Raw genomic sequence first — 124,668 nt, 5'->3', positions numbered from 1 at the left:
AAGGTGGCGAAAGTTTCAGCCAGGTCTTTAACATGGTCCTCAGATTTTTTGCTTTTGACGATCGAATCGTCGACATAGACTTCCATGTTTCGGCCCTTTTGATCAGCGAAAACTTGATCCACCAGCCTTTGATAGGTTTCCCCCGCATTTTTCAATCCGAAGGGCATCATTTTGTAATTGTACACCCCAGTGTTCGTGACGAATGCCGTCTTTGCTCGATCGTCGGGGTGCATGAAGATCTGATGATACCCCGAGAATGCGTCCATGAAACTAAGCAAGGCATGGCAACTTGTCGAATCGACTAGCTAATCGATCCTCGGCAAGGGATAGAAATCCTTCGGACAAGCCTTATTTAGGTCCGTGAAGTCAACGCACATCCTCCAGGTACCATTGGCCTTCTAAACCATCACCACATTTGCCAGCCATTCTGGATATTGGCAAGGCTCGATGAAGCCTGCCTCCAGCAATTTTTTGACCTCGGTTGCGATGTCTCGGTTCTTATTAGCGGAGTAATTCCGCTTCTTTTGCTTAATTGGTCGACACGTTGGGTCAACATTAAGCTTATGGGAGATGAGGTCTGGACTTATCCCGGGCATATCAGCTGCCGAGAAAGCAAACACATCTCTGTTGTCCCGAAGGAGCTGAATAAGTTCACAACGGGTGTTCGGATCAAGGTCCATCCCGATTGTTACACATTTCTCAACGTCTCCTTCGGCCAACTCAACTGTTTCAGTCTGTTGGTCCATGTCCATTGCTGATGGACTGGACTCTTCAGAATCTGGCATGCTGTCTATGTCAGCAGGTGTCCCAGTCTTTTTGTTCTTAAGCTGGCTCTCTGAGTCTTTCTGTTCAGCTGAAGAGCTAGCCTTTTCCCTTTCGGGCCCTTTATCTCTGGGTACAGATCCTTGGGCCGAAGCACTTAGGCCTTTCGGCTTTTTTGTGTTTGGCTCTCTTTCTTTTTCTTTCTCCTCTTCATCCTTATCGTCATCTGGGCGACTACTGGATGGCTTGAGGTAGTTGCACCTTCGGGCGTCCTTTTGGTTGCCCTGTATCCTTTCGGGGAAGCCAGCGTCTGAGACGTAAATCATCAGCTGATGATAAGTTGAGACGACCCCTTGGATCTCATGAATTATGGGTCTCCCCAAAATCACGTTGTACACTGAAGGAGCGTCAATGACCAAAAATTCAATCATGACGTTCCTGGCTGCCTCATCGCAGCCGATGGTGATAGGAAGTGTCACCTTCCCATCTGGATAAGTTGAAGCCCCATTGAACCCGGATACCGGGTAGGGTACCAGCGTAAGGTGCTTGGGCTTCAGCTTGATTTGATTGTAGGCCTTTCGGAACAGAATGTTTGCTCCGCTGCCACCGTCAACAAGGACCTTACTGACGTCGTGGTTGGCCACCGTGGCGATGATCACCAACGGATCCTCGTGAGGGAACGTTACCCCCCGGCAGTCGGCGGCTGTGAACGTCATGTTCGGCACCGGCGATTGGGGAGACTGAATGTCAGCGTTGTTCACCCGGTGAGTCAAAGCCCTAAGGTGTCGCTTGTGCTCCCTCCGAGAGCATATTCCTCCCGAGATAACATTGATCGGAGAGAATTTCCCCTCTGGCTTTTTACTGTTCTTCCGGGGGAAGTCGAGGTCTTGCCGAGAGTCCTTTGCTGACTTCTCGGACTCTTTTTTCTCGCGGTGATCCGCGATGTATTTTTTCAAGTATCCCTTCCGGACCATGTCCTCTATCTGGTCCTTCAGTTGGATACACTCCTCAGTGTTGTGTCCCGGAGATTTGTGGAACTCGCACCACTGATTTTTATTTTTTCGCTGATACCACTCTGGGAGTGGTCTCAGCTTTCGGTAACTCTGCTCCTCCTTCGTCACGCTGTAAATTTTGGCGTGTGGAAGAGAGAGCGGAGTGTAGGACTCGTATCTGCCTGTGTATGAGGCAGATTTTTCCTTCTTTGGGTCGCTGGCCGAGGATAGCTCCGAGGCCTTTGACTTTCCCTTTGACTTATGGCCTTGGCCTTCAGACAAGGGTATTTGTTTTTGTTTTCCTCCCCCGAATTGAGGTTGGGTTTTCTCTTTGTTCCATTCTTCGGCTCGGATAAATTTATCCGAGGCATTCAGAGCCTCCTCTAAGGTCTGCGGGGTATGCATGACCATGAAGTCTAGGAACTTCCCGGGCTGAAGGCCATTCTGCATTGCAAAAACGGCTAGCCCCTGGTCCAGCTGAGAGACGCTGGATGACTCGTTGCTGAAACGGGTCAGATAGTCTCAGAGGCTTTCGGTTTCCCCCTGTTGCAGACTCATGAGTTCTGCAGTAGTCTTCTCTCGGCGGTTTGCCGTGGAAAACTTGCTCCTAAATTTGGAGGACAGATCATCCCACCCTGTTATGGAGCCTTGCTTTACTCCCTTGGAGATCCACGCTTGCGCGACCCCCTTGAGAGTGGTTGGGAAATATTTGCACCAAGTCGCTTCGGATCTGGGGCAAAGATGCATATGATTCTCATACGAGGCCACGTGGTCCTTCGAATCCGAGGTCCCGTCATATGTGATGTGCGACGGTATTTTAACCGTGGGCACGTGCTCTTCCAGTATCCATTGCTCGAATGGCGAACTGGCGGGTAGCATAACGGCCTTGCCCTTGTTCCTGGCCGGAGGGACCGCGCTCCGCCCTCTTAGAGAGGTAGGAGTGGTTTTCGTCCCTGGCTGGGAAGTCTGGGCCTCGGCCGCAGGGAACGAGAGGCGACTGTGCACGCTCGGTTCCTCGCCGCCGAGTCGGTCGAGGACGCTTCGGCGAACAGTCTCAGGTTGTTCTCGGTGAGTAGATTCTGGCCGAGAAGCTGAGCTGCTGCTCTTATGCGTTTCTGGTCGGGAGGTTGAGGATCCTTTGAAAAATTGAGGGTTCTTTTTCCTCTCTTTTTCAGTTTTCCAGGTATCCTCTTCCCACTCTTCCAGTTCCCGGAAGGAAGGAAGCTTCCCACCATCATGGTCTAGCTTCCTCCGTTGATGCCGGGTATGCGGAGGAGTTCGATCACGAGGTGGTGGCATATTTTGTGCCCTCATTGCCTCCATGAGCACTGCCAGCGCTCTTGCCACCTCCTCCGAGCTGGGCCCCGTCAAAGGGGTCCTCGGCCGAGTATGGGAATGAGAGCGCACAGTCGATGGTTGGCTTTGGGGCACTGAATGTGTCCTATGATCGGACTGACCCCTGCTAGACCGAGAGTGACTCGGCCTATGATGAGAGTTACGAATTACGGGAGAAAGGGAATCCTCCCCGTATGATCCTCCCCCCGAGCTGGCACCCTTGGGAGAGTTCTGGTCCGGTGAGGGTGATGGTGTAGGGGTTTTAGGCTTTTCGCCTGCTCCTTGACGGATGTCTTTGCTCTTGCGGTTCTTAGCCATTGCTACTAAGATAATTGCAAGATGATTTTGGTTAGAAACTTGGCTTAAAGATTTTTGAAAGTCGTCCCCACAGACGGCGCCAAATTGTTTCGGGTGAAAACAATGGGACCTTGTCGAAGGTCCGATGGAGTGGAGAAGACTGGATTCGGTCCAAGTGATGTTGGGCCGAAGGTTTCCTGCACAATAAACACACGTAAACTAGCCTCGGGGGTGTTGCCGAGGAAGGCCCCTCCGATGCTAAAGTCAGTACAGTGTGTGGAAAGAGAACACTATGCAAGAGAATTAATTGCTTGAGGCTTTGCTTGAATGAATGTACAAATGTTATATTGATGGCTTTTATACCTTTGCATATATGGAGAAATTGGGCCTTAGCCCAATTGGCTTGCCTTGAGGACTGATCTTTGACTTTAGCACAATTGGAGAATTGAACCTCGACCTTGGGCTTTTAATTGGATCATTCAGTGACTAGGCCCAATTGGACTAAATTGGACCCAAACACTTATATTCCTAATAATATTTTTTATTTTCTTCAGTTATACACTCATAACCCTAACATTTAAAAAAAGGACATTTATGTATAAAAGATATGTTGTTCAAATAAAAAAAAAATCCATCTTCAATTATCTTCTTGTTAAATTGTAACTTTATAATTCAAAAAAAGAAAAAAAAAAAATTGGAACTTTATCAATTATATACGAGAATTCAAAATTTTTTCCCCATAAATTTATCAACATTAACAACAAAATAAACAATTACATTCGAGCTTTCAACATTAATTTGTAGTAATGGATAGTTTTTTACCTTTTTATTCATAAAAAACAAATATATTAAAAATTTGAAATTCAATTACATATATTGAGTTAAATTACGAAATTACCAAAATTTCTAAATATTATCGTGATAAAGTTTTTATGAGAAAATAGATTTTATTAACCACTAATCTCTTGATAAAAATGTCATTATTCTTATATTATAAATCCATGTTTATGAATTAAAACCTCCTCAACAAATTTCCTAGTTCTTCTCACAAGGACTCGCTCAACACAAATGGTAGGTAATAGCTCTTACACACTTCAACTTCAATTACATGTCAAACCTTTATTTAAGGAACCCACGCTCTAATCTCATGCATATTTGCTCTACAAGTTCTCTTTTTTCTCAAAACAACCCTCACAAAAGAAAAAATAAAATTTCAATCAAGGTAGAATATGGTTTTTTAGTTATCCTAAATCAAAAAATTTCAAATGCAAAAAGTTGAGGCCGGAGTAATAAATTTCCGGCCAATAATCAAACCCTTTGATCATCAATACGCCGATGTCGACGTCGGATGCGCCTATTCCCGAACCACCATTTCCTCAAGACCCTACTCCACCCGTTACACTCGTGTTAACCATACTTCTATTAGTCATGTTCTTTGTAGGTTTCTTTTCCATATATTTTTGTAGATGTTTTCTAGAAAATATAGTTAATTCTTTGAATAATAGGCAAACTCCTAGTGGAACCCCTATTAATCCAACTAGCCTTACTCCTCCTGGCCTAGACTTAAGCATTGTAAACTCATTTCCAACATTTACATATTCAAGTGTAAAAGATTATCGACGTGACAAGTACGGCCTTGAATGTGCTATATGCTTGTGCGAGTTTGATGATGATGATGTCCTTAGACTCTTGACGACTTGTTGCCATGTCTTCCATCAAGAGTGTATCGATTTGTGGTTTGAGTCTCATAAATCATGTCCGGTTTGTCGGAGAAACCTTGATGCCTTAGACACGAGGCAATCACCCGAGAGGCTTCCCAACATAGAGAGTACAAGAACTAGTACCGGAAACAATAATGTAGATGAAATTGTCGATGGAAATGATCCCAGGAATAATGATGACGCGATTAGCATTGTGATTAAGGAGGATGATGAGCCTATTGATGAAGGGATATTGTTCGATGGTAAGGGAAATGGAGAAGTTCCGATCATAAGTGAAAAGTTTCCAAGATCACATTCTACCGGACATTCAATATACAGGAATAGGACTAAAGAGGATGACTATAAATATACGTTAAGATTACCGAAGCATATCAAAGAAACCATCACAAACAGGCATTTTGTTACATTAAGTTGTACTGCAATTGGAGATTATACAAGCATACCGCCAAGAAAGCATCAAGTTTTTGGAGAAATTTCTGATTTTGCACAAGTAGCTAACAACGTATAACAATCTATATTTTCTACACCATTCCATTTATCTCCATTATAACCATTCCTTTTATATGTTTCTCTGGTCTACTTTCAAGTTTTGGCCACTTAATTAGTTTAAGATTATATTGTAGGCTTAGATTATATTTGTATAATCAATTTTATCAATTGTGTAGAAGATTTGCATGTTTTGCTACATAAAATAGCAATATATATCACACAGAAATACAAAGTACTACATTTTATTTTTTTTGAAATTTGGATATCTTTTTTAGAGTTACATATTGCATTTTGTACTTGTATATGTAAAGTGCATTTCTCATTGTCATACTTTTACGTGTATATTGCATTAAGGATATATTTTTGTAAAAAAAACTGTATTAGTATACTTAATACTCCGTAAAAGTATACTAATATAGTTGAATCCTATCCTTTTTAAACAACACATCTAAGTATTCCACGTTAAAAAGAAATGATAGAGTTAAGCGCATATAAGGTGTTATAAGGAAAATTCTTCCTTTTGCCATATACTAAGTAATTTTGAGATAGAACAATAAATATTCTAATACTCGTAAAGTGGACTCCCTCTCGATACCGAGGACAAGTGTACAAGTACAACCACATTCTCCTCGTTACTCGAACATGAGTAATACTTGTATACATTTTCATATGGGAATTTCTCGTCATACAACTACCAAAAGAAAGTGCAGAAACTTGAAGAACAGTAGCATTTCCTTTCAACATCAACAATGGAGGATTTCTCTTCAACAATGTCATTTAACCATAACAAGCATCTCAAAGAACAGTTAACCTCTTCTTCAACTTACTCTCTCCTCCTTTGTTTTCAACCTTGAATAATCTGAATTGATTGATTTGTAAATTATTGTCTGTATCAATTTAGTTTTGTTAGCAATTTAACTGGATCATCTTTGCTCGACATTTTCTCAATTTCATTCGTGATTCCCGTAAGTTTTCTATAATATTTCTGCTTCGTTGATTTCTTATTGTTCGATTTCACTTTGGAATGGAGTAATTAATTGAATTTGTTGCATTTTTTTTGACTAATTCTCAGATTATTGTGCTTCTTCGGCGTGCAATTGGATTTAATTACGTTTCTGGTATGTTATTTAAGTGTTACAGCAGCTGTTAAAATTAGCTACTGATTGATTTCTATGTAAAATATTTGAATTCTATTGTGCAATAATAAGGATTATTGTTGTGTCAATGAATAGAACAATTTAGGGTTTCTGTTATACTGTTGAAATGAATTTAGTTACTACGACTCGGTATCGGAACATATGATGCAGGAGAATTTTCTGGATTTTTTTTGATATGATATTTAGGGAGTGAAAAATGATAGTTGAGATTGTGAGAAGATGGTTGAAGTTAATTCCATGCTTGTGGTTCGCTCATTGGGTAAAGGTATGTGGGACATTGCAATTAAAGAACTTCATGTAACCGAATCTTTTTACTTGCCAAGGGTGGGAGTCTGTTTATAGGTATTGGGCTATTGCTGTCTCTGTTGATTATGCTCCATAAGTATACAACACAGTCTATAGAACTTTTCTTGGCACTACATTATGCTAAATTTGTCTTTCCGATTTTAGTTGTTGAACATGGTCAGATAGGAATTAAAATACTCTCTGCTAGGTTGGAAGGAAACTTTGGATTTTCAAGCACTTAGATCCAGTTATATTGACAGAACCCTTCTTTGAACTAAAACTTCCAAAATTATCCTAGGTACCGAGCTTAACAAATTTCTCCTGCTTTCTTCTGAGTTATCATCGCATTTATTCTAAACCCTTGACGGTTTAGTAGATAATTCCAACTTCAAGTAGATAATTCCAACTTCAAAAGCATAGCTATTATAAAGTCCTTTTTCCCCATCTTGTTCGTTTTCTCATCTTCAGAAGTCGGAGGTTTAGCTTAAACAAGGATGTGGGTTCAACCTGGTCACTTGATAAATAACATGAGGATATTTTATGTATTATTTTGTCCTCCAGCATATGCTGATAGTTCATAGTAAATTTTCCTGTATTAGGATGGATGGGATCATTGGGATGGGGTCATTGGGATGTCACTATATGTACTGGTCTTAGTTCTGCACAATACAAGCTCTTATTGTTTCTCTCATATGTGATATATGAAGTTTTAAAAGATCATATGGCTTATCTTATCCATATTTGTGACTTCCTGTTTCTGTTCTGTATACATTTCATGATAGTTAAGTTCAACCTTGCAGCATTGATTTGTGTTTTTTTTCCTGAAGTTTTGTTATCTTCATTTTTCCCATCTTTGACCAAGGTTCACTACTACAGCTATATATTCCTTTTAAATTAGGGAGTATGTTTATCTCAATATAAAAATTGTGTGACGCATTCTTTTTGTTGTATTGCACTATTGCCTGTCAAAGGGTGAGGAGGTTACTTAGTAAACAACATGAAAAGTATATCCAAATTTGTCCATTCTTATGCTTTAGAAATTCCATTATGTGTGGAATTTACTTACTCTTTGTTGCAAATGCTTAGAAGACTGATCTTTTCTCAGGTTCCATTAAATCGCAGAGGTCATCAAAGAAAGATGATGGTGATTCGGCTACTGCAAAGTATTCCAGTGCCTACATGGTGTCAATGGCTGTGGATTTTCTCTTCATTGTTGTTCCCATACTTTTAATTCACATTGTAAGTTAGATTCATATAAAGTGCTGGAGCATTAAATAAAATGTCTGAGGAAAGAAGTATGAGGACTTCACCTATACATTTTCTTATCTATTTCAATATTATCGATCTAAAATTACTATCAGTGCTAATGTCATATTCTCCCTTTCCAAATTTGTTTCAAGTCTTGCACTCTTGCATAAGTTTCCATTCTTATTTATTAGCTGATTGGTCTGCTCTCATTGTTAGAGATTTAGAGCATTCTTCTACTTCCAATCCTCTCATGGTAAACATCACTGTTATGTTGTAATCAATAAATCTATAATTTGTTTTGCACACCATCAATTTTAAGTATGTGTTTTCATCACCTGAATTTCACTTATCTTATTAATCCCACACTTATCTTATTTGAATTTATCTAAACTTATTTAAATTTATCAACCTTTATCTTATCTTATCTTATCTTATTGGACCATATATAAGGTGTTATTACACCTTATTGGAACTTATTGACTCTTATCTGATCTCATCGGAATTAATCAACCCTTAGCTCAACTTATTTGAACTTTTTAGAAAAGAGAGAAAAACAGGAGAGGTTTATATCAAAGATGAATACAGAAGTTGTTATGACAACTATTTATATACTCGAGCTATTACATCATAAAATTTATAACAAATTGACTATAAATTATGTTGGTCTGAACTACTATCTTCAATATCCAACTTGAGGATGGTTAATCATGTCATCATCAAGTATCCTGGCCAACTACTCTGCAATTTTGTTAAACAATATATTGTATTAATCTTGTATTTTTTTCTATTTTGTTTAAATTTTATTTGGGCAAAGTTTCATCAATTAGAGTGAATTACTATTTATGTTTTAAAATCAAAAAGAAAAAACTTATATTATAACATTGAAAAACTATCAGAAATTCGCCCCTTACTTAAGTAGGGGCAACATAACAGCCGGAAAAACAAAGAAACAAAACAACATTAGTAGAAAGAGTTTAGTCAACCGGTGACTTGATAGCACCTTTTAGATGGGACTTCATTCACCACTGATGATCATATTCAGGGAATACCTTAATTCTTTCATTTAGATGTCAGTAAGGGGAGGAGGTAAATAGAAATGAAAGACTATCTATTGTTACAATTTGATGCATTGTATTGGCTTAGCAAGTGGACACTCAATTGACCCTAATATTATTTATGTATCAATTTTATAGTTGTTATTGCCAGCACCTATCATAATCCATTATGAATGCGGGCATGATTATGCATTTTATTTTTTAAAATTTTATTTCAAATAGCCTTATATAAATAAGAGCAACACATACTTCCTCTGTTTTTTGTTTCTTGACCTGTTTCTTTTATCATGTTTGTCAATGCAAAACTTTAACGATTAATAACTTAAATTTTTCATAAGTTAAAATTATAAAAGTTATATATTATGATAGTATATATTGAGACGAATTTAAAAATATCCCACATGAATATGTTTTTCCTTATATATTATTCACAAAAGACAGTCAAAGGAGGGGTGGTGAATAGTGTAAAAGTCAAAGCGGGTCACGTAAAAAAGAACGGAGGAAGTAATACGTACTAAAAATAAAAAATAAAAACCTTACATGTGTTTCAAATTGTACTATATTGAATTACTATTATCCATATGATTAAAATATTAGGTTTTTTTGTATATTGTTATAAAAAAATAAAAAAATTAAGGGTAAAATTTAAAATAAATAGGGTCTAAATCAATAACATAATATTAAAATAGACACCAGGAATGACACATGTCACTTTTTGGTACTGTTTTTTCCCTCCAAATTAAAACTCTCCCTTTCTTTTTAGGAAAAATCTTTTATTTTTGGAATATTTATATAATACAACTATAATAGTATATTATTCCTAATCTTATATATTATCTTTATAATAATTGTATTCCTTTTTATTTCGTGTTTAATTAACTTAAAATAGTTACACAAGATTTTGAGATCTTTAATTAAGTGAGAATAAGCTATAATTTAGAAGGTTGAAATATATTGGAGAGTATAAATTCTGGAGCCAAAAATACAATATTAACATTTAAATTACCATTATATAGTTGTACAATAGTGGGGTTCAATGAAAAAAAAAAAAAAAAAGACAATTCTATTTTACCAACTTATACTTTTTTTCCCCCAAAAAATCTATTAACTATTATTAAAAGTGGTCATGCTTACGTCGATCATTGGACCTATGTCAAACTATCATTAAAAAATTTCCCGCCAATATAATATATGATGTCAACTTTAAGTTTTTTTTTTTAAATAATTATTCTACTTAGCTTATTTTTTGGAAGTACATTGTATAGGTTTTTTTTTTTTTTTTTTTGAACTAAACTAATTCATTAATAAAAAGTCATACGACATCAATATTGATAGTTTTATTGGGAATAACATGCATCATTAATGCAATATGATGTATACTATTTTTAAATATTTTCAACACAACTAATCAAAAATAATTTATTTTTTTAGTCAATTGTAGTTTTAAAAAAAATTTGCCTTATTATTTCATCTTTCTTATATGCATTGCATTTATTTATTCAACATGAGTTGCCTTATTTTTATATAATTTCACAAATTAATTATGCAAAAAAGATATATTACTATCGTGCATCATACGGGCACTAATCTAGTTATCATAAACAGAGTTAAGATGCGACTTTTCCTCATAAGCGAAACCTAAGATAATAAAGTGTAAAATTAGCAAGCCAGTTAAATTCACTAATGCAGTAATGCTCATCTTCCCAAATATCTCATCATTAGTTTTGTAACCTTACATGCAAGACAATAACTTATTTTTTATTGCGGCATTTTGTTCGACCTTGTTGGTACATAGTTTATAGATATTATAAGTTAGTATTTTTAAGATTTTTTATTTTTATTTTTTTTTTATTTTTAGAGCTGTTTTTAAAGATAAGCAAGAATGTCGATCTAGATACTTAAGTAATCGGCTTTCTCCAAAAAAAAAAAAAAAAAAAAAAAAAAACTTAAGTAATAATATCATTTTACCTCAATAATTATACGGTGGTATAGTTTGGTTAGGTAAAGTCCCAAATAATGATTTGGAAATTTAATTTGGTTCCCAATAATAGAGTATTGCACAATTATAAAAGAGACCATAAAACTAAATTGATAATATTAATAATATACTAAAATAAAATGAGCAATCTTGATTAAAATAGTAGTAGCTTATTGTTAAAACTAGATTAAAAACACTAGCTTGAAATCTTAAATCTAAATTAAATTTACAGCACACTTAAATGCAATACAAGAGAAATAGAACATAGCATCAGGAGCAATCAACCTTGTTTTCTTCATATAGGAAGATATTGTTGGGGGCAGATTGACTGCTAATGATGTTATATCGTTTCAATTGAAGCTTCGGTGTGCCGTTCGTTGATGCACATACTAGATCCCTATTCCGTCTACCTGAAACCGCCGCCGAGTGCCGGAGCCCAATAGTCAGCTCCATTGTCACTTCCCACATGTAATGTGCATGACACCGGAACTAAACATAGCCCTCTACTCCTTAAGTCCTTTGCCTCTTCATATGAATCCTATTTATATCAAAAGAAATTTAGATTAGTATACACATACTCATTTTCTTATAAGGTATTATAGTATGATAATATTTGTCACGGATTTAGGATATATTTTGTATACACCTTTACAAAAATCTGGCAAAACAAAAATTAATTATAGGAAGTACTTAGCTTGTGTAAGTTAATTGGAATCAATCACATGTATAGATTGGTAAGTACTCAAACTTGGTACAAGTTATTTGTCCAATCACCTAACTTTTCTTATTTCATATTCTCTGTTCTTAATATTATTTTTTTTTCATACAAGTACCAATCGATGTTTTATTATGGTACATTTAAATTACCAATAGAACGAGTGTTTATATTGAGTACACCTAACTCTAAGTGTACCCCGATAGACTTGATAAAATGTAAAAGCGAGTTTGATTCCTCATGGGTGCTTGTTAAAATGTAAAGGTAATAGTTACCTGATCAGGACCTCCTTTTCTCTTCAAGCAATTGTCATTCAAGAGCTGTAGCAAAAGATTGAAACATACATGAATAAAGGCATCAGCATCTTCTACACTAATCAGCTTTTTAAGAGGAGTCAAATACAATTATAATAATAAAGGAACTTTGATCATTATTCTTCAATAATCACTGCTTTAATTTATTGCTAAACTTTTTTTATAATCTCAGGAAAGCTGCTAAATTTTTTATTTTTTGGAAACCCAATTCCTTTCTTTTTATTTTTTCATTGGTAATTTTTAAAATTTTGTTTCTTAAAAGAATAACAAAACAAAATAAAGTTAATGAAAAAAGTGACAGCTTTATTTTGAAAATCAATTATTTTTCAAAACCCAAAGTTTGGTACATGCCCTTAAAAAGAGGGGTCATGGATCCAATAAAGCTTTACCTGACCAGGGTCTTCAGGAAATATACACTTCCTCTCCCCTTGAATCTACAAATTCAAGCATTATCACACCATTATTTTTTAATCTTCTAAGAAAATTATCAAATTTTATAAAAAAATTATTGTATGGATGTATTCTTATTTTTATTATTTATTATATAATTTGAAATTCAGTAGTTTTTTCTAATTACATAAATACTTAATCAAACTCAACTTTAAACAGAAATCGAATTTCATCATAAATTCTAGTGACATGAGACTTAATTATACCGTTATACGTGTAGGTGTCACTTGGGACTATTACTAGGTCGAATTTGATATGTTATGAGTCAATTGAAGGTGATTAAAATAAAAAGATACAAAACCGTTCAAATAAATGGCGAATGTAGAATATTTAGTGTGGAGGGGCAATAAATAAAACTGAAAAATAAAATGCCTATATGAGGACTTGAACCTAAGACTTTTAGCACAAACTCAATGCATTACCACTATGCATGACATAGCTAATTTAATGATTTATTGCATTAAAATTGTATTTAACCTATAAATTTAAACATTTACCTAAATAAAAAAAAATTAAAAAAAAATTAATTTTTGACAGGGCCAGTGCCACCCATGCCCCTTAATAGATCTGCCATTGGTTCAAATTCATACAAAAGAGAGTTTCGACTCTCAGTTTGGTGTGAATTATGCAATTAAACTAGTTAACATTCGCGAATCTATAAAGTCTCTTAAAATAATGAATAGCAATTAAATGAATTGATTCTTACAGGGTGAGGCTGCATCTTGTTTCCTGCTCCAGTGTTTAGGTATGGAAGACTGAGGGCCTGCAGAATTCGAGGGGGGAATTTTATATGACCATATGTCCAAAAGAATGTTTTGAGAAATGCAACTTTTTTGTATGTTTACATAATTAATAAATAAAATAAACAATAGTATAATCTATTAATTAATTTAGTTAAAAAAGTATAAAGTATAATGTACATAGTTTATGTATAAATTTCTCCATTCTTACCTCAATTTGACTCTGAAGGAATCTAATGTAGCCAATGGCTTCTAACAAGACAGATGCTGTGTCAGTCTGTAGAAAAAAATAAAGGAAGAAAAAAAAAAAGAGTTATACTTTTATCACAAGATTCATATTTTCATTCATGCAATTTTAATTTACAAAAAGAGAATTATACTTCTATACAATACTTGTTCCGTTTTATTTTAATTGCAAATTAATGCTACATTAATCAAATGAGTTTTAGGTGTAACATATTAATAAGCCGAAAATTGGAAAGAATATAATTGAGTAAGGTTTCATGTATAGAAAAAAGTTACACTTTATTATTATGATGCCTGGACAAAAAGAAGTTTGCATGTTATAATTGTTAGTTTGCTTATTTAGCTAGCTAACTCAAAGCTATATATAATAATGGTGCTTATTAATTACTAATTATACTTGACTAATAATAGTAGATGATGTGTAATCATGGATTACCTTTCCAAAAGGTGAGACAAGCTGATGAAGGGCAGTTATTCTATCTCCTAATTTCTCCTTCCTCACCTGATTTTCCAATATTGAAAAAAAAAAACATATAATAAAGTTAGAATAAACATTGAATTGATACATGAATTATTAATTAATTAATTCAAGATACATAACTCAATAAAAGGGTTATTAAAAAAAGGGCAAATTTCTTAATTTTGTATGAATGAGACAATCTCATTCTATTTACAAGTTAATTATGAAAGTAACCCCTGTATTATGCAGGGTACGTTATTATTCAACCGTCTCAAACAAGAATTATTAAATAAAAAATACGGTAAAATTGGATATTATCTACCCCCGAATGCTATATCTTCATCTATGGACGAGAATAGAGACGAGAGGTACATAGATAGGGTTAAGAAAGAAAGAATAATCATCCTTGGAAAAAAAAGACATATGAGAAAGACAAGAGATGTTACACAAAGTAGGTATGTATTTACATGTGTTTTTGTGCCTTTATACTTGTGTTTTTGCGAGGAAGAAAAGATTTGGAGGGAGAAAAATTCAGTGAAAGTGAGATAACCAAAATTATATTCTTGCTTGTTTTTTGTCATACAACTAGATTTTATTTACCTTGAAAGCAGTCGATGGAGTTGTAGAAGGTTGAACCTTGGCTTTCTTCGCTACCGCCCCACCACTAGCATTGCTGTTACACTATACACGCCCAAATAAATTAAAGAAATTATAATTCATGTACGAGTATACATAATAATAAGTTAATGAAAAATGATTTACGTAACCATAAGGGCTATGTATAAGAAGGTAAAAGAGGAAAAGTATTAATGAAATATATTCATTAATTACACTGATTTGCGCATGATTTTGTATTGCATTCCTAAACTTATAACAAAAAAGGAAAGATATTAAATGCTTATTTGTAGCCCTAAGGGCTATATATAGCATTACCCTAAATTAATTAACAACGCATGTTAAAATTTAATCAATTGTCAAGTGACTCTAATTCGCACCCAAAAAAAATAAAAAATAAATATAACTAGGTAAACCAATAATTTCTAGAAAAAAATTCAAGAAATTAGATGATAATGGAATTATTTTATTTATTTATTTATTTTTTCTTACCTCGGTGGAGCGATCGGGGGCAGGAGGAGGAGGAGGACGATGTCTAGAATGAAGATTGTCACTAGAAATCGACGAGGCGAAATCCAACAAGTTGTTGTTGGTGGTGGTGTTATTGTTGCTACTAGTACTAAAAGAGGTAACACAAGATTGAGGAGAAGAAACAGGAATTTTATTGAGTTGAGCATGATGATGAGACCAATTTGCTGCTTTAGCTGCTGCTACTAGCTGAAATTCTTGATCATTATAAACATTATTATTATTATTATTGTTATTACTATTATAACTATTTACTGAGCTTTCTTGCTTCACATCTACAAGATGAGGATGATGATTAGCTTGTTGTTGTTGAAGCACAACTTGTTCTTCCCAATTATTTGTCTCCATTTTTTTTGCTTCTTCTTCTAAGAAAATTCCACCCCTGCACAAATACATATGTATATATTAATAAGTAATTAAATTAAATTGAAACATCTAATAATTAGGTTACTTGTATTATGAATTAATTATATATACTGAAATTTCATCAAGGCTAGATCGGATCTATAGAGCTAGAGACAATAATATTAAAAATGAATAGGAAAAAAAAAATGTAAATCACCTTACCCTAATAAATTAGGAATGAATGAAAACCTAGTTAGGGAACTATACAATAATCTTGAGACATGCATAGATAATAAATCACTCATTCAAAGATATAAGGGATTATAGTTTGGATTTGTATGTGTGTATGTGTGTGCGCGCGTATATTTACATATCATAGTAGGAGGAACAAATTAAAAGGTAGACACGAAAACAGACATATACATAGATAGATAGATCGATTAAAAAAAATAAAAAAAGAAAATGAAAAAAGAAAAAAAGAGGTGAGTATAATTACAAGAGGAGTTGGCTCCAAGACTCAGGAAGTTGATGATGATGATGCTGCTCATGATGGTTGTTGTTGCTAGGATGATCACCAAGCCAAGAAGAAGAGGAATTCATATTATATTGAGCTTGGAAAACATTATTGTTATTATTGTTGTTCTCATCGTTGTTGTTACTATTATTATTCAGAGGCGGAGCTAAGAACGAAGAAGGCGACGAAAGCAGTGGTTGATGATGATGAGAAGATAAAATGGGAGGTCTCATCAAATTGTTTATGTTAGGCCACCAGCTTGGATTTCCGGCTGCCATCATTTGTTGCACCGGAGAGTTTTGCAAAACGCCCCTATTCATTATTATCTATCCTCTCTTTTTTTTAGAGTTTTTGGGTGGTTGAAGGTCCAAGAGAGGGCTTTTGTAGAAACTTTTCAAGAGGATTTGATTTGGGTTGCTTTTAATTTAGCTTATTAATAAGTGAGTAGAAATAGTAGTAATATAAGCTAAATAGGGAGCAAAACCCAAGGCATGTGTGTTTTTTGAATCATGGAGTTTCAATTATCTCTCTTTCTTTATTTCTTAATGAATTTGTGTTTCTTTTTATATATCTTTGTTATTATATAAGGGTTTTTCTTTTTTAATTTCTTATTTTATAAATACAAACTAAAGAATTTCTTTGGAGGGGGGGGGGGTGTGAGAGAGGAGAAGGGGACTAGTCCCTAATTGTCCCTTTTTTTATTTTTTTTTAGGCTTTTGCTTTATCTAAAAAAAGTGGGGTTGAAACATCTAAAAATTAAAAATTGAAAAAGTTTGGTGGAAAAAGGAGTATAGTAAGGAGGTAGGAATTTCTCGTCAAATACTATCAAAAAGGACATAAATTAAAAGAAGGGGGTGAAAGAAAATTTAAAAGGTGACTTTGATGTAGTCAATGAGAGTAAACTCTAGCTATGTATGATGTATTATCCTTGGTGGAATTGTTGTCTAAAATTAAAGATTATAATTTAGATACGTTAAACAAAAGTAATTTTTGTAATACAAGTAAATGTTAGTTTTTTGTATTTGTTATACGAAATACTAATTATTACTCTGTATTTATTTGTTATACTTTGTACTATATATAATAATAATAATAATAATAATAATAATAATAATAATAATAATAATTCATATATATAACTAAATTATATCATACACAAATTTGTATCATCTAAGGATTTTTTTTTTTAAAAAAAAAAAACAAATTAGGTGCAAAGGGAAATATAGGGACTCTTATCTCATTGTAAACATTACTTTCGAATTTTTTTTTTACAATCATTATGAACATTACTTTCTTATATTCAGTGATTAGCCATGAATTGATATGCTTAAATTTATACGGAGTAGTTTTTTTAGTGTAATTAGTCACAAGATCAGAATAAATTGATATAAATAAAATTTAATTCTAAATCTTAGGTACAATCTCCTCACGCACGTCAACTAACTATTATATCTGACGTTTACAGTAATTCTGTAAGGATGTTGATGTGAATATGTGATAAACTCCAATTTGTCCCCCTAAACAAGATTATACTAGGAAAGAACAAAGCTTGAACATGTGAAGAGTACTAGGGGTGAGCAAACCGGGTACCCGGTCAAAATTTTAGAACCTGAATTTGGAATTGATTGGGACCGGGTCTTAAAATTCGGAACCGGAATTGGTTTAACCGGGTCCTAAAATTTAGGACTTGGAATTGGAACCATCGGGTACTGGTTCCGGTTTCGGGTACCCACTTATGTATATAATCCTTGGTTGTTGCGCTCCCCGCGGGTAAAAAAAAGCAAGAGAGTGAAGAACGAATGATCTTCCAAACAAAAAGAGTGTTAAAATATATTATAAATTATAATACTTATATATTTTATTCTATTTTCATTTTTAGCGTTGAACACTTGTATTTATATATGCATTAAGCTATTTTATTTATGTTAGGTATTAATATTTATTTTTTTACTAACTAGATACATTTAACATAATTTTATTTTTAAAAACTTATTTAGTGTAACATATGTTGGGTAACTGGGTACCCAACCGATTCCAGGTCCAAAAAATCGAGAATTGGAATTGAAACCGGTTACAACTGGATCCTTAATTTATTACCCGAATTAGAACCACTGGGTCCAATTTCGTTTCCGAACTCGCCAGTTTCTAACCGGTTTCGATTCCAATTCTGAATACCCGGAATATTTGCTCACCCCTAGAGAAAACGAACCAAGACCCCGTGAATCAGTGAAAACAATGAAGTAATTTGCTTATTATTTCAAGGGAGTCAAAATTGTTTGGTCATGTATAATCTATCTTAGGTCTTGAGATGATGACAAAAGGGAATGATACAATTTCCAAGAGACATTACATACATACTCATTGTTTTACTCCTTAACTGATAACCTCCGCTCATGCTTTGGCTACAATACAAACTTTCCATTCTAAACTAATTAATCTACATGGTTTATAGTTATACTATGCTCAAGATTATGACTAAAATCTCCTTCAAAATTATGTCTTTTATCAATGGTTTCCAAGGTCAATGCCGTCTTTTCAAGCTTCAAGTGAAAAGACGGCATTGACCTTGGAAACCATTGATAACTTGCAATCTAACTTGCATCGACCTCAAGTCCTCAACCGCTAACTAACAATTACACTAGAAGATTATAACTACTAGCTAGTGTGATTGAATTGAACATGCATGCATGGCCTTAAACTAGTAGATTGTAAATATTGTCATGTTAGTAAACTTTAACGTAATTTTATTAGAGGAGGAAACCGTCCCTCCATCTCCCCCAAAAATTAATTATTTAATATAGTATATATTTTTTGTATCGGATTATTTGATATTTACATTGATTACTCTTAGTTACAGTAAAAATATGTAAAATGTTAATCATTCTTGTAAAGCCAGAAATTTTTTAACTTGTTTGTGACATAATCACCGTTCAAATAAGAAGAACATTTGACAATAAAGAGAGCAAATACCCCATCTGGTAGAGTATTTTGCAATCTATAAAAATACAAGTGAGAAATGCATAAATTAAAATAGAATCATTCTCCTCGTATTATAGTTATCGGTTGGTTATACCAACACGACATATATTCCTTTAGAAGGAATTTTGAGTCATATTAATTAATGTGAAAACAACAAGCAAACAAATTTTTTAAATCTTGAGCCTCCCTTACATACCACCTTTTATTAGTACAATATTATGGAATAATAATTAGTATAATACTGCATTTGATGACTAAATCAAAAGAGTATTTAATTTATTTATAAAATTATTTTAAGAGTAATATTTTAGGGGAAGAATACATGGATGGTTATGGTCCGTACTGCCAAAATCTTTGTCGGGGGCGCTGTGTCGTTTTATATAGTAAAGTTTTTATATATTTTTATTTTATTTTTTACTATGCTACACTCTACTCGTAGTATATTTTCTCTCTCTCACTTTTGTAATTTATGAGCCCCTTTTTTGGCAATTTCTCAATAGTACCCTACCTTAGGACAACCATTACTCTCTTGTCCTTATTCACTTCTTTATATTCCTTCCTTTGCATTGCTCTCTTAATTCATTGAATATCTTGGAAGGATTGATTTTATATGCTGCATCGGCCAGGTTATAGGAACTCCTTTCGTCTCAATTTACTTGCCTGATGATATAAAATGTACATAAGGTGTGGTACTAAGCATATGGGGTACACCATGATTATGACCTTCTAAACATGTGAGTCGGTATGGGCCTGAGTCAGGGCGTAGCAAGGATCGACATGATAATATGACATTATATTTACATCGACGGAGGATTGGCCTAACATATAACCTACAACAAGTCTTGTAGTATAGGTAGTCAGTCACATGGTGTGATCACATTTGTTTATAAGAATAACCTATATCTCTTCATACGAGTAACCTCATATATTCTATTAGTAAAACATATTTTATTCATAAGAGTAACTCTAACTTTCCTTTTATCATATCATAAATATCAGTTACTTAAACAAAAAGTTATCTCATTTATTCATTCGTTAATCTCTCTTCTTTTGTTTTGAATTAAAAGATCGAATAGTTCCATTTCTTTTTAAGAGTTTCCACATTTTCTATATGAGTAACCTCCATCCATCAAAATAATTTCATTTGATCAACGTCATAAATTTCATAACTCAACTAATTGACTTATTATATAGTTATATGTGAAGTGGTCAAACCAATAATTATTGGTGACCCACATATAAAAATTTGTAGATAGCCCATTATTATAATTTTATAAACTTGTATATTATTTTAATTGTAAATATAATTTCAATTTATTACTATTACATGAAAATTATGGAGTAACATAGAAGTGATAGAACAAAAAATCACAAACAAAAACACTCCTCATTTACTTGTCTCCTAATTTCGTTTATTCATGTCCAATCAATAAAAAATCATTCCAAATATGATGTGACAGTTTTGACACATTATTTGTAGTATAATTGTATCGGAGTGAGTAATAAGCACGACCATCGTTGTCATGCAATTGCCGTCCTACGCAATTTAATTAAGAATTACAGTATTAATTACTACTATTGAGTGTATTTATGTAATTTTGTAATTAATTAAGGGAGTGCAAATTGACATATTTTGATGCATCTTCTGTCGTTTCCCTAAATCAGAATATTTATCCATTTAACGAGGTGTTAATTTGTTCGAATTTGGGTTCATGCTTAGCATTGGATTCCTAGATTCTAACAATAATATATGCCTTCAAGCATTCCCTAATTCTTATCTATTATTCTCTATCATCAAGATCCCAAAGATTGGTAATTGGAGTTATTAACTAAGATTTTTCCATTTAAGTTATAGTGTAGCAAAAAAATTGCAACTGTGGTAACATTCTATGCATAAAACTTGTAAAATTTGAGCACGAAAGAAGTACAAAATTTTGCTTTTTTAAAAAGTTGTAGTGTATACAACATGTTTAACCACTTTAAATCCACTACAAAAATACAAGCATAATCTTATCTTCAAAGTGTATTTCACAAATTTTTTGACTTCTATGTAACGTGGAATGATTAATTAAGCTCGTTGTTACAATACATTATTATTTCAAATAACCCCCTATATAATCTCTCAAGTGAAAAACTAGATAGCAAAATGAACAAGTAAACAAATGTGTTGTTATGTTGTTATATTGATTGACTAATAGACATTTAAGATTAATATATATTTTAGAATTTTGAATTCTTTAAAGAGAAGCATCATATATATTGAACGGACACCTAGATTAATGATAATTGACTTTACAAGTGAACGGACAATAATAAATGTTAATTCAATTTTATAAGTCAGACTTATTATTTAAAGAGCCCCTAATGAAATCGAATCCCATGACTTTCAAGTCACGAGATCAAACATTACCAATAGCTAGGCCAAACCTTATTGCTTGGTACTATGTAGTTCAGTAGTTGTCCACTCTTTATATCTTCATAAAGTATCATGAAGATATAAAGAGTGGACAACTGCAAATAAACAATGAAGTATGCTATGCTATTTGTTTGACACACATCTACTTCTACTACAAAATTATGATGTAAGAAAAAGTTGTACATTTAAGTTTAATCTATTGGGCAGGATGTCGTTTTTGTAGTTGACAAGCAAGCTACTTCATGTAGGTTGTACAATTTTGCACGGTTTTGGAGATGTTACAAGTGACTAGGGGTGTCAACGGGGCGGGGCGGGGCGGATTTTGGCATTCCCATCCCCATCCCCGCCTCACATTTTCATCCCCATCCCCATCCCCATCCCCATGTCGGGTCTGAAAATAATCCCCGTCCCCGCCCCGGCGGGTCCAACTCTAAAACCACCCCCGCCCCATCCCCGTCCCCGCCCCATACCCGCCAAACCCCCACCCCATACCCGCCAAACCCCCGCCCCATCCCCGCCAATTCCCCGCCCCATACCCGCCAACTTAGTATTGAGAAAAGCAACTGTCTTTCAAGTTTCAAGTGTCAACTGAAACCCTGCAGACTTCATAGTAGACTAATGAAAAAGTAGCAGTGCATACAAATCCCATTAACTCAAATCCAACAAAAACCACTGCAAGATCAACCATTTTAAAAATAACCATTTTAAAAAAAAAACACTAACTCCAAATTGTCCAAAGTCCAAATATTAAAAATAACTACAAGTCTACAAATATTCAAATACATAACAAGAAATTCATTAGGCCTTGAATTATTCGGTGCAAAGTCCACTTGTTCCAGAATCGATATCACATGTTTCAAATCCTTCCTCTAATTCTCCCACTAATTTAGCATATTCATCATCCTTAAATTCTCCACAATCTGCAAATACAATGTGAATTAATTAAAATAAATAAATAAATAATATTATTAATTAAATAAAATTTTATTTTAGCTATTTACTTTTAGAAGCAGCCCATATCCAATTTTGAGTACACATCAAAGCTTCTACAGCTTCCGGTAAAAGCCGACTACGATAAGGATTAAGAACCCGACCACTTGTGCTAAATGCGGACTCTGATGCAACAGTAGAAACAGGAATGCTCAATATATCTCGTGCTATTTGCTGAAGAATGGGATATGTGCCTCCATTTGTCTTCCACCAGTTAAGAATATCAAAATCTTGGACTAGAGGCACATTAGCAGCATCTAAATACTTATCCAAATCTGATATATCATGACTTGAGTCCTTATCTTGTTGTAAAAATTCAGCAAATTCTTGCATAAAGGTCTCTTCATTGGATTTGCTACTACTACCCAAATCAAAATCTTGTTGGTTGCTACTACCTTGAGTTTTACCCATCTTAGACCCATATTCATCAACCAATCTTCGTAGAAGATCACTAATTCTACGAACCTCAATTTCAAAGTCATGCTCATCAAAAATTTTTGCAAAATAAAAGCGAATAAGAGCCATTTTGTATCTAGGATCTAGTATTGTTGCCACTCCCATTAAGCCATTCACACTAGCCCAATACTTGTTATATTTTTGTAACATAATGTCGGCCATTTTCCTTACATAATCATGAGGAGATAAAAGCCAACCAGAAATAGCAATTCTCAAAGCACAAATTTTAGGAAAATAAAGATTGGCCGTAGGGTAATTTGTTCCTGAAAAACTAAGGGTAGTTTTACTAAACACTTCCAAATGTTCACATATTTTCTCAACTTTTTCCCAATCTTCAGGGGTCGGTGGATTCTTATATAAATTATTACGAGCACTTAAAACAACAAACACTTCTTTATAACTAGTAGCAATAGAAAGCATTTCATAAGTAGAATTCCACCGGGTTTTGCAATCAAGTGCTAACTTTCTACTACACTCAGGAGTTATTTGCTTAGCCACTTGTTCAAACCTTTGTACTCTCTTATCAGAAGCAGTCCAAAACACAACACTATCCCTAATTCTTTGAACACCATTTGATACCACAGCACTTAAACCATCTTGAACAATCAAATTTAATATGTGAGCACAACAACGCATATGAAAAAAATCACCTCGCAATAAAAGTGAGCCATATGGAAACACTCCTTTCAAAATTTCCATCATTGCATCATTAGTTGAACAATTATCCACGGTTATAGAAGACAACCTAAGATCAAGATTCCATGATTGAATGCTTTCTTTCAAAGCATCAGCAAGAACCTCAGCAGTATGAGGGGCGGGGACATATAAAAACCTACCAAAACCAATGAAAATAACATATATTATTTGTCTATTCAATACTATTGTGGATATATGGGCTCATTATTATCATCCATCATCACAACTTATAATTCTTATGATTTTAAAATTCACACAAAAAACTATAGCAATACAAAGACAACCAAAAAAAAATAAACAAGTTATAAGTAACCAGAAAACAATACCTTATGATCCGACTTTGCAACTTCCATGTATTATCAATAAAATGTGAGGTGACCGCCATATAACCTTTTCTCTGGTTGTCAGCTGTCCACATGTCAGTAGTTAAGGCAATCTTACCCTTTGCTTTCCTCAACAAGGTTGCAACATTCTCCTTCTCAAGCTCATATCTTTTCATAATATCTTTTCTAGTTGTGTTGCGAGACGGCACTTTAAATCCAGGTTGGAGTGTCTTGCTATATTTTCTAAAACCAATATGCTCAACCATGCTAATTGGATACTCATGCAAAATAATCATCTCTGCCAAGTCTCTTCTTCCATCTTCTTGGTGGAATTCGTAAGGAGCCAATGTCATCGTGTCATTCTTATCATTCAAGTTTTTTTTTGTACCAAACATTCTTGTTTGTCGAAGATCTTGACATACTCTCTTTGGACATATTTTTATATGATCTTTCAAATGAGTAGTTCCTGCTTTTGACCCACCAGCAAGTAGCTTGGAGCAATGGTTGCACTCAGCTTTTATCACATCCCCAACTCTCTTTCTCTTAAAATCAGACCACACTGCCGAAGTATGCCTACTAGTAATTGGTAGGAGAGAAGGATCGGAATTAGTCTCTAGAGGACTTTCATCATCATCTATTGCAATTGGAGTATTACTAGCGGAAGTGGGAACACTAGCGTTATTTGACATCTCAGACAAATTCTCCCCTGTAAAAATTAAATAAAGACAATTAATGCACTAGACATATTGACTACAGTATTGAACACATTTGACATCTCAGAAACAGCAATAATAAATTAATAATAGCAAATTAGCAATGCACAGCAGCAAAGGCAGATCATGCTTCTAGCACAGCTATCGGAAGATATCATGTTGAAAGGCCTATCAATGCATAATGTCATACTGTAACTGCTATGTTAATATATTGTTGCTGCTGCATAACCAGTTAACCACCTATCACACTAAGTCACTAACCACTACATACAGGATACAACACAAATTTATAGCCACTGAGCCACATAGATACAAACACAAACGCTCACACACACCATGCATCATTCATAGGCTAATAGCCAGTCATTTTCAATTCAAATTTAGTAAAAAATCAGTATATATATTTTGAACTACAATACAATCAAAATTCATCCCCACTTAATTATATACAAAGTGTGTTAAGTTAGTGTGTACTACAGAGATTGATCTTAGTAAATGAATTAAATAAAAAAAAAAAGTAACTAAATCTATAATGATCGAATAAGTGGTCAAATGACATAATCCGAATTTAGTTATCACACATAAGCTAAAATAATAAACATAAACTTATAAGTCTGAAATTAATGAGAAAAACTAATTACAATCTATACATATTTCGACTTTATTATATCTATTTTGTGAAATTAAATATAAAAAAACAAGTAATGAAAATTCTAGATTAAAACCCTAATAAACTAAAAAATTTGGAGGTCATCATATTCATACATTATCATACAAAAAATAACAGTAATCAACACGAAAAAATTTGATTTTTTCTTTCCTAATAGTTTCACTAGAACAATTTCTGGGAAACGGGGCAAAGGGTAACCACTCACTCACCGTCTCTTAAACGAATAATTCACCACCAACAATCAGTGTTCTAGCAAATTAATCACCTCCATATAGATCAAAGCAAACCACTAATTAAAACCCAAAAAGGGCTACAAATCCTAATTCATGCAGTCTTTAAACAGCATTAAACCATTAATCATTCTTATCTTTGTACATTATTCAGTCAAAATCATATTTTCCAGGACCAATTAATGACTCTTTTAGCTAAATTGAAAACTAATGAAAAGTACTCATTCTGAATACTTTTTCTGATCAAAATTTGACCAGCACATACGAATTGAAACAAGAAACTCAGCTTACAATCACAACAACACCACACAAATGCAACAATTAGGAGTGTTTCAAGAATGAACCAAACCAAATTACAAATTAAAGTCACACCGAACAGAAATCAACGGCAACAAATGTTCTAATTTATAGCAAAGTACTAATGTAAAATTGTTAGAATGGTAATTTAAGGAGGTGTATATGAGCAATATGGCAATTGAAAAAAAAAAGTTCAATAATTGCATTAGATTGAAAGTATCATACAAATATAACACGAAACCCTAGCTCAATCAAATGAAATATTGAAAACCGCAATCGAACAAATCATAAATAAAAGACGAATCACATACTTTCAATCGAAAACCCAATTAAGAAATTCTTAATTGAACATATTGAATTAAGAAAACTCAAAGATAATAATGCGAAAACGTTTACCTAAATTGAATGAGTTGCAGCCTTGCAAGATCGAGGTTGAAGAAGAAGGATCGAAGAGATTTGATTGCAGACGAGGACCACGAGGTTGAAGAAGAAGGATCGAAGAGATTTGATTGCAGACGAGGACCACGAGGTTGAAGAAGAAGGATCGAAGAGAGGGGTTTGAGGCTTGAGGAAGAGATTCAGCGCTTGAGACTGTGAGAGGAGAGAGTGAGGCAGTGAGGCTAGGGTTTTTGTTTTGAGAATGAGTGAATGACTGAATGAGGGTGGGTATTGGGTAAGTGGGTTTCGTGTCTTATGCGGGTATGGGGTGGGTATAAAGCGGGTATGGGTCGGGTATGGAGTGGGTCAGGCGGGGCGGGGCGGGTACGGGGTGGGTCAGGCGGGGCAGGGCGGGGCGGGTATGGGGCGGGTCTGGGCGGGGCGGGTATTACATAACAACCATCCCCGCCCCATCACCCATGGCGGGTATGGATTTTAGACCCATCCCCGCCCCGCGACCCGCCAAAGCTAGACCCATCCCCGCCCCATCGGGGCGGGGATGGGGCGGGTCTCCTACTAGACCCGCCCCAGTGACATCCCTACAAGTGACTAGATCATGCCCACAAAGTAAAACAATTACAAATTTACGGGAAAATAATTGCCCTTTATGATGCATGGCATTGAACAACCACCACCGGCCAGTCCACCACCTCCGACACAACCCACTTTTTTCAGTCGCTTTTAAAGGACATTAACTGCTAATTTATTTTTTTTAAAAATAATATGGTAAGGGAATGTACTTCGACAGAAAATATAGAACTTTTTGGCTTTTTATGAGATCAAACGATCGTAAAATATATCTATTATATATGTAACTTGTACGTACGATTGTTTTAGACGAGTTATCATAAGTTTAAAAAAAAAAAAAAAAACTCCAAAGTGCATTAGAAAATCAACTAAAATGAAGAAAGAAAAAGGGATGCATAATCATCCTTATCCAATTATCAGCATGATTTAGTATTAGTAATTTACAAATGACAAGGCTAATCATTTCTACATATTGTCTTTATTAAGGACTCTATTCTAACTAACGCAATTAAAATTCTAATATATACGATGGGCGGGGCCTTAATTGCGAGTTTATGTTAATTTTGATGAACTAAAAACTACTTTAATTAGAGTTGTTCCCTTTTTCTCTCTTTTTATTGAAACTTTACGGTTGTTCTTTTTCTTAGTCAACGAAACTTTACAGTTGTTTTTCTTAGCAAGGCTTAATTCATACTCGTATTTGGTATTGTAAATTAATCTCCATATTGTACAATTTCTTATTAAAGGAAAAAAAAGGAAGTGATTATATTGTTGGTTACTTATTTACTTACAAGTGCTAATTAAGAGTTTGAGTTTTCATCCAAATTCAATTGAAAAGGAAAAGAATAACTTTTTAGTCTATATACTTGATTAATAATATCTCCACTTATTTAATGTGAGACAATTCACATGTGCAAAAATGTTATAAAATAGAAAAGAGAATAATAAGTTGATGATCTGGTTCGATTTTCAAACCTGAATCGACGGATTCTGTTAATTTGACGAATGATTTATCAATAATCAACGTTGAGTCATGGAGAATAGTGAGATCACATTAATCCTTTTTCAAAGGTTAATTTGCAATATCTATAAGAAACTCCTCATTTTTAATTTTGAAATATCCCCTACAAAACATGGAGTCTCACCAATACGTTGCCCTATTCATATGTTGATTGAAAGCAATTAGATGCTTCAAAATTCTCAAACCGGTGAAGACACGCTATACATTAAAGTGTGAAGATGATACGACCTCCCATGAATTGATGATATATTCCAATCCATATTGATATATGATTTATCAAATTAAACCTAGAACAACATGATCAATTAATTTAACCTTCCAACCTCAAATTCTGATCCAAGCCTAATGCACAAAGTACAATAAGATATAGTAGTAGTAAGTGTTTCTTATTTATCCCAATAAATTTTTGATTTTTATTGAAAATCAATGAATAAAAGAACAAGCTATTGTAAAAATCTATATCTATCTATCTATTAACCTATACTAAAAGCAAATTCTTCCATGACACTTGTTTTTACCTTGTGAAAAATTTTCCCGCCTTTTTCGCTTCTCTCTCTTTTTTTTTTTTTTTTTTTTTTTTTTTTTTTTTTTTTTGCAAAATCTTTAAGTAAACTATTTATAACTTATGTATTTTTTTCCAGTTTGACAATCATATTCCATATATACTCAAATGAAATATTTTTGAATATCTTTTATATACTTTATATTTTGTAATAATATTATTGTAAAAAATATTTAACAACCGTGCATTGCACGGGATTTTAACCTAGTGTAATACTATATAAAAGAAAGAATATGTTCCAAGCATTTTTGATAAACAAATCTGAATTTCAATTTTACATGAAATTAAACCAATTATTGCTCTTCAAATTACCATAATTTTTTTTTATAAAAATCAAACAAAAATTTCAAGAGTAGTTGTACTATGTAATTTGTCAACCAAAATTCTCTTCTCCATACAATTTTTTCTAAGAAGAATATTCTAGTCAATAAACAATGAAGAGCATATCTCACTAAATCATTATACTTTAATTCATCTATCATTTTCTATAATACGCAAAAGAATAATCAAGCTTCTTTTCCCATCACATACAAGTCTAAGCTAACTAATTAAAATACTAATCCCTATGACCCACATCAACATCATGCCTCCTCCTCCTCCTAATCTACTACTCTATTTGTTTTGTCCTGTTACTTACATTATTAAAGTTTTTAGTATATTAAAAGTTTGATTAAAATCCCACTTTATATTTAATGCTTTTCTCCCACTCAAGCAATTGTTATTTTTGCTATACCAAAATCTTTAATTTTGATTGCCTTCTTTTCCAATTTCAAAATTTTGGAAATTTGGCACCATGTGAAAAAAGAGGATAGGGTTAAAATACAAGAATTAAAAGTCAACGGATAGAGATTACAATATAAACTCCACTTCCTTATCATAGCATAGGTGGCATGTCATTAACCATGTAATCACTCCGTTTTTTTTTTTTTTTTTCTACTCACTTATATTTTGTACGATTTGATTAATTTTAACTAATATTACATGTTATAATAAATTATAAAAGTATGATGATATTGAGATATTGAACATTGAAACGATTTTAACAAGACCACAAACGATGACACGATAATTTTTATTTGTACGTTAGTTGCAATATAAAAATTAGTTCGAGTGGCAAATATATAATACATCTTTAGATTTGTGTGTTTAAATACCATGTTAGCTTGTGCATTTTGCAATAAAACACAATTAATTATGTCTTGATTGGAATCAAATTTAAGGTGGCTAACTAGAATTGATTGATTTGATTAGAAAGAAATATAACTAATAACTTAATAAGACATACATATGAATATACTTGAAAGAAAAAAAAATAGAAGTTGAAAGAAATGAATAATTTGTGAAATTATTATTATAAAATAGAATAAGCTCAAATGAAATCTAATCTTAAAAAACCTACTTCGTATATGTGATTTGGCCAATAATTTGTATTATGAAGAATAAACAGGGAAAGTTAGTTGGTAGGACCATGAAACAATATAACTGTCAAATGAAACAGTTGGCGGGAAATAAAAGTCACATGCTTTGATCCATTCGCGTGACTGACATTCAGCAGAAGTGAGAATGAGAGGTGTTTTAATTTTATGCTCATTCTCTTGCATTCATTCGTCTAAGCTGCAATTTGCCTATGCCCAACCGTTACGATGGAGTCTCTAATGCGGGACACTCCGCAACAAGGTATTTCTAATTTTGTTCTTTTCGTTTGGAATCTTATTACGAGATTAAAAAAAAAAATTAAAAAGTCAAAATGAAAAGAATTAGAGGGATCAATGTTTTAACCCCTGAAAATTGTATCCAAAGATAGATATATATACGAAGAATATAGTTATACAAGCTAAGTGAAAAGATAAGGATAATGTCCTAGCTAGCTTAGGTAAGCTAAAGTATGTGAGAGAGACAAGACAACACGCATGCCACCTAACCTCTACTCAGTTTAGATTCAGCTCAAATTATTTATGAGTTAAGTTGAGCAACTTGCAAAACTCCTGAGAAACAAATTATCATTTAATGGTCCATTTTCAAGCTCAAATCAAGTTGCATTGAGTTTGAGATAAGAGGTCAAGTTTGAGTTTTCGAGTTTAAGTTGAGATTTATGTTTTATGACCCTTAAAATTGAGATTGATGGGTGACGAAGGATAGGTCAATTTAGTAAGAGATCAACTCATTCTTAGTCTTCGCTAATTATGAAATTATACTATTAATTATATAAATACAACATAGTGAAGTTAATTAGGATCAAATTATTAGACATGCAAAGTATACATTTTTATTATCTATAAATTTGAATCTTTACAAAGAGAATATATTACGTGATTTAAGGATCAACATATAATAATTGTAAAAAGAAAAAAAGCTAGTTATTTTTTTTTTTTTTTCGGAACAAAGAAAAAAACTAGTTATGAATAGCATTTTGATGATACATAGCATTAATGATGCGCTATGCTTTGAGTTCAATGTTGTGAGATGAGTAATGATAATGGTTATTATTGCTATGATTACGCTTTGGGTGCATGTGTATTCCATTCATGCACATGATATTTACGTCTTTTCTTTACTTTGCAACCTCGTAATCATCTCAGCTAACACCTATACCTTTAACTATATTGATTATGAGGAGCTTAGCTTTTGATGTTTCGGTTTTATGCTAATTGAATCGCCCGCAACTCCTTTAAAAGATACTGATAGATATTATATTATGATTATATTATGTTACAAGTAATAAACAAAATCTAACAGATATGAATTAATGAAATATTTTTTTCAGGGTTTATGATATGAAAACAATCGATAAACAAAGATTATATAATGCGGAGTACTTCGTACAATCTCACAAATTTTTATATAAGCACAATTGTGAGACAATGAGAGTAGTAATTATCAATTACAAACTACACTAATTATTACATGTAATGAATAAAAGAATATAAGGTGAATGATCGAGACTGATGGTTCGATAGATGAAAAGGAACAACATAGATCAAGAATAATGTTTGTTAAACCTTCAATGAAATTATATTTATATTCATGCACCCTCTATTTTCAATTCCTTTAATCATAATGTGGGATAATACACAATTAAAACTTCAAAGGGGAACGAAAAGATAAACATATATAGATTGAAAAAAAAAAAAAAAAAAAAAAAAAAACTCTTAAGACAATGATGAGGGAAATAGATTAAATTATTGACTATTAAAAAAACAAATTAAAGTCAGATTAAAAGAAAATAAAGAAAGTAGAAAATAACAATACGACCACATATAAGTTCAAATATACTTCTATGACTTCAATTTTCCCCTAATCGTAATCAAATAAAATACTCCATAACCCTTTTTTCTTCCCTCTTTTTCTAAACGGAACAAATTACATATTCACGTACTAATCAAATCACTTTAATTTTTTATTTTTTTTTTTTTGAATAAAAAATCACTTTAATTATCATACTTCTTTTACAAAAACTTTTTTTATTTTTTAATAAAAAAGAAGCCTTCCTAAAATAGTTTCCCCTTAGGGTTGGAGAAAAGTGTAGGGTACCTTTATCCTTGGAGGTATTAAAATGGGCGGTTTGTGGGGCCCTTAAAAATGAGAGAATTTGGGAAAATTGTATTATTATACAAAATAATACAATTACTATTACTAGTATTTCTCACCTTTCTACTTTTATTAAGAGGTGTGTGTGGAAAGGACATCGAGCTTTGGACCTTATTGGAACAGTGGGCCCAACTTTGGGCCTACTTCTGTCTCCCCTTCCCTTCTCTTAGGCCATTTTTGGGCCCTTTTTCTTTTTTTAATCATTTTTCTTTTTTCCTAAGATCAAAGCCTGGCCCACCATGCAATCATTCCTTCTCAATCATTTTCTTTCTTTTTTTATTTTTTTTATTTTGTAATTTCTTTTGTTTTGTCTTATTAGATCCTATCTTATCGAATTAATCTTGGTAAATTAATATGTGCGTCATCCTTACGTCTTCTATGACATCATAGTATATGCGGATCCGGGTCATGTTGGCATGTTGTTGGCTCTAGACCTAGCAATTGGGTATTCCGAATCAGGTCATTCAGGTCGGGTCGCTTTCGGACCAGCAAATATTCAGGTCGGGTCTGGTCAATTCGAGTTTCGGTTCAAATTCGGGCAACACTTCGTGTTGAGATCGGGTTGGGTTAAATTCGAGTCGGATCAATTCGGGTCGTGTCAGTTCGGGTCAAGTCAATTTTCAAGACTAGTTTTCGGGTCAAGTTCGGGTCGAGTTAGTTCAGTTCGAGTCGGGTTGCCAAAAATATATTCACTTAAAAAATTGTGGGAAAGTTCCGTCTTATTTCAATAACTAGTATAAGTCCCGTGCAATACAGGGTTTTTTACAAAATTTTATTACGAATTACAATGTTTAGTTATTACTACAATAATTAATTTATAAAAAATGAATTACATTATTGAACATAATAAAACTAACTTCATTATACCATATATTATCTTTCAAAAAAAAAAAAATTGATTTATTATATAGGATTGCATATATGTATCATATTTAAAGAATGAGGTGCAATGTTAATAAAAGTATAGATTCTTACAACTTCATTTATTTTACTTTTTATCATTGTTGATGGGTTTATTCTTGAAATAAAATACAAAGTACAACATATGCATATATTTAGACTAAAAAGAATAATTTAAAGTCTTATAGAAAATTACTAGTTTAATACCTAATAAAAATGGTAAGAAGATATGAAAATATATATGGTAGAACATATACGGAAGAAATTTGATGTCAAATCTATATAGAAGTTAATATTTGGCAAAAAAAAAAAAAATTAAATAAATAAATAAACATTTAGGAGGGAAAATTTTTAATTAGAAGATGACATGTGTCATCCCAAAGTTCGCCTTTAGTATAAAGTTATAGATAGTTGTAACTTTTATATAATAATTTGAAACTAAAGTAAATTTCTTTAAAAAAAACACCAAAAAAAACGTGAGTACCTATCGAGTCACTTCGGGTCGAGTAATTTCGAGTCGGGTTACTTTGGGTCAGGTTGGTTCGGGTCACTTCGGGTCGGGTCAACTTCAGGTTTTGGGTCGATTTTGGGTCGGGTCATTTCGGGCATCTATCGGGTCACGTTTGGGTCGTCGGGTCATTTGAGTCAGGTTATTCCAGTCGGGTCGGGTCAGGATTGCCAGGTCTGATTGGCTCACATTATAAAACTCAAGTTCAATTGGTCAATTACTAGGGTTGTGTACTTGTGTTGCAAATTAAATATTAATTAGTTATATTACTATAAAAAATTATGCTAAGATGATTTTTCTTTAATTTTTTAAGGAAAAATCACATAAAATTGTTGATATAAATGAATTGAATATTTGTTTTTTTTAGAAAAAATATTATCCATGAGCTGTTTTCAATTTATTTAGGATAGTAATATGTGTTTCTTATTGATTTATTTTAAGCCTAACAAGATATTTTACTTTGCCACTTGCTTATGTTAATGGATAATTAAGAAAATAAATATTACTCCTCTCGTCAATATCGAGATAATTATAGTGCACACTCCATAATATGAGGAAAGCTAGGTATATATGATGATGTTGCATCTCTCATTGGCCTCATTCATTAGCAAATTTCCAATGACATGATCTATATGTGGAATTTTACTACTCGTAATTCAAAGCATTTTAAAGTTACATGGTATATTCTTAATCTTATAATTACCGTCATTATTTTCTTGAAAGAATTGCTTCATTATGACTTAATGAAAGTACAGTTGTGCTAGTAATTATAAGGTTGTGAAGTGTCAATTCAAAATCAAGTAGTAACATAATTCAATACTCGCTCTGTTGATGATATAAGTATGTAATCACAAAATTATAGATGATGTACTGCGTATATGAGATCAAATATCAGTCTTAAGTATCACCTCAACGTTTTAAAAACTTAATTAGCCGACAATGACAATGACAATGACATCGACATCGATCGATAGGATTTTATGGTATGATTTATACCAAAATGAAGAGCATATATATGATACAACTATATACACAAATACAAGTGATGTGCAGAATTATACCTGCCTACCACCTGTCCCCAAATAATCAAGATAATTATCATTGCTCCATGATCTTAACACAATCTTAGGTTTATTAGTTGCTTTTGTTTTGACTTGGTAGGTTGCTAAATGATATTTCAACTTTAGTACTCGGAATTGATCATGAATTAATTTGATAAAATTAGGGTCAACTTGAATATCCTCCACATTTTGAAGAAAAAAATCTCCATAATTCCATCTTGACTTGTTGACTACACACTTGTGCAATGGCTTTTTACTTTTGTTTAATTGGAAGTTAGTTAGGTGAATTATTTCTTAATCAAATAATTATTTTTGGCGGTTCATAATCTAATTATTATCCTTGTTATTGCCTAAGCTAGTTGCTCAAAACACGCTTACATCATCTGTTCTTTTAATATATATTACGACATCATGAATATTGAATAATGAGTATATCCTTAATCACATATATGGTGAAAATTTATTTGTTCCTTTGGGTAGATCAAATGAAATTAAATTGATATATACAGTATGTAACATGAAGTTGAATCTACCCAACCACAAAAGGTAAGTAGCTATTTTAAATTAAATCTAAACCGAGTATATCACACACTTTGTAAACAATTTGTTTGATTAAGAATTATAATATCATATTTCAAACAATATAATACTCCCTCCGTTCTATAATGTTTTTTCCATTTTCCAAATTTCACGGGAATAAAGAAATGGAAGGAGAAAGTACATGAAAAAATTACAAAAGAGAGAAAAGGAAAAATAGATGTGAGTAGAGCACAAATAATAACATGAAAAAGAAAAAAAAGTACATGTACATGAGTGGGACACAAATACGTAGAGAAAATATGAGGGTATTTTAGGTAGTTGAGTGATACCAAAAAAAAACAAAACATGAAGGCAATTTGTTTTTTTATAGTGTCCGAAAATAGGAAATAAATGATTATTTTGAAACATCCTATGTGAAAATGGGAAAAAATAATACGAGTATGAAATAGAGGGAGTAGTATTATTAACAAAATTGAATTCCTCTCACATATGTCACAATACACATAGATGTGTTTTTTTATTTCTTTCACATTTTTTTGTTTGTTTGGAATCCATATTTTATAGAAAGCTCTTTCCATAAGTTTCCAAGAATCCAAGTCTCCCAAAAAAAAAAAGAAAAAAAAAAAATAAATCCAAGTCTCACAAGTCACAATCCTGAAAAACCCTTGATATGTAAAATGAACATTTCACCAACTTAAAATTATAAATTGGACGACCATTATTTCAATATCTTAATTGTTTCACTAGATGGGCATTGGAAAATACTGTATGATAGTTTTGTTTAGTTATCAAGTCATTTTTTCTATGGGGCATTTACACGGTACAATTAAGACTATTTGCTTGTATTTTGTGAGCATAACGATAAATAAATGATCCAAAAAATACCTTGTAATGTATAATGAGTGTACGTTGAATATTCTCTACGTTGTTGACAATATTATTTAAATAGTAATGAACCTTATGATCAATAATATGTTTTTGAAGACCATTTCGTTTTCGAATTCTCCTTCTCAATGATTCTTAAAAGTATTATCAAACAAATATACTTCTCCGTTCTATTAATATTGCAACAATAGACTTTTGCACTATTCATCATTCTTGTTTGACCATATAATATGATTTATACGTTAAGCAAAATATAGTCATGTGAGATCTTGTTGGATTCGTCTCATAAAATACTTTCACAATATCAACTTTTTATAATTTTTACTCTTACACAATTATAGATATTTAGCATATAAAATTTACTGTGCTTTGGGATGCGTAATTTCATCCTTTTTGCAATATTAATAGAATGGAGGAAGTATGTGACAACATATGTAAAATTCTAAGCAAAGACCACTCTCAATGGCGAGCAAAAAAAATGCCCACCCACTATCTCTCTACCCACTTTCTCTCTCAACAAATCTGTTTTGCCCATGGACAAATTTTTTTCACAATTTCTCTCCCAATGGTGAGCAAAAAAAATGCTTGCCCACTACTCTCTCTCTCTTACTTTTTCAATACCCCACAATTACTTTCTCTCTCCTACACAACACTTCTTTATTTATTAATTTCATTTATATTTTAACAATATTACTCCAAATAAATAAAAACTAGTATAAATTTGTGTAACTTATTTTTTTTTTATTTGTGTCGTTTTTATCGTTAAAATAAAGAATATGGAGGATTTATGGTATTTCTGAAATTATACCAAAATATACCAAAATGCATGATTATTTAGAGAATTAAATTTTATGACCGTTGGTAATTTTAATTTTTTTTTTTTAATAAATATTTATTTCAGAATTTGCATTACAAAAAATATAACCATTGCAAATTGTGGGGCCCACCTGAGCACTATTCATCTTCAAAAATGCTCAAGTCTTGGGCATTTTCAGAAATGCTCATGAGCATATTTTGGCTTTTTCTCATTTGCTCACCATTGTAATGCATGAGCAAATTTTATGCCCACCCAAAATGCCCATGAGCAAATTTTTAGCACACCATTGGTAGTGCTCTTACAAAACACTATATTTGAAGGTTGACTAATGTGTAATATTTGTATGTATGTTATAGATTTTTTTTTCTTAATGTTTATTGTTCTTACCTTTAAACCTTCCCCCCTCTCCCCCCCCCCAAAAAAAAATAAAATATTTATCTACTTGTATCTCATGATAAAATCAGCCATATAATAATCAACTTCGTTAAAAGACTGTTAGGTTTCGGGAATACTCCTCGAATTGGAGTGTGTACCATTGATCAATATATATAAGGTTACAAGCCTAGTTAGCCCTAATCACGTTAGGAGATCTAGTTTGATAAGAATACAAAATATATACAAGTATATCCGATAACTACGAAAAATATTATCTAAATATAATATCCATCACACCCCCCCCCACCCCCCGGCAGTCGTAGAGGGAGGAGGTCGTATGCTAAGACTGGATCTGAAGTCTAAAAACAGCTCTCGAGATAGGCCCTTTGTTGAAGATGTCTGCAAATTGATATGTTGAAGGAACATTAAGAACCCGAACCTCACCCAAGGCGACCTTTTCTCGAACAAAATGGATGTTCATCTCCACATGTTTGGTGCGTTGGTGTTGAACTGGGTTGCTAGAAAGGTAGATAGCGCTGACATTATCATAATAGACAATAGTAGCCAGCCGGAGAGGATAATGTAGCTCCAATAAAAGATTACGAAGCCAACAAGCCTCATAAACTACGTTTGTGACGCCTCGATATTCTGCTTCTGCACTCGATTTAGATAAAGTGGGTTGACCCTTAGCTGACCAGGAAAGGTTGTCCCCGAGAAAGCAACAATAACCCGACGTTCCACGTCGGGTGTCGGTACAACCTCCCCAGTCAACGTCAGTATAAGTAATCAATCGAGTAGGAGCAGACGGATATAAATGTAAGTCATGATCAATGGTACCCTGAATATAACGCATTATGCGTTTCAAACTAAAGCATCAAAATGCGATTCCCTGAGATCGTGCATAAATAAACCCACCTGTTGCACCGCATAAACAATATTAGGACGAGTAAAGGTGAGATATTGTTGTGCACCTACAAGGCTGCGATACAAAGTAGGATCCCGAAATGGAGGTCCCGAATTTGCACTAAGTTTGGACTAAGTGTCAACTGGAGTGGCGACAGGTTTACAAGAGCTCATACCTACACGCTCTAAGATGTCCTGAGAATATTTCTGCTGAGATTATAGCATGTAAGAGGGTGTATTTATGCCACTTTTTAGCGATAGCTAAACTGAGTACTATGCGAATAGTTGCTGGTTTGACCACCGGACTAAGTCTCATCACAATCAACTCCAACCTCCTGCGACCTGCCATCACATACAAGACAAGATTTGTGCCTTTCAAGGTCACCATTAGACTTGTATTTATGCTTAAAGAGCCACATACAATTAATATTATTCACCCCCGTAGGTCCGGGTACCAAATCCTAAGTCCCCATTTTAATTAAAGCATTGTATTCATTAAACATCGCGGCATTCCAATTATGGTCTTGTAGAGCTTGTTTGTAATTTTTGGGTAATGGTGATTTATGCTCAATGGTCAAGTGGGCATATTTAGGATTTGGTTTAATAATGCCATGACGAGATCTCGTTTGCATTTGGGGTGAGGAAAGAAAGTAAGGTCGGGAAAGGATGGCAGATTGGCGAGCTGGAGGTGTGAAGTGTGCTGGGCTAGAAGCAGCCTGTGAAGGCTGGGCAGAAATGGGTGAGCTAGGCCGAGCAGTAGGCGAGCCCAACTGAGTGGCCGGATGTTGGGCTGTGGGAGACTCGACGCTCGCTGGCTCTCGGTCACTGGTTGGGCTGCTTGGTTTCTAGCGCCTAATGGTGAGGAATTTTAAGGGTGTGTTTAGGCTTGAGGTTGTTGGGTCCGGCCTTGAGGATTGTGAGGGTGAGTTTGGGCTTAAGGGGATGACTTGAGCTGCTGCATGAACATGTGAGTGAAGCGGTGATCTGCCATCTAAACACAAAAAATCATAATCCTTCAAAGTGTAACTCTCCAAGTTTTTATAGGGAAAACTAAACTCATTGAAGGTTACGTCTCTTGAAATAACAACTTTGCGAGTTGCGAGATCTAGACATTTTTAACCTCAATGATTGGAAGGGTACCCTAAAAAGACACAAGGAGTGTACCTAGGTGCAAGTTTATTAGGAGCAGTAGCTGATGAGAGATTTGGGAAACATAGCAACAAAAAACCCGTAAGTGATCATAAGATGGGTTTTTACGAAACAAAGCTTGAGCCGAGGTCATTTGCTTAAGAGATTTGGTTGGCAAAATATTGAGAAGATACGTGGTCGTCTCAAGAGCATGTGACCAATAGGACGGGGGTAAAGAAGCATGGAATAATAAGGTGCGTTTGACATTATTAATGGTTCGAATCATACGCTCGGCTTTTCCATTTTGAGAAGAAGTAGTGTGAGGACAAGAAAATCTGAACACCAATCCATTTTCAATGCAAAACTTTTTGAAGGGGTCATTGTCAAATTCGCGACCATGATCACTTTGAAAGGATTTAACAGGACGTTCAAACTGGGTCTGCACACATTGGCGGATGCAAGCTTGGTCCCGGTGGGTCACAGGACCCACCATTTAAAAAAAAATTTTGATTTTTTTTTTTTTGGGAATAAGTAATCTAATACAAGTAGTATACGATCATCAATAATCACTATAAAATTTGATTATTTGATCTAATTCAAATTGTTATTGAGTATCTATTAATTTGATAAATCGGCCGGATTGTTTAACCTACTTAATGGTTGTAATATGTACATTTTCAGTTCCTTTTACGTATTTTACGTTTTCTTTTATAAAAAACTATACATAATACTCCAACTATATGTATTCCTACTTTTCCATAAAAAAAAAATACTATTATTAATTTTATGTTTATCTATGTATCTAGGGATGGCAACGGGCCGGATCTGGACCGTATCTGTCTAGATCCATATCCATATCCGTTTTCAGACCATATCCAGATCCGCCGGATCCGGGTCCAAAAAGGATCCAAAGTGGATCCTTTTGCTTTTATATGAATTTCTTAATAAAAACAACAATTTTTATAAAACAAAATCCAATAATCCCAACATTCCCAAGAATCAAGCTTAGCAAAGTAGCTGAATCTAATAAATAGCAGCCACCAGCCAGCATTAGGATTGAAAGTTTGAAACACAGCAACACCAAAGGACAACAGCAGCACTAAAAAGATCACCAAAGCAACAAAAGCAGCTCTGTGAATAGTTAAAACTCTGCTTGTTTCTACTTGGGTGATAGCAATTAGTACAGACCATAAACATTGAGAGCCAAAGAGTAAATGAAATCCATAGAAAGTTAGAAAAGAGATATTAGGAATTATAAATTATTACAGCATAACAGATTATGAACCAAACAAATGTTTTCACAAAATTATCAAGCCACAAAGAGTTCCACGTCTTCAACATCATCTCCTAAGAGCATCTTGTAGTCTTGCACGGACTTGCACCAACTAAGCTAATAATCTAGTAATCTTCATCACTACTAATATCATCAACATCCTATAATATAAAAACAACCAAATAAAGAAAAGAATTAGAAATTAACAACGAATCATAATTAATGTTTACATATTAATATAGCTCTTTAATTATTACCTTATCAATGATATCAATGGCATTCAACTCTTCTATATCATTATCATCCTCACAATCTTCCGTAATAGTAGAGCATGAAAGTGATCCCACAAAATTCCCTTTATGATAAATAAAGAAAACTACATTAGATTAAAAATAATAGATAAAATCTATAATAAAAGGAAAGAAATATAACTAAGCAAAATTTTACCTTTCACATCATCAACTACCCAACTTTGCAAGCACATTAGAGCCTCCACGGTTTGGGAATGAAGTCGCGAACGATGAGCACTAACCACTCTTCCACCCATACTAAATGCACTTTCCGAAGCAACTGAAGAGGCGGGAATATCCTTGGAAATTTTTTTCAAGGTTGGATAATTTTGATCTCTACTCCACCACTCAAGAACATTGAAAACCTTATCCTCCGGCATAGTGTCACTCTCTAAGTATTGATCAATCTCACTCCTCAAAGGAGTCTCTTAGATATTGCAAAATCATCTTCTTCTTCACCACACTCGTAAAACCCTCTCATTAATGATGATTGTTCACTAACTACCTCATTCTTACTTTGAAACTCAGAAACAAGATCATCAAGGGTCTTTCTTATTCTTGCTATTTCACTATTAGCACCATCTCCATATAATTTTCCAAAATAATGGACCACACAATCCATTTTGTTTCTAGGATCTAAAATGGCAGCAATAGCCAAAATCCCATTAATATGTGACCAATATTTGTCAAATTTTTCAACCATACTCTTAGCCATTCTCCTAATAACCTCATCATTATCAATTTGCACCCAACGATCTAAAGCAAGTTTGATGCCACAAACAATTCGAAAAAGCAAATTAACAGTTGGTTGATTTCTAATAGAAAAAACCTTGGTAGCTTTGTAGAATATTTCTAACTTTTGACAAACAAGAGTAGTCATAGTCCAATCATCCTCACTTGGAACAGAAAACTTAAGCTTTTTATTCAAACGTTTTAACTTATTAAAAACTTCCTTGAAAGGTAAACTAGATTCAAGCATCAAGTATGTAGAGTTCCACCTAGTTTTACAATCAAGACCCACTCTTTTAGGTTTAGTCACATTCAAAAGACGACAAGCTTCCTCAAATTTTTTAATCCTTTTAGGAGTAGACATCCAAAATGCTATACACTCTCTTACTTTGACAATTGCATGATCAATCACTTCTAAACCATCTTTCACAATCAAGTTTAGAATATGAGCACTACATCTCATGTGCAAAAATTCTCCATCTAATACCAAACAACTACTTTCTAATTTCTCCAACAAGACATTGATCATAGAATCATTTGTGGTACAATTATCAAGGACAATAGAAGAAATTTTGTTTTCCAAAGAGAATTGAGACAAAGTATCCATTAAAACCTTAGCAATAACCCCTTTTGTATGTGGACATGGCACAAAACAAAACCTACACACAAAATAAAACACACCAACAATTGAACTATATGAAAGCGTATCATATAATCATACAACTTACATTTTAAAATAACCAAAAAGAATGAAATATAAGTATATAAACATTATATAATATATATTATCTATAAAATATTATATCAAAATTAATCTAACAATTACCTTAATGTTCGATTATGCAAAATCCAATGATGATCAATGAAATACGCGGTTACAACCATTGAACCACATACCCCTTCTTTTGGTTGGAGGCGGTCCACATATCGGTTGTTATAGCCACTCTACCCTCATTAGCCTCTAACAACTCCTTAAGAGAACTTCTGTCATTGTTGTACATTCTCATCACATCATTCCTCAATGTGTTCCTTGAAATAAACTTGAAATTATCATTTAAGCTTTTAACAAAGCTCCTAAAACCAATATGATCCACAATTGACAAAGGATACTCATGTATTACTACCATCTTAACCAACTCTCGCCTTGAAACATCTTGATCAAATGTCACTTTCTTTTTCTTTTCCTTAAGAGACAAAGAAGTAGTCCCGTCAACTTCGGTCTTAACTTTCAATTGTGATTGACCAGCCGCAAGCTTCAAATGTTTTCCCGAACATGACTTTAAAGCATGTTTCCGAAGGTGAGAAGTTCCATTATTTCCATTGTAAGAGAGTGCACTTCTACAATACTTGCATTGAGCCTTTTCTATACCATTGATTATAACAATATCAAAACAATCCCATACATCAGAAGTCTTTTTCTTACTTTTTGTGGAAGTACTAGAACTAACTTCTTTGCTAGTATGAGTAGTATCTTTCTTATCCACAAACCCCTCCCAATCCTCTTCATCATTTGGCTCATAACCCGCTAATGGTACATCATTAGTCTCATTGCACTCATTACTACGAATACTATCCATAACATTTGATTGTCCATCCATAATCTGAAAAATACAGTACAAATCGTCGGGAAATCGAACACTGAACAGTAAGAATGTAAGAGTAAGATTGAAAAGGTCAAGAGGACTTACGCTGTTCACGGAAAAATACAGTACAAATCGTCGGAATTTCGGCGCTGCTGAAGACTGGAGATCGTTGTCGGCTTGTCACTGTTGAAGGATGAAGAGATCGCCAGTGAAGAATGGAGAGACCATCGGTGGCGAGTCCTGGCGACGGCTAGGATTTGTAGTATTTGGGGACTTTTGGACTTTTGGAGGGAAATAGGAAATGGGAATACTGCCATACTGGAATGTCGTGTTTTAGTGTTTGGAGTTTTGGACTCTTTGGGCTTTGGAGTATTTCCGCTGACACAATTTGTTATACATGGCATTTTATATATATATTTTTTTTAAAAAAAAAGGGTAAACGGATTCAGATCCGGATCTCAGAGTGAGATCCGGATCCAGATCCGTTTTTCAGTAGTGGATCCGGATCCGGATCCGACGGGTCCAAATTTTCAGGATCCAAATCCATCAAAAACGAATACGGGTCCGCAGATCCTGGTCGGATCTGGATCCATTGCCATCTCTATATATATCTCATACTTTCCCTTGTCTTCATTTAATTAAGGTAATCATAAAAGTAATACTTAGTTACTTACGAAGTACTTCATTTATTAATTAAAAAATAAAATTATCTTCGCTTTAAATATTTCTTAGTCGTTATGAATAATATCAAATGTAAATAGTAATAAAAATAACAGAGGGAGTAATATTTATTACAGAGTATTTATATTTATTTTTTATTTTTTTAAACAATGCATTATTGATGATTGGTATGTTATCGGTGTACAATGGTGACCCACCTCTCACAAAATCTTGGATCCGCCACTGTCTGCACATATTGTCTAAAGTGTATAAAGCATTGGAAGACTTGAGATTTATAAGCAAGAAGGATGGCCCACATATAATGGGTAAAATCATCAAGAAGAATCAAATAATATTTATGACCATTAATGCTCCGAATAGAAGATGTCCACAAATCAGCATGAATAATGTCAAAAGCACAAGAAGTATTATTATTTGAATCATAAAACGGAAGTCTAACATGTTTTACTATCTGGCATAAATCAAAGACATTTGGTCAATCTCAAAGACATTTGGTCAATGTTATTCTTCTTGCTTTGTTGCTTGAGATCAAGTTACATTCATATTGTAGGTGCTATTCTCTTACCATAGTAATTAACTTCGTGGTAGGCATCTGGTCAAGGGACTTGTTATTCATCGCCCGCAAATCTCTACATAAAGCCCACATTTTATAATTTTTTGACAAATTTGCCCTTTTTATAATTTTAACCGAAGATAAATTTTTCGCACTAAAAAAATGTGGAGCAGCACCGGATCGCCGAGGATCACCGGAGAATCGCCGTCGTCATCGGAAAACGAGGTTCGTAACGCATCGTAAGGACGAAATGGTGGCTGGCGCCTAGCCAAAAGGTCATGCCGTGGTTGTGGCGCCTAGCCAGGACGCCGCCACCGTGGTAACGGCGCCTGGTGGAGAAGCCTCGACCATAGTAGTGGCGCGTGGCCAGGACGCCGCAGCCACGGCCAAGGCGCCTGGCCAGGCGCCACTAGGGGAATATATTTTTTTTTTATTTTTTTTTTTTTATTTTTTAATTTAATCCCCTTTTTTTTTTTTTTTTTGTTTGTTTTTGTTAATTTAATCTTAATGTAATTATATTTATACGTTATATGTTATTGTTACAGGATTATGGTGGAGACGGAAATGATTACAGTGGGATTTTTGTACATGATGGCCTGTTCGAAGATGCTCAACAAGCGATTGATTGGGCAAAACAGGTTGCAATTAGATCAGGCTTTTGTTTAGTAGTAGCAACTCATAAATCTCAACGGGATGGTAGAATGGATCGCATTTTGAGATGCGACCGTTATCGCAAAAGAGAAGAACGAGATTTCAGTAAAGCGATTCGGTTTGACTCAAAGCGGAAAGGTTGTGGGTGTCAGTTCCGAGTTAAGGTTCGACAACATCAAAGGCGTGACGGTTGGGAATTTCCATGTAGTTTTTGTTGATGTACACCTACCTTTTACTATGAGGCCTTGTATTGTCAATACTATGTCATTTCTATGTGTTCATTTTTAAAAGATAATGTTTCATTTTAAAAACTAACAACAATAATTTCAAATATTACAAACTAAAAAGATAATATTGAATTTTAAAAACTAAGAACAATAATTTCAAATATTACAAACTAAAAAGATAATGTCTAATTTCAAATATCAGTAATCCCTCTGTGACGCCCACTGCCACTGCTCAAGGGTCCGTTCCAGATCGTCAATAACAGCTCTGCCTGATGCACTCGTCATGCAGTCCCTTTCCTCAAAAAGTCGGTGTCCCAACTGCATAATCTTGCCCATCCACTACACAAAACAAAAAACATGAAACGACGTATTATACATATATATATTAAAATAAGAGAACAACAAATAAAAGATGAGACGTACCGCATAAGAGGCAGTGGCAGGTGGCACATCGTCATCATCTGCGTCGTCGATGTCTTTGATCAACCTCGGGTGCGAGTGCCGGATGTACCATTCCATGTAGTGCTGGTCACACATGGCAGTCACCCCACTTGGCGGCCGCTGCAGCTCCGCCGTCCATAGGCGGGCAACCATCGGAAACTGCTCCCACATGGATATCATGTTTGACGGCCATTGGACGACGTACTCCTTCGACGACGCAGATCGTACCGCCTTACTGGGCCATGCCGGTGGAGGTGGGACAACTTGGACAAATCCAAGCTGGCGAAGACAGCGCTGCGGCATGTACGCCTCTACGATCTCGCGATACTGAATCAGTCCAGTGTAGAGGGTCCTGGGTACCCTATTACTAGGGTTCTGGCCGAAAGGCATCCAGTTCACCTGCACATTATTTAAAATCAGTAACAGTCATAAAATAAAGCATCAGATTGTAAAAGTAGAAATAATTTAATCACTGTACCTCTAAGGGGGACATCCTGTCAAGCGATAACCGTATGGAGCGCAGGCGGTCAACGGACTTCTTCTCGACACGCGGACTCCACGCACAGGCACGTGGCTGGCCATCACCAATGGGAACCGGGTCGCGGTGTGGTCGAAACGCAGGAAAATACTCGTATATCCAGGTCTGTAACAACGTCAGACATCCAGTGATACCTGCTGCATCAGCCCGGCTCGAGAATCCTAACTGGCGATACAGATACGCCAGCGTAGCCGACCCCCAAGAAAACTGGCCTACTCTGTCGGGCTCACACGCGTCAACTATGTCGCGTGGCCTGAGCTTGTTCCCGCTCTTATCCGGAAACAAGGTACACCCGAGAAGAAGAAAAACATATGCAGCCAGCTGTGTGTCCTGCGTCCTACGTGCCGTAGGGTGCAAACATCGCTGCAAGACGGCTGCGATCTTAACGCCGCCGTGATCCCACACACCAAGTGCCGATGTGTACAGCGCAGCCCTATCCACCGCCAACAGCTCCGCTAGTAAATCTGCCTGATCCGCATCAGTGACGACAGATGCTCGGTTTCCCTCCACGGGAATCCCAAGGATGGCCTCGACGTCATGCAACATGATCGTCATCTCACCGAACGGAAGGTGGAACGAGTTCGTATCCGGCTGCCATCGCTCAACGAAAGCCGTGATCAGCGTCCAGTCAATCCTGTCGTGCATGGTGGCAGGAAGGTGACTCACTCTAGTGGCCCTCAATCGCCCGACCATCTCGCTCTCCTCCGGCCAAGCATCAGCCCAGCTACACAAAAACCTACAAGTCTTTTCCCGGGTTTGGCATTTCAAAATGCCTGTATCCAAAGCCCTCTCCTGGTCCTCCCAAATACGGGTAGCGATGTGTCCTAAAAAGCTAGGAATCACACTCCCGTCTATAGGTCCCCCGGCCACCTCACCCCTCACCATCCAAGAATCATTAACGGCCCTCGACCGTTTTCTGCTACCCGCAGACACAGTGGACGCAGATGATGTGCCAGATCTACTAACAAACCTACCATCTCGACCCTTACGCACATCTACCCTATGCGTCTCATACGTATCATCAAGCCTCTGACTGAATGGACCGTAATCATCATATGGTCCACTCTGATCGTCGACATCCTCATCTGCATCATCCTCGTCCTCGACCTCCTCCTCCTCGACCTCCTCCTCCTCCTCCTCCTCCTCATCATCATCATCATCTTGATCGTCCGCAGAACAGTGCACCCGTTCTCTGCGGGCCGAGGCCGAAATACCACGGGATCTAACGTGTCTGGGCCCCGAGCTCTCCATTGAGTAGATCGTACTCCTCACGACGTCAATACTCTTCCCCGCACCAGGTCTAAATTGCGATGCCTAACTCCAAGTAAATAACGAAACATAATAACGAAAACAAATTAAAAAAAGTCGAAAATAAACACAAAAGCAAATAAACAAGTCACGGAAATAAAATTATAAACATAAAAAATATAAATATATACAAGACAATATACATATAAACATAAGAAATATAAACATAAACATATACCAAAAACAAAAAATATAAACTACAAACAAAAAAAAAACAAACATAAACAAAAACAAAAACAAAAAATATTACCAAAAACAAAAAATATAAATACAAAAAAGGACGAAAATAAACACAAAAGCAAATAAACAAGTAACGGAAATAAAATTATAAACATAAAAAATTAAAACAAATAAAAAAACAAAATTTAAAAAAAAAAAGATAAAAAAAAAAAGGGAACATACAATTTAAAAAAAAGAAAAACAAATTTTTAAAAAAAAAAAAAAAAAATTCGAAAATAAAATTTAAAATTAAAAAAAAACAAAAAAAAATTTAAAAAAAAAAAAAAAGGAAGGACGCCTAGGCAAGACGCCCGTACGGTGGTGGCGGCGCCTAGCCCAGACGCCAATACCACGGCCGTGGCGCCTAGCCTCTGCGCCGCCGCCGTGGTAGTGGCGTTTGGGCTAGGCGCCGCCACCACCGTACGGGCGTCTTGCCTAGGCGCTTCCTCCGTGGTGGTGGCGTCTCGCCTTGGCGCCCCACTGTCGCCGGAGGTTTTTTTTTTTAAAAAAAAATTACAAAAATTAAAAAAATTACCTTCTGGCCGGCAAACCGCCTTCCGCCCACCGCCGGTGCCGCCACTTCCTTGCCGGGCCGCCTCGACATAGCTCTGGAAATAATTTAGAGAGAGAAAGTGGAAGTAGAGAGTAGAGAGAGAAATTGTGTGTTTTTTATTATGAGGGCAAAAGTGTCATTTCACTCTTATTTTGTGGGCTTTATGTAGGAATTTGCGGGCGATGTTTAACAGTTCACCTGGTCAAACCCATTGAACATGTGCTCTCTGATCAACAAATTCGATAATTTAAGCATTTGAAATATCTACTGACATACAAATTGAGTAGCAGACTATACGTTAATGCTGGTCATTTCATTAATGATAGTATCAAAATTATACTTGTAATAACTCTTCTTTATCATACGAAATACGTTTTCCAATGCATTAGGTTTTATGAATTCCTCTTGTGAGGAGGATTTTCTAATTCTTTCGTTTTCTTACCAGTATAAAGAATAATTAAAAATAAATAAATAAATAAATATATAATTAGGCCCAAAAGTTTGACAATGGCTTTATTAGGCCAGGACTATTGGTGTTAAGTTCTTAGCACGGGCTTCATCTGTCATAATCAAACCAATTGACCTTGGTAGTCTATGCTCTCCATACATTTCTTTATTCAATCTTCCCATTTTTTAAAAACTACTTCATTAATTGAAACTTCTTTGATATATCTAAAATATAAGTCAAAACTAAAAATACATATCAAATTGAATAAAAAGTTTTCTATTCTGAAAAATCACCCTCGATGTTTATATTCTGCATGAAGTATATTAGATATGAGAATTTGTGTATTGTCTTAACGTTTTTGCATCATGGTTTGATAATCTTTTACTAAATTAAACAAAAAATTGATAAAAAAATTCTTATAAATTCAATTAAACCTTGCATTATTTGGCACAAATGCACAATCAACGCTAAAACTCAAATCGCTTACAGTTGACATTCAACACTTCATTGGCTATAAATGCTACATTACACTTACTTAATAAACCAATAAACCCAAATTGAGTGAATTCATCACTCTGAGGCCCTACCTGGATTCCTTAAAATGATTAAGGGAGTAAAATCTAATGGGGGCAAAGACTAGGAGAGAATCGTTTATGGGGTAAAACTTCATTTTCCTAAAGTTTGGCATCAATACTGTAGTAAAGATTTCGTCAATTGCCAGCATTAACCTGAACGGACCATGGTAAGCACATAAAAAATGGAGTATAATAATTTTGGTGGAAGAAAGATGGTGGGAGTTGGAAGGTTGAAGACAGGTTGGTAAAGAGGAGAGAGAGAGAAATGGAAATCAGGCAGTAGATGTTGAGGGGGAAAACATTTCACTGGGTTGCCCCTAGGTAACTTTTACCCCCTTTTTTAGGGGAATATATTACTCCCTTGTAATTTTACTTTCCATCTAGGCAAGTAAAAGTGCCAGAATTTTTTTACTCCCTTAACCTTTCCTCCCTCTTTACTGCCAATCCAGGCAAGCTCTGAAGGTGATTCAACCATTGTTTACCTAATTACCATGCCCTAACATAGTCATTGTACAACAAGGGTTGTCATCTCTTATTGGATGTGAGTTAGTATGTGACTACTAAATAGCAACAGGATTGGTTGATTTCAAATAACAACTTACAATTTAGCTCAATTTACTACTCCGTAATCTATATTCTATACTATACAACACGATTTTTCATAGGTTTATTTTTATCGGGTTAAATATGGATAGCCCAATAGCAATATTTTTTTTTTTTGAAACAACCCAATAGCAAGATTTTTCTACAAATTTTTTCCTAGACTCTAGGGTAGCCAGCTTCTCCTACACCCCCATGCTACTACGTCATTTTATATTGAACCATTCTGCCATTTTTTTTTTCTTCATCTTTTTTCATTTTTGTTAACTTTCTATTCAAGCAACTATATAATGATTTTCTTAACCTAATTTCCATTTTATTTATCTCATATTTTACTTATTTCATTTTCTCTCTCCTGCATTTTTTATTTTCCCCCCAATTTTTCTCTCTCTTCTTCCATGGAAATTTCTAGCTCAATTGCGTTTGATCGTGACAGTGATTCTAGCTTAATTGCTTTTGATCGTGATTGTGATTCTATTTTTTCTGCTGGAGTTGGTTTAGTCGACTCGTTTTCGAAACAATGTGAGTAATTTTTTCCTCAATCATTCGATTTTGATTATGCTCTGTTTTTCGCGTGTAATAGTTCGATTTTGATTTTTGATTTCATAGTTTTGTTAATTGTATGAACTATAGTTTATATAATGCTCAATTATAATTTTTGATTTTATTGTTTAGCTAATTGTTATTTCTTATTGTATGAATTAAAATCAAAATTATGGTCGATTATAATATTTGATTTCATTTTTATTTATGATTATTTTAATTTATAGTTTGTGATGTATTGTTGTGATTTTATTGTTTTTCTTTGTAATGTTGTTATTCGATTGATGTTTTTTCCAGTTTTTTGCATTTTAATGATTGTCTATAGTTTTATAAAATTTGACATTCAATTAATGCTCATGTATGTTATATTATATGTACATTTACGTTAACATAGGTGTAATTACTGTAATTTACATTTATCTATGTAATCATAAATGTTCATTTATATGTTTTATTATCATTTTGATATATGTTCATTTATGTAATGATAAATGATCATTAACAGTTTACATGTGGTTATTGTACATTATTGCTATTATTTGTGTTCATTTGTTACATTTTAATATTGTAGTGGAAAAAAAGAATGCTATTTTATTTGAGGAAGCAGCTAGTTCTGAATTTTATGGGAAACAATTTCCTTCTGAAGATGTGGCTTATGAAATGTTTAATGAATATGCATTTAGAAAGGGCTTTGGAATTAGAATTGGAAAAAGTAAGAGGCGAAGAGATGATTCATTCTCTATGAAAAGATTTGTTTGTACAAATGAGGGTTTTAAAGATGATAAGTGCAGGAATAATAGGCTGTATGAGAGACTTAACATAAGGACTGGTTGCTTAGCTTTTGTGCAGTTTAGTATTGACCGTTCAGGTGTATATACATGTACAAGACATGAGATGGTTCATAATCATGAAATGATTCCTGTTGACAAGAGACATTTAATAAGGTCTCAAAGGGATATTTCTAAGGAACATATTAATTTCATTTCTACACTTAGATTGAGTGGAGTTAAAGTTTCTGATTCTTTGAGTGCTTTGAAGAAGGAGGTTGGAGGGTCTCCTAACCTTTGTTTTACAGCTCCTGATGCTTATAATGCTATTTCTGTTGAAAAGACAGCTAAACTTGGGGGAGGTGACATCAATCAACTAATCAAATTTTTTGCTAAGAGACAAATTGATGAAGCAGATTTCTATTATGATTTTGAACAAGATGAAAATGGTGCATTGGTTAATTTCTTTTGGAGAGATGGAAGGATGATGAGAGATTATCATTACTTTGGTGATTTGTTAGTTTTTGATACTACTTATAGGACTAACAAATATGGTATGATTTGTGCTCCATTTGTGGGTATGAATCATCATGCAAATATGTGATGTTTGGCATGGGATTTATACTTAATGAAAGAACAGAATCATTTGAGTGGTTATTTGATACTTTTCTAACTTCTATGGGAAGGAGAAGTCCTATTACTATTATGACTGATCAAGCTCAAGCAATTGCAGCTGGGATAAGAAATATTTTCCCCAAAGGTGTTCATCATAGATTATGTGTGTGGCATATTGAACAAAATTCTAAGAAACACATTGGGGCGTTGAGAGCTTTGGATGGTTTCACTGATTTATTTGGTTATTTACTGAAGTATTGTGAAACTCCACCAGAATTTGAGCATTATTGGAAAAGGTACTTCTGCTTTATACTTGTTTAGCTTCTTAAATAATTTTTACAGAAATGAACATTTAGTTTTTTTATAAATGTTTATTTATAATGATCATAACTGTTATGCTTAATGATCATGTTTCATTTACAGAATGTTGTTGAAATATGACTGTGCAAATGTTGATTGGTTGAATGATTTGTATAAAATCAAAGAGATGTGGTGTCCAGCTTTTTCAAAGAAATTTTGGTCAGGAGTGTGCTTTCATCTCAACGTAGTGAGACAACTAACAAATCAGTTTCTCAAAGGCTTAACAAGACACAAGGTCTATGTGATTTCTATCAAGTGTTTCTCGATGTGGTTCAAGAGTGGAGAAGCAAAGAAAAAGGGAGAGATTATAATACAATCAGAGGTAATCGTCATTTGGCTTTTGCATACATTGGGATTCTTGTTCATGCTAGATCATTGTATACTATTCAAGCTTATGTGCTTTTTGAGGAAGGGCTCATTAAGGGTACTGCTTGTGATCATAAGGATGCTGGTGTGAATTTTCCTGAATATTATTATCATTTGTGGAGACCTGGGAAATATATGATCAAGCACGAGGTTGTTTTTAATAAAGAAACACATGCAATATGTTGTACATGCATGTTGTTTAGTGAAATGGGTTTGCTTTGTTGTCATGCTCTTCGAATTTATCATATGAATTGTGTTCATAAGATTCCAGATGACTATATATGTAAGAGGTGGACTAAGGCTGCTATGTGTAGTCATGGCCTTGATGAACCTGCAATGAAAACCAATGTAGTATCTACAAGTGTTTGGAGGACACAAACACTAAGGAAATTTGTTAAGTTGGTAACAAGTTGTCAACAATGCTAGAGCAGAGGTTGAATGTTATTTCAATCTTTTAAAAGAAAAGATTGAGAGTGTTACTGGTACTATTGATTTTAATGAACCGGTTGAAGGTATTGAAATTGTTGATCATGAAGTTAAGAATCCGGCAAAATCAAGACCTATTGGAGAGAGGAATTATAGGCCTAAGAGTAATTTAGAGAAGGCTTATAACAAAGCCAGGGGTCAGTGGTTGAAGAAAAAGTCAGTATACACTCCTTATAAAAGATCTAAAGGTCAAGCAGTAGTTCGGGTAATAATGCACATTTATGTTTTTGTTATTGATCATTTATGTTCAAGAATTGAACATTTTTGTTTTGCCTTAGGAATTGGACGAGAATGGGTGTCCTATATCTTATGCTAATTCTTTGGTTGATCCTAATGAGTTAATTGTGATTGAAGATCCAAGTGCTCAGGTAAAAACTTATTTTTTTTTTATCTGTTTTTATCAAATTCTTTATAATATTAAACATTTTTACTTTTAATTTTTTTTCAAGGTTTGTAATAAAAAGACTGCCATTGTAGAAGATATCCCTTCAGATGATAGTGTTTCAAATGACTTTGAACAGGTATTATGTAAATGATTATGTATGTAATTGTAGTTGTTCATTTTAGTAGTTTAAGTTGTGATTATAATGTTTTTATAATTTTCATTTTATTATAGGAATATGGATATAGCTCTATGCAATCAAACGTTACTGTTGATCCAGACATATCTTCTATTGTTAAGGTGAAATATTAATCATCTACCTTTTAATTTTGTATAAGGTCATTATGAATTTTGAATTTGATCATTAATTATTTTAATTTTGATCATTAGGGTAAAACAGCTGCAATTGCTCATGATGTTGATAATTTTCCAATAAGTTCTCAATTGCCACCAAAGAAACCAAGAAATGTACAATTTCCCACAGTTGTGCATGCTCAAATCAATGCTCAAGCTCCTTCTAAAGTTTCTAGCATTGTTCAAAATCCTCCAAAAGCTCCAAGAAATGTTCAAGTTCGTTCTAGTGTTCCGAAGAAAGTTCAAGCTCCTTCTAATGTTCCAAGAAGTACTCAAGGCTGTTTTCGGAATGTTCAAGTTGATTCTAATATTTCAAGAAATGTGCATGATGTTCCTAATGTTCCAAGAAGTACTCAAGGAAATTCAAGGAATGTGCAAGTTTCTCCTAGTGTTTAAAGGAATGTTCTACTTTCTCCTAGTGTTTCAATGAATGTTCAAGGATCTCCTATTGTTTCAAGAAGTACTCAAGGAGGTTCTCCACAGATTTCAACCAAATATGATAGGTTATTAGCGTTTTTTGATATTAGTGTGGCTAAGAGATTGGCTACAAATGGTAAATAAGAGAGTAAATCAATATGCAATTATGTTTTGGTGTTTAACTATCAACATTTTTAGTTGTCTCAACTTTATAGAGATTCAAGTGCTTTAAGTTTTTTATATTTTGATTTATTAAGTAATTTGAATCTTTTTTTTTCAAACTATTCTTAAATGTTCTATAAATGATTATTTTTGCTTTTGGAAGTGATCATATACTATTTTAAATAGTAAGAACCATTATTAAATTGGAATAATTATATTAGATGATTTAAAACTAGCAATTATAATGTAACACTTTACTATTTGTAAATATTAAAAAGATAATAAATTTTGTCTTTACTTGAACAACAACAAAAACTTATGTCCATACAAATACTGAAAGCAAGTATGATCATATATATGTCTATATATGAACATATTGTATTAAGCTTGTGCAAATCTTCTTGTTGCTCTTCTATTGTTCTGTGACTGCCTGTTTCCTTCATTCAGCATTAGTTCAGCAGTGTATTGTACTCTGAGCTTTCTGATTTGGTTCACCTGTTCCAAGAAAATAATTTATTATAAACATGAACATTAATGGGATATAAATGATCATTATGTATTATAAAGTGATCATGAAGTATATTTTTTTGTTTTGTTGAAATTTACTTACATTGTTTGGTTTTAGGTCACAAACCCATTCTTCATTGGGATCAGCAGTGAAAGTTTCCATATGTTTCATAATGTAAACTCCACAGTTGGTGTAATGTTCGTTGCTCCTCCACTTCATTTTTTGCAAAACCACCTTATATTTCTCAATAGAATCTGCATCTTCATACCCCAACCCTTTCAAATATTCTGCATATCCTTTTAACTGCAACATATACAGGAAAAAAAAATTCAAAGGATCATATTAATATTGATCATTTTAATTTTCAATATTGATCATTTTGTATAAACAAATTGATCATTTATATATCTATTAAACAATATACTTACCACCAATTGGGGTTGGTTTTCTTACTTTGTTGCAATTGTTTGATGTTTTGGCAGTTTCCTGTTGTCAATTATATGCATTGTCTCATTGATATGATCAATGCATAGAAGATAGAAATGTGCATATATGGCCACTGGAAAAAAAATCTGTACATAGTACACAATATTATTATATATACACATTAATGTAAATGAACATATTATAATTCCATATTGTTCATTAATACCTGTTGATATCCAACTGCACTCTTGATTTTGTATAACCTCAATTCATTTGTTATTCTTTCTTTGAAGTATGCAATTCTAAGCTCCATTGATGATCCTTCAGGACACACTGTATTTGCATACATAATTTGCTGCAAATAATGCACAAGGATCATTTTAATATTCATAATGATCATCTAGTATAAGTGAATTGATCATTTTAGTACACCAATGTATACATGTGTAATTTCAATAAAGACTTACATGTGGAAATGTTGAAAAGTATAACTTGTTCTTTGACCTTTTTTGATTCAGAAGTACTGCCCATGAATCGATCACATTGTTAACTACTAATGTATCCCCTTCAAGAGTTTTCATCTCTTCCCTATTGATCGAATTCACTCCATCATAGTATAGTAGCTCACTGCAAAATATCAATTTTTTTAAATTTTATGAGTTTACAACAAACATAATGTTAAAGTTTTAATGAAGTAAGTGATGTATACCTTTGATCTTTTCCACTATAAGCATAGTCTGTTACAAGTTTGTTCATTGTGTCTTCATCTTTGAACAAATCCTTGTACTTGACCATGTATGGAGATCGGAAAGCAAGAGGAACATTTGGGATTTCCCTTTGTGGCCTAGTTAATGTGACCATATATTAATACAAATATGAATTTTTTTAATAATGAACAAATAATTTATACAAAGAACAAATAGTAATACCTTATCTCTTTTTCCTTTGCAATCTCAGTTTTTGCCTTCTCAGCTTTTCTTGATTTTTTTCTTTCTAAAGTCTTCTCTCTGTCACTGAATAAATATTGAATTATGAATGATCATTTAGTATATTGTTAATGAACATTATAAATCTATACACATGTAAAGACCATTTACCTTTGTCCTGTTGTGTTTTTGGAAATTTGAATCTTCTCTGTTTCAATTTCTTTTGAATCCTTTTTTGTCTCACTGAATATAAATATAGTATAAATGATTATTCAGTTTAATGTAAAAGAACATGTATATGTGGAATAATCATTTACCTTTCCTTCACATTTGAAGCATATATCTGTTTCTTCTTGTCTTCTCTGAAATATTAATCATGGTTAGTAATGAAGAGTAATTAATATAAAAAAAACATTATTCTCCTTTTTTGAACAATAAACACTTAAAATATTACTAAAACATTTAAATTAAAATACATAATTTACATATCTTAAATTGTGCATTCCTACCCTAAAGCAAAATATTCCCTTCTGATTTTATAATACATATCCATTACTAACTTCATAAACAAAAACTGTCCAAAATAATTACACTTTATAACCAAATTTATTCTACATGTCCATTCAAAATTATATATTTTCTAACAAGATAGGTCTTCCATGTTTACCCCATGCTTCCTCCTTTCTTGTTTGATTTATCAAGGATATCTTCCATACTTGAACATGCTGGAGATTTCAAGATTGTAGAAATATCTCCAGCAGCTTTCCTATTTTCAGTTGGTGTCTTGGGATCACCAACTTTTGAATAAGATGCTGCAAACAAAATACATGAAAAAAATTTAATATAACTAGAAATGAACATTATACTTAATAATTTGATCATTTATTTGTAATATGTGAACATTGTACCACTCTTTGAATTTCCTTCAACATTTTCTTCTAATGCTTCAGATTTTGAACCTTCACCTTTGTTTAATGCTTTTTGTATTAATTTGCATTCACACATATATAGACTTAGTATCATTAAAGAAGAATATCTTACAATCACAAATGTTCATTTAATACTATATAAGTGAACTTTTTACCTTTTTTTGAATTTCCTCCATCTTGTGGTTCTTCAGAATTTGAACCTCCAACTCTTTCTGTTGATTTAAAATATATGAAATTTTTAATGTAAATGAACATTTGTTATTCTGAATATATACTTTTTTGAATATTTAGACTAAACAAACTTATTATTTTATAAATGAACATTATACTTTTCATAATTGTACATAGATATTAAAGCTTTACCCTCTTCTGGCTTAGAAGAAACATTTGCATCAGTTGTTGTTGAAGCTGTGGCTGCAACATTAATCTGTGCTTCTGTGTTCAAATAAATTAAATTTTAATTCTTTAATTATATTATACTCTTTAAGTAAGGATATTCAAATTAATGACAATTTTTAATTAAGCATATTTACCAGTTGTTGGAGTTGGGGGAGTTAAGTTGCAACCCAAACTGAATGCCTTCCTTATATCATATTCCTTCTCATTTCCTATTTTCTTTTTTTCTGCTTCACTTGCCTCCATCAGTTCCTTCTCAATTTGAGCTATGGCATTCAAAAAATCCTCTGATCCAAATATTTCTTCATCTTGGCTGAGAATTGATGGTTCTCTTGCCATTTTTCCTAACACTTCATCTACCTTCTTGACCAACTGATTCCCAGGGAAGAGCTCTTTTGCCTTAACCAATTTGGTAGAAAGTCTTGCCAAAGATGCACCAACTTCTTGTACCATCGATGCAAATTCATTCATAAAGACCTGTCATTTATAGAACATATAAGAAAAATCATATAAGACATTATGTGTTTTGATATTGAACATTTCATAATTTATAAATGATCATTTTGTACCTTAGGATTGTCTGCAGGCTTTTCTTCTATTCTTGGAAGGACTTTTCCATATCCATAGTTCAAATCATTTTCTGTTTTTATCCTTTCAAGTGACATATCCCTTTTCCAACAAGAAATTATTGGAATTGTTCTTGGTTGTTTTTTGTTCAATCTTTGAACTCTGTCAAAGTAGAACAGCTGCACCAAAACCCATTACTATAAATGAACATATAATATAATACAAATGAACAATTAATATAAAAGATTAAAATCTTAGACGAAATCGATATTTAACATTTTGTTAATGAACATTCATTGTTACTAAAATGAACATTTTATAATTTACTATTGTGTGTTGTAAACTTACCATCAAAAATTGCAGTGGTCCATTGTAGAATCCTTTTCCTCCACTCTTTCTCCATGTCACATGGCAACTGATGAGAGAGTCAAACACGTACTGACACCAATTCAAGTTTTTTATTTTTTCTTTGTCCATCATAGAAAACAGAAACTTGAAATGGCATTGGTTGTTTGAAATACACTTCATCAAACAATTCACAGCAACTACCAAAAAGTTGGTGAGAAAATCTTCTTCTGTTGGCCTTTGGTTTTTGAATTTATCACTTGTATATTGAGCAATAATTTGGTTTACAGATGGTGTTTTGCCTTGCCATTTTGACCTCCAATTTTTTATAAATACACCAAAATCTTCACTTGCTCTGTCTGATTTGGCTTCAACAATGGGAATGTCTCCCATTGGCAAACCATATACAATTCTCACATCCTCCACCTCAATTTCAATTTTCTCACCTTTAGGCAGCTCAAAACTACAACTACTGACTTCAAAGCTATCTAAAACCCAATGGCTGAATTGTTTGTCAAGCTGAGGAAGTTCTATATCCAACAACGGCCCCAGTCCTATTTCATGCACTAATTTCTTCTGTGTATCACTCATTTTCTTAACCCAATGCATGAATTTGACATGGCCTCCTCTTGTCGAACTTCCAACTTCCTCTTCATTCTTTTCTTCCTCCTCTTCTTTTTTTTAGCCACTGAAAATTCAGTTTTCCTCTTCACAATCTTTTTTATTGGTTCCCTCTCATACAGAACCATTCTTTTTTCTTCAGCTTTTGGTTTTTTCAATGTTGTTTTCTTTTCTTGAACTACTTTCACCTCCTCACTTTCTTCATCTTCTTCTTTTTCAGCATCAAAAGCTGGATCCTCACTGTCTGATCCACTATCAGTATTACTTTTATCATCTTCTTCATTTTCCTCCTTTGATTGTTCTTCAATGATTTTTGTTTTCTTCAAAGGGCCTTTAGCTGATGCAGAAGGCCTCTTCTGGCCACCTAAACATTTGATCAATTATAATATGTAAAATGAACATATATATATGAAAGTGTAAATTGCTAGTTTGTATTTGAACATTTAACTTTATTAATATGTACATTACCTTTTTGTTCTACTTTTTTAAGAATTTTCTTTTCTGCAGGAGCATAACTTGTTGCAGGGACTTCTTCTTGTTCTTCATTCTCTGATGGTTCATCATAAGGCACTTGATCTATGACTTTTCTTTTTTTTTTGCAGGACTTTTGGCTGATGCAGCAGGTCTTTTCTGACCACCTAATTATTTGATCAATTACATTAAGTAAAATAAACATTTTAAAAGTGTAAGATTGTAATTGAACATTTATTGTTTTAGATATGTTCTTTTACCTTTTTGTCCTGCTTTCCCAATAACTGCAGCCCTTGTACGCCCTGTTTTCTCAACAGGTTTCTCTGCAACTGCAGTTGTAGCCCTTGGACGCCCAGGTTTTTTAGGTGTTGTTGCTGCTGGTAGGTTTTCAGCAATTGCTGCAGCAGCTGTTGCTATAGCTGATATGCCAGGCAACTTAACATCTGCAAATAAACATTGTTATATAAATATTAATATAGTTGTAATATTTTATTTAATATGATCATTGTTATATTAGAAATTGTACATTTTATTTACCTCGTGATTTACTTCTTGTTCTTCTTGATGGTGATTGTTCATATTCCTGTTTTTTCTGATTTTCTTCCAATTCTTTTTTCTTTTGATTTTTCCTTGCAACCATTTTCCTTCTTGGTTGCTTTGAATTTTGTGAAGATTCTTCACTCTTTTGAGACAAATTTAACTCTTCAACAGGTTTTATACCTCTCAATATTCTTGTCAACTCCTCATCCCTTTGCAATTCTTCTTCTGTTTCATCCTCAATCTCAATTTCTTCACCACCTATACATTTAGATCATTTACAAATTGGTAAATGAACATTTTCAGTATAAGTGTTATTGATTAAAAAAATTTAATATTTAATTTAACAATTATGTACATTACCTAATAGGATTTTTTTAATTTCAGCAGGGGCCTTTTGTTGTGCATTTGCAGAACTTGCTGCATGGGATTTTTCTGCAGCAGAGGACTTTTCAGTAGTTGTAGCTGGGGCCATTTCAGCAGTAGTGGCTTTTCCAGCAGTATCAACAGTTGTAGCAGGGGCCTTTTTAGCAGCAATGACCTTGCTAACAGGAGCAGTTTTCCAGTTTTTTGTCAGTTTTTTTAGTATTCCTTGAGTTGACACTTTTAATTTTTTCCTGGCAACAGATAATTTATGATCAATAATATTGTAAATGTGGAATAGAAACATTTAATAAGTTATATATGTTCATACTTTTGCATTATGTATGAATGTGTTTCTTCAACTGCTGCTGGAGGCTCATCCTCTTTTGGAGGCTCTTCCTCTGCTGGAGGCTCATCCTCTGCTATAGCCTTCACTTGTTGTGTAGGCTGATCCTTTGCTGTAGCCTCTTTTGGAGGCTCATCTTCAGTTGATTGATTCTGAAAATTAAAAATTGAAAATGATTAAAAATGTTTATCAACTAATATAAAAATGAACATTAGTTGATTTCTGAAAATACCCTGCTGCATCCTTTTTTGGTTGTAGTTGTTCAACCTCTCTTGTGTCTTTCTTAGGTGATTGATTTCTGAAAATCAATTAATTTCAAATAATTAAAAATGTTTATTAAGTAATATGAAAATGAACATTATGGGAATCAAATACCCTGTATTCACTAATTCTGATCCAGCCTTTTCTTGTTGTAGGTGATCAGTTTTTGCTTCCTCTTCAGTTGTTTTTTTTCTTCTGAGAATGCAAATCATTAGATTATGTATGACAACTAAGAAATAAATGAACATTAAACACATTGAGGTAGAATATACCCTTGATTTGTTGATGCATCATCTATTTTTGAAGTTTCCTTCTCTTGTTCACTGAAATTTTTCGAATATTAATACATAAAAGTATGATTATGTAACTGTATAAAAATTAATTATTGAATTTTTATTAAGTATTTATACCTTATTGATTGATTTTTCTCTGGCCTTGATCTTGACATTATAAATTTCACTTTCAACTTTTTTGGTTCACTAAAATTTTACAAATTATTTCAGTTATGAGATTAAGTATTGAAGTAAATGATTGTACATTAAATATTACATATATGAATATTTGTAAGTATATCAACTTACTTGGGATGTAGGTTATCTCCTAATAAATAGGGTTCCCACTTTTTTATAACTTCATTTCTATCCAATTTGTTGTCTATTTCAGAACATTCTTTTCTCTCATGAATTATAGGATAAGGATTGAACATTCCATTGTCAAATTGCATCAAGTGTATCACTTTAAATGGTACATCACTACAATGTAAATTAATATTGTAAATCATAAAAATTGACATGATGTTTCTATGTTAGACAAATGTACAGAATAGTTCATATAAATGATCAATATAGTTGTAGCAATGAACATTTGTATACACATATATGGATATATATAACATAATATGAATTTTGACAATATAGTGTTTTGTAAATGTTCATTTTACTACACAGATGAATAAAGTATATGTTTTCTATTTGTACAAAATGGAATTTAGAAATGAACAATTAATATGTCAGTAAATGTATACACATAAATTTAGATGAACAATTTAGAAACAAACATAATTGCATGCTGTACACATAATATACAAATTTGAACATATGTATACATATATATGCACACATATATGCACACAATCCAATTTGAACATATACTGTTTTGTATTTGTTCATTATATTTCACAATACTATACTTTATATTTTTTTTGGTTGATCATTTAATCAAAATTATGCATACATTTCAATATTAACAGTAACTTGTTTAAATTTTTATTATCGTCTCAGAAATAGAGGAAAATTATGTTTATTTTGAAATTAAACAGTAACTTGTTTAAATATGAGCAAATTTAAATAAATTTATGCTTATAATTCCAAAAAAAATAGTAATACTTACTTTGATTGTTCTGGAACTCCAGTATTTTCAATTTTTTTCCTGAAGCATCATCAAAAAGAAAAAATACCAAAAAATTAGGGTTTTGTTTCGCAATTTTCAATTAATTTTACACTAAACATGTAAAACATACTTACTCATTAGATTTTTGGTTTGTTGTTGTTGAAATTTGTCGAGATTGTGCAATTTCGTCTCTTATGTCGGACATTTTAGACAATTTTACTTGCTAATTGCATGTACGAAAATGGAGTAGAGAGAGAAAATGGAGGTTGAGTGATAAATTGGAGAAAGAGCATGAGAAAGAAAAATGTGATTATTTGAAAAGTTTTTTTTTTTTAATTATATATATATATGGGTGGGGCAGTGGGAAGTTACTGACAGTTTTAGAGGGAAGTTACTGAAATGTGTGGGGGTAGTGGTACGGCGTCGTTTAGGGGGGTGTAGGGATAAACATAAACAATTAAGATTTTTCATATAGGGTAAATATCAGTAAAATTGAAAATTTTACCCTACACCCTAGTGTAGGGTGTGTTCCCTACACCCCCCCTATGCTACGTCGTTTTGTAGCTGGTATTGAGTTCTCATGTGCAGCTTCTTTCCTTTTGCGATTCTTTCCTTTTTTTTTTTTTTTTTTTTCCTTTTTTTCTTTTTTTCTTTTCTTCCTCTTTTTTCCTTTTTCCTTTGATTCTTATTATTCAATTTATGTATATATATGATTTTAAACCCTATTTTTTCTCTCTCTTCAATTGATCAACCAACCTCCATTTTTGATCTACATTTTTCTCTCGCTAATTCATCTTCTTCATTTGATTTTTTGAACGAATTCGTTAATTGTTACCGATCATCAATGGCGAATTCTGCATCTGGAGATTGCGTTGATTTTGATCGCGATTGCGAGCGTGTGTTTCCTTCTGGACTTCGTTTCGTTGATTCGTTTGTGCAACAATGTGAGTAATTGTGATCATAATTTTTCAATTTTTAATTATCCCTAATTTGTTCTGTTATAATGCTCTGTTAATTTGAACTTAATTGATGTATTATTATTCACTTTCGATTTTTGAATTTACTACTTTGATTACATTATGATGAACGTTTTTGGATTGTTGTACTTTGTATGAACATTTTGTTGCTTCATTTGTTGTTTCATTTGTTGTTTTCTCTGTGTTTTAGAATTGTGTGTTTTTGTCGTATATTTTGTAGATTATACTTTCAATTAATCGTTTATGTTTTCTTATTCATTGTTACTAATGTGTTTATGTTCAGTCTTAAAGTCATTTTTGATCATTTATTTTTACATTTTTATATCGATATTATGTGTAGTGGTAAATAATGAAAATATTGTTCAAAATATTATGTGCTGAAATTCTTTTTGCAATTGATCATGTGCTGTTTTGATATTGAACATTTTACTTATTTGTTATTGTTCATTCATGAAACTCTTTATGATCATTTATAATTGTATATTGTGCAGTGGAAAAAAATGATGATATTATGTATTTAGAAGCAGAACAGTCTGAATTAAAGGATAAAGAATTTAAATCTGAAGATGAAGCTTTCGAAGCGTATAATGAATATGCTTTTAGGAAAGGTTTTGGAATTCGAATTGGGAAGAGTAAGAGAAGAAGAGATGATTCTTTTTTGATGAAAAGATTTGTTTGTTGTAATGAGGGATTCAAAGATAATAAGTGTAAGAATAAAAGGATTTATGAGAAGTTGGATCATCGAACTGGTTGTTTAGCTTTTGTGCAGTTTCATATTGATCATTTAGGGGTCTATACATGTACAAGACATGAAATGGTTCATAATCATGCTATGATTCCTCCTGAAAAAAGGCATTTGATAAGGTCTCAAAGAGATGTGAATAAAGAGCAGCTTCTTTTCATTTCAACAATGAAATTGAGTGGAGTCAAAGTTACTGATTCTTTGAGGGTTCTAAAGAAGGAGGTTGGGGGATCTCCTAATCTTTGTTTTACTGCTTCTGATGCTTATAATGCATTGTCATCTGAAAAAGCTGCCCAAATTGAAGGATGTGATGGTAACCAATTGATTAAATATTTTGCCAAGAGACATGTGGATGAGACAGATTTTTATTATGATTTTGAACAAGATGATAGTGGTGCTTTAGTTAGTTTTTTTTGGCGTGATGGTAGGATGATGAGAGATTATCATTACTTTGGAGATTTGTTGGTTTTTGATACAACTTATAGAACTAATAAATATGGAATGATATGTGCTCCATTTGTTGGGATGAACCATCATGGTAACAATGTCATGTTTGGTATGGGTTTTATTCTTAATGAGCGCACCGAGTCTTTTGATTGGTTGTTTGATACATTTTTGCACTCAATGGGGAGGAAAAGTCCCATTACAATTATGACTGATCAAGCACAAGCGATTGCAGCGGGTATAAGAAACATTTTTCCTTCAACTGTTCATCATCGTTTATGTGTATGGCATCTTGAACAAAATTCTAAGAAACACATTGGAGCATTGAGAGCTTTGGAAGGCTTTACAGATTTGTTTGGATATCTTTTGAAGTATTGTGAAACTCCTGCTGAATTTGAATATTTCTGGAAAAGGTAAATTATTGTTTTTTATATTTATTTTTTATTTTTATTATGTGATATATTTGATTATTATGTGATATATATATGAACATTTAGTGTTTTACATATGATCATACAATTTACTTTGTTATGTATGTTATCATAATATTATTAGTGTCCATATTGTTTATGATCATTATTCTTTACACAAATGTACATATTTTAATTTATATTTTGTTCATTTTTAAATTAATATATGATCATTTCTGTTATACAGGATGTGTGATAAATACAAATGTGAAAATGATGATTGGTTATGTGATTTGTATAAAATAAAGGAAATGTGGTGTCCTGCTTATTCTAAGAAGTATTGGTCTGGTGGTATATTGTCTTCTCAACGTAGTGAAACTACTAATAAGTCAGTTTCACAACGTCTTAATAAGACTCAAGGTTTATGTGATTTTTATCATGTTTTTCTTGATGTCATTTCTGAGTGGAGAAGTAAGGAAGGTGCAAGAGATTACAATACTCTGAGGGGTAATAGGCACCTAGCTTTTGCTAATATTGGTATATTAGTTCATGCAAGATCATTGTACACTATTCAAGCTTATGTTCTTTTTGAAGAGGAGTTCATTAGGGGGACAGCTTATGATCATGTTGATAATGGTTTGCGTTTTCCAGAATATTCATATCTTCTTTGGAGGCCTGGGAAGGATATAATTAAGCATGAAGTTGTTTTTAATAAGGAAACACATGCAATTTGTTGCACATGCATGTACTTTAGTGAGACTGGTTTACTTTGTTCTCATTCTCTTCGAGTATATCATTTGCATTGTGTGCGTAATATTCCACAAGAGTATATAATGAAACGATGGACAAAGGCTGCCATGTGTAGTCATGGTATTGAAGAACCTACTTTGAGGACAAATGTTGTGGCTACTAGTGTTTGGAGGTCACAAACAATCAGAAAGTTTGTTAAGTTGATAACAAGTTGTCAGAATTCTTTGAATGCAAGGGCAGAGGTTGAGTGTTATTTCAATCTGTTAAAAGAAAAGGTTGAGAGTGTATCAGGTGTAATTGACTTTAGTGAACCTGTTAAAGAGGTTGAAATTGTTGATCTTGAGATCAAGAATCCTCCAAAAGCTAGGCCTAAAGGTGAGAGGAATGTAAGGCCTAAGAGTACCTTGGAGAAGCAGTGTAACAAGGCAAAGGGTAATTTCAAGAGGAAAAAGTCTCTGTACACTCCTTACAAAAGGGGTATAGGGCAAGCAGTTGTACAGGTATATGATCATTTCATATTTTCAAATTGATCATTTCAGTTTTCGTAAATGATCATTTATGTTTTTTTTTTTTAAATAGGAACTTGATGAGAACGGTTGTGCTGTTACTTATGCTAATTCTATTAGTGATCCCATTGAATTGATTGTTTTGAGCAATAAACGGGCTCAGGTAAATTCAAATGTGCCAAAAAAAAACATTTTATTTATATTTTATTAATATTGATTTTTATAATTTAAAAATATAGGTCGGCTTAAAATCAGCTGTTGTAGAAGAAATTCCTTCTAGTTCTAAGGAATCAAATCATAGTATTTCCAATGATTTTGATCAGGTATATGAACATTTATGATCTATATTATAATTTTTTTTTATTTAATTTTTTATTTTTTATATTTTTTTTTGGTTTTTTTGTAGGCTACTGGTGAAAGCTCTCTTTCATCTATCATATCTATTGATGTTGATATTTCATCTATTGCTAAGGTTTTTTTTTTCCATATTTGTTTGTATAAGTGTTTGTAACTGATCATATACTGGTTTATTAATGATCAATTTAATTTTTTTAAAGGCGAAGGATTTAAATCTTGAAGGTGTTTCTGCTGTTCAACCTTGTTCTAATTTTGGTGCAAATGAAGGTGCTTCTGGTGTTAAAACTTACTCTCAAATTAATCCAAGAGTTCCAATTCATACTAGTGCGTCAACAAAATCTCCTGTTGTTATTCAACCTACTGTTCCCAGGAATGTTCAAAATCAAACTCAGAATTGTTCAAACACCAATCCAGAAATGATCATATCCAACTCCAGGAATGTTCAATCAACAAATGTTCAAGTTATTTCTCCTACGGTTCAAATAAATGATCAAGGATTTCCTGTTCAGAATGTTCAAGTTACTCCTCCCACAGTTCAAAGAAATGATCAAGGTGCTCGTGTTCCAATTCTTCAATCAAGAAATGTTCAATTAGGTTCTAAAAAGATTTCTTCTAAATATGATAGGTTGTTAGCCTTTTTTGATACAAGTGTAGCTAAACGTTTGGCTAATAAAGATAAATAATTAGTATTCCAGAACTTTATAAACATTAGACTTTTTTGTAATGTTGATTTAATTACTATTTTGTAATTTTGAATTTTCGATCTATTATATAAAAAACTTTCATTCAAAGATTAAAATGAAATATCAATTACAATAATATTAAAATAAAATCCATAAGTCTACTTCTAAAAAAAAAAAATAGTCATATATAAGAAATGAACATATACATAGTTGTAAATGAACATTTGAAACTACAAAGTTGCAAATTTTCTAGCTTTCCTTCTATTTGCTCTTGATTCAGTGTTTTCTTCAAATAACATCAGTTCTGCTGTGTATTGGAGCCTTAGATTTCTAATTTGTTCCACCTGTTGAACAAAATGAATTGTCAAATTTTAATTAAACAATCTTTACTGTTTCATAAATGAATATTATATCTTAAATAATTGATCATTTATAACTCTTACATTGTTTGGTTTTAAATCACAAATCCAGCTCTCATTAGGATCAGCAGTGAAGGTTTCCATATGCTTCATAATGTAAACTCCACAGTTTGTATAGTCATTGTTGCTACGCCATTTCATCTTTTCCAAAACAACTGTGTAGTCTTCAATTCTTTTTGCATCTTGATATCCAAGGTGTTTCATGTACTCTGCCAATCCTTTTAACTGATAGAAAAAAGAGTAAAAATTGTTTAGAAGTTTGTATTGTGATGAAGACATGAACAATTAATAAAATATAATTGATCATGTAGTCAACTATAAATGAACATATTATCTCACCATCATTTTTGGTTGTTCTTCATATTTTGCTTGGACTGATACCTTTTTTGGTAGTTTTCTATTGTCAATTATATGAATTTTGTCTTCTATATGATTGACGCACAACAGAAAAAAATGTTGAGAAGTTGATACTGGGAAGAAGACCTGAACAAATTATATAATGTTATTGGACAATATATTGAAGGTAATTGAACATTTGTATTAAACAAGAATTAATACCTGTTTATATCCAACAATGCTGTCAATTTTATTCAACTTCAGTTCATTGTCAATTCTTTCTATGAAGGCATTAATTCTTGTCTTCATTGATGATCCTTCTTGACAAACTTTATTTGTGCACATAATGTGTTGTTGAAATACAAACAAACATATAGAAGTTAAATGAATTTTTAGCAATTATTTATCATAGGAAAATAGAATCAATAATATAAAAAAAGAAGAAAGACTAACATGAAGCACTGTTGAGAAATAAATCTTGTTTCTCGGCTTTTTATGATTAAGAAACCTTGCCCATCCATCTATGACACAATTTGTCACTTCAACATCATCTCCAAGAGTTTTCATTTCATTTCTATTGATGAGATTCAAGCCATCATAGTATAAGAGTGCACTGCATTATGAACATTTAATAATATGAATGTGAACATATTTTTATAAAAGATATTAAACCTTAAGTTTAATTAGTGTAAGTAATTACCTTTCATCTTTTCCACCAAGAGCAAAGTCTACTGCAATTTGGTTCATGGCTTTCTCATCTTTAAACAGATCCTTGTACTTGACCAAGTAAGGAGATCGGAAAGCAGGAGGAAGTGTTTTCTTTTCGCGTTTTGGTCTTGTTGTTCAATATAAAATATTGTTAAATTAAGAAAATTATGAGGAACATAAATGAACATTTGAGTGTATATAAATAAATTTGAAATTATACCTTTCAACCTTTTCCTTTTCAGTTTTTTTCTTCTTTTCTGCAATTGACTTTTTCTTATCATCATTCCTGGTCATATTACATAACACAAATGTACATTTAGGTATATGAAAATGTTCATTATTATTTTTGAACATTTACTTAATATAAATAATGTACCTTTTTGTGACTTTTGAGGATGAAGCAACAATCTTCTTGTTTTCACTGAAAAGTGAAACAATGTCAGTACATATTAATAAAATAAAAGCTTCTTATGTAACACCCTGAATCATTTTCAATTCATAAAATGAAAGATATTGATTTAACATAAACCTATTGATTTAACATAAACCACACATTCATATTACATATTCAACAAAATAATGTTCACACATACAATAGTTTGAGAAACACCAGTTTCAAGTTACAACACGATAGTAACATAAGTTAAATTGTTCCATCTAGATATTTTATCCTACACCATTACATAACCCTAATAGTAAGACATGTCTTCAGGATTTTACCCCTCCACTTTTTCATCATTTTTTGTTTTTTCAAAAACATCTTCCTTGTTTTGTTTTCCACCTCCAACTGTGTTTTTTGGATCATCACTTTTTTCACCACCATCTGACCTAGGGTCAGCATCAACCACTGAACCAGATCCTGCATCTAAGAAAAAATTTAATTAGATATAATATAATTTCTTTGTAAATGAACATTTGAGTATTTATAATTGAACATTATACCTGTTCTAGGCAATCCTTCATTATCTGACCTAGTGTCAGCATCAAGTTTTGAACCAGTTGCTGCGTCTAACAAAATAATACAATTAATAATGAATATTTCTTGTTTGTAAATGAACATTTTACACTTTTTAATTGAACATTATACCAGTTCTAGAAAATTCTTCAATTCTTTGTTCTGAAGCTGCTGAAGTTTTACCCACATCCTTTTCTCCAGCTGTATTATAAATCATCATTTTGGAGATACACTAAGTTAATAGTATTTACACATAATAATTAGAAATGAACATTTCTACTTAAGTTTATGTACATTATTATTAAATATATGAACATATTACCATTTGTTGAAATTATTGGTTGTTCAATTATATCACCAAGTGTTGAAAAGGTGGGCCCTGTTTCTGTTTAGGACAATTTAGACCACAAATTTAGAATTTTTCATATAAAAATTAGGATATATAGTCTCTTTTAGTTAGAATTTACCAATGGCTGGAGAAGGTGGAGTCAACCCCAAGCTGAAAGCTTTTCTGATGTCATATTCTTGTTCTTTTTCCTTTCCCTTTTTGGTTAATTTCTTCCCAGTCATTTGCTTCTCAGTTGTTTGCTTTTCAGACCCTTGCAACAGATTCTTCTCAGCTTGTGCAAGTGCATTTAGGAAATCCTCACTGCCAAAGAATTCTTCATCTTGGCTTAGAATTGATGGTTCCCTAGCTACCACCTTTCCTAAAACTTCATCAACTTTTTTCACCAAGTCATTTCCAGGGAAGATATCCTTTGCCTTCACCAATTTTGAAGAAAGCTTTGACAGGTTTGAACAAGTTGTTTTTACCAGGGAAACAAAATCATCCATAAAAACCTATATGAATGAATATTAAAAATTATGCAGTTGAACATTTCAGATTATACAAATGAACATTTATGTTAACAAAAGTGATCATTTTATAACCTTAGGACTTTCTTCAACTTCTGCAGCAATCCTTGGTAGAATTTTCCCTCTCCCAAATCCCAATTCTAATTCAATCTTCAACCTCTCAAGAACCATGTCTCTATTCCATGCAGATATGATAGGAATTGTTCTTGGAGGCCTTTTGTCTAACCTCTGAACTCTATCAAAATAGAACAACTACAAGAAAAAAGAAAACATGGAACAGAATATAAACAATAAAAAAAAGTGCATTTATTTAAATTTAAATGAACATCTTGTATCTAAGAATATACCATCAGAAATTGAAGAGGGCCTTTGTAGAACCCCTTGCCTTGCTGCTTTCTCCAATCAACATGACATTTGATAAGTGAGTCATATACAAACTGACACCAGTTCAAATTTTTTATGTTTTCTTTGTCCATCATAGAATAAAGAAATTTGAAATGGCATTGATTGTTTGATACACATTTCATCAAGCAGTTCACAGCCACTGCTAAAAAGTTAGTAATGAAATGTTCACTTGGTGGTCTGTTGTTGGTGAATTTATCATTTATGTATCCATTCACAATCTGCAAACAAAATGAACAAAACATTTATACTTTTGATCATTTAATGTATTTAAAATGAACATTTAAAACTGATCATACCTGACTCACTGATGGAGTTTTTCCTGACCATGATTTTCTCCATTTCTTCAGAAATTCTGCATACTCCTCACTAATTTTATCAGACTTTGGCTCAACAATTGGAATTTCTCCTGTAGGCAAGCCATAAACTACCCTAACATCCTCTACCTCAATTTCTATTTTTTCATTCTTTGGTAGTTCAAAATACTGGCTATTTTCTTCAAAACTTCCCAATAACCAGTTACAGAACTTTTGATCAAGTTGAGGTAAACTAATGTCAAGAAGTGATCCTAACCCTATATCAATAATTTGTTGTTTTTGGGTAGGTGTCATCTTTTTTATCCATGCAATGAACTTCACATGTCCTCCTCTCTTTGAAGATTTCTCTTCCTCAAATTCATCTTCCTGAATTTCCTCAACTTCATCAGTTTCTATTGCTTGAACCATTTCAGTTTTCATTTTCTTTTTTCTCCTACCTTCAATCTTTCCTTCATCATACAGTACCATCTTTTGCTCCTCCTTTTCAACCTTTGCCTTCACTGAATTCCCTTTCTTTGCCTGTTTCTTCCTTGGCTTTACTTCTTCCTCTTCCTCCTCTTCCTCCACCTCATAATCATCCTCACTGACAGGCTCTTCTTCTGCTCTATAAACTGACTCTTCACTATCATCATCACTGTCAGGATCTTGAGAGGGTTCATCTGATGGTACTTCTTGTATTTTTTTTCTCTTTCCAGCATTTCTCTTGGCAGGACTGACATCTGAAAATTAAATATATAATTTTGTTTAAGTATTGAAAATGTACAGTAAGCAAATGATAAAATGAACAAAATTGTTTTCTCAAATGATCATTCTATATATAGAAATTGAACATTTATAATATATCATTATATACCTGCTTTTCTTTTGCCAGCAACCTTAGAAGTTTTCTTCACTTCTAGAGTTTTCTTTTTCCCACCTATATATTGAAATTGAACATTAATGATATACCATCATAAATGATCATTCTATACATTAAGATTGAACATTTACCCTTTTTGCCTTGGTCTGGAGGATATTCAGCAGGAGCACCTGCCATTTTTTTTATTGGAGTAGGTGCTGGAGGTGGTGCATCAGCTTCCTTTTGAATAGGAAAATTCCTTGTAGACATTCTTCTCTTCTGTCCTATTTTTGCGGTTTCTTTAGCAGGCTCAACATCCTTCTTCAGGCTTCCCTTTTTAGATTCATCTAACAGAACATCTATTGTTTTTAAAAAAATTTATGTTAGTATATTTGAAAGTGTAATATTTATTGTGTAACAGAAAAGTATTATGATTACCTTGGCTCCTTGTAATTCTACCACTTGGCACAACAACAAGGCTTTTGTTTTTGTTTTTCCTTGCAACCATTTTGTATCTTGTTTTCATTTTGGTTGACTGATCACTTTTTTGTGATGATGGAGCTGTCTCCTCACTAAGTTTTGTGGAAACTTTATCATCATCTTGATCTAGAAGATAAGTTTCATCCTCAATTTGAACAAAATCAGGTGCAATTTGTGCTGCATATGAAATGATCAAATATAAAAGATTAAATAAACATTATTAAATTGGATGACAAAAGTTTACTATATACAATATAAATGAACATTTCAGGTAATGAATATGTACATTTTCCACTATTTACCTTTCGGATCTGTTGTCTTTGTAGACTCATCTTCCACTGTTTTCTCTTTAGGGATTTTCTCCTTTTCAGGCTCTTTTTTTCCCTCTTGTCCTTCTATGAAAATTTAATTAGTTAATATTTATATATTTTTTTAATCTTATTGAACATTCAATATTATGTAGATCCAATATGAACATTTTATGTAATAAAAATGTACATTTATAAATTTTTACCTTCTACATTTGTTGTCTTTGGAAAGACATCTTCCACAGTTTTGTCTTTAGGGCTTTTCTCTTTTTCAGTCCCTTTTTTTCCTTCTTGTACTTCTATTAAAATTTATTTAGTTAAAATTTAATTTTTTTAATCTTATTGAATATTTAATATTATGCTTTTCCAATATGAACATTTTTTGTAATAAAAATGTACATTTTAAAATTTTTACCTTTTTCCACAGTTTTCTCTTCTATTGGCCCTTTTTCTTTCTTTTTTGCTTCACCTTCAAAAGTAATAGTATTGTTAAAATTGATATTTATGACTATTAAACAAAAATATTCAATAAATATGATCATTTACCTTTCCTGATTTCCTTGCTTGCCTTTTCCATTCTTTTGAGATTTCTCATAATTCTGATTGTCGATTCTTTGTACTTTCTGTAAATGTATGATATTAACTTTGAAATATATTCATTAATTGATTAAATTAATTCAATTATTTAAATTTAAACATACTTTGGGTTTCTCTCTATGTCTAAATGTATTTCTTGCATCTTGTCCTTTAATGTTGTTATTCTTGAATCATCTTTGGGTTTTCTGATATTTCATTAAAAATATGTTTGAATTTACAATTTTGATTAGTAAATAAAAAAATGAACATATAACTTATATTACTATTGGCCATGAGCAAACTTTTTTGTACTGATTTTCAAATGAACATATAGTCTATCTAAATTGAACATTTAAGTTTTCTTACTTTTGGCCAAGACTATTCTTTACTGGATTGCTTTGCACTTTTGGTTGAACTTCTTCTTGCTTGCTGAAATCAATATTAAGAAATACTTTAAATAAAAAATGCACATAAATTGTACATAAAATATACTGTTATAAAAATGAACATTTGTTTATATAAAATTGATCATTAGTATACCTTTCATCCCTGCTCTCTTTGTCAGTTGTGTTATGTGTAGCAGACACACTCTTAGTTGTTGCATTAGTAGCAGGAATGTTCTCACTTTGTTCACTTAAAAAAAACAGAATTATTTTATATAATATGATATTAAAGTATGAACTAATTTATACAATGAAGAAGATAATTAGTTATTTTGTATAAAGCTTTTATACCTTATTGTTTGATTTGTCTCTGGTGGTCTTGATTTTGACATAACAAATTTCACTCGAACCTTTTTTTTTCACTAAAATTTTAAGAATTACCTAATAAGTTTGGTATATATATACAATGTACAATAATTGAATGTAAAAACAATTATTTTATACATATAAACTTACTTGTTTAAAGTGTATCTTTCATAACTATTACCATATTCATTTTGTTGTATAACCTTCTTTAGAGTTAATGGTTCAGATTTCCCATCTCTAAATTGAAGCAAGTGTATCACTCTAAATGGCACATCACTACATTATAAATTAATTACATGACATTAGTTTGAATGCATATCACTGAAATGATTATTATCATATTTATATATGTGCATGATGATTTAATGAAATGTATATTTGTTATTTAAATCTCAATGACTACTCAAATGAACAAATATACATATATGATCATAATTATATCTATAAATGAACATTATGAGTATCAAATATGATCATATACAATGATGTTTCAATGAAATGTACTTTTGTTTTTAAATCTCAATAAATACTCATATGAACAAATATAAATATATGATCATAACTATATCTATAAATGAACATTATGAGTATCAAATATGATCATATACAAATAACATATTAAACAAAGATAAAACCAATTTTATCAAATACAACTAGCATATTAGACATGAACATAATATATTCTGTAAATGACTAATTACCTTGGTAGTGGAGACATTGTTAAATCCGTACCAATTGACTTGTCAATATCTTTTAAAAGTTCCGGATCTACAATTGGATCATTTTGGCGGTTTTTTTTCAATTTGTCTACTCTTGACTGAAGAGGTACATCATCATCATCGTCTCTGTTTTATTTAATAAATTGTTAATGTTTTAGTTATTTTCAGTAAAATCTTAGAACAATTACTACAATCGCAAAAAATTTTAACAAAAATTAGGTTTTACAAAAGTTAGGGTTCATACATTTCTTCAGAAATTTTCAACAAATTACTCGTCTGTGAAGTATTTTTCTCCAAAATCATACTACAATTGCAAAAAATTGAACAAAAATTAGGTTTCACACATAAAATCGCACTATAATTGTCATCGCAAGAATATGAACAAAATTACTTACTCTTTGGTAACATTTTGCTCTGATTTTCCAGTTTTATCTTCCATGTTCTTCTCTAAAGCGTTTTTTTGCAAAATCACTCTACAATCACAAGGAAAAGAACCAAAATTATGCTTCATACAAAAATTGTACTAAAATCGTAATCAAATGAACAAAATTACTTACTCTTTATCAAAATGCTGCTGCGATTGTTTAATTTCATCTCGAATATCAGACATTTGAAGTAATTATGAAGTGTTTTGAAGCAATTTTGCAATAATTTGAAGAGAATTTCGTTCCGATTCGACGGTGTTGATGAGAGAGAAATTCTACAAAAATGAAGAAGATGGTTTTTAGAGAGAGAATAATTTGATATGGATAGTTTTTTTTTTTTACTGTGGTTAGTGGGGGTAGTTACTGTAGTTTGTGGGGGTAGGGGAAAAACGCAAAACGCTGCGTTTTGTAGGGGGTGTAGGTTATGGTACCTACACTAGGGTCTAGTGTATACTAATTACAGTAAAATATGGGTAAAGCCCAATAAGTTAATAAAAATAAATAAATTTGGGTCTAAAATTCAAAAACCCAAAACCCAATCAAAAACCTCTGTCAAAAAAACAAATCGTCGCTTTCATCGGCGACGGAGCAAGCGGAATAGTCGCCGGAAAACCCTAAACTTCGCGAATCTCCGATGAAAATGGCGGTTTTCCGATCACGAGCATGGATTTCAAGAGCCTTCGGTTCTCTCTCCACCAATCCTCTTTGAGTTTGTGTCGTCGGCAGCGGACCTGCCGGATTTTACACTGCTGAGAAGGTAATTACATTGCTGATTAATTTTCTTTCTAGGTTTTCTTAATTTCCTGAATTAATTGAAAGTTTCATTGGATTTGTCTGTTAATTTTGTGAATTTAGATGTTGAAAGCTAATGAGAAAGCTGAAGTTGATATAATGGATCGATTGCCAACTCCATTTGGATTAGTTCGTTCTGGTGTTGCTCCTGATCATCCTGAAACTAAGGTTTTATTTATTTATTTTACTTTTTTTTTAGATTATAATGTTGATGTTATAATGTGCCATTAATGTATTTTCTGATCATATAATGAAATTTTTGTAATATTTAATCAACATGTGGTATACTAATTATCATCACCTGGTTTTTGTTAGAACTTAATCATTTCTTTTTTTTTTTTTTTTTTTTTTGGTGAAGAGAACTTAATCATTTCTAATAGTACTGCTTTGATTCTCTGTGATATTTGTGTTTTAGTGTTGTTTTTTTTTTGTTACTTACTGAAACTTATTTTTTCTTAATATGAAACCAATGATATATTCCTTCCGTTGATTTTGTGTAATATGGGGGAAGGTGTAAGAAAAACGGCGGATAAAGTGAGAAAGAGAGTAGAAATTGGTGCATGTAAGAAAAAGGTGGATAAATTGTGCAGTATGGGGTATAAGTATAAGCTATAAGACGATAGAAAGTGTTGACCAACATTGGAAAAACGTAGAAGTTGGTAGAATAACACACTAATGGAAAGTGAGTAGAGCAAAAAAAACTGAATCAGTATTTTTTTTTTTTAAAGAATTTTATATGGATACAAGGTGTACATTTTGTAAAATGATTGCTTTCAATAGCTTATATTACCAGAAAAATTGCAACAGATTGTGATTAATCAGTTTAGCCGGGTTGCGAAAAACGACCGGTGCATGTTCTTTGGAAATGTAAATCTTGGGGCGTCTGTATCACTGAAAGAGCTTCAAGATTTATATCATGTGGTGAGCTTTGCTACAATTTGCTGTCTCGCAGAGAATTTCAGTTCATCCACTCCATTTTTTATTTTATAAAATGTCTGTATTTTGGTTTGGTTGGATAGGTCGTGCTTGCATATGGCGCTGAAAGTGATCGAGTTCTTGGTGTTCCTGGAGAGGTAGGTTTTGTATAGGGGGTGGTGTGGTGTTTTTGTATTCTTTCTAAATATCCTTTATATAATTATTGCGTGGTGTTTTATATAGGATTTAAAAGGAATTTACTCTGCTAGGGAGTTTGTTTGGTGGTACAATGGACATCCAGATTGCAGAAACTTGGCTCCTGACTTGGAGAGTACAGATACAGCTGTTATTCTTGGCCAGGTACATCTCTAAAGTTTGTGCTTTTTGTGGATCCTTTTAATATTTTGTTGATCATATAGTATACTGAAATAATCATGCAAACTCTTGTTGTTATGTATGAGCAAGATGATGTTGCAGATGCTCATTCTATAAATGCAATTGCATCATTTGACTGTTTCTTTGTCTATCATAAGAAGTCAAAAGCTTATGTAATCATGAACTAATTTGGAATTCACCAATAAGAGTTATTCCATTTTATACTGGGTAATGAGGGCCCTAAAGTTTGGATGTATCTTTCTAAAAACTTATCTTGGAAGTATCACATACCTTGTAAAAAAGAGGATAGATGACCTGAAAATCATAGAATTAGCAGGTTATATTGCTGCATTAGTTTGGTGAGCTTGTTAGACAGATGTCTCTAGATGATTAAGTTTTTCTTATCTTTGAGTTGGTGAACTTTTTGGACAGAATTTCTAAGGCTAAGTGAGTTTTATATTTGCTAACTGGATAGCAGTAAACTAGTACGTAGAAGTGTTATGGTTTACAATTATACAGGCGTAACATTACTAAAGTTTTTGAAGTTTAGGTTGCTCATCTAAATGCATATGCTTAAAACATCATCTATTAGAATGTTTTAATTCAAATAAACCAAAATATCATTTTCTATCTGCCGAAGCTGTGTTCTGACGACCTCGGCTTGTTATCTATTTCTTGCACTTGACCCTTGCGTTGCATTGAATCTGTTTTGATCCTCTTGAGAGGGGATTCTGCAAGAGGTTGAAACTTGAAAGGATATAGTACACGACTACATGTCTCTTAATCTCATTTCCTTGTTGATTATTTCCGCTGCTGTTTTTGAATCAGAGAGATTGTATGTTTGTGGGTGGTTGAAGAGGGGACCAACAGGAATCGTTGCCACAAACCTTTATTGTGCTGAGGAAACTATGAGTGTTGTTACCCTGTTTCTATAGTTCCTTAAACACTTCTTGCTATCTGGTACAGAGTAATTATTATCATTGTCCCAATCCCTTACATTTAAAAAGCTGTTATATAAATTTTTTTTAAGGGAATGCCACAGTATTATTGACACACATTTTGTAGAAGGTGGACAATTTAATATAAACCATACTAACGTTCCAAAATAGTTCCTTGATTACTTCTGGCTTCCTGCTGTCTGGATAAATTTTTAACTGCCCCAATCTCTTATAACTAGAATGCCATTGTTTTGTTAAAAGACAATTTGTTATAGGTAGATTTTTTTCCACCTTGCTTATCACTCAACTTAAGCAGGGCCGCAGGGGGCATCTTTGGAGGCCCAATCATAAAATCCTTCCACTTTTGGACATCCCAAAATATTATATATGACTTGACCAACATTTTTGGAAGGAGGGAGTATTGAGTATATAACTTGATCTCTTGATGCATTATCATTGCTGAAGCTGTGTGGGTTTAATTACATATCTGATTAATATCCATATATGGCAGGTTGCCAGCATAATGGAGGACCTTGCCCAGGGACCATTAGCATCAATTTCAAGCATGCCAAAACCGGGTAGGGAGGGGCTTCTTGAGTTGTTAGATGATCGCAAAGTCACAGTACTTCCATTCAGTGCCTGGGAAAAGATAGACTCCGAAGAAAAGCAGCAGGGAAGTTTAAAGCACAAACCCCGAGAAAAATTATCCTCTTGGCAGGAGTTACTGAAAGTTGGATCAGAATGAATATATTTCCATCTCACAAATTACCTATTTCCCAGAGGAAGGGAAAATTCGGGGTTTTTTTTCCTCTTTAAGTTATATACGATTCCATTTAGACTGTTGTATAGAAATACAATTTTGACTTAGTTTGCACTCCACACTGACCTGTTATCTTAAAATTTTGAAGTGTGGTTCACAGCAGCTTGTAGAATTTTCTGTCCCTCTATTGTACACCAGAGTTGGTTATCACATATCAATTCGTAATGCTTAACCGTTGATATTACAGAGAATAAATGGTATTTGATCTAGGATCCAATACACAATTGTTTGTTTGGCAATACAACAGTCTATTTTTTATTTTTTTTTATTTTATTGTTGCTATTTTAAAATTGCCATACTTGCTTAAGATATATACAAGTACACACTATATCCATTTCATGCTGTATTTGACTGAAGTTATCTGAGATTTTTGAACCAAAATTACCTACAGGAGTAATCTGATTTTATGCACCTGAATTTACCTATGTAGACATGTTTGTAAGTGTACAGGTTCAGCAACTGATCAATAATTTCCCGGACACACCATCAAATATGGTATTTGTACCAAAGAGATGCATGAAGCACATATGTTTTTTTTAATGCAATGTTTATTTGCAGGCATTCGATAATGCAATGTTGGTGCCATTGAAGGACGTTTAGTAATGAGAGCTTGGTGATTCTTGCCTATGGGCGTACTCTTCTGGTGGGGGGTCATCTATGGAACATGGTATGTTTTCCTTTCCTTTCTAACTTTTCCAAAGGGACCACAGCTTGAATGAGGTTGATTATGCACTCTCTTCCATTGAAATGACTGATTTCACTATTTTATGACATGCTTTGCCCCCCACAACTCCACCCCCCCCACCACCCCACCCCACCCCCCCCCCCCCAAAAAAAAAAAAAAAAAAAAAAGAAGCAATACCTTGATTGAGCAGCATAATACTCTCGATTCTGAATGTATTTGCGATTACAGTATCAGTTCATAACTTCATATACTGCTATTTGTCACATTATTAGCTTGACAATATCCATCTAGAATTCCAGGTAGTAATTTCAGACTTCAGAGTGATACCTGATGATGAGTTTGTAATGAGAAATGACTCCTTGATGTCTATCAGTCTATTTAGCTAACCTCTAGTACTAGATGGTGGAAATAACTATCAGTTGTGGAAACAAAGGTTGACAAAATAATGTGCCAATAGTTGAACAAATTTTAGACACAAGAAACTGAGTGCTGGGATATATGAGGATTTGTGCTAGGCCCTAGGCTTTATGATAATCCCAAGGGTGATGCTGAAGAAAATAGGTTTAATGCATTAGAGGAAAAGAACAAAGGAGTTTTTTTTTTTTACCGTCTTTGAACCGTAAGAGTTGATTCTACATTTCTACGTAGTATGCCTTCTGCTTGTACCTTTTCTAGACTGGAATGACCCTATATTTTGTCAAGGTAGCAATACACATGTTATGTATATTGGATGTGTGATTCGTGATTGTGACAACTTAAACCCTTTCTTTTGCCTTTTGTTTTGTTTGTTTGGGTGGGTGGGGGAAGCTGTGATTTGGACCCAGATTTTGGGTCATTTTGTGAATTGAATTTTGATTGTAAAATACTAATGTATTGTTGTCTCACCTTCTGACGGTTCTGCCTTCCTTGTGATGTAGTGTACTCTTAAGTAGTAGTAGTAAAATCAATGGAAGTCTTTAATATAAGACTTTTAATGGTTTGGCCATGTCATCACAGATAATCCTTTCTACATCTTTTTCCCCACCTTTTCAAAGAGTGAAAGGAAACTTTAAGCTGATAACATCCTGACTCTTGTAGTCTTGTGTTTGGTAAAATCTTTTCTGTGAATTTATAAGTCGTTTCTTTCTTTCCTCTGAAGTTGTAGCTCCCTTTTTGGCTGAAGTGACTCGACAAGTAGAAGTCCAATTACCATCTCAAGTTTTAAAAGCAAAAGTGAATGGTAATAGTTAAACTCCACCTTCTTTTTGAGAAGCACTTCCAATTTATTGAGCTTCAATCTGCGGAGGAATAAGCACAGGGATCTTCCACTATATGTCTTGACTTCTGCTTGATTTTATAGGCTTGCTGTACTTGTTAAACTCAATCAGTTCTTTGTGTTGTATCTAACACAACACTTTCTGCGCTTGAAGAATTCCTTTGTAACCCGTTGGTCTTTCACTAGGAATGTTCAACAGGCTATCTATATCCTGAAAAAGCTCTTTTTAGTTAACTTGCGAGTTGACTTTGAGTTCCCTAAGCTGCTAAGACCTGGGATTAAGCTCCAAGAGAGAATTTCATTGTTTGCATGGTCTTCTGGGGTCATTGAATTGTGTCTGAATGTTCTCGTTATTAATTGCTTACATGTTCATCGATAAATATCTTGCTGATGTCCATGCTAGATATATGAACCTTGTCCGTAACAGGGCGAAAGCGCTTGGCAAAGGAGCCTCGAAAGATTTTAGTCTTACAAAATTGTAAATATCTGTAATCTGAAATTTGGATAATTGTATTATCTAATTTTGGATAAATACTTTGGTATAGTTGACTTAGTTGTGTGGTTAATCTAAGACTCTAGTTATCTGATGAAGCTGCTTTGTTAATTTGTGTATCTGACAGTTTATGCTTGGTCATATGTATTAAAACCATAATATTCTAATCATGAACCTCGGAATTCACCTAAAAATTTAGTTCTGCACTTGGAAATTTTAGATCAAAGATAATTTTTCGTTAACTTTGGGCTGCCGTCTTCATGTAAAACCTGCGATGCACTTCTTTTCATTCCTGAAACCTAGCTAGTTGATGGTGATGAGTTTCACTAATATATAATATATGTCATTCATGACTGTCATGCTTCCACTTTTTATTTTTCTTCTTAAAATGTCTATTTCCATTATTCTATTGCGTTCATTGCTATTCTAAGTCCTACAATTACTACTAACTTAGTACTAAGGATCCCACTGTAAGTGGGATCATTGCTACTGCTAGTTGCTAACTCTGCCCCCTCACATACCTATTGTTGTTCGTCTTATTGACAATGATGAGCAGAGAAGTTTTTTACCATGTGATTTGAAACGTGAACGTTTATGTGCTAAATGTAGCGTACTCGTTAGCATGCTGGTAAATCTTCAGTCCTCACAACTACATTAACCCAATCCCTCTAAATACACACTTTGGGCAGGGTTAGAGAGCAGGATGCACACATCTTTAGCTTTGCAGTAACAGAAAATATTTCCAATCAAGTTTTTTATTATTTATCTGTTGCACAACTGTTTTTCTACTTCACAATGAATAAGTACTATTATTTAGTCCGTTCTTGATGAATCTTTCACTGAGTTAGGTATGTACATGCTTCTGTCATTTCGTGCAGGTTATATCAGTTGCCGACCATTCCCTAGCCATCATTTCAGGTGAGAAATACTTGGGTTGCTTCCTGACTGGCGCTCTTACAAGTTACTGTGACAGTATAAGGTTAGATTCAATCTCTTTTTTGCCTTCAATTATTAAAGCTCTTTGGAGGACCCAATAAAAGGTAGGAAGAAGTACGGATGAGTTTTTATTTGGCAAATCTATCATCACACATTCACATGTATGAAACTATGATAAGCTAATAGAGGCATAAATTCTTGTCTATCATCTGCGTGCATAGTAATGTGGGGAAATAAACTTCAATTATTGTGCATTACTAAACTACCAGTGTATTTTGTACTGCTCTTAACTGATGTTGATATGTCAACACATTATTACTCTTTTTCTTCTCATGGGACATTGCTATAATAATGGCTTTACTACGAGCTTTTGTATCCATATGTGCTCATTTTACCGTGTCAACTTAGATGCATGCTTATGTCGATTTGAGTATTACTTCGTAGATTTTATTAGCTAATCCGATAACTTCCTGTAAACACACATGCTATTTAGAGAGATTTACTTTAATTTGGATGATTTTTTATGATTGTTCTTTTGAATTATGATGATGTTGGGTCACCTTCTTTATTCTTAAGCTGGGAGGCATCTAGGATTAGGAACAGTTCGAAATTTGAAGGGAGGATTTTTTTTTTTTTTTTTCCCTTTTTTTTAAAAAAAAATCTTGGTGTAGGTGTGTGGTGGGGCTCATGACTTGATGGTGGACGTGACTTCAGTTACTAAATTCGGTTAAAAAACAGTAGATTAGTTGATTCAATTCGTATGAAGCATACATATGTCTTTACATTTTAACTATTTTAGTTAATTGAACATAAATGAATGACATAAAGTTAGATTACTAACTGTTAGATAACTAACATTTACATGTACCGGGGTTTTTTATGCAACAAAATAAATTATTAATAGGGCAATGATGTTACTTAAGCGACTTGATTGGTATAATGACCCCCCTTTGTGTTAAATCCATCCTCCTTTTACAAAGAATCGAGAGTGGTGTGTAAAGATTATTCAAGTTGTCCCCATTTCTACAGAAATTGTTCTTTGTTGTTATCCACGACACTCACGCCATTTGCTTAGGCCTTTCTTTTCTAATAGGTATTTTTCATTATTTCTTGTCCTATAATTAAAATATTCCAATTTACCCAATCTTGTTTGTAACTTGGCTTTTTTGAAGGCATCTTCACTTCTTTAGCGTTGCCCTGCTTAGCTCTCTCTCTATACCCATGTTGCTTGTCCATAACATTTTAATTACATTTCCTTACTTGTTCAAACATTGTCGCCCTAATCTGTGATATATGCTTGTTCGTATCTAGCTTTTAACCTCAATTGTTTATTAGGATGTATGGATAATTATAAGTAGTAGTTGAATGTTACTTATTGGTAGGGGGCATTTTATTTGATCAATTTTGTAACGTGACTTGTAGCTTGTTATACCCATTAAACGTTACATGCTTATTTGTAATGAGGCATAGTTCGGGGCTTCGGGCTAATGCATGGCAACCCCCCTTGATTTTTATTATTAGACTTACCTTCCCTCGACAATTAAGTTTGGCTTTGGCTTCGTCCCTGCTTGATGTCTTCATTGTGGAACCTTCCTAGATGAATGCCAATGGATTTTACCATTGTCAAATGTCAATATATAGGTAATTGCCTAGGTATACAAGCAAATGCTTGCATGCAAATGAATTTACCATTGATCAAGGACAATTCTAGCACGATCCTTACATTTGCTATAGATGGAAAATGTGGAACCTCAAGATAGAATAAAAGACCAAGATAAGTAGTGGAACAATTTATCATCAATCACTTTAAAATGATTAGTATAGAATCAAGAGAAAGTGGTGTTCTCATCACAACTTTGGAGATAAGAATTTTTTCAAGGTGATTACTTGAGCAATGTTATCAACTTCTTGTCAATAACATGTATGCTTATTGTTGAATATGATGTAGTGAGGTTTCATAAACAAAATCACTTCGTCTAACATTTTTTTTTTGTTACATATGAACTTATCTTCATAGTGTATCGAACAACAAATCTTTAAATATTTAATTATCTCTCACTACTAGTTTACTACTCGTATTTTCTTAATCTTTGTGTCTTTTCTACTTCGAGTAATTCTTCTCCGTCTAATTGCTCTTAATATTAATACTCTAGCTTTTTTCTTTTCCTCAAACGTTTTCTTCATGAGCTGCCAAAGAAAGAGGATAGCATCCAAACCATTGACCGACGAATGACAATCGATACATCTTGAATGATACTGTTGTCAAACTACACCCTTTGCTACCACCTAGTTACCTGACTTGGCTATTGATTTTCATAGTAACATGACGTACAATTGTACAAAGCATAATAGAAACCAAAAACAGATCAAATTATGCAATTCTTGTATCACGAGTGGTTGAGATCATGTGACAACTATTAAAGGATTGTTGTATCACAAGTGTGATTAACAATATTAATGTACTCTATTAGCTTTAATGAAGCTAACTTATCCAGTGACATGTGGAACTCACTTATATTAGGTAGGGCCCCAACATCTTGGATAGTTGAGCTTGGCCAAACAAAAAATATAGGGAAGAGAAAGATACTGAAGAAGACACCCCTAAAAAATGGGTCAATAGTGGTCTGGCCCACAAATCCCTTTTTGGGACACGGCTCGAGGACACTAACCCCATTTATAGGACCCATTTTGAAAGTACAGTATTTTCTTTTCTGGGCCCACTTATTTGGGTTGGGCCCTTGATCTGCTAGATATTCTTACTTTTCGAAATTGTTCTACTGTACAAGTATTTTTTTTTCATAGTTGGTTTTTTAGTTTTATTTTACAAATTTCTACTTGTTTTTATTTTATTTTTATTTACCTTCAATAATCATAAAAGGCGTATTCTTTTTTTGTAAATTTGTAACTTATGCAAGGAGGAGTTGTGGTTTACAAAGTAACTTTTTATTAGGATGGCGATTCGGGTTTGTAGGTCGGGTTCGGGTTATGCTTAGAAACTATCAAAAATAGTGTAAAACTTAATAATATTACAAAATATGAAATTTGGATCAAATTAGGTCAAATTCGGGTTGTTTGAATTCGGTTCAAGTTCAGGTTCAGGTTTTTCTCAGTAACTTCGGATCGGGTTCGGGTCGGGTTAGAGATTACCGGCCCTACTTTTTATCTTAGGACAAATTTACTAAATAACCCCCCTTTCTCTTAACATGTTTTCATAAAGATATTAGGTTATGATTAATCAGTTATCTCATCAAACCATGATCGATTACCCATTTTTTCTATTAGCATTTCTCTCATCAAACTAAAATTGATTAAGAGTTTGTTTTCTTCGTCTGAACCTATTTGAATTTAATTTATTATACATCCTAATTTTCATGTTATATGTACATCTGATTGAATTTGATCAGCCCTAATTAGCCGTGAAACTTGTTTTCTCAAGGTGAACAGAAGTACTGAACACCTTCTAACTTCATTATTTTTATTAGCAGTGTCATTTAAGACAATTTTGGAAAAAAAGGGTACCCCAAGGCTAATATTATTCGAATTCATCCAAAATTGGAATTAAGAAAAGAAGATGCCAAAAGTTGTAATTATTATTCATATACTTTTTTTTTTAAAAAAAAAAGGTGAAGAAAAAAAAAAGTTAAAATACAACTACAAACACCCCTGCTACACACTCTTTACTGCAAAAATATGATACAACAACACAGACAAATTTCTCTCTTTTTTGCATTCCACAATCTTCTCTCTCCTCCTCTCTTTCTTCATTCTCTGAAACATTGAAAATCCCCCAAATTTTATTTTATTTGAGTTTTTAATTAATGTCAAGGGTGTTTGAAGAACATGATTACATAGGGTTATCAGAGGTTTCTTCAATTGAAGATCAAACCTCTGACAAATCCAAAAACTCAGCTTTTTCTGACAAAAATAACACCAAAATTCTCAACTTTAAAGCCACTGAATTAAGGCTTGGATTACCAGGCTCACAATCCTCTGAAAATGGTGATGATGATAATGATAAAAATGGTGATGATTTCAACTACAAAGTTGCTAAATTAAACAGTTTAGTTTCTGGGGCTAAAAGGGGTTTTTCTGATGCCATTAATGGAGCTTCTAACAACTGGGGTTCATCAGAAAATGGCGGATCTAATGATAATTCTGTGAAGAATGAGGAAAAGAAGATGCAGAATTCCCCTGTTTCTGTGCAGCCAGCCAACTCTGTTCTTGCTTCTTCAAAGTAATTCACTTTCTTCCTCCTAAATATCTTTTTTTGTTCTTATGAACTGTATTGTGTTTTCGAATACAACGGGTGTATTGTATACTTCATGTAAAAGTCTAGTTCACAAAAAGGTGTCATGTTTTCAGGTGACTTTAAAATACATATACACCCGTCTATACAAAACCTATATTTCTTGTCATTTTATTTTAAAAAATGTTTTTCTTTTTTGTTAGATGTGTTGTCAACTTGTTGTATGTTGATGATGTTGGACAAATTATATAATAAAATCTGGAATTTGTTGTCATGGTCTTGTTTGAGGTGCTAATAATTAATTGAGGAAAATGTAACATTATGAACATATTCAGTTTGTTTGGTGTATAAATCTTGAGCATAAGGTCTTAAACTTTTAGCTTTTAGGTAGGAGATGTCATTAGGTGAATGAATCGAGCCAATCTATAATTGGCACGTGTCATAACTAGCCAATCAAATTTTGCTTCCAATTAACATACTGTTACAGATATCATAAATGAACTCATGTATAATGTGATTAGCTCGTGCTGACAATTGACATGTACTTCATATTTTTTTTTTTCATTGACTTGTGTATAACAGACTTAGGTACGAGTATACCTTATTCCAAAACAATAAGTCACCTTTGATTTTGATGGTTGTTATTCAAATTTGAATTTTAATTGTCGAAGTATATGTTGAGTTATGCGAAGCTATGGTAATATGGTATTGATAATCATATTTAAAAACTTTACTTTTATTTATGAAGTAGAAAAGTAATGGTAAAAGCTCGCAAATGTGGCCTGTTATTTAAGAAATTGAGGGAGTAGTAATGTAAGACGATTAGGTAGACATAGTAATAATATTATGCTCAACTCAGGTTAAGTTTTTTCTAAAAAAATTCTTAAGAAGTTCTTGGATTGGTGGAGAGTTTCACCCAGCTGATCTCAGTCATGCTAACACATTGGACTTATAGTTTAATGGATTGTAGAATAATTTTCATGAAAATCTTTCTCAAATAGCATCGCGAAGGAGCTACTTTAACTAAGGATAGCATAAAGTAGGAGAAAGTCTTGCTAATTCTATGAAAGGTGATTTGTGTATTACTGTGACAGAAAAAGAATAGAGTATCATTGATGATAATGTACTTGTAATAAGCAAGAGATGACAATTATTGATGATATGCTTGATAACGGTTATTGTTGTATTGAGATAGTAAGTAATAACAAGCTTACTAGGAAGGTTATGTAACTTATGTTAGGTATAGAGGAAGAGAAAACACCATCAGTGTATTTTACTTGTGTCTTTTACGCATATGTATCTCCTTCTTTGTCATTATTTAGATGTTTTCATTCATATGCTTATCTCTCAACATTCTATTTTGGGACGTCCGGTTGGCTTTGAGTATTGCTCTCAAGACCAATGACTTCTGAAGTTCTGGTGTTACATTTGTTGACTATTTTGTGAAACCTGTAATATGAATTATGCATGTCTGTGAATAACAGGGCACAGGTTGTAGGATGGCCACCAATTAGATCATTTCGGAAGAATTCCATGGCCATCAACACACCAAAAACCAATGAAAGCAACAAAGATTCCAAGTCAGAATCAGGGTGCCACTTCGTAAAGGTCAGTATGGATGGTGCCCCCTACCTAAGGAAAATCAATCTTGGAACCTATGGAGGTTATGTTGAACTGTCCTCGGCCCTTGAGAAGATGTTCAGTGGCTTTACAGTGGGTATGCTTTTTTGGCTGTTATCTTTTCTTTCTATAAAATCTGCATCCAGATTGCTGGTTAATTGGCAACCATCCATATTCAGTGTTGTTTTTCCACAGGCTAGCTAGCACGGAGTACTTTTTAAGAAGATTTGATTGTTGTTCATATATGATGCCTTTTCATTTAGGATAAGTGTTAAGGATCTAATTAAATCTTAATGACCTCTCATTCTCTTAATCTGCTTATTAGAGCTCAACTTTGTTGGCTGAATTTCATACAGTATACAAGCTCACTATATCTTTCATGGTACTTTAGATAGAAATTGACTATCAGAAATGTGGTCTAATATTGAACTAAATTTAATTAGACTTATTTGGCGCTAGCTAATAGGTTGATGCAGCATCTGATTCTCTAACATAAGAAAGAAGGGTTGTAGGCTTGTAGCTAGTTTGTCGTTTTATGTAGTTGAATATTGTTCTATTCTTCTATCCCCCTCAAGTCAGTTGTTTTTCTCTTATCCCTTTCACAATCATTATATATATTGTGTATGATTTCCGTAGGTCATGTTGATTTCAGTAAGGGTAGACTAATGGATAATCTTCGCCATTCTGAATATGTTCTTACCTATGAAGACAAGGATGGTGACTGGATGCTAGTCGGTGATGTTCCATGGAAGTAAGTATATGTACTCTCCTTAGAGGAATTTTCGATAGTCTTCATACTGTTGCATCTTTTTTAAAGGACTTGTATTATATCCATTATTCAAGAAAACTTTATTTTGTTCTGCCTTTTCTTTTAAACCTAAAAAAATAAATCATTCGAGCATCAATTTTACATCTTGCAGTATGTTTTTGGAAACCTGTAGAAGATTGAGGATCATGAAGAGTTCAGATGCAGTTGGGCTAGGTAACACTAAAAGTAACTATACCTTTTAATTATCTTCCTTTGATCTGTCACTCAACGTGCAGATTTTCTGAACAATGGTCTGTTTCTTGCAGCATCAAGAGCTAGCGAGGAATGATTTTGCCCGAGTCTCTTTACCAATGATATCTCAAGGAAATTTTGACTGTCTTTCCTCTGGAAGCTTCTGATGTAGCTCGAGGATAGTCAATTCAGAAGCTCCTTTGAATTGCAACAGGTTGATGTTGCAGAATGTATGTTATATACAGCAGACAACCCAAGCATGTATCAATTATAATGAATGTCTTTGCTATATAGTTGATCTGAGTGAAATTAGGACTGGTACGCATGCTCTTGCTATTTGCTATTGGCTATCAGCTATCATGGTACTAGACTGTCGACTAGCTTGAACTCATTTTGTAGTCAAGATCATTTCATGCATCTATGTAAACTTGTATGTTTGAAGAACGCTCTGGTTTGGTACATTTTCTCCCCTATCTAAACATATTCTACTATGTATTCTGAGGAAAAAAAGTCATGCTTGTTTTTTATACTAATACTCACTAAAGTTTATTATAATACGTCAAAATATACACTTCTATAATAAATTTTATAAATATTAGTATTAGATTAACATTCTAAACTATAATTATGTGCTTGAAGTTTTTTTAATGAAGTAAAAGGATAATGATCAAAAGCAACATGGTTCTATTTAATTATATTCTTATTATTTTATTTTTGAAACAGCATGATATGTGTGTGTGTGTGGGGACTGAACAAAAGACCTTTGAGAGGTTTCAAAATTGAAATTGCTACATAATTTAGAAAGGAACCTTGGTAAGAAATTGCATTCATGTTTAGCATTGAACTTGGCAACAACCCTCTCAAATACCAAATGTATCAATAATTGAAACTTAAATAAAAATCTACCCTAGAGAAATAACTGATTTGAGATGGGTAGTTCATAGATAACCTGAAGCTAGCTAGAGCTCGTATGTCATCCCAACTTTTAGTAACCGAGCACGAGGTATGTTAAATACCTCATCACTTCGCCTCACATTCCTCTTCAAGAAATTATATCCATAGTTGATTGCAAGCTTCTTTACAACATTAGAATCTTTTTTCGCAATCACTTCGCTTTCACTCATCATATGCACCACCCCAAGATTTGCTGCCTTTTGAACCATCTCTACTTCTTGTTCGATCTCTTCTGCCAATTCTTCATTACATACGTCACTCTCTATTAAATCTTCATTATGTGCAAGCGTTTCGTCTTCATTTATCTTTCCATATTTTCTGATGAACTCAACCAATTTTATGATCAATGACCTTTCAAACTCTTTTGCGTCATCATGAATATCTGTGTAACCATACCTAACCACACACCGAAACAAAAGAGCCTTTGGATCCACCCTTCGGAAGAGAAACCGTTCCTCCGGTGGTACCTTGCTGATATGCAACGACTTGATAGTCGTGAAAACAAGGACAGAGTGTAAGGCATTCACATTACCCAAGTAGCATGCAAAGATGGGTGGGATGCCATGGACGAGCTGTGAGTAGAAGATAGCCAAGCCCGGAACACGACACAAGTTAGACTGATCAACTATCTCTCTAAGTTTCTCAGTCGAAACCTTGTTATCGAGCTCATAATAGTAAGTCTTCCTATAGGCATAATTCCATGTGAACATCATGGTCATTAATACTAAAGCAAATACTATTGGAAGATATCCCCCATGAACAAACTTAGAGAGAACCGCGCTCAAGTAAACCAACTCGACGGACAAAATGCAGCAGACATACAAAAGCACAAGTATTATGTGCGTCTTCCATACAAGTATCATAACAAGAACCATAAATGACGAGGTTATAGCCTCTGCAAAGACAACCGCGATTCCTGTAGTACATAGAAGGATTAACACAATCAAGTTGTTTATTAAAAAAAAAACTTCATATTACTAGCTAGTTCTACCAAGGAATGTAGCTTACCATAAGCATTGCCAATATTTGTGCTAGTTCCGAATCCAAGTGTAACAAGAATTCATGCAAACATGAGCAGATAATTGAGTTCTGGAATATAAACTTGGCCTTCAAATTTGGCCGATGTGTGAACAACTTTGACTCGAGGAAAGCATCCTAAAGCCAGAGATTGATGGATGATAGAGAAAGTCCCCGATATCATTGCTTGGCTAGCTATGATTGCAGCTAAGACTGCCACAACAAACATCGGCCAGTATAATGGACCTGTAACAATAAAAGCCAAAATGTTGAGCAAAAAATTATGTCACTCCATGCATTTTATACATAATTTGTTGATTGTTTGTTACCTGGTACTGATTTGTAGAAAGCGTTGCCAACATCCCATGAATGATTGCTAAGGTAAGATGCTTGACCAGTATACTGCAAGATAACAGCAGGGTATACAACTGCAGTCATACTAATTTGGATTGATCGAACTGAAAAATGCCCGAGATCAGCAAATAATGCTTCAGTTCCTGCATTAGATGTTGTATCATACATATGTTAGTCAACAACTTTATACATACGTTACTATTTTAGGATGGTCGAAAAAAAATTCTATCAGAAAAAACAGGAGATATTACCAGTGATACAGAGGATGATACCGCCAAGAGAGGACCAACCATCTTTGCCGTTCCTCTTGAAGTACTGAATGAATTCCCATGGATTTACGGCCCTGATAACTGATGGATCGTGTTTGATGAAATTGTAGACGCCAATAACACCATTGAATATGAACCAAATGCTAAGTATAGGAGCGAAACTATATCCGACTTTATCAGTTCCAAATCTTTGCATCATGAAGAGGAAGATTAAGATGACTATTGACATCCAAACAACCATTTCTGCAAGAGAAATAGTTATAAATATGGAGGAATAATGAATAAATTAAAATCACTTCATATGAAATAATTTTGCATTTTCACTACCAATACAAATCATGTAGACACTAATATTCAAGAGTTGTGAAGGTTCCATTGGTTCATTGCTCGATCATGGATATTATTACTTGACCTGACCCAAATTTAACATATTATTTCATCAATCGATAAAGTTCGTTTAACCGTTTAAGTACATTGTACTACAAGTGTACAACATCATTCTATAATGTTGTACACTTGTACGTAATATCAATATTACAAGAAAGTCAACCTCGTATGTCATTTGAAAAAAGAAACAAAGGGAGTATTTTTCCTATGAAAGAAAATAAGAGCGTACGGACGTACCATCAGTTAAAGCAGATGAAGCTCCTTTGATCCCTCCAGAAGCAGATAAAACTGCCATCACATGTCAAAATGAAGAACTTTACTAGTTCCCAATAAACAAAATAATGGTACTTAAAAATAAATAATTTAAGGGACTTTGCCAAAAAAAAAAAAAAAAAAGGAAGTATTACCTGACATACAAGGAGTAAAAACACCATCTCCAATCACAAGTGAAACAGCAAGAAGTGTGGCAAATAAGAGAGCATGTTTGGCAAATGAACTATTTTCTAAGGAGTTTTGAACCTTGGAAGACAATCCTCTTCTTTCTCTATTGTTTGATGATTGATGATTTTCATAGTGTGCTACTTCTCGATCTTCCTTTTGTTGATTTGGTATCAAACCAACTTTCACCTTTCGGCATAATAGTGAATATAACGCAAAAGTTCCACCTATTTCCCACAAAAATTAATAAGATATTAAAAGCGAAATCAAATTTGGTTGTGAAGGGAGCACAAATATAACAAGTAATAATGTTAGAAACATATGACTAACTTTTTACTTTTTTACAAACTTGGCCTAATTTTTAGTGTCTAATTGGGCCTTTAGGGGTCCATGACCTACTCAAGTGAGTCAGGTCCTATTGTGAGCTACGGAGTATCAAATTAAGAAATTGAATAAGGTAATAAATACAGAATAATTAAAAAGGTTACAAATTAATTTAGGGAACAATTCAAGAGTATTAATTTAGGAAACAATTCAAGAGTGATAATAAATGCACCACAAAAATACACATAGTACAGTTGTAATAATAAAAGAATATTCCTCGAGATGGAGATATATTCTTTTTTATTACAACTATGAAACATTGTTCGTACTTTAAATTTAATCATGAAAATAGAAAAAACTTTTACATGAGGCAACACATAATATGTTCTCTCTCACATAGAAATATAAACATACCATTGCCATTGTCATTAGCTTTTAAGACGATGAAGACATACTTGATAACGGGCATCAAAGTAAGTGTATAATAGATGAGAGAAAGAACTCCAACAATGTCTTCTTTGTGTTTAACACCGTTAGGAAACGTGCTCGAATACACGTACAATGGTGATGTTCCAAGGTCTCCAAAAACTACTCCAATACTTTGGAATGCCAACGTCAATATCACTCCCCAACTTGCATCCTAATTTAATAAACCAACCAAAATTAATTAATTGATTTCCCAATTAAATGTGCACAAAAAAAATAAATCACTTCATTAAGCATTTTATGTGACGGAAATTAATACATCCGTTACTATATAATTGCACCATTTCTCATTTAATAGAGTTATTTTCAAAATATTAACTTTTTATAATTCTGAATATATAAAATACAATTAAAGGTATTTATAATCATATACTACTAAAATTCGCCAAAAATAAATAATAACAGTAAATTGGAAGCCACAGGAAAAAAAAAAAAAAAAAAAAAAAAAAAAAAAAAAAAAAAAAAAAAGTGGTGCAACTTTTTAAGTGAAGTAGAAATATAGAATAATTTCCATAAATTGGAACGGGATGAAAGAAATATATTGAGAGAATTCCTTTGATTATTGACAATTTCTCTTGAAAAATAATTCAAAAATAAACCATAAATCAAGCACTTTACTAAAAAAAAAAAAAAAAAAAACTTGTATAAAAATTTGATTTTTTTTTTATTTTTGGTGTTTAGAGAGCCACAAGGGCGGGGTGAGAATCGATCCCAAGATATTTTAGAACCGGGAAGGAAGCTCTATTCACTTGAGTTATCCCTCACTCTCACTTGTACAAAAACTTTGCATTAGTGCACCATACACTTTTCAATCTTTTTCTTCTTATTTTCCTCATTTCCTTGTTCGAGAATTCAAGTTTTACCAAACGAGCATGAATATAGAGATGAAAAAAAAAATAGCATTAGGTGTATGGTGCTCCAATTATTGGAATGAAAAATAGAAATTGACACGAACCTAATATGATTTATGTAAAAAAAACAATTGGAAATGTACGGACTAACCTTAGCAGCATGAGCATGGTTGCCTTTAACTTTAGCAGATTCGATATCAAGAGAGTCATAACGATTGATTTTTCTTTCACCCATTCACTACTTTCGGAGACTTTTTTTTAAAAAAATCTTTTTTAATATTTTTGTGGGTTGAAAATTTGAGGAAAAGTTGATAATTATATAGAGTTTGAGAAAATGTAGGTTGTATCTGGGAAAGTGAGATAAATGAGATAACATTAAGGCTCCTCAAACTCAGGAACCCGCGTAATATTTGTGTTCTTAGCACTTGAGAAACAAGTGTAATTTGTTACCGTAGGTAATTTATTTATTTAGGTTTTTTTTTTTTTTTTTACTGTACTCGTATTATTATAATTCGAGTATTAAATTTGATTCATTATGCTTCTTAATATAAATGACAAATACTAGTGTCTCCGTCATTTAAATTATTAAAAGTACAAATTAAAAAGTGACAAAAGAAGTACTAGTTTAGTGTAAGATATACGGAGTATTTTTATTTAGTTTGCGAATATATGAATGATATGACGAGCATTTTTTAAAAACAATACAATTATTGTTTTTTTTTCTTCATATGGTGTGCATATTTTATAATTTTCCAAAATTTTTGATATTATAACTCATAAAACAAAATATGCAAATTCAATTGAATAATATGAGTACTTAATAGGAGTACTTGTATAAAGTATGCGAAGTATAATTTATAGCTTCATCAATCATAAACCAATTATTTCGAGTGAATATTTAATTCTTCAATTTCAAATGGGGAAAGGATCCTATCCTATATGAATAAAGGAGAGTACTAATCAGTCTTTACTATGGACAAAATCATAGTGATTCGGAAGGATGATGTGATATATATATTTGTCTTTCAAAGGAAATAAATCATAAAAAGAATCTACAAATATGGAAAAAAGTGATTTGAGGAAATCATATAAATAATGGTGTGATTTATTCATATTATTTTCACTTATCGGGATTTAACTAATTTTACAATTTAGTAGTTGAGTTCACATTATTTTCACTCAGGCCCCGTTCACTTCACCTTATTTTTGCTGAAGTTAAATTATTTTTGCTGAATTTAAATTATTTTTACTGAACTAAAATTATTTTTACTGAATTGAAATTATTTTTATTGAATTGAAATTAATTTTGCTGAACTGAAATTATTTTTACTGATTTTCTATTATATTTCTTCTTTAGAGTTACTGATTTTTGCTGAACTGGAATTATTTTTACTGAACTGAAATTAATTTTACTGAACTGAACTTATTTTTGCTGAACTGAAATTATTTTTACTGAATATTTTTTTTTAAGGTGAACCTTATTTCAGGCCGGATAAATAAAATAATTGAAAAATAAAATAAGTTCAGATAAACTCAAATAAAATAAGATAGGATAAGATAAGTTCATGTAAGTAAAAATTAATTCAATAGAACACATCGTTAATGTATCTTTGAATTTGGGTAGGTCTTATCCCTCATTACTTATTTTATCTGAACCTATGTTATGTTATACAAAGTATAAACTTATTAATTTTTATTTTTTCTAAAATAAGTCAAAACTAGATTTTGGGATTCCAATGCGAATCGACTCTAAAATGAGAATTAAGAATCAATTTTGTGTGTTAGCTAAAAGTAAAGCAAGATAACATTAAAGTACTCTTTATACATTACTTTTAATATTTTATGTGAAGGCTTAATAGTCATTAAGTAGCAACTTTGATAATGAAATTTGCAGTCTCTTTGATCGAATAAAAATTGTTCCAAAATAGTATTCGTGAACTTGGTTTGAATGTAAAGAAAAAATTACTCCATATAAAAAGTAATTATATTAATCAAAAAGTAAATGAAATTGCGTTAAAAGTAGTGAAATTGATAATTGACAAGCTACAAAATTACCAAATACTCCCTCTGTTTTTTTTAAATGCATCACTTTCCTTTTATGGGTGTTTTTTTTAAATGCATCACTTCCTTATTTGATAACTTTATACTATATTTTATCATTTCTCTCTCTTACTTTAAATCCCTCTTAAATTATTGTATCATTTATCTCTCCTTCATGGTCCCCACTTATATAATAAAAATATTTACTCTCCCTCACATTCTTTGTCTTTCATGGTCCCCATCTAACTTTTACTATAATAAATTATTCACCCACTCACAATATTATAATACTCTCCTAAAACTCCGCGCATCATCCAGTGATGCAAATAAAAAAAAATGGAGGGAGTAGTCATTAATAGAACGAGAACCAAATAAACCATCAGCAATGACTTGGGTCTATTCTTATACATATAATTCATGATTGAATCTCAATTTCATTTTTTTGTTGGTGTTAAATTATCCTTTATTACTCACTGTTGGATACAAAAATAACATGTAATAAGACATAATTAAATGGTATGCCTCTAACTATTCCCAAAAAAAAAAAAAAAAAAAAAAAAAAAAAAAAAAAAAGAGGTAAGTTTCAAACGTTTGAATTTGAGATCATGGGTTTAAACCCGTAGAAACCAAATAATATAAATATTTAATGTATATAAATGACATGGATTGACACCTATTTTCAAAAATTTGTAACCTTAGATACTACTCCGTATATGTTATTTTTTAAAATTAATGTTTATATAAGTGCGTCAACAAACACTAAATAAACATGTTTTTTTTTTTTTATTAGTTTAAATTAGGTTAGAATCCGTATGTAAAATCCATTTTTTTTTATTTGTACATTTAAAAAAAAATGGATAAATATAAGTAAGAATTATGTACCTTGTACAAAATTATTTGAAATTTTATAGTTTTAGATTTTCATCAAAATTATGATATAAAACCTGTTCAACGTCGCCTAATACATATTTCAATGTAGCAGTCCATTTATTATTAGTGTGTTATTTATAATTATTTCATTTTTTAGGGATAAATTGATAGGTTGTAGTTGTAATGTAAAAGTTTTTAATATTCAAATTTCAAAATTGTTAAATATGATAGATCCAAAAAAAAAAAAAAAAAAAAAAAATCTAAAATGCTCCATTAGCCTACTAAGGCAACTCAATACTCCCAAAGTCCCAATTTAGTATTTTCAACAGGGCAACCCATACACAACTCAAGCCCACATGTCATCATAATTGTTGTATTATACTTGTGTGCCTAAACCAAATATTACTCAGTTTTCACGTTCTAGCTTTAGTGTCAAATATACTCCGTAAGCATTATTGTTATGCAAATTATTGTGATTTCATAAAAATGAAAATGTGGCTCAAACCCAATCCGACCCACACAACAATAAAACATCCTTCGGTGTAAATAATTAACATAATTTAACTTTTATTATAACTTTGACCACCAGTAAATATAATATGTATTGGTGAAATTAGTAAATCTTGATAATATTTCAATACTATACATTAAAATAAACACAAATTCAACTGACATTTTACTTATTAAGATTTTGATTTTATATACAACATAATAACAAACAAACACGGTCATAAATTTATACTCCCTCCGTCTTATAATATTGTTTCTGTTTTCCTATTTTGGAGATCCAAAATGTTGTTTCTCTTTCTATTTTTGGATAGTATGTAACCATTATACCCTCACTTTTTAACTTTATTCATTGTACTTCCTAAATTACCCTTGAATTTTGCACATACCTTGTACTTTTTTCCACTTTCTCTCTCTAACTTTTTTCTATAATTGTACTTTTCACTTTTATTAATATACTTCATCCACTTTTATCTCCTATTTCTTAAATACCGTGAAAAATAATAAACAAAAACTATATTATGAAACGAAGGGAGTAATTATAATGAAAGTCAACGTATCAATTTTTATGAAGAATGGAGTATATGCGCAATACTACCATTTCTTTTATATTTGTCAATCCGGCTAATGTTCTTTCTTTAACCCCTCGTCAAAACCTTGGGTTTTCCCAAAATAATACGAAGTAAATACTGTTCTTGGAAATTTGGCAGAAAGATGAAGCTGAAGCAATTAGAGGGTCTCCTCGGAAATCTTGATCAGTTTGCTTCACCAAAGGTATAAATTTCTGTAAAACCCAACATACAAATTCTTCTCAATTTTCTAATTCGTCCCAATTTTTCTTTATTTCAATAAATTATTGCACAACATTTTTCAAATTCAAGATTTTACATATGTTAATTAGTGTTGGATATTACTCCTTTGCTGCTGCAGATTGAACTTGAACAATACCCTACTGGCCCTCATATTGCTTCTCGAATGTTATACACTGTATGTAATAATCCCATTACTTTCTTTATTAGTATAACATTATTTTGTTGTTGATATCATTTGAAAGTTGTAATCTTTTCGAAGTATGATCAATTTACTGGACCGATAATTGATGGGTATTTTTGTTTCTTGAATTGGGTAGGCAGAGAATTCATTTGGAGATGTTAGTGATAAGGTGGTGGCTGATTTTGGTTGTGGGTGTGGCACATTAGGAATTGCTGCTGCTCTTTTGGGTGCAGAGTGAGTTTTTCTAGCATTTCTGTGAGCACGAGTGCTTGATTTGATGTTTAATGTACTTTGTCCGAAAATCGAGCTTTTATCAAATGATTGAATGTGTGAAGTACATCAGTCATGTTTGTTTGTTTGTTGTCTTCTTTTTTCTTGGGCTGAAGTTGATTGCTATCAACAGTCATGTTATAGGTTTCGATGTGGATGCTGAATCCCTTGAAATTGCATACATAAATGCAGAAGATCTAGAGGTATTATATTATATATTTATATGTGGTGTAGTTTTGTAATTTAAACACATTATTCAATATGCTGATGCTACTGGCCTTTTGATGCCTGTTTATTGAAATTTTGAGGTATAAGGAACTAGATGGGCATTACTTATACTCTGTATCAATTACGAAATATCAAATAACCCCCGACAAACTGTGATTATAATTTGAAGAGTGGTTGACTACCTAAGGGTGTTCGTGGAGCTTGATGGATTTATGTGTTTTACATTTGGAATCTCACTTACTTGGCTAGGCTGAGTTTAAGCTAATTAGAGGTCTTTCTTCTCAGTATATCAAAATTGAGCTTCACATTTAGTTGATGTTGATCGCTTTCGATTATCAATTGAGCTTAAGCCTTAAGTGGCCTAAACAAGTCAAATAATCTCCAATTTAATCATGCCACCTGATGACAAGCAATGGTTTTTGCTTAGTGTTACTGACTTCATTCATTTCTCCTAAATTCTCCTAATTAGAACTTAATATCTTCTCCTTTGCTCTTATGGTTGTAGGCTTGTAGCTTTTTGTTGGCTTTCCTTATAAGTTTTTAGTCTACTAGAAAGTTGAAAGGGGTGGATGTTAAGAGGAAGAGGATAACATATAATCCATAATCAGCAGGAATTTGATGGCAAAATTGTAACTAAATTGATTTTTAACCCAGCATCAATACTGGTATATATTGTTGAATTTGTTTTTATGATTTAACCATATGTTTAATTGTATATATATGCAGTTGGATATGAATTTTGTCCAATGTAATATCCGGAACTTGGGATGCCGAGGTAATATTCCCCTATACCCCTGTGATTTCTTCTCTAATGTAATTTCAAGTTCATTTAAAAAAAAATTATTGCCTGAAATGTTAAGTGTCACCTACATACTGTTAAATTCTGTTAGCAGTTTATGTGAATATGCTCCTTCAAGAAGTATTGATTTATTAGAAAGCTTCAATCTTCAATATTGTTTTGAAAGACATGAGGCACATCGAGTAGGCAAGGATCCTAGAGCCTTGGCATAAGTTAAGAGGTTAAAGGTTTACTCCTTAGTTGAGGGCATAAGTAAGCAATAAAACCATCAAAATTCTCATAGTAATGCAAAAATTAGCAACATAATGCCATATCATAGGAAAATAGAACTTCAAGATTCCTGATTCAATGCTGATGCTCCTTGAGGCACCTTAGAGGCAGTCATGGCTTTCTTGCTTTGAATTTTATGTTCCAGTGTCTCAGGCATGGTTTAAATGCATGGCTTCAGTAATTATTTGCTTATTCATTATGTAGAATAGTAAATGCTGTCATTTATGCACTTCTATGCTTTGAATTGAACAAGGTCTTTTTAATATTTGAAGTCTTATGCAATCCTGCTATACTGGCCTTTTCTGAACCATGGACGGTGATCCTGAAGGTCTATTATTGGTAGTGGGCAGAAGGTGCAAGTAAGGGTTGAATCTTGATTCTTCACAGAGTATAGAAAGTGTTTTTTGTCAGAAGTTTGTCTGGAGGTCCACCGCTTTGGATCTTATATTCTTATTGACGAGCCTCACAAACTCTGAAGCGCTATGCTCAGTGCCATTGTTGATTATTCATGTAAATTTTGAATTTCTTAGATGAGGAAATATGTAAAATAAGACTTCAAGGAGGTATCACTTAGTCGCAAACAGAGAGGGCACAAATATAACACATGCTGTCTTTAAATTCTTTGATAACTTGTCAATATTAACTACATTTACCAAATTCAGGGAACCTGTTAAGTTATTTCCTCTTAATACAATTAAAGTTAAAAGGATTTATTTGTTTTGTTCGTGTGACCTATAATTTATTTTGAGGGGCGTCTGCAGAATTCAGTTAATTTTCTTCTGACATTATGCTAGTGTTTCTTTTTGTCAGCACTTAGTTACACATTGTATTTTTTTCGCTATTACATCAAAACTGACAGTTAGATTTCATGTTCTGAAACAATATTAGTGAATTATTATAGGGAAAACCATTGATACAGTTGTGATGAATCCTCCTTTTGGAACCCGCAATAAGGGAGCTGACATGGACTTTCTGTCTGTAGCTTTGAAGGTACTGTATTGCAGCTAGCTAGATATATTTTCAAATGGTGCACTTCTTTGTGATTGCTGATTTTTACTTCTTGAAACTTGTTTCTCAGGTGGCTTCTCAAGCAGTATATTCTTTGCATAAAACAACAACAAGAGATGTGAGTCTTCTAAATTGAAACTGTGATCTAATCTCTACATGTAAGGAATTGGGTTTACTAGTAACTTGTTGAAAGTTATAGTTAAGGGTTGGTTTGGCCCTCTGGTTTATCTAATGAGCTCATGAGCTGTTTCCTTGTTGACCTTTCTTGTAGATATGATATCCCTGAGCTAGTTTGTGACTTATAACGTTTACATGATTCTGTAGAGTTCTGTATACATGTAATGCAAAAATTTTAGTAGGTTGAGTTCAGAGCCTATGCTATGAATTACTAGTGTATTCTTAACCTTCGTTTTCTTTACATCTCTTCTTTGGTTGTGCCAATGTTCAGCATGTAGGAAAGACAGCCTTGCGAGACTATAATGCTAAAAGTGCTGAGGTATTGTGTGAGGTTAGTACTGCTAATTTTCCTCTGTAGAGAGCAAATATAATGGTCTCCTGCAGGATATAGCAGTTTTTATTCATTTCATTTTCTCTGTTTATTTTTTCCAGCTTCGATATGATGTCCCACAACTGTACAAGTTCCATAAGAAAAAAGAGGTTGATATTGCAGTAGACCTCTGGCGATTTGTGCCCACACCAGCAGCTGGAAATGGCGTTTAATGTTGAAGATGGTCGTGATTTCTTTAAATCTTTCGCCAACAGAATTTGGCATGAATTAATGTTTCAGAAATTGTTTCTCTTGTAGGAAGTAAAGACAGGAATTTTGACTCTTCAAATGTCAAGTCAGGCAACTAGAAAATATACACATTATCCCCTGTAAAATACCTAGTCTGACACAATTGAAAGCTACACAATGCTATTTATTCTTTCTTAGAGATTCCCTGAAACTATTTTTTTTTTAATACTTGAATACTACTCGTACTAGTTTTTGAAATTATTGTTTTATGATCGTGATTATAGTAAGATCAAATTTTAGTTATTGAGATTGTTTTTGTGCAATCTTGAGTTGGGATTATTTAGACGCTTGCAGCACATGGATTATACACTGTATTATTCGTTGCCAACAACTTTTTCTTCTGTTATATACAAAAACTCAATAGCATGTAACTGAGTGCGAGAAGAAAAGTCTGGTCACTGGCCTCACTACACATTAGCTTCAAACGAACTGATAGACGGCCATATGAAGTAAGATTTATGCATCAGATTGATTGTTCACAGAAGAAAACCAGAGTAATAATTCATTTTGCCAAATAATTGGATGATTTACAGAGCTGAACAGACTAGCTGGAAATGTTGTACACACTGAGTAATCTATGTGAAAAATAAACATATACATAAAAGCCTCAAAAACACCTTTACAAAAAGGTTTTATGGTTTCCTCCCAACTTAAAAATACAATTGAATATGCAGCCTCTTTCTGTCTCTACATCGACTTCTCTCCATACTACCATAATTGTTGGTACTTGAGCTATATATATGATGATTATAGAAGACAAAGGCAATAAAAGCAAACAAAAACTGCCTTTTAAAGATACAACAAACTCGAAAGAATTAGATTATCCTTTCTGAATTCAAAAGTCCCACCAACCTGAACAGGTTATTTGGAAACTTTCTTCAGATGCTATGATATTATCTATTGAACACTAAATCTCAACTTCTGAAGCTTCAGTTTCTGTGTTAGGACTTTCAATTTGCTCACCAAGGGTGTACCGGGTAAACCTCCGAACTTTAATGTTCTCCCCGAGTGCAGCCACAGTTTGTTTCACAAGGTCCTTCACCAGGATACTGTCATCTTTGATGTAGGGCTGCTCCAAAAGAGCAAGTTCTCCTAACCGCTTTGAAATCCTCCCTTCAACAATTTTCTCCCTGATATTCTCAGGCTTTGATAATATATCTTCTCTCTGCATCTCAATCTCCTTTTCCTTGCTCACTATACTTTCTGATATATCCTCGACAGATACATACTCAACCCGTGGGCAAGCTGCAACTTGCATAGCCAAGTCATCCACCAATTCCTTGAACTTTTCACTTCTACCCACAAAGTCAGTTTCACAGTTAATTTCAAGAAGCACTCCTATGCGAGCGTCATGAACATAGGACCCAATTCTTCCCTCAGCTGCAAGCCGACTAGATTTCTTTTCAGCACTAGATAGGCCCTTCTTTCTAAGATACTCTTGAGCTTGCTCAAGGTCCCCTCCAGTCTCAGCAAGAGCCTTCTTGCAATCCATCATGCCTGCTCCAGTTTCATCTCGTAATTGTTTGACTAAGGCAGCTGAGACTGCTACTGTTGGTGCCCTGCATTATGCATTGAAGTAAATGAAATTGAGATCAGCATGTTACTTGGACAAATAAGAAGAGAATAACATATGTGATGACTATCGATCTGTCACCAATCTACAGAAGTTTAAATTCAAACTAAGTACAAGTTTTACCAGAGGCGCTTATATATGATCTATTCTGTCAGTGTTATATAGGAGGGTATTGCAGACAAGCTAAAGAATACATAAAGTGTTGCCTATGAATAAGTATGTGTATGGCCTAGGTGCTAAGCAAGGAGACTCAAAATCCTTAACTTCATTTAATGGCTGTAGTTTTAAGTTAGGGAATATTATATCTGATGTGGAGATGCAATACAGATTATAGATTACTGAGCAGCTGAAGTTGAGACTGCTGTTTTACTGCTAGTAAAGTATGATACCAGATAATTAAATTTTGTGGGATCCCTTTCACAATCTTAAGTTCTCAACCATGAAAACGAAAGAATAAGAGAATATAGGCTGTGCCATGAAATTCATGCTAAACAAAAACATCAATAACTGACTAGAACCTAAACAGCTTTCACTCCTTGATTAATTAGTGATCCCACATAATCTGTGAGTAATCAGACTCTTGAAAACAATTGTTGGAATATAATGTCCATTTTGAATGCAAAAATTACTGATCCATGCCTGCACCAATGAGTGCAAGAATATGCGCATGTATTTTTATTGTTTATGTATCTAAAGGAGTGCTTGAAATAGATTGCTAGAAATTTAAAATTCCAGACTTCAATATTAACTCTTTTTTTATTATTACACAATTCATAACAAGATCAGCAGTGATGCAGTAGACTTGAACCTTAAACTTCCAAATAAGTTGTGATATATGCTCAAATTTTGCATGGGTGCAAGTACATATATCAGTATGTATCACTTATGAAGTAAATCACTTTCAACATGTCATTACAAATGTAAATCAGTAGATCAAGGGATATATTACTTCTAATAAAAGTCATACACAGAATCTAAGCAGGGAGATAGACTGGTTATCTATCAGAAAAGCTGAAGTATCATAGAATGAGGTTAAAATACTGTAGTATGTATTACTTATAATTTTACAAGGTTGTTCGAATGATTGTAGGAAAGACCGAATTCTAATTTTGTAAATTCTAAAGGTATGAATTGACAGATAGCACACAACATACCATTTCATATTTAGCAACGTGAGGTCTGTGACAAGAGCCATTAAATAATATATATGTTACTCTAAACCTTCATATGTTATTAAGTATTACTGTACTAGTGTCGGATACTCTACACCTAGACGTGGTATGACACCAAAACATGCAAAATATCCATAAAATGAACGTGTAGGCCCATGTCTGATACATACACATACCCAACATCTATGTCAGGCACTTCTAATCGAGTCTAAGTAAAATAGGATAATATTATATAATATACTGTAACAAGAGGAAAATCATGGTATAACTTACTTCTCAACTGGTTTTTCAATTTCAGCTGCAGCAGGCTTCTCCTGTTCTGGTGCAGAGGATGGTTTTGCTGCAGTTTGGGCAGCCACCTCAGCTGCAAAATCTTGGGATTTCTTCTCCAATCCTTCACCAAGGTTGTACCTCACAAACCTGTTCACTTTTATGTTTTCTCCAATTGTTGCAATCGTCTGCTTCACCCAATCCTTAACAACCACTTTATCATCCTTGATGTATGGCTGCTCGAGCAAAGCCAAGTCTCCAAGCCTCTTATTAACCCGCCCTTCAACAATTTTTGACCTGATTTGCTCAGGTTTTGACAACAAATCTTCCTTCTGCATTTCAATTTCTGTTTCTTTATTCACAATTTCTTTTGGAACATCATCAGTAGAAAGGTACTCCACTTGAGGGCATGCAGCCACTTGCATAGCTAGATCATCGACTAGCTCCCGAAAAATATCACCCCGAGAAACAAAATCTGTCTCACAATTCACCTCAATCAGAACACCAATTCTGCTATCATGAATGTAGGAACCTATTCTCCCTTCAGCAGTGGTTCTGCTAGCTTTCTTATCTGCACTGGCTAGTCCTTTCTTTCTGAGAAACTCTTGTGCTTTAACAATATCACCTCCAGTCTCAGATAGGGCCTTTTTGCAATCCATCATCCCAGCTCCTGTTTCATCTCTTAATTGCTTTACAAGAGCAGGGGATATAGCTGCTGCAAACATAAACAGAAAAGGATGCAGAAACTGTAAATAATAAGGCAATGATAAGCGCTTATGCATGATCCTATTTAAAGGAATCAGCCGAGCACATTAGTCTTTGACATGTAATTTATCTGGCTTCTAAAGGAAAAAAAGAACAAATAGTTCTATACTTTCATTAAAGCATGTCTTATCACTATGAAGAGAGCTTCAGCCTTTCTCCTGGGGTAGATTGGTTTCACAAACATCCAACAATTAATGCTTTGTAAGTTCTTTTATCTTTCATTCTTGTTTTTGCAGTGGAATGTGGGGTGGGGAATCTAGAAGCATTTTAGACCAAAACAATGACTTCAGATACCTAGACATCACAGAAACACAGGAAAAATTTATAAGAAAAAGTAAGGAAAAAAAAGTTGAGAATTAATAGCATCCTAAAGGTTTGTCACAGTTTTACCTTCTAGACTGAACATGGCTTTTGCAGGGGTTCTTCACAACACCAGACAAGTTTCACAAAAAACCAAATATAAGTCTGTGACACGGAGAAATTACACTTTGAAAATCTTGGTAAATTACATAATCCTTCAACCCGAACTAACCACACCTCACTTTAACATTTACGCTGGTAGTATGAATATAAAAATTGACCATAAATTTCTGAAAACTCGTTTTTGAGTTCAATTGGTTACATCAATCTTCATAGTGCTTACATATACACTTCAGAAAATCAGGGACGTTCACTCAACCAAAGGCTCCACAAAACTGTCATTAGAGATTTTAAAACGGAGAAAAACAAGATACAGATAATTTTGAAATAGAAATGCTGTTACTTAGAAGGCATCCTGAAAGCTTTAAATTGTTGTGATAATATGCACTAAGATATTTTTAGATCCAGCAAATATTAATTTTAATTAGGAACTAACAGACGGGAATTTTAGCCACCTTTGGAGGCGCTTCCCTGAGGGGAAGATCCATTTGGTCCACTTGAGTCATTGATGCTCCCATTAGCCTCAGGAGAAGTCGTCTCAACACTGGCTGCATCAGTAGGGATTTCAACAGGAGCATCCTCTTTTGCACTAACATCCTCAGCTGGAGTTTCTACTACTGTTTCTTGGCTAAGAGGAGACACCTCACTTTTTGTCTCTCCATCTTCAGCCGATGGGGGAGAAGGTATTGGTGTTGTTGCCTCATCTTCCGCACTTGAGGCACTAACACTCTGGTTGCTGTCAGGACTAGACGTCTCCACTATGGATTCATCAGCGGGAATCTCTACTTGCACATCTTCTTTTGCACTAACAATCTCAGGTTGAGTTTCTGCCACAACTTCCTGGACAACTGAAGAGGCCTCACTTGCTGTCTGTTCATTGTCAGCCAAAGGGACAGCAGATACTGCTGCTGTCTCATCTTCTGCAACGAGAGCACCATCTTGACTCGTCATTGCAACTTCTTCACGGTTTGGATTCTCTGCTTCTTCCTCAATGGAGGGAGCAGCAGCCTCAACATTTTCTGATGTATCATCTACAGAACTAACTTCAATTGCATCCTTGCTTGAGGTTTCAGCAGATGCATCTTCCTCAGGTTTTTCTCTCTCATCTAAAAAGGCAGCAATATCCTTGTTTCTACGGAAAGCAACAACAAAGGGGTTTGTTGCTTCATGGACAACACCCTGATTCAACTTTGAATCGAGCTTGTTCACATCTTCTGCTGTCTTCATGGTTAATGTTACTATGCCTCTTGAAATACGTAACACACGGACATTAACTTCTTGCCCAACCTCCAGCGATGTGTTCCCCATAACGTTCCCAAAACCATCATCTGGTTCCTCTGATGTCGGCAGAAAACCTTCCTCTCCCTCAGGAAGAGATATAAAAGCACCGCTTCGTGCAAAATTTTTAACAGTGCCCACAAGATCTTGCCCCTGGACAAACTTGGTTTTCTTCACATCTTCTCTCTTCTGAGAACTTCTAGTAGAGCTCCTTCTAGGTGATTTATCCTTGTCACTGCTACCATCTTTCTTTTGCTGGGGCTTATTGCTACTATCATCATCACGCATTGAGAGAGATATCCTCCCTGTGTCAGTATTCACTTCTAATAGTCTCACTTTCACTTCTTGGCCAATAGAAACCACATCATTGACATCCTTTACAAAGCTAGCACTTAATTGGGAAACATGCACCAGACCATCTGTAAATGCTCCAAAATCAATAAAAGCACCAAACGGCTGTATCGACCTCACTTTCCCAGTAAACATTGCCCCAGCAACTAGGTCCTCGTCCTTAACAGGTGGCATCTCACTCTTCCTGCCTTGTCTTCTCTTGACCCGAGCAGGAGCAGCACTTGCATCAGATTTAGTGGAGGGTTCCTCATTTGTCTGAACTTCTTCAGGTGGTCCAGTAGATGCTTCATCTGCCACTGATGAACCTTGTTCCTCTAACACAACATCTGCCCCTGTGGCTGATAATTTCTGAATTCTTGAACATCCATTTTTCAATTGTTGAAATACTGTGATGCTTTGTGGAAGGGCTATAGAATGTTTTTGGGAGGATAATAAAGACCTTTTAAGGTTTCCAGAGTATCTGGAAAAACACCTGCTCTTCCTTGTCGTAAATGCATTTCCAGGAATAAATGAAATATTGCTCACTGAACAAGGAATTACAGGCGTCATTTAGGCTAGTGCATAAAGTTATGGTCTCCTCTTTTTTGTTTTGCTGAAATTAGCAGATCATCTATGTACCTGAAAAACAATGATCAGAATCTTCAATTATCCAACATACTTAGAACATTTCAACACTGCTAAAGATTTCTAACATGATGAAATGTTGCTGGAATTATAAATAAGATAAAAGTTGTATTGTATCATTGCCATGCCATTATCACTATACATTACACGTTCCTCATTCTTCACCAGAAGCATAGTATGGATATTGGATAGCAATAGCATACGATAAACGATCCACATAACAAAAATTGCTAACATACTAAACTTGCTTCTTGCAGTATGGCATCTACATATAATATCATCTGGTCAATGCCTTAATTAAACAATTTCATTTACTAGAAACTCGAGTAAACACTCATCTTCATTAAATCTTTGAAGCAAAGGTTTACATCGCGTTGAAAGTCTTCCAGGAAATCAAAGGCACTCAGTTGTGTAAATACCAACCATATGCTACTAAAACCACCAAAAATACCATCATATGACTCCTAGCATATAAGGTCAATAATCTAAAGCTCAAAACACAGCAAAAGTGAGGCTTGTTTAAATTATAAAATCAATATGTTAGCCAAACCAAACTAACCCCATTACTTGGTCATGCTATATAATTTACAAATGCCAATTGCCACAAATTACATTGCATTTTTCAAGTCGACAAATTATCACAAAAATAAGTTCTTCTAAACTGGGGAGAGCAAAATTACAGCAAATTTTATCACAATTTATCAAACCCCAGTTCAAAATTGATAATTCTACAACAATGGGAAGTTTTATCAAACGGGTTAGAAATGAATTAGAACAGAGAAATTTGCTTTTAGCATTATTACACCTAAAACATGCATCGTACTAAATAAAAATCCAGCAACTGCAATTGACTAAAGCATTTAAATAAAGCTGAACTATGAGCAATTTAAATTAAATTAACAGATAAATTCTTAAATTTCACAATTAGTAGCTCAAACGCATGATTAATCAACAAATACAACAATTTCAGAAGAAGAAAAAAAACCCAGAATCAAGAACACAACATAAACCCATAATAATCAAAGAAACATTCAATATCAAGCAGGAAAAAATTGAAAACTAAATTGCATAAAAAGGAAGTATTGTACAATAAGAGAAAGCTCGTACCTTTGTAATTGTGTTAAGAATAAAAATCTCCCAACAAAAGGGGTGATAAAATTTGGAAATTAAAAATTGAAAGTCACAGGAAAAAGTAGGATAAACCCAGAAAATAGAGAAGTTCAGAGTGTCAGTCTCTCTCTATTTCTATGTTTGTGGAAGTGAGTAAGAAGAAGGAAATGAAAGGCAGGGCATTAGCTTCTTATCTTCATTTCTGAATATTGTGATAACTGAATGAATGCTTCCATAAACACATTGTTTGTTTGAGCCCAATTAGGCAGTCCATATATGTCACTTTGCCTTGATATCAGCCCAGTCCACTGCCGAATAATATGGGTACTTCAATTCATCATTGTATTCGAACCTTTTTATGGATATCAGGTACTTTGTTTTGAATTTATTCATCTTATTTGAATAAATAAAGTAAAATTTATCAAGAGTTATTCAAAGTTTCTGAAAAGCTTCTTTCAAAAAAAAAAAAGTTTATGAAAAGCTTATTTTCAAGACAATATCACACGATTATAATACTTAATTGGTCGTACACATATCCACTATTTTTTAAAACTAGCATATTATCCAATATCACACGGAGTATTTATTTTGTAAATGTACCTTATTTCGTACGCGTTCTTGTGTCGTCTAGGTGGCCAGACCCTTTACACAACAAGTTAGTTTTTGCTTTATTGATGAGCATTTACCCTTTCTTAGTTTAATTTCTCAATATAATTTTCTTACAAATTCGACAAAAGGTAGTATGTCACTTAAAATACGGAGTAAAATAAGAATATTACTCCTCTGTCCCAATAAACTAATAAAGTAAATGTTCTAGTTTCATTGAAAATAAAAATATTACTCCTCTGTCCCAATAAACTAACACACTAATTTATCGAATTTATAAGAAAATTACAAAGTAATTGTGGTTAGAGACGAATGGAGTGTTACCTTTTTTTTTTTTTTTTTTTTGAAAGAAGTCGACACTAAATTTCATTAATTAAAGTCATGCGACATCTACAATTGACAATTAACGATAATGAAAAAGATTTTTTCAAAATCAAACAAGAATTAATTAGGGAGGGCTAAGAATCCAAATACATAAATATAACAATTCGGCACATTCTCGATTCGTTGTCTCATACAACTTTTTGAGTTGATTCGTCGCCGATCGTAATTTTGTGAGAGAGAAAGTTCTTGTACTGATTTCGTAACTCGAATCCGAGCAAAAATCAATCGTAGAGACCAAATTGAACACAAATAAAACTTTGTCTTTCGAAGAAGATTGAAAAACCTTGTCTTTCGAAGGAGATCGAAAAACCTTATCTTTTGAAGGAGATCAAAAAAATCTTATCTTTCAAAGAAGATAAACCCTTTCTTTCGAGAGAGACATTATTGTAAAAGTATGGAGTGTCACTTTATATACGAAGTACCGAAGTACAAAAGTATGTTATTATTTGATCATCACAAAAACCGTCAATAGTTAAGGCCCTCTTGTGAGTCTTGTCAATAAAAAAAAAAAAAAAAAAAATAAGGCCCCATGTCAGAAGTGGACCTTGGACCCTACTACCTCTTACTTTCTTAGTGGTTTAAGTAACATTTTTTCCTTGGGCTCAATGGATCCAAATTTCTTTGTGAGTTCAAGTTTCTTAATCTATTTGAAATGAGTCAAATGATGCTTCGTTTAAGGTTGTCAAATTACACTCAATCATACAATTACTATTCCCTTACACTAACAATGGGTTAAACAAAAAAAAAAAAAAAAAATTAAAAATCAGGTGAATAGAACACACTCTAAGTTTTGATAAGTGAAAATCAGGTGAATAAAACATCCTGTCAATCATGAATTGAGGGTTTATTTTCATTAGAGATATACTTTAAGGATGGAGACCCCTTTATCCCCCCACCCCCCCCCCCCCCACACACACACACTCTCTCAAATGTCTAGTCCACTAAGTTGAGTCAAGTTAACACTCTCAAAATGTCTAGTCCACTAAGTTGAGTCAAGTTATTAATGAGTAGTTCTGAATGATAGGAAATTTCTCTTACATAAAAAAGAACTACTCCCTTACATTAGATACCATTTTTTTTGTCAATGCATTTTGTTAAATTTAATATATAATTCTGTATATAATTATATGAAAGCACCTTGCAAAGTAAATTATCAAACTTAAAGAATACATCATCCAAAAATAAAAAAAAACTAACTAACTAACTTAAATAATACTGCTCAACGCGCAATTTTGTCATTAATTTCAAAATTAATACTACTATAAGAAATATATTTTATGTTTAATTATATGCTTACAATATATATATATATATATATATATATATATATATATATATATATATATATATAGTGGCGGACCCAGGAATTTCCGACTGGTGAGTCACAATTGATAACCAAATATGTAAAAAGAAAAAATTTACCAAAATTTCCAAGAAAAATTATTTACAAAGATCATCCAAATAGAAAATTGACAAGATTACAGTACTAACTAATAATTAACAAGCTTAAAATTGACAAGACTAAAATTAACAAACTAATAATTAACAAGCTAATAATTGACAACATGACAAGCTTAGCTCTCTAATAATTAACAAACTAATAATTGACAAGATTAAAATTTGTACAAGCACTAGGTTCACATTTCATCAAAAACCCAACAACATTAACAAAAGGTTCAAAGTTAGTATTTTTTTTTAAAAAAAAAACTTAGAAAATAATTTATTTATTTATTTTTTTAAAAAAACTTAAAAAATATTTTGGGCCCTGGTGAGTCATTTGACCCACCAGGCATAAGGCCAAGTCCGCCAATATATATATATATATATATATATATATATATATATATATATATATATATATATATATATAAAAGAGTATGCAGAGGGGGAGATAAGAAAATCTCCTACTCCTAAAAATAATTCACAAGGGATAATTCCCACCAGTCACCAAACTTGCTTGGTTACAACGTATAATTTATTAATCATTCTAGCAACCAAGTTCATCATGAATCATGACACAATAATGTATACGAGTATAAGGAAGGAAAAAAAAAAGCATACATACTGAAACCTAATAATATTATAATTAGACCAAAAAGTGATTTACGTTACTAAGCCCAATGATTAAGAAGATTTGTAGACAAATAGTAGTAGTCCATCATCAAAGGTATCTTTAAATTAAGGGAGATTATTCTAAAATAGTGTTTAGCTTTTAAAGATATCCACCTAATTAGCAAGCAAATTAAAGTCTTTATACATCCCCCCATATCCTAAGCTTCTTAGTATTGAGATGTACCAACAGATTGTTATCTGATCTTCCCTTTTCATTCAGATTATATTCTGATCTTCATTTTAAGATATGTATTATGATGAAATTAAACCATATAATTAGTGGTGGGTCCCATATATGTATTTGATCATATTATTAGTAACTTGTTATTTAATTTAATTTTAATTTAATTATGATCTCTTTTAATTCGTAGGTATTTGTGCAATGTGCACGTACACACCATGTGTGCATCAAAAGTTTTGGGTGTGAGTGATATCTGATCTTCTGAAGCAACAACATATATATCATGCATGCATGTATGATTTTGCCGTTGAATATATAGATAAACATTGACCGAGTAACCCCTGTAATATTGACCGAATAACTCCTATAACACTAACGAAGTAACCCATGTTAAATTGAACGAGTAACCCTTATAACATTAATGAAGTAACCCTCATGATGGATGACCACACCATGTGGCCAGCTACATATAAGACTTTGCGGATTTATCTTGGTTTTTGAAGAATTATTAGTTATGGGTCAACTGTATGTTCTTGGCTAGCTAGAATCGAGTTTATGCATTGTTATTGTAATTTTGTGTTAGCTAAGCTAGAAAAAGATTCAATAGCATTTTTTGGGTTTAGAACATGCAGGCTAGGTCAGGATGCCTTGTAATTTTTTGGTCTAGTACATGCAATTGCTCCTAGTTTGAACTCGGGTTTTCCCTAGAAGATTGAATTGAAGTTGGTACCATTGAGAGGAGACCCAAGGATCTTTAGTGTATTCAATTATAATGCGGAGTATTCTTGTTTAAATAAAGCTACATTACACGCATGTCATAAATAAAGAGTTGGTTAGTGCGAATAAGGACATTATTATTCAAGAGTGCATTATTATTCTATTCACTTAATTTTCACATGTATAACTATATAAGAATTAAATGATGATTTTATTTGGAGATATTTTGATTTTAATTATACTAAACTTGAATTTCTCTCATTAACCTTGCTTTTTTCTAAACTTAATGATCATGAACTTATATATAATCTAAAATCATTGAAAATAAAGAGAGCAAAACAAGGCCTACAAAAAGAGGAAGGTAGAATTACACCAAGAGACATACATGAATCATATTATCATAACTAAGGAAAAATCAATATTTTTCATCAAAAAGTTGTCTCCCAAGATTAAGAAAATAAACTCTTTACTTAATAGTTAATATATATGTGCATGAATGGGTTTCTTTACATGATAGAAAGGATAATAATACAGTTGCCTTTTAATTGATCTAGCATCAAATAGGGAAATAAAAATCCTTAGAGTTGTTATTGTCAACGTCAAAGAAGAAGTTGGCTCAAATGACAACCGTTGAGTAATAGTGGATTATACAAAGAAGGCAAATTTAAAAATGTAATTAAATTAGATGTACATGAAATTATCTTATGCACCGTGCATACAATTAATCAATAGTAGTCACGAACTTATATAAGCTTAATTACCGGATATATTATTTAATACAATAAACTTAACAAAACCGATATTTACATCTTATACAAAATTAATAGATCTAATTGACACTTTTTTTTTTTTTTTGACGTATAATTGACACTTATCCTAATCCTTATTAATAATAATATACGTATGTACGTGACCAATTTAATTTAGTTAAAATGACACCAATTATAGCTCAAAAACCAATCAAATCAGCCAGCAAACTTGATTCACTTCTATCATTTAACATGGTCTACATGTCATATCCAAGATAGATCCTCATTTCTGAGTGCATACATTGGGATGTTTTTACTAATTATTTGTCCATAATAATTCCAGAATATAAGACGTCATATATATTACAAATATTTTTTCCACGACCCCAAATCCGAAGCCAACACGTGTACACCTCTAAGGCATCCTCACATGTTTGTTAGGACATATATCACCATTCACCACTAGGGTTCCTTTGTAGTTTCCAAGGTCCCCCATTACAGTTGTCCCAAAATTATTGGATTGGTCAATCTCTATTTGATTAATTAGTTCGTACAAAAAAAATAGAAGTTTCCTAGATTAATTGGCTAATCAAGTGTGGTAAATTCTTAATTAATACAATGCAACTTGATCCTGCAAACATATTTAATACATGCAACAATTCACAAACTATATCGGAGAGTGGTGTGTGTTTTACATTAGATTATGTTTGATTCAACTCATCTCATAATTCATACGAAATTAAAATTATATTATCTATTCATGAATTATGTGCGAGAACTTGTTTTGTATGAACTTAAGATAAAATACGTCAAAACAACTAGACCCATATGGTTAAAATTGATCTAATACTATACCCTGATCATTGTGTATAATATAAGATACTGTAAGGGTTTTGATTAGCCAAAAAGGGTCAGTATAAATTGCATAGGTATGTGTGCAGATGATCCACCAAATCACAAGTTGTTGGGATGTTGTGCATTTTTTGAAGATCTTGTACTTGGCACACACTTTGGGTTAGATTCTCCCTGTTGTCTCAATGCACATGTTATGGTTACATTATTATGTATTCAAATCTTTTATTTGGGTGTAGATTTTGTATAATTTGTAGTAATCAATACATACTAGTATATTAATATATTATACTGAAATGAAGAAACAATTATTAGGAGATAAAGTATCCACCTATACTTAGCTAGCAAGGGGACCAAATAATATTATAGACGAGGCCAGTAATGTTTACAACAAAAGTGATTTCGTCTACTAGATGTATATAGATTAGATATACACATTGTTTCTAGAACAAAGATCTCTTAATAGTATGAGGGGTATTTTGGAGATAATTATTTTAACTCGGGTTCTTGATTAGCTAGAGTGGTTGAGGCTATCCTTCCAAGGAGTTTGAGAGCCAGTAAAATTGAAAAAGTAAGTTGTTCCAAGAGGTGATCATAGAACGCCTCTCTGAGATCTGATAGTCAAGTCATACTTGACATTTCTAAAGAAAGATATTAGACTGTGCTTAAGAGGGGTTAACAGAATCAGAAAAAGTTACCTGTTTTATTGAAGATCTTGTGTTATTGTGAATTCATGTGACAATATTACATGTTGGTTTAGGAGCGAGATAGGCTTGATTGAGGTGAGCATGTATGGAGAAGGGTTTTTTTGTTACTAGGTAGTAATTGGGCCAAACCTAAACACATTATCTTTAAACAATTTAATTAAGTACAAATCTCATTTGTCTTTACTAACAAGTCCTTGGATCAATTAGTAAAAAGCTAATCAATATTCTCGGCTAATTCAAGCCCGGCCTAAACTTCTAACTAATTCATATCATTCATCGTAGTTTATGCTTTGAAATAGAAAATATACATTATTAATTGTGAATAAACTCTTTGCTCAAAAATTAAATTACACTACTTATTGTATGTACACTAGTGGATTCAAAATTAGTCAAACAATTGGAAGTATATATACACCTATATTTAACAGTTATTAAGTATATATATATATATATATATATATATATATATATATATATATATATATATATATATATATATATATATATATATATATATATATATATATATATATATATATATATATATATATAGTCAAGAACTAATTATCAAAGCACAACAAAGAAGAAAAAGATAATAGTCAAGGATTAATTATGAAGTTATCTACTAATTTGTATAATCTATAGTATTAATTAATTTACGTCAACAGAACAATAATAACAAATCCAGGGAATCTTATAATAATATAAATTGAGATTGAGGTTGATATGGTATGGTAGTAAAACTGATTAAGGAGTGGGGTAAGAGCTTCTTCATCTTCAAACAAATTAAAATAAAAATTTATTAATTAATAATAGTGTATTTTAAGAGAATAATAATATACTTGCCATGTGCCCCAAAATCTATAGTAGATATCATTTTCTCTCTCCATATATACCTTCCCCAATATCTTGCGTTATTATTTGTCATTTTATTAAATAAATATTTTAATTTACATCTATTACGTCATCACCAGCAAATAGTTAATTTGTTCATAAAATAATAACAATAACAACAACAATAATAATAATCTATCAGTTGTCGTATATTATGTTAGGCTTTAATTTCGTACGTAGATGGTTAGATTTAATTTACTAGGTTAGACAGCTGCTATATTAACATGATTCATGATGTGTAACAAGGGACAATCTAGCAAGGGAATTTGAATCAGAGATATAATGAGTATGAAATCAAGACGTAACTTAATTATTCCTAGTAATTGATAACTACTCACATGACATGATATATAGTTGTGACTAGTGGGGTTAGTTTGGCTGGTTGGTTAGTACGAGTATGTTCTTAACACGTCGAACAGCCTAACACAACAATCTTGCATTTTTTGGGGGATGGAGGGGAAAAGATAAGCTAAAACAGTCGTCGTTATGTTTGAACTCTTGTCGTACAATCAAACATTTTTATGTTTATTTAGGATTTTAAGTAGGTGATCTCAACTAATTAAGGTATGTGTGACTGTGTGAGACATAATTCATAAAAGTACATGCATGTGTCGTTTAATTAAGAAGGAGAAAACCTATCTTAAAAGAGGAATTTTTAAATTATTTTTTATTTTTAAATAAGTTTGATGAAATTTGACCTCTGTCACACTCTTAGAAGTCGGACTTCAACCAATTCATAGCTGTAAAAAAACTTCCTTCTTAAAAAACAGTGAAACAGCTGAAAATTTACAAATTAATTACCCTATATATTTTTTTTTTCTTTCTTAATTATCGATGCTCACGTAGAGTATAATAACCCCGTAGAATAATGCATGTAATCTGCGTTGAACAGCTCAAGTAGATACGATGTAAGCTAAGTATGATTTTGACAAATGACGATTAGCTTTTGACCCACAATTTTAATTTCTCATCATTTATTTGTCCTATAAATAATCACTGTTGTTAGTTGCTAATTGCTAGGAGTATCTTGAACTCTATATTCTCCTAGGGATAATTCTTTGACTTCTCTCCATTCAAAAACAATGGATTAGTCATATTGTTTCAACTCATTATTATCAAGGACTCTATACGTATGTAACATAATTTTACTTAGTTTATGAAATAAGACAATGTTTTTTATCTGATTTATTCTAAAATAATATATTCGTGACTATTATTTGGATAAGGAAAAATATTCTAGGTTCATCAACAATAATAAAGTTTAGCAAAGTTGTTTTAGTTTACATGTTGACATAGGATTTATTCAATTTTATTATCCAAGAGTGTGTAATAAGATGTCTAGAATCAATTTTAGTTTATTACATGTTGACATAAAATATATTCAACCTTATTATCCAAGAGCATGTAATAAAATGTCTAGAATCTAATATCAATTCTTGATGCAAATCTTTTGTCACACACAGGCCATAAAGGCTATAAACTTTCTAACAAACTTGATACGATTACTAGATAATGTGGAATCACATTTGACATTTGGGAATGTATTTGGCATCTTGCTAAAGTATAAATATTGTTCACTAACTCACTAAGTGCTCATCGTCTAATCAAATATAATCCAATTATCTCCAAGCTAAGTATAATTCAATTCATTGCACGAATTGAAGTAACCAATTAGTTACTCCCTTTGTCCCATATTAATTAATTTAGACGTATAATTTGAATGGTTATGATTGCTAGTACATACATAACTGTATTTAAACATATTTACGGAGTATATCTTATTTTTAATTATTGTCCACAAAAAAAAGTTATAAAAAGCTAGTATGTTGAACTATATATTTAGACCGTACCATTCCAATACATTTTGATAATGGATAGAATTATATACAACCCTAAGAATTGCTTATAGGCATTTAAAACAATTCGTATATTAGAATTAATTTGAAAATGCATGACAAAATCACGCGTAAACTAGTGTAAATAAAGTTAATTTAATTTAATATTTTCCTTATATTTTTAGATTCTTAAATGCAGCTCAACTTGCATTTCCTTTCAAAAATAATAAATTTTGTAGCTGACAATCATAGAGTTGATCAAATGCAACCCAGCCTAAGGCATATGTAAGGCCTGAATCTCAAACACAAGCCAATCATATTTTTTATACTGTAATTCTTTTGGGTTTAGATAGCTCAAAATTTGTAAAACTAATTCAGTGGTAACATTAGTTAAGTATTTTAAGAAAATATTAACAATGGTTAATGTTTTAAAAGGGAGGGAAAAGAGAAATGTCTAAAATACCCATTTTTAACAAAAACCCACCACCACTTCTTCCCCCTGCCACCTCTGCCCGGCTAGCCCAATTCCCCTGCTCCCGGCCGCCGGTGCCGGCCGCGCCCACCAAGATCCCCTCCCCCTTGTCGCCGTGACCACTAAACCACCCAATCCCCAACAACCCAGCCACCCCCGCTTTTCACTGCCCCCTGGCGTCGGTGTGCCCAGATCCTTCTTCCTCGACGCCGGCGCCGTGCTGAACACCCCTTCCCCTGTCGCATCTCCCTTCCGCGCACCTAACCACCCAATCCCTTCCCATAAACCTGTAATACCCCCAAATCTCCCACTACGAAAATACTAGTATAATACGTATAATTATACCGTATAGATAGACTTAGGCGTATTACTGCCACGTGATTATGCAAGGTTACTCAAAATACTTAACTCAATAACAAACTTGCAGCGGAAAACTCAACTCTTCTTTTATTAATACTTATAAAATAGTAATAACCATTGTCAAGAGTTAAAGGTGGGCATCGTGTCGTGCCGGGCCGCCGCGGGCCGTGCCTGGCGGGCCACGGTCAACGGCGTGCCGTGTCGGTCTTGCCACCGTGCCCAAAACCTCGTGACGTGCCGGGCCGCCTCGTGCCGTGCCTGCCACGTGCTGGCCTGGCGGGCTGGGCAGTTTCCAGATTTTTTTTTTTAATGTTTACACTATATAAATAAATATATAAATATATATATTTAGGGCGTGCTTGGGCGTGCCTGGGTGGGCTGGCTCGGCGGGCCAAGGGGCGGGCTCGTGCCGAAAAGTGCAGATCCTGTCCGTGGCACGGCCCACGGCACGCCGGCAGGCCACCGTGCCGTGCCGGGCCACCACCCGGGTCGTGCCGTGCCCCGTCGAAGGGCGGGCCGTGCCGGGCGGCACACGGGCCACCCCGGCCCGTGCCCAGCTCTGTCAAGAGTACTCAAAAATAGAAACAAAGACCAACATTTCTAACTAGGTTAAGTTATCTCGGGACTCCTAAATGCTCATTTATTGACTCCACTTGAAAATAGTCAACACTGTTTACCATTAAGGTAAACAAGGCGAACCAAAACAAATAGGAAATACGGATTAGCAAAATATGCTAAGTACGATAAGTGCAAGATAAGTAAACTCAATTTATTTGAAAAAAACGTGCTTTTAAAACCAATTCCAATAATAAATCCAATAATTCCAAACTCATAAATTCAAAACCAATTCTTAAGTTTCTCAAACAATTCCAAAAACTCAATAATAATTTGAATAATATTTCAAGTGATAAAAACCAATTCCTTTTTAAAAACCCATGTAATTAATCCCCCGTATTTTTAAATAATTTATAAATTAAATTTTATTTTATTTATAATAGTTATTTGTACTTTTCCGGAATTTAATTTCAAAAGTTTTAAATTATTTGGGTCAAAAAAATTATTTTAGTACAAATTATTTTATGAACTTTCATTCTATAATTTATGCCCATACAAACAAAGTCTAACTCATTTGTTTACTTAATTGGCCCAATATTTTAATGAGGCCCAATTTTACCCTACAACTCTCTCCTATAAATACCTTACTAATCCCCAAAATTTTCCCCACATAAAAAGGTTAGTCTTACTTTCTTTCTCCTTTATTTTTCTTTTCCCCTTTATTTTCTTTTTCTTTTCTTTTTCCTTTTTCTTTCTTTTTTTTTTCTTTCAATTCTTTCCCTTTCCTCCTTCCTACGTGAGCAAAGCTCACTGCCGCTAGCCACCTCCGGCACGCCACCCTACTGCCGTCGCCGCCACCTGGTCGCCAACGACCACCCAGCCGGCCTAGCTGGCCCACGTGGCCTATCCTCCTTTTAATGCTCCTTTGTTTTCTTTTTATTTTGTTCAAAGTTTATTAAATTGTTTTAAGTCTGATTTTATTGTTTGAAATTATTTTAATTAGTATGAAAAACTATATTTTGGTGATTTAAAGTTATAATTTCATATTATAACTGTTGTTTTTATTTTCAGATTTTATGAATTATAAACCTAGGGTTTTAATTTATGTAAATTGGGATTTTAGGGTTCTAATGAACCCTGAAGTTGGGGCTTTTGTTCCTATTGAATTTCTAATGATTAATTAATAAGCACAAAAATATGTTTTAAAGGAAGTTTTAAGGAGTTTTTAGTCAAATTATATTGCTGGAAATTAGTTTGTGAATTAATATTTGATTATTGGTTGTTTTCTAGGAGGTGATTATTCCCTAGGAGACTTTTAAGTGATTAAAAGTGGCACAAAGGATTGTTTACACGAGGTACGTACATGTCTACTTCGTTGTAAGTAGTATCATGTTTAGGTACCAAAAGGAAAGAACTTAGTTTCATGTTTAGAGAACATTTGAATGGAAATTGTTTGGTTAAACATCGAATTAATTCATGTGCTTATATTTATGAGACAAGGTTTGGTGAATTAATTATATATGTTTGTATGGAATTATGGATGCAAGCATGTTGAATTATATTGGATTAATTGTTTGTATGGAATGTTGATATAAACATATTTTTATTGGATTGATTTGTTAACCACGTTTGGATTATTGAAGGATTGGAATTGAATGGTTTAAGTGGAATGAATTTATTAATTATTCCATGAGGTTATTATTATTTTATTTATTACTCAAGCATGACTTGTTAGTATGTTGAGTAAAGGTGGATTAAGCCGAAATAGCTAGGTGGGCTGACTATGTTCAATTTGGGTAATTTGGAATTTAAAGGAATTAAAAGTCAATTTGTGATGTGATCATCATTGTTCTAAATAAGATTAAAAGTGAATTATATATATGATTATTATGTATGGTTTACTTGAATGAGTCGGCTATTATTTAAATTTGTAATCAAAGGTAAAGTGAAACATGGATGAGCAATAAAATTCTGGAAAGCGTGCACTTCTGGAGTATTGACAATTATGGGTTGGGGTACATGGTGGTAGCCCGTGGCTTGTTTGATCAACATGTCCTCTTTTCTTTTGATATTTACATTTTTATTTTATAATGAAAGTTAGATGAGATCCTAATTTGTGAGAATGAAGTCACGCTCATTCTTGCATCGCGCTATATTTTTATTTTAAATGGTCATTTGGGACCAAAATAATTTGGTGGGTTGGACAACCTCGTCTATTGCTTACTCCAAATTAAATTAATTAAATTTAATATAAAGAGTCAAGTGGATTGGAATTGGTTAGTGAGTATGTTGAGTTGATTGTACTATTTTGGTGTGGAGTCTTGCTTAATGAATTTATATTGAATGTTTGTTTACTTTAATTAGTTGAGCATGCTAGGTTTGGTGCGTTGTAGCTTGTATGTACTCAACTTTGCTGATTGCGTACTTTTGTGTGTTTTGGTCAGGGGCTTCGCCTTTCAATGACCCTGTGATGATCCAATTGGGAAGCAGTATTGCACAGGTTAGCTTGATGATGTGAAGTTCGGGAATTTGGCAAACGCATTGTCAAGGGATTGGTGTGATTGAGAGTATTCGATTCTTGTGTTGAACTTATTTATTTTTTGTTATTCGTTCATGCTTTAGATTTTGAATAATGGTTTGGGTTTTAAATAAGGACCTTTATGGTTCCAGTTTGTAAGGTTTGACTTATTGGTTTTCTAAACTATATTATTTTAATATTTAAGTTGGATTTTTCCGCTGCAAAACTTTGATAAAGCCTGAACGTTTTAACACGTGGCGATAACATGCCAATGGTTCTCTTATATTTTATATAAAGTAAGTGGTTTGGAAAAGGGAGAATTATTGGGGTGTTACAACCTAATTCCTCTCCTAAATGTGCACACCCTCCAAGCTAGTATTTTTATATTGAAAGGTTATTCTTGAGGAATGACTAGGTCATACAAAGTCCATAGTCTTCAATGAATCCGCATAGTGGGATTAATATAATAATCATGTTTGTAAAGTTTAAATAAATAATTCAATAATTCTCATGAAATTTCTCTTTTGAATAAAATCAAACTTTATAATAGAATAACTCAAAAACTCCTTTTGTATTTAATTCAACAAGCTTTTAAAAATCAAACCTTTTTAAAAACTCTTTGAATCAATCCAACATACTTTTAAAAATCAAATTCCTTTAAACATAATAAATAATTTCAAACCATTCAAAACAAGATAGAAATCCATTCTCAAACATTTTTATTAAAACATGAATTCTCAAGGTTAATTTATAAATCATAATTCAAAACAATTTAATTAAAATCACACAAACATGCTTATTAATTCAACAATTTCGAAGGTATCTAGCCAAACGTACCTTGATTTTGAATCTCAATCAACACTTCGCACTTTCAAAGTTCAATCATGAATACACCTTGCAATTAACATAACCATAAAGTTATCACAACATCTTTAGACATAAACCCAAATCTAATGTGCATGGACTATTAAACTCTTTAAAAAATAATACTTTAATATAAAATTATAGCTTTGAAATAAGTATTTATATTTTAGAAAACTAACTAGGAAGAAAATAAAGGAATAGGATTAAAGAGAATTGAATTTGCGTTAGAAATAATAGGCAGAACTTTCAGAGGCTATAAATCCTTCAATGTAAATCTGAATTAGGTGATTCTTGAGCCTAACCTCAAGGAATTTTCGAGAGGAACAATTTTCCGTAAAATAACCAAACCTGACCAGAAGTTTCCAAAAACTGGCTTCAAAGGTATACGGGATAATATTTGTATGAAAAAAGGAGAAGAAAAGTAGAAAAAGGTTGAGGGAAAAGAAGAGTAAGAGAGAAGAAGAGAATTGAGTTTTTGGTGTGAAGAATATGAGAGGTATTAGGGGATATTTATAGGCTCATGAATGAAAGAATTAAGGTAAGATTTTGTAGGAAGAATTATGGTAAATTTAGTTTAAGGAATTACTTGGAAAAGAGAGTTAAAGAATTTAGAAAAGTCTAGTTTATGGTGATTAAGAAATGAAGAAATAAGGTAAGTGTTTAGTCATGAAATATAAAATGGTAAATGGCTTTGCTTGGGGAATAATCAGAAATGATTTAAGGCAAATAAATTGTATAATCAAATCATTGTGAGATGGAGAATAGGAATTAAGGAAATAAGGAAGATAATTATAATACAAAACTAACAAAATAATTAACCCAAAATTAACATAGGGTGGCCGAAAATATTGAGCATATCCATGCTCATATTTTCGGACCTCCACTACTAGTTTTAGGAAAATATTTGCTAGATTTTAAGGATTAAAAATGG

The 124,668-nt window shown here is 33.0% G+C and overlaps 15 protein-coding genes and 1 pseudogene across 21 annotated transcripts; 8 read left to right on the top strand and 8 right to left on the bottom strand.

Annotated features, from left to right (window-relative positions):
* The first annotated feature begins 4,305 nt into the window (after positions 1-4,305).
* Positions 4,306-5,615, top strand: LOC110708113 (RING-H2 finger protein ATL29-like). Its single transcript, XM_021886222.1, has one exon. The coding sequence runs from the start codon at positions 4,722-4,724 to the stop codon at positions 5,613-5,615; it is 894 nt and encodes a 297-aa protein (XP_021741914.1). The 5' UTR covers positions 4,306-4,721.
* Positions 5,616-6,189: 574 nt separating this feature from the next.
* On the top strand, positions 6,190-8,544 carry LOC110707630. Its single transcript, XM_021885656.1, has 4 exons — positions 6,190-6,401; positions 6,498-6,561; positions 6,669-6,714; positions 8,144-8,544. The coding sequence occupies exons 1-4, from the start codon at positions 6,346-6,348 to the stop codon at positions 8,284-8,286; spliced, it is 309 nt and encodes a 102-aa protein (XP_021741348.1). The 5' UTR covers positions 6,190-6,345; the 3' UTR covers positions 8,287-8,544.
* Positions 8,545-11,425: 2,881 nt separating this feature from the next.
* Positions 11,426-16,836, bottom strand: LOC110707749 (transcription factor bHLH68-like). Of its 2 annotated transcripts, XM_021885790.1 has the most exons (9): positions 16,229-16,836; positions 15,352-15,769; positions 14,845-14,925; positions 14,221-14,286; positions 13,750-13,815; positions 13,505-13,561; positions 12,738-12,782; positions 12,310-12,354; positions 11,426-11,857 (listed from the first exon to the last, which is right to left on the bottom strand). In XM_021885790.1, exons 1-9 carry the CDS (start codon positions 16,564-16,566, stop codon positions 11,726-11,728), a joined length of 1,248 nt encoding a protein of 415 aa, XP_021741482.1. In that variant the 5' UTR covers positions 16,567-16,836; the 3' UTR covers positions 11,426-11,725. The 2 variants fall into 2 exon arrangements, with proteins under 2 accessions (XP_021741482.1, XP_021741483.1); XM_021885791.1 differs by lacking the exon at positions 12,738-12,782.
* Positions 16,837-41,248: 24,412 nt separating this feature from the next.
* LOC110708112 (zinc finger BED domain-containing protein RICESLEEPER 2-like) lies at positions 41,249-44,442 on the bottom strand. Its single transcript, XM_021886221.1, has 4 exons — positions 44,392-44,442; positions 44,024-44,277; positions 42,460-43,200; positions 41,249-42,221 (listed from the first exon to the last, which is right to left on the bottom strand). Exons 1-4 carry the CDS (start codon positions 44,440-44,442, stop codon positions 41,249-41,251), a joined length of 2,019 nt encoding a protein of 672 aa, XP_021741913.1.
* A 970-nt stretch (positions 44,443-45,412) lies between these two features.
* On the bottom strand, positions 45,413-46,402 carry LOC110707747. The gene is made up of 3 exons (XM_021885789.1): positions 46,177-46,402; positions 45,681-46,097; positions 45,413-45,596 (listed from the first exon to the last, which is right to left on the bottom strand). Exons 1-3 carry the CDS (start codon positions 46,189-46,191, stop codon positions 45,456-45,458), a joined length of 573 nt encoding a protein of 190 aa, XP_021741481.1. The 5' UTR covers positions 46,192-46,402; the 3' UTR covers positions 45,413-45,455.
* A 3,935-nt stretch (positions 46,403-50,337) lies between these two features.
* LOC110708111 (protein FAR1-RELATED SEQUENCE 5-like) lies at positions 50,338-51,853 on the top strand. The gene is made up of 2 exons (XM_021886220.1): positions 50,338-50,461; positions 51,054-51,853. Exons 1-2 carry the CDS (start codon positions 50,338-50,340, stop codon positions 51,851-51,853), a joined length of 924 nt encoding a protein of 307 aa, XP_021741912.1.
* Positions 51,613-54,208, top strand: LOC110708109. Its single transcript, XM_021886219.1, has 9 exons — positions 51,613-52,160; positions 52,288-52,491; positions 52,596-52,740; positions 52,855-52,938; positions 53,057-53,281; positions 53,355-53,444; positions 53,526-53,597; positions 53,693-53,758; positions 53,849-54,208. The coding sequence occupies exons 1-9, from the start codon at positions 51,853-51,855 to the stop codon at positions 54,206-54,208; spliced, it is 1,554 nt and encodes a 517-aa protein (XP_021741911.1). The 5' UTR covers positions 51,613-51,852.
* A 564-nt stretch (positions 54,209-54,772) lies between these two features.
* Positions 54,773-56,225, bottom strand: LOC110708108. The gene is made up of 6 exons (XM_021886218.1): positions 56,035-56,225; positions 55,793-55,952; positions 55,552-55,680; positions 55,361-55,471; positions 55,002-55,202; positions 54,773-54,886 (listed from the first exon to the last, which is right to left on the bottom strand). The coding sequence occupies exons 1-6, from the start codon at positions 56,184-56,186 to the stop codon at positions 54,773-54,775; spliced, it is 867 nt and encodes a 288-aa protein (XP_021741910.1). The 5' UTR covers positions 56,187-56,225.
* Positions 56,226-59,168: 2,943 nt separating this feature from the next.
* LOC110708107 lies at positions 59,169-62,681 on the bottom strand. Its single transcript, XM_021886217.1, has 9 exons — positions 62,611-62,681; positions 62,477-62,515; positions 61,669-61,839; positions 61,498-61,566; positions 61,360-61,410; positions 61,202-61,282; positions 61,037-61,124; positions 60,812-60,978; positions 59,169-60,734 (listed from the first exon to the last, which is right to left on the bottom strand). The coding sequence occupies exons 1-9, from the start codon at positions 62,679-62,681 to the stop codon at positions 60,461-60,463; spliced, it is 1,011 nt and encodes a 336-aa protein (XP_021741909.1). The 3' UTR covers positions 59,169-60,460.
* LOC110707746 (protein FAR1-RELATED SEQUENCE 7-like) lies at positions 62,462-67,368 on the top strand. Of its 4 annotated transcripts, XM_021885785.1 has the most exons (7): positions 62,462-63,420; positions 63,945-65,052; positions 65,297-66,299; positions 66,379-66,468; positions 66,545-66,628; positions 66,712-66,777; positions 66,863-67,368. In XM_021885785.1, the coding sequence occupies exons 1-7, from the start codon at positions 63,186-63,188 to the stop codon at positions 67,343-67,345; spliced, it is 3,069 nt and encodes a 1,022-aa protein (XP_021741477.1). In that variant the 5' UTR covers positions 62,462-63,185; the 3' UTR covers positions 67,346-67,368. The 4 variants fall into 4 exon arrangements, with proteins under 4 accessions (XP_021741477.1, XP_021741479.1, XP_021741478.1 ...); XM_021885787.1 differs by lacking the exon at positions 66,379-66,468; XM_021885786.1 differs by lacking the exon at positions 66,712-66,777 and having other exon boundaries at positions 62,463-63,420.
* A 128-nt stretch (positions 67,369-67,496) lies between these two features.
* On the bottom strand, positions 67,497-69,158 carry LOC110707745. Its single transcript, XM_021885784.1, has 5 exons — positions 68,801-69,158; positions 68,323-68,713; positions 68,104-68,247; positions 67,789-67,989; positions 67,497-67,689 (listed from the first exon to the last, which is right to left on the bottom strand). The coding sequence occupies exons 2-5, from the start codon at positions 68,443-68,445 to the stop codon at positions 67,576-67,578; spliced, it is 582 nt and encodes a 193-aa protein (XP_021741476.1). The 5' UTR covers positions 68,446-68,713; positions 68,801-69,158; the 3' UTR covers positions 67,497-67,575.
* A 6,561-nt stretch (positions 69,159-75,719) lies between these two features.
* Positions 75,720-80,091, top strand: LOC110707744 (NADPH:adrenodoxin oxidoreductase, mitochondrial-like). Its single transcript, XM_021885783.1, has 6 exons — positions 75,720-76,189; positions 76,288-76,392; positions 77,032-77,145; positions 77,244-77,297; positions 77,383-77,499; positions 78,964-80,091. Exons 2-6 carry the CDS (start codon positions 76,288-76,290, stop codon positions 79,195-79,197), a joined length of 624 nt encoding a protein of 207 aa, XP_021741475.1. The 5' UTR covers positions 75,720-76,189; the 3' UTR covers positions 79,198-80,091.
* Positions 80,092-86,270: 6,179 nt separating this feature from the next.
* LOC110707742 (auxin-responsive protein IAA27-like) lies at positions 86,271-90,034 on the top strand. Of its 2 annotated transcripts, none has more exons than XM_021885780.1 (5): positions 86,271-86,875; positions 88,372-88,604; positions 89,144-89,258; positions 89,428-89,501; positions 89,582-90,034. In XM_021885780.1, the coding sequence occupies exons 1-5, from the start codon at positions 86,460-86,462 to the stop codon at positions 89,602-89,604; spliced, it is 861 nt and encodes a 286-aa protein (XP_021741472.1). In that variant the 5' UTR covers positions 86,271-86,459; the 3' UTR covers positions 89,605-90,034. The 2 variants fall into 2 exon arrangements, with proteins under 2 accessions (XP_021741472.1, XP_021741474.1); XM_021885782.1 differs by having other exon boundaries at positions 86,275-86,875; positions 89,428-89,489.
* Positions 90,035-90,304: 270 nt separating this feature from the next.
* LOC110707741 lies at positions 90,305-95,268 on the bottom strand (annotated as a pseudogene).
* Positions 95,269-98,611: 3,343 nt separating this feature from the next.
* Positions 98,612-102,502, top strand: LOC110707740 (methyltransferase-like protein 5). The gene is made up of 9 exons (XM_021885779.1): positions 98,612-98,778; positions 98,935-98,991; positions 99,134-99,231; positions 99,401-99,470; positions 100,222-100,270; positions 101,466-101,554; positions 101,643-101,690; positions 102,021-102,080; positions 102,182-102,502. The coding sequence occupies exons 1-9, from the start codon at positions 98,719-98,721 to the stop codon at positions 102,290-102,292; spliced, it is 642 nt and encodes a 213-aa protein (XP_021741471.1). The 5' UTR covers positions 98,612-98,718; the 3' UTR covers positions 102,293-102,502.
* A 344-nt stretch (positions 102,503-102,846) lies between these two features.
* LOC110707738 lies at positions 102,847-110,140 on the bottom strand. 2 transcript variants are annotated; one of them, XM_021885777.1, is made up of 4 exons: positions 109,929-110,140; positions 107,024-108,815; positions 105,387-106,098; positions 102,847-103,927 (listed from the first exon to the last, which is right to left on the bottom strand). In XM_021885777.1, the coding sequence occupies exons 2-4, from the start codon at positions 108,744-108,746 to the stop codon at positions 103,276-103,278; spliced, it is 3,087 nt and encodes a 1,028-aa protein (XP_021741469.1). In that variant the 5' UTR covers positions 108,747-108,815; positions 109,929-110,140; the 3' UTR covers positions 102,847-103,275. The 2 variants fall into 2 exon arrangements, with proteins under 2 accessions (XP_021741469.1, XP_021741470.1); XM_021885778.1 differs by having other exon boundaries at positions 105,387-106,095.
* Positions 110,141-124,668: the final 14,528 nt, after the last annotated feature.

Source organism: Chenopodium quinoa, unplaced genomic scaffold (genome assembly GCF_001683475.1).
Source record: "Chenopodium quinoa cultivar QQ74 unplaced genomic scaffold, ASM168347v1, whole genome shotgun sequence".
NCBI classification, from domain to species: Eukaryota; Viridiplantae; Streptophyta; class Magnoliopsida; order Caryophyllales; family Amaranthaceae; genus Chenopodium; species Chenopodium quinoa.
The sequence above is the reverse complement of the archived record's forward strand: the minus strand, read 5'-3'. Positions and strand labels throughout refer to the sequence as shown.

Bases quoted from the DNA above. Each gene is read 5' to 3' on its own strand.
- LOC110707744 (XM_021885783.1), top strand. From the start codon at position 76,288: ATGTTGAAAGCTAATGAGAAAGCTGAAGTTGATATAATGGATCGATTG. The intron at 76,393-77,031 runs GTTTTATTTATT...AAATTGCAACAG, and splicing joins CTGATCATCCTGAAACTAAG to ATTGTGATTAATCAGTTTAG. The intron at 77,146-77,243 runs GTGAGCTTTGCT...TTGGTTGGATAG, and splicing joins TTCAAGATTTATATCATGTG to GTCGTGCTTGCATATGGCGC.
- LOC110707745 (XM_021885784.1), bottom strand. From the start codon at position 68,445: ATGTGCACAAATAAAGTTTGTCAAGAAGGATCATCAATGAAGACAAGA. The intron at 68,248-68,322 runs GTATTAATTCTT...TAATTTGTTCAG, and splicing joins GCATTGTTGGATATAAACAG to GTCTTCTTCCCAGTATCAAC. The intron at 67,990-68,103 runs GTGAGATAATAT...TTTTTCTATCAG, and splicing joins AAGAACAACCAAAAATGATG to TTAAAAGGATTGGCAGAGTA.
- LOC110708108 (XM_021886218.1), bottom strand. From the start codon at position 56,186: ATGGTCACATTAACTAGGCCACAAAGGGAAATCCCAAATGTTCCTCTT. The intron at 55,681-55,792 runs GTAAGTCTTTAT...CATTATTTGCAG, and splicing joins ACTTTTCAACATTTCCACAT to CAAATTATGTATGCAAATAC. The intron at 55,472-55,551 runs GTATTAATGAAC...TACTATGTACAG, and splicing joins GTGCAGTTGGATATCAACAG to ATTTTTTTTCCAGTGGCCAT.
- LOC110707740 (XM_021885779.1), top strand. From the start codon at position 98,719: ATGAAGCTGAAGCAATTAGAGGGTCTCCTCGGAAATCTTGATCAGTTT. The intron at 99,232-99,400 runs GTGAGTTTTTCT...TGCTATCAACAG, and splicing joins GCTGCTCTTTTGGGTGCAGA to TCATGTTATAGGTTTCGATG. The intron at 101,555-101,642 runs GTACTGTATTGC...CTTGTTTCTCAG, and splicing joins TTCTGTCTGTAGCTTTGAAG to GTGGCTTCTCAAGCAGTATA.
- LOC110708107 (XM_021886217.1), bottom strand. From the start codon at position 62,681: ATGTCCGACATAAGAGACGAAATTGCACAATCTCGACAAATTTCAACA. The intron at 61,411-61,497 runs GTATAAATACTT...GAAAAATTTCAG, and splicing joins GAGAAAAATCAATCAATAAG to TGAACAAGAGAAGGAAACTT. The intron at 60,735-60,811 runs GTATGAACATAT...ATCTGTTGCCAG, and splicing joins CATTCATACATAATGCAAAA to GAAAAAATTAAAAGTGTCAA.
- LOC110707747 (XM_021885789.1), bottom strand. The intron at 45,597-45,680 runs GTACGTCTCATC...TGTTTTGTGTAG, and splicing joins CTGCCACTGCCTCTTATGCG to TGGATGGGCAAGATTATGCA.
- LOC110707738 (XM_021885777.1), bottom strand. From the start codon at position 108,746: ATGACGCCTGTAATTCCTTGTTCAGTGAGCAATATTTCATTTATTCCT. The intron at 106,099-107,023 runs GTGGCTAAAATT...TTATGTTTGCAG, and splicing joins TCAGGGAAGCGCCTCCAAAG to CAGCTATATCCCCTGCTCTT. The intron at 103,928-105,386 runs GTAAGTTATACC...TGCATAATGCAG, and splicing joins ATTGAAAAACCAGTTGAGAA to GGCACCAACAGTAGCAGTCT.
- LOC110708109 (XM_021886219.1), top strand. From the start codon at position 51,853: ATGTTTGGCATGGGATTTATACTTAATGAAAGAACAGAATCATTTGAG. The intron at 52,161-52,287 runs GTACTTCTGCTT...TTTCATTTACAG, and splicing joins TTTGAGCATTATTGGAAAAG to AATGTTGTTGAAATATGACT. The intron at 53,445-53,525 runs GTAAAAACTTAT...TTTTTTTTCAAG, and splicing joins TTGAAGATCCAAGTGCTCAG to GTTTGTAATAAAAAGACTGC.
- LOC110707749 (XM_021885790.1), bottom strand. From the start codon at position 16,566: ATGAATAGGGGCGTTTTGCAAAACTCTCCGGTGCAACAAATGATGGCA. The intron at 14,926-15,351 runs GTAAGAAAAAAT...GGGCGTGTATAG, and splicing joins CCCCCGATCGCTCCACCGAG to TGTAACAGCAATGCTAGTGG. The intron at 11,858-12,309 runs GTAACTATTACC...TGATATAAATAG, and splicing joins GAAAAGGAGGTCCTGATCAG to GATTCATATGAAGAGGCAAA.
- LOC110707746 (XM_021885785.1), top strand. From the start codon at position 63,186: ATGATTTTAAACCCTATTTTTTCTCTCTCTTCAATTGATCAACCAACC. The intron at 66,469-66,544 runs GTAAATTCAAAT...TTAAAAATATAG, and splicing joins TGAGCAATAAACGGGCTCAG to GTCGGCTTAAAATCAGCTGT. The intron at 66,778-66,862 runs GTTTTTTTTTTC...ATTTTTTTAAAG, and splicing joins ATATTTCATCTATTGCTAAG to GCGAAGGATTTAAATCTTGA.
- LOC110708111 (XM_021886220.1), top strand. From the start codon at position 50,338: ATGGAAATTTCTAGCTCAATTGCGTTTGATCGTGACAGTGATTCTAGC. The intron at 50,462-51,053 runs GTGAGTAATTTT...TTAATATTGTAG, and splicing joins CGACTCGTTTTCGAAACAAT to TGGAAAAAAAGAATGCTATT.
- LOC110707742 (XM_021885780.1), top strand. From the start codon at position 86,460: ATGTCAAGGGTGTTTGAAGAACATGATTACATAGGGTTATCAGAGGTT. The intron at 86,876-88,371 runs GTAATTCACTTT...TGTGAATAACAG, and splicing joins TCTGTTCTTGCTTCTTCAAA to GGCACAGGTTGTAGGATGGC. The intron at 89,502-89,581 runs GTAACTATACCT...TGTTTCTTGCAG, and splicing joins TGGGCTAGGTAACACTAAAA to CATCAAGAGCTAGCGAGGAA.
- LOC110708112 (XM_021886221.1), bottom strand. From the start codon at position 44,442: ATGAATAACAAGTCCCTTGACCAGATGCCTACCACGAAGTTAATTACT. The intron at 43,201-44,023 runs GTGGGTCACCAT...CTTACTGTTCAG, and splicing joins GATCCAAGATTTTGTGAGAG to TGTTCGATTTCCCGACGATT. The intron at 42,222-42,459 runs GTATGTGGTTCA...TTTTGTGTGTAG, and splicing joins GCCTCCAACCAAAAGAAGGG to GTTTTGTTTTGTGCCATGTC.
- LOC110707630 (XM_021885656.1), top strand. From the start codon at position 6,346: ATGGAGGATTTCTCTTCAACAATGTCATTTAACCATAACAAGCATCTC. The intron at 6,562-6,668 runs GTAAGTTTTCTA...ACTAATTCTCAG, and splicing joins CAATTTCATTCGTGATTCCC to ATTATTGTGCTTCTTCGGCG. The intron at 6,715-8,143 runs GTATGTTATTTA...ATCTTTTCTCAG, and splicing joins TGGATTTAATTACGTTTCTG to GTTCCATTAAATCGCAGAGG.
- LOC110708113 (XM_021886222.1), top strand. From the start codon at position 4,722: ATGTCGACGTCGGATGCGCCTATTCCCGAACCACCATTTCCTCAAGAC.